At 43.9% G+C, this 109,120-nt stretch overlaps 1 protein-coding gene and 1 pseudogene across 1 annotated transcript; both read right to left on the reverse strand.

Moving 5' to 3' along the window:
- Positions 1-14,200: 14,200 nt before the first annotated feature.
- On the reverse strand, positions 14,201-56,220 carry LOC138797021 (NLR family CARD domain-containing protein 3-like). The gene is made up of 7 exons (XM_069976800.1): positions 55,878-56,220; positions 45,257-45,525; positions 42,550-44,245; positions 39,880-39,966; positions 26,604-26,687; positions 16,605-16,688; positions 14,201-16,057 (listed from the first exon to the last, which is right to left on the reverse strand). Exons 1-7 carry the CDS (start codon positions 55,967-55,969, stop codon positions 15,700-15,702), a joined length of 2,670 nt encoding a protein of 889 aa, XP_069832901.1. The 5' UTR covers positions 55,970-56,220; the 3' UTR covers positions 14,201-15,699.
- Positions 56,221-65,633: 9,413 nt separating this feature from the next.
- LOC138796598 (uncharacterized) lies at positions 65,634-93,945 on the reverse strand (annotated as a pseudogene).
- Between the last annotated feature and the right edge of the window lie 15,175 nt (positions 93,946-109,120).

Genomic DNA, 109,120 nt, shown 5'->3' on the forward strand with positions numbered 1-109,120 from the left:
CCTTTATGCTCTCCCATAAGATTTATTGTGTCCATTTATGTGTAAATATATTTGACCTCGATGAGCTCTATGTAATGATTGTTCTTTTCCATTAATTGCATTTGAATTTCTTCTGGGATCTCTTACACCTTGCATTTTATTGTATTATGACATTCAGTCATTTGCCTTTTAGTTGGGGTTGTTCACACCTAATAAAGTAATGACAAACTGCTGGAAAATTACTGTGGGGGTCGGACATTATCCTTCCCAGCGATCCGTGAATAAAAGAGCCGCAGAGCTGATTTACTGTTTTTAGGTTATTCTGTGCGGTGGTGCAGGGAAAACAATAGAACAGACGCAGTGATAAAGCAGAGAAGACGTCCCTTATCTCTCATTATTTTAGAAGATGGGAATATCCCTTTAAGCCATATCAATTAATTAAAGAGATCCTATTTGTTTGAAATATTTTTGATGAAATTTCCTATCTATGAAATTTCATCAGAATTTTTTCAAACTTTAAAGGGGGGGGGGGATTTATGAAGACCGCTGTATAAGTATGCCGATCTTATATTAGGCCCCACCCCCTTTTCCCGGCAGGATTCACTAAGAGGCGCACACCTCTTAGTGAATCCGGCTTGCCAGGCGCCACGCCTCCTCTCCACCTCGTCACACCCCCCAAGCTCCCCCAGCCAGCCCATCGGGCGAGCAGGGCATGCGGGAAGCATAGGCCAGGGAAAAGGGCCGAATCTGCACCTTCTCCCTGGCGCACACCTCGGGGGACGCTTCATAAATGTTCCCCTGAGTATATATTTCTCTCTCTCTCTAAGATATATATATATATATATATATATATATGTAAATCCAAGAATTTTGCGGCACATCCGTATAGTGAAAAAAGTTGTGGTAATTATTGGTACATCAAAAAGCAAGTGCAACGTTTCAATCTCATCTCGAGACCTTTCTCAAGCCAGATGAGACTGAAACGTTGCACTTGCTTTTTGATGTACCAATAAATACCACAACTTTTTTCACTATACGGATGTGCCGCAAAATTCTTGGATTTATTTAGTTGGAGATTTAATCCAATCTCCGTTGCTAGGCACTCCAGCACTGGAACTGGGAGTGCGCTCTATTGTGGACATTATTTATATATATATATATATATATATATATATATATATATAGTATATAAATTAGAATGAAAACTATTCTAGTGTCTCTTGCAGACACTTGCAGATACTGTGCAGCTGCTATAGTAAAAGAACAATGAAGCAACCATACTTACTTGTCCAGCCATACTTACCTTCGGCACCATAAATGGCTGAAATCTCCTGAACATCTGCTCTGAAGCCATTAAGAGTGCTGGCGCCTAGGACGTGTGCAAGTGAGGATTTACACTCTGGGCTGCTGTATATAGTGATATGCTGGGTTGCTCACTGTGCTGGCTGGTTGCTCACTGTGCTTGCTGACAAGTGGTTGAAAATAAGTGGAGTTTAAAAAAGGAGTTGTTGGTGATTCTGTGGGTTTGGAGTGACTGATATATTGTTGTTTTTGTGCAATTGTGTGGTGTGTATTGCTGCAGCGCATAGATAGATAGTACCATAGCTGCTTAGTTAAACAGGTCCAAACAGTTTTTTTTTTCTCTGGTCTGCTCTGCACCTGGGGGTGGGGTTAATTGATCTCAGGTGCTTAAATCAAGGCTCAGCACTCACTGTGTGTGCTTGCTGACAAGTGGTTGAAAATAAGTGGAGTTTAAAAAAGGAGTTGAAAGAAGGAGTTACAAGTTCTGGTAAGTGCTAAATCTCTTTCTTTTTCACTGTTTTTGTTGCACTGAGGATGATGGCTAGCAGGATGGAAGGATTCATTCAGTGCGCAGTCTGCCGCATGTACGCACAACTAGAGCAGGTGTTCCAGGGTGAGTACCGCTGTGACAGATGTGAGCATGTTGCCCATCTAGAAGCTCGAGTTAGAGATCTGGAGAAGTATATTGCAACACTGAGGGAACTTGGCCACCTTGAGAGGGAACTTGGGCTCACTGAGCAGTAAGTTAGTGGGTTAGAGATGGAGGGTGGTGATATAGATCAGGAGGCCCAAGTAAGTAGCTGGGTTAATGTAGTTAGAGGGACCAGTAAGGGATCCAAGAAAAGGAAGGCCACTTCTCCTACTATATGCCCAAGCAAAATTGCCAAGTTAGGTGATGATGCAAGGGCATCTGTGTCAGAAATGGCAGCTCTAGTGGAACCTGTTCTCCCTAACAGCCGGGGGACCAGTCCAACTAGTAGTGGGCGGGATGGTATTGTAGGTAGGCCTAGACAGCTAGTGGTTGTAGGGGATTCTATAATCAGGAAGACGGATAGAATAATTTGTCGCCAAGACCGCCTCAACCGAATGGTTTGCTGTCTCCCTGGTGCCAGGGTTCGGCATGTGGTGGAAAGGGTGGATAAATTACTTGGGGGGGGCTGGGGATGACCCAGCTGTCGTGGTCCATGTGGGAACCAATGACAGGATACAAGGTAGGTGGAGGTCTATTAAAAATAATTTTAGAGAACTAGGTGCTAAGTTGAAGGGGAGGACCTCCAAGGTGGTATTCTCTGGAATACTGCCTGTGCCATGCGCATCGCAGGAAAGACAGCGGGAGCTTAGGGAGTTAAATGCATGGCTCAAGTCATGGTGTAGAGGAGAAGGGTTTGGGTTTTTAGAGCACTGGGCTGACTTTTCATTGGGGTACAATCTGTTTTCCGCAGATAATTTGCACCTTAACCTCTTAAGGACATAGGACGTACCGGTACGTCCTATGTCCTCATTAGCACTTCAAAGCGGGGCCGCGCGGCGGCCCCGCTTTGAAGTGCCGCGATCCCGGGTGCCGCGTGTAGCCCGGGACCGCCGCTATTAGCGGGCACGGTCCGATCGCCGTGCCCGCTAATTAGATAATCGGAGGCAGCTGTCAAAGTTGACAGCTGCCTCCGATTACCGGAGGCAACGTTTCCCTGGTGTCTAGTGGGGGAGATCGCTCCTCCGGGACCTTGTCCCGGAGGAGCGATCTCCGTTACTGATGCCGGCCGGGGACGCGTCCAAGATGGCGCCGTCCTCGGCTCGGCACTCGTTTGTTTCCGGCTGCAGCAGCCGAAAGCAAACGAGTGCCGATCTCATGGATCTCTGCAGCATATCTATGCTGCAGAGATCTCTATGAGAGATCAAAGTATATATACTAGAAGTCCCCTAGGGGGGCTTCTAGTATATGTGTAAAAAAAAAAAAAAACGTGTTGTTAATAGTAAAAATCCCCCTCCCCTAATAAAAGTCTGAATCACCCCCCTTTTCCCAGGTTTTAAATAAAAGTAAACAAATAAATAAATAAATAAACATGTTTGGTATCGCCGCGTGCGTAATCGCCCGAACTATTAATTAATCACATTCCTGATCTCGTACGGTAAACGGCGTCAGCGCAAAAAAATCCCAAAGTGCAAAATTGCGCATTTTTGGTCGCATCAAATCCAGAAAAAATGTAATAAAAAGCGATCAAAAAGTCGTATATGCGCAATCAAGGTACCGATAGAAAGATCACATCATGGCGCAAAAAATGACACCTCGCACAGCCCCATAGACCAAAGGATAAAAGCGCTATAAGCCTGGGAATGGAGCGATTTTAAGGAATGTATATTGGTTAACAACGGTTTGAATTTTTTACAGGCCATCAGATACAATATAAGTTATACATGTTATATATCGTTTTAATCGTAACGACTTGAGGAACATGCATAACAAGTCAGTTTTACCATAGGGCAACCGGCGTAAAAACACATTTCCCCCAAATAAAAGAAATGCGTATTTTTTTTCAATTTCACCACACTTTGAATTTTTTTCTGGTTTCGCAGTGTACTTTATGCAAAAATTCAGCCTGTAATTGCAAAGTACAATTAGTGACGCAAGAAATAAGGGGTCATGTGGGTTTCTAGGTGGAAAAATGCAAGTGCTATGACCTTTTAAACACAAGGAGGAAAAACCGAAAACGTAAAAACGAAAATGGGCCATGTCCTTAAAGGGTTAATGGAAGGGGGTCCACTGTGCTGGGGGAGAGAATCCTAGAAGGGGTGGAGGGGTTTTTAAACTAGGGATGTGGAGGGAGGACAATGTGTGTAATATAGTGGCGGATAGGTTAGAGAGGGGACAGAACAATGAGGAGGGAGGAGAAGGGTCCTGTGGGGGGAGGATAAAAACAGTGCATAGGGAGATCCATATGTTGCGGATGAACAGTGAGGATGATTGTAGCCACAGCACAGTAATAAATCCCATTTCTTATAATGAAGCCGTTAAACTCGATGGTAATATAAAGTGTATGGTTACTAATGCCAGAAGTCTAGCCAGCAAGATGGGGGAGCTAGAGGCCTTGGTTCTGGTGGAGTCCATTGATGTGGTTGGTGTGACTGAGACATGGCTGGACTCCTCACATGACTGGGCTGTCAATATTCAGGGATTTACGTTGTTCAGAAGGGACCGGGTGGGCAGAAGGGGAGGAGGAGTATGTCTGTATGTCAGAAATGATATTAAAGTGAGTGTAAAAGATGCAATAGTGGGAGATGACTGTGATGATGTGGAAGCATTGTGGGTAGAACTACAGAAGGAGGAAAAGAGGGAAAAAATTATTCTTGGTGTAATCTATAGACCCCCCAACATTACTGAGGAGGTAGATGGCCAGTTGAATAGACAAATAGAGCGGGCTGCCCGGGAGGGGACAGTAGTGATAATGGGGGACCTCAACTACCCAGATATAGATTGGGGTCACGGTTCAGCTAAAACCACAAAGGGGAGGGAATTTCTTAACCTCCTGCAGGATCATTTTCTGGGCCAGTTTGTGGAGGAGCCAACTAGAAGTGATGCCTTGTTGGATCTGGTTATTTCTAACAACGCTGAGCTGGTTGGGGATGTCACTGTCCATGAACACCTGGGGAATAGTGACCACAATATAGTGACTTTTAGCTTAAAGTGTAGAAAAGAAAAACATGTTGGGAGGGCAAAAACTCTTCATTTTAAAAGGGCCAATTTTCCTGGGTTAAGGGCAGAACTTCAGGGCATAGACTGGGGGCGGCTGCTGTCACATACGGATACAGCTAATAAATGGGAAATCTTCAAATCCACATTAAATAACTGTACTGCCAAATATATTCCAATGGGTAACAAATATAAACGGTTAAAATCCAATCCCACATGGCTTACAACCGAGGTTAGAAGGGCTATAAATGAGAAAAAAGGGGCATTCAAAAAATATAAATCAGAGGGGTCAGCTGTAGCATTTAAACATTACAAAGAAGTCAACAAAACCTGTAAAAATGTAATAAAAGCAGCAAAAATCCACAATGAAAGGCAGGTAGCTATAGAAAGCAAAAGAAACCCCAAAAAATTCTTCAAATATATTAATGCAAAAAAACCAAGGACAGAGCATGTAGGACCCCTAAATAATGGCGACGGGGAATTAATAACTGGGGATCAGGAGAAAGCTGAGTTACTTAATGGGTTCTTCAGTTCTGTATATACAAAAGAGAATGGAGCTGTGGTGGGTGGGGCCAGTACTGAGGTGGGTGGGGCCAGTGCTGCTAACACATGTAATGTACTGAACTGGTTTACTATAGATATGGTCCAAGATAAATTAAACAAACTCAATGTAACCAAAGCTCCAGGGCCTGATGGATTGCACCCCAGAGTTCTTAGGGAACTCGGTTCTGTAATTTCACTACCCTTGTATGAAATATTCCGTGATTCTTTGCTTACTGGTATTGTGCCGAGGGACTGGCGTAAGGCAAATGTAATGCCGATCTTCAAAAAGGGCTCTCGAACTTCCCCAGGTAACTATAGACCCGTAAGCTTAACGTCCATTGTGGGGAAACTATTTGAGGGGCTTATAAGGGACTACATCCAGGAATATGTAGTGGCTAATAGTATTATAAGTGATAACCAGCATGGTTTTACTAAGGACAGAAGCTGTCAAACCAACCTAATATGTTTCTATGAAGAGGTAAGTAGAAGCCTGGATGGCGGCGCGGCTGTGGATATAGTGTACCTGGATTTTGCAAAAGCGTTTGACACAGTTCCTCATGGACGTCTGATGGGTAAGTTAAAGTCTATCGGTTTGGAAAATTTAATGTGTAACTGGATTGAAAACTGGCTTAATAATCGTACCCAGAGAGTGGTGGTCAATGATTCCTACTCCGAATGGTCCCCGGTAATAAGTGGTGTACCCCAAGGGTCAGTACTGGGCCCTCTTCTGTTTAACTTGTTTATTAATGATATTGAGAATGGAATTAACAGCAATGTTTCTATCTTTGCAGATGACACCAAGCTTTGTAGTACAGTACAGTGTACAGTCTATGGAGGATGTGCAGATGTTACAGGATGACTTAGACACACTGAGTGTTTGGGCGTCCACTTGGCAAATGAGGTTCAATGTGGATAAATGTAAAGTTATGCACCTGGGTACTAATAACCCACATGCATCATATGTCCTGGGGGGAGTTACTCTGGGAGAGTCGCTGATAGAGAAGGATCTGGGTGTACTTGTAGATAATAGACTACAGAACAGCACACAATGTCAGTCAGCTGCTTCTAAGGCCAGCAGGATATTGTCATGCATTAAAACAGGCATGGACTCACGGGACAGGGATATAATATTACCGCTTTATAAAGCTTTGGTGCGGCCCCATCTGGAGTATGCCGTCCAGTTTTGGAACCCGATTCATAAAAAGGATGTTCTAGAGCTGGAGAGGGTACAAAGACGGGCAACTAAACTAATAAGGGGAATGGAGCATCTTAGTTATGAGGAGAGATTAAAAGAATTACATTTGTTTAGTCTGGAGAAGAGACGTTTAAGGGGAGATATGATTAACTTATTTAAATATATAAATGGCCCCTACAAGAGATATGGGGAAAAGATGTTCCAGGTAAAACCCCCTCAAAGGACAAGAGGGCACTGCCTCCGCCTGGAGAAAAAAAGGTTCAATCTCCGGAGGCGACAAGTCTTCTTTACCATGAGAACTGTGAATCTGTGGAACAGTCTACCCCAGGATCTGGTCACAGCAAAAACAGTAGAGGGCTTCAAAACAGGGCTAGACAAGTTCTTAGACCAAAATAATATAAATACATATGTATAGAACCTATCACCCCTCCCCCTTCCCTGTATCCATCCCCTCCTTGGTTGAACTTGATGGACATGTGTCTTTTTTCAACCGTATTAACTATGTAACTATGTAACTATATTACATAGGAGATAACTTCTGAAGTCTGAGGGGCACAGGGGCCCTCAGGAGGTTAGAGGTCAAGTATGGCCGATCCACAATGTAACTCTAATATCTCTGGATTATTCCACTGGCCACAGTATTATGTGCAGGAGGATTACATGTAGTGACACAACCTGACATCCCCACTGCACCCTGTAATGTCTCAGTACCAGGAGACACCAGCTTAGGCAACCTGAAAAGTAATGTGCCCCTTCTCCCACAATGAGAAGTGAAATCTGATTGGTTGCTAGGGACAACTGAGCCAGTTTCACTTTACACCATGTTTGATAAATCTCCCCCATTTAGTTTTTTTCCCTGCACTTACTATTGCATCAAGGCTTCTCTTCCTGGATAACATGATGATGTCACTTTCTGGATAACATGGTGATGTCATTTCCTGGATAACATGGTGATGTCACAACCCGTCTCCCAGAGCTGTGCGAGCTGTGGCTGCTGGAGAGGATGATGGCTGAGGGAGGATGAGGGATGCTCAGTGTCCCCCCAGTGCCTCAGTGTCCCCCTGCCATCATCCTCTCCAGCAGCCACAGCCCGCACAGCTCTGGGAGTTCAGTCGAGACATCACCATGTTATCCAGGAAGTGACATCACCATGTTATCCAGGAAGTGACATCACCATGTTATCCAGGAAGTGAAGTCTTGATGCAGTAAAAAGTGTAGGGAAAAAAGCACTTTATGTGTATTTCCCATAATAAGTGTATAATGGTGACTTGTATAACTTTTTGGGGGCAATACAATACAAAAATATTTGCCGGACTTCTTTAATTTATTAACATATATTTCTTCCTGCTCTGTGGATGTTTACTTAATGTGCTCAATAAAAGACATGACCAGTATAACGGTTTGTGTGTTGTTTATAGGAATATACAGCACACAGGAGGAGTGGGACCCTGCTCTTTAGCTTTGGCAGACCATGGGATTGGGAACTGCTGGGGACACAAACGTTAGTGTCAGCAGAGGGGGCAGTTTCACCCCTCACTGCTGCCACATAACAGAAGTATATATGTAAATAAAAAACTATATCTTTTAAAAAAAAAAAAAAATTACATTGTAAAGTGATATAATTTTATTGATGCAATGTATTAGAAACATATTTTTAGTCTTTGGAGTACCCCTTTAACTAAATTGTTATACAAATTAAAAACCCTCATATCTCCGTAACACAAAAAAGGTGTATCATCGGGGCACACTAAGCTATTTCATGATAGTTACATCTCAGTTTTGGGAAACAGAAATGTCCCAGTGTTACATTTGTGATAAACTCACCTTAAAGTGTTTGTCACAAAAAAAAAAAAACACACACACACACCTTGATTTTAATACAGACATGTCCTTGTCACAATTTACTACCGAAAATCCCAGAGATAGTTGTTCTGTGTGCGCTTTAACTGTTCAACAGAGTAGTATTTACCAGGGAAGCAGTCAGGTGTGCTTCTGCCATTAGGCCAGTTGAACTGCACATAGGGAACTTAACTACTATATGAGGCAAAGACGGTGCCTAACTACTATATGGGGACACACGGGGGCTAAATACTACATGTGAACACAGAGGGGGCCTAATCACTATATGAGAGCACGGAGGGAGTCTTATACTGGGGGGGGGGAACATGGGGGTTTAACTACTATTTGGTGATCTTAATACTATATGGGGGCACAAAGTGGACCTACCTACTATATGCGCTAGAGCAAGGAACCTAAAATGTCTCTGTGGCAGATGGCGATAAGAAGGTTTGTGGCTTGGGCCGGATAGAAGAGAACAGTAAACGATTCCGATCAGAGACAACGTCAACTGTAAAACACCGGTTATTATTCCACTGTAACCATTTACACGTTTTTCAGAGAATATGTAGCACTGGTATCTATCGATATATGGTCAGTCACTATATAGGGGGATTGCGTTTGTGACACGCCTGTGGAGTTCTGGGTCATCATGAATTTTTTGTTTCTCCAGGCAAAGTCTGCAAATGACATTCACACTGAGAAGTCACAAACACTAGGGAAGTGTCCTACAACACCCCACCCCTTAGTGGGCGCCCCACAACCTCAACAGACTCGGTAACAAACTTATTCCTCTGACACCTTAAGTTCTACCTGAAATTAAAAATAGTTTTAAAAATAGTACTAATCTCTGTTGTTACATAACAAGATATCATAACAGGAACATTCAAACACCGGCTGGTGTTCATCCAGTATAACAACAGCCATTGTTATACTGTGTGTGAACATTGCCTTAAAAAGTATCCAGACTCCTAGATTACATTGCTCTCTCATTTATTGATTTATGTTTAAAGGACACCAGTTTCGGCACTACATTGTCCACGTTATAATAAAAACCTAACATTCTAGTGAGAGAAACCTTAGCAGAATATTTTGTCTCAAGAAAATTTTCACTTTGAAACGAGAAATATAATAAATGTTCAAATGTAAACCTGCAGTGTTGATCCAGAGGAAGGCAAAAACCAGGAAAGAATGTCAAGGCATATTGAGAACAGTTAATGAGTAGTGTAGAGTGGAGTTGGCAAACTGTTCAGGTTCGGAAATGTTCTTGTTTATTTCTGAACTCCTGATGAACTTGAATTGGGGGAGAAACACGTCGAGACCTGGTGTCAGATGTGTGGATGCTACCCATATGGCTTTTAAGCAACTCAGTTCCTGTCATATGTATGGGTCAACCTTGTTGCCTTTTTTTTGCAAGTGCACGAGTATGTGACTCTAGTACATTGTAGTAAGCGATATCACACATTTATCTTTATCTCCTGGACTATTTTTTTTATCTCCTGGACTATTTTTTTTTTTTTTTGAAGTGCTGTGGAATCTGTGTGTGATATACAAATAAAATAAATGAATAAACAAAATAAAAGTCTTCCTATACTTATCAACAGTTATATGTCCTGCAGGAAGTGTTTTCTTTTTAGACTGACTAGAGGAGTTCAAAGGGAATTTGCTACTGCTCTGGACAGTTCCTGTCTTGTCCTGAGATGTCAGCAGAGAGCAGTGTTTCAGACTGAAAAGAGTACACCACTTCCTGCAGGACATACAGCAGCTGATAAGCATGAGAAGACTTGAGATTTTTTTTAAATAAAAGTAAATTACAAAGCTATATAACTTTTTGAAACCAGTTGGTATGAAAAAAAAGTGTTTTCTGGATAACCCCATTAATATCTTTTAGTGCATCCAACTTCTCCAGATGCCGTGAGTCAAATACAGATCATTTCGGTTTGGAGAATATTGCTGAACACAAATAGCTTGGCAAGTCTACTCAACACTAGTAATGGGTCACTGCTGGGGATCTCCAGTATTCACTGTTTTATGACAATCCGGTGCTGCGGCTGCTTTTCCAGTTAAAAAAAAAAAAAAAAATCTTACAGAAAAAATTAGAAGCAATGCTGCTCCTATACTTGTCACATTTAAAATCTATTAACACCTTTATATGATTTAGCCTAATTAGTTTTCTTAAATATTGTGAAGTTTTTCATGTCAGTAGCCTTTATGAAGTGTATCATTAAAATTACATTAGGTTTCAGTAAAAGGCTTATCACTGGAAGGTATGCAATCTCTCCTAACAATAATTGTAATTAATGTCAGTGCAATGATTAGTGCGCTTCTTTCCCTTGGGATTCAAGACTGGAGAAGTAAAGCAACATCCCAACAGCTGCAGTTCGAGCACTTCCAGATCTGCCTGAAAAATAACAACTTTTTCCCATTTCCAGTCTATAGTTAGATAATGTATGTATAGCAAAATGTTGATACTTGAGACTAGAGATGAGCAAATTTACAGTAATGATGTAGTGAATTGCTTTGTTATCTCTGCAATCCACTCATCAGCAGGCTACTTTTTAACTCATTGCCTCCCTGGGTGCTGGGAAAAGCTGGATCCAGTACTGGGAAAGTGGGAGGAATTCACCAGGACTGGATCCAGCTTTTCCCAGCAACCGGGGAGCAGCGGCACTGAGTTAAAAGGCAGGCGGCTGATGATCAGATTGCAGAGATAACAAAGGGGTTCTGCATGTATGTAAAACATCAGTGTTGAGTGGACCTGAGTGGAACTGTTCAGGTTTAGCAATATTCTCCAAACCAGAACGCTCGGCATCTGATTCCCCATGGCTGCAGAATTTGGAAAACATGGATTTAGCCATAGGCCATAGGTTGTATGCATGTTTTCCTGGCAGCCCTAGGGCGGCATCCAACTTATGAAGCCGTGGGAAATCAAATGGCAAGCATTCGAGAACGTTGCCGATCCCGAACAGTTTGAAAAGTCATCTCAACACTATAAGGCTATGTTCACACTACGTAAAAGTACGGCCGTTGTTGCCATCGGCAACAACGGCCGTACTTTTTGCGGAGTGCAACATAACCTTATCTGATATGGGATCCTGGACGGAACGTATACACATCGTATATGCTCCGGCCGGGATTCCATACGGGGCCGCAAATAACTGACATGTCAGTTTTCTGCGGCCGGAATTCAGTGAATTCCGGCCGCAGAAAGCACTGTATGGGAAGCTCTGATGCGGACGCGCGCTGATGCGCCTGCATCAGAGCTCTGCGGCCGGTCGGATCATCTGCGTACCTGCCGTGATGATCCGGGCACAGACCGTCCGGGTCACGGAACGGCCTGTCTGATACGTTGTGTGAACATAGCCTAAAACATACAAGACTAGTTTCCACGGGTAAAACCAGCGTAGTTTCTGTCATATATACTGCACAGATTTCTACATCAAAACTTTGTGGTTTCACTATGACAAAAAAAAATGGAAGATAAAGCGTGTGGTTTTCAGAGACCATGTGGCATTTTTTTCTGTGCAGAGAAAGAAGTCACTTCTTTTGTATAGCTCTACTTTGTGTTTCCATTGGGGAAAAAAAAGACTCTGGAAGGTTATGTTTACACACTGTACAAACTACGGCCGTTCCTATTTCAAAGTTGGTGGGGATCTCCTTTAACAGCAGAGGGTAAAAACAACTTCTTTCACATATAGGTAGTGTGTGACTGCCTCCCCCCCAGTCTTTGCCTGTAATTGAAAAAAATACAAAAGCATCGAAGACTGAAGTAGCAGTTTTTTAAACGTACTGTGAGTGACGCCTGTGTTACGGTCCTTCTACACGAAGCGATTATCAGCCATACTTGACCGAGTACCAGCCGTTCCATCCGACAATCATGTCGTGTAATAGTTGAAAGGAAACGATCAGCCAACATGCACCATGTCAGCTGATCATTGTCTTTCAGCATGTTCTAAAATCACGATGACAATAGCGACGGTCTGCTCCCTGTCTTTCCGGGTAATAGGAGCTGTGTCAGCAGACTGATGCTCTTTTCTATGGGACACCCGGATGATCTAAGGATCAGTGTGGCAGCCCGCCCCTTTACGCTCTATGAGGGGGATTCATCAAACATGGTGTAAAGTGAAACTGGCTCAGTTGCCCCTAGCAACCAATCAGATTCCACCTTTCATTCCTCACAGACTCTTTGGAAAATGAAAGGTGGAATCTGATTGGTTGCTAGGGGCAACTGAGCCAGTTTCACTTTACACCATGTTTGATAAATCTCCCCCTGCATCTGTGCATGTAATAGAACAGACAGCAAGCAGGGAACAAGGAGGAAGCAAGCACTGACATGACAGCGCTTGCTTCCTCCTCAATATCCGGCCGTGTAATAGGGCCCTTAGGGTCAAGAGTCTTCATGTCACAATCTACCATTGTATGTTAATACTGTATATAGAAGATCTATTGTTTCCCTGATCCCATAGAATGCGACAACTCCAAACACTTCAATGTATCCCAGCGTATAGTAACGCACCTTTCTGAAATAAAGGCAGTTTTATCATTCCAGCGCTTTCAAACAAACTAGCCCCAAAGGTTTTTTAAGTCTTTGAAATGACATTATGTAAGGGTTCATTTGCAGTAAAGTATAGCGCTTTGATAAATGAGTCTCATTATAGGCTCTCAATGTAGCGGTGCAATGTTTCTGAAACACAAACGCAATAATACATTCCCCCAAAAAACTGCAGTGTACATTCTGCGAAACCTTTAAAGAACAAATCATGGAATCATAAATATTTTATCGTGCCATCTGTTGTGTTCGCTCGGTCCCAGTATACAGTGTGTAGAATTTAGTGACAAAGCATGAGAAAAATAAAAATTCAGAAAATCGATGTATTCTCAGTGTAACATACACAGATGAATATTCTGCGGAAGATAAATATCTTTAATAACCTGTTAAAATTTTATCCCATAACCAAATGAAACTGAACACTTAAAGGGCAACTCCAGCTATTTTTTTTTCTTTCAAATCAACTCATGTCAAAAAGTGCCAGAGATTTGTAATTTACTTCTATTATAAAATCTCAAATTTTCCCTTACTTATCAGCTGCTGTATGTCATAGACATAGACTTAAATATGCTGGACATACAGCTACTGATGAGTACTGGAAGATTTGAGATTTTTAAATAGAAGTAAATGACAAATATCTGGCACTTTCTGACACTGGTTGATTTGAAAGAAAATTATTTTTGCTGGAGTTGCCCTTTAACCCTGGTTGTAAACAGAACCTCTGGCATGGCTGTGTAGGGGCAGGTAGTTACAACAGGAGCACGGTATTATGAATAGACAAATCCAACCTGCTGATATGTTAGTCGTGTGCTCCATGGTCTAGTGAGACCATTAGGAGAACTGGGGCACTAGTTAGGAGCACTTCCTGCCCCCACAGCACCAACCTGCCCCTGGTCAGACCGCCCCTTTCTATTGATAATGAATGGAGCAGGCCAGCTGGGGGCCAGCCAGATCGGCGCTATGTAGACAGGCAGTGTTCCTAAAGGGTGCGCCAGTGCTCCTAATGGTCTCACCAAACCATGAAGCACAACAACTAACAGCACCAGAATGGCGCCGAGGAGGAAGGTAAGAGACATGCCTTAATAATAATAATATTTATTTGTATAGCGTCAAAAGATTCCACATCGCTTTTTTAAATATATATGTACAATACAGGTTATATTTATATTACACTTTACAATAAATAAAATAAAAATGATACAGAGTTAGAGATCAGCTAGCGAGAGCGTACAGACTAGGATGAATAGGGGTGACACGAGAGCAACTAGTGCTTTATTTGCCGATGTTCCAGTCATTGCACATAGTCGCAAAGTGCCTATAGGTGATTGGGCGAGCCAGTCACAAGCCATTGTCATGGTTCAGGTAGAGAGTACATGGCACCGAAGAGGTTATGGAGTGGATGGAGAAAGGATAGCAGAGAGGAAGACGAGGTTAGGGAATATCATAAGCGCTCCTGAAGAGATGGGTCTTCAGGACACGCTTGAAACTGTGGGAGTTGGAGATAAGTCTAAGGTCTTTTGGTAAGGCATTGCAGAGAACTGGTGCAGCACAAGAGAAGTCTTGGAAGCGAGAATGTGAGCTTCTGATTATGGAAGATGTTAGTGTAAGGTCATTCGTCAAACGCAGAGCATGGGAAGGGTGGTAGGTGGAGATGAAGGAGGAGATGTATGGAGGAGCAGAGTTGTGGAGAGCTTTATGGGTGAGGGTGAGGAGTTTGAACTGTGTTCTGTATTTAATAGGTAAACAGTGCAGTGACTGGCACAGGGGGAAACATCAGTATAACAGCTGGAGAGGAAGATGAGTCTGGCTGCTGCGTCAGGATAGACTGGAGAGGGGAGAGCTTAGAGAAAGGAAGACAGATTAGTAGGGAGTTACAGTAGTCAAGACGAGAATGGATCAGGGCGACAGTCAGAGTCTGAGCTGTGTCAGTGGTGAGAAATGGGCGGATTCTGGAGATGTTTTTGAGATGTAGGTGACAGGAGCGTGCAAGAGCTTGAATACAGTGAGTGACGGATAGATCAGAGTCTAGCATAACCCCCAGACATCGAGCTTGATGCACAGGAGTTATGCTGGTACCACCGACTGAGAGTGAGATGTTGGGCTTAGGTTTGTTAGAGGGAGGGAATACAAGAAGTTCAGTTTTAGAGAGATTAAGTTTGAGAAAGAGAGAGGTCATAGTCTTAGAGAGAGCGGATAGACAGTCACTGGTATTTTGTAGGAATGCAGGGGTGATGTCACATGAGGAGGTATATAACTGGGTGTCATCGGCGTGAAGATGGTATTGAAGGCCAAACCTGCTGATAGTCTGTACGATAGGGGCCGTATAGAGGGAGAAGAGGAGGGGACCCAGGACTGATCCCTGGGGAACCCCAACAGAGAGAGACAAGGGAGAAGAAGTAGAGCCAGAGAAGGATACACTGAAGGAGCAGTCAGAGAGGTAGGAAGAAAACCTGGAGAGAACAGAGTCCTTAAGGCCAAGGGAGTGGAGCATGGAGAGGAGGAGCTGGTGGTCCACAGTGTCAAACGCATTATTTCAAAGTATGACGGTAGGTAGGAAAGGACTTCTTCAAGATTGAAGTCAGGTATAGCAATTATGTGAATATGTTTATTTCAGTGATTTTCTGATTGCTGGTGAAACATATGCCTGAGATCCTCCATCTTTTTGGCTAAGTTCCTGTTAGAGCACTGCTGTATCCGTTTCTGCAGAAAACTATTCAACTCCAAATACCAGTCTCTCATCCATTCAGTATCCTTTCCGTCACAAAGACCCAGTCCTCTGTACACCTTTGTTAGAAAAGACACAATCTTCTCATCATTACAAATTTTGCATCGTTGAAATATCCAGTCCCACCAGCCTTGCCAAAAATCTTTGCCATATTTTTCATCAATATGTGCAACAATAATGCTCTGCTGGGATTTTTCTTTAAGAGCCGTAATGTTTTCTGGGTGGAGGTTATTTCCAAGCAATCTGCAATAAAAAAGAAATAAATAAATAAAATTATATATATTATAATATATATTGAGAATTCGACAAGCTAGATTTAGCTATAGACAATGGGGGAAACTTATCATGGGCATTGCGCCTATTTTTTGGTGAATAATTGGATTTTTCATCCATTTATGAACCAGTATTCGACTGGCAAATATTTCTTTAAATGCAACATTTTTTAATCTGCTTTTTTTGAGTATTTACCCAAAAGTTTACATAATCTGGGATTAGCGCTCAATTTATTATTTGCGACTGTACAGGTGCAGAGGCTTACTGTACATCTGGTCAATACAAGGTAAATACAATTGCGCAATTTTTGCGACTTTTTACTTAGATACATTCACTATGGCAGGGCTATATTTTTATAAATCAGACACAAGATATTGGAACAAAATATACACCAATCCCCATCAGAAGAGTTGCACACATTAGACTCCATAGTAAATGTCCCCCCATGTGTGTAAAGTATATCATAAACTTCCATTTCAAGCTGGTATATTGTGATGTCTGACAATGTTATACTTACACCACATGACATAAGGTTGAATTAAATGAAGATATGTCAGAGAACTGTTCAATGGCTGTGTAATTGATGTTGTTTCCTTCAAGCCTGCAAAAATATATTTTTTTGCATGTGGTTAATGCATAAAAACAATTCTTTCAAATAAACTATTATTATCAGATAATGCAAAGTAAGCAATTTGCTAATATAGAACATTTCATTAGCAAAATTGTTTTCTTTTGCACTTTGGCCCTATCCTCTTCCCCTGTAGTGGACAGCTCATTTTGTTGGATACTGAACAAGGGTTTCCACTCTATGAGCAGTGGCCAGGCTGCTGCCGTTCTCCGTTGCCGGGATCTTTAGGAGCTGGTAAGTATACTTTTACCCCTTCTATGTCTCCCACTTAAATAAAAAATGACTCTAGGGCTTGTGGATTGTCCCTGGGGTTGTCTGTGATCTCAGTGGGAGACACAGAAATGCAGAGCTGATTCAGCTTGGCATCAACTAAGAAGTGAGAGTGGGAAGCAGTGGTGCCAAGCTGAATCACACCAGGTAATAAAACCTATTTAACCTATTAAAGGGTACCTATTGTTTTCCTGGTGCGGCAAGATATGTTTAAAAAAAACTCCTGCAGGTACGATGCCCTCTTCCGAAGTGGGCAGTTGATTCACGGGTTCTTCATTGGTGGGCCCCCAGGATAATTTCCTCTGGTGGTCCCCAGATACCCAAGTCCGTCTTTGGTCTTATGTGGATGAATAGAATCAGGGGGAACTTGCTTTCATAATTTCATAAGACCAATGTCCAATATGAGGCAATACTTTAAAAATCTCATGTTAAAGGGGTTATCCAGCGCTACAAAAACATGGCCACTTTTCCCTCTACTGTTGTTTCCAGTTCAGGTGCGGTTTGCAATTAAGCTCCATTTAGTTCAATGGAACTGAGTTTCAAAACCCCACCCAAACTGGAGACAACAGTAGGGGGAAAGTGGCCATTTTTTTGTAGCGCTGGATAACCCCTTTAAAGCTGCATTAATTGTCTCTGGAAGGCCACACAATGTGAAAGGGAACCTACATTTTAAGCTAAATTAAAAAGTTCCCAGTAACAACTTGTTCTCAATTAGGGATTTTTCAGAAACTTGGCACAAGCTCTGCCATGGGCACAACCCAATTAAACTTTCAAAGCTGTCTTCCGAAAGAACATTCATTTAAGTGTGTGGTAACACTTGTACGGTATAATATTTTACTCTACTGTCAGAGACGCGGTAATTGTCCTATTGTGTCTTACGACTTTCTTCCTTCCCAGCACATCACTTTTACTTCTTGAATAAAGATGTAAGAAGCAAAATATCAATTCATCTAGTTTAGTACTTCTAGTATATAAAGCAGTGCTAAATGTTTATGGTGGTGCCCAGGGCCGCTTTAACCAGAGGGCACATGGTGCACGTGCACCGGGCCCGCTGGTTAAAGGGGCCCCCCCGAGCAGGCCGGCCGTTGCTATGTGCGACCATTGCGGTCGCACAGGGCTGCGGCCACCAGCCTGTCAGGGGGGAGCGCCATGGATGGGTAATCTACTTACCCCTCCATGGCGTCCCCTGCAGGGCCCCCCCGCCCGCCTGCTGCTGCTGCGGCAGCGCTTCAGCGCTTCAGCGGCAGCGTTACTGACAGAGAGAAAGCCATTGGCTCCCTCCCTGTCAGTCCCTCTTGTGGCCGCACTTCCTGCGGTCACAAGAGGCCGCACTCTCCCTCTAGCGCCCGACGTCACTGGAGCGTCGGCGCGAGGGTAAGGGGAGTGCAGCTTCTTGTGACCACAGGTAGTGCGGCCACAAGAGGGAAGAGAAGAGGAACGCGTGGACCTAGGTGAGTAAGTGTTTGTTTTTTTCAATGTTATATGGGAGGGGAGCACATATACTATGGGGGAGCACAGGGGAGCTATATACTATGGGGGAGCACAGGGGGCTATATACTATGGGGGAGCACAGGGGGCTATATACTATGGGGGAGCACAGGGGGCTATATACTATGGGGGAGCACAGGGGGCTATATACTATGGGGGAGCACAGGGGACTATATACTATGGGGAAGCACAGGGGGCTATATACTATGGGGGAGCACAGGGGGCTATATACTATGGGGGAGCACAGGGGAGCTATATACTATGGGGGAGCACAGGGGGCTATATACTATGGGGGAGCACAGGGGGCTATATACTATGGGGGAGCACAGGGGAGCTATATACTATGGGGGAGCACAGGGGGCTATATACTATGGGGAGCACAGGGGAGCTATATACTATGGGGGAGCACAGGGGGCTATATACTATGGGGGAGCACAGGGGAGCTATATACTATGGGGGAGCACAGGGGAGCCTTATACTACTGGGGAGCACAGGGGAGCTATATACTATGGGGGAGCACAGGGGGCTATATTCTACTGGGGAGCACAGGGGGCTATATACTATGGGGGAGCTATATACTATGGGGGAGCACAGGGGGCTATATACTATGGGGGAGCACAGGGGGATATATACTATGGGGGAGCACAGGGGCTATATACTATGGGGGAGCACAGGGGGCTATATACTATTGGGGGGAGAGCACAGGGGGGCTATATAATATTGGGGGGAGAGCACAGGGGGGGCTATATACTATTGGGGGAGAGCACAGGGGGGCTATATACTATTGTGGGAGAGCACGGGGGGCTATATACTAATGGGAGAGCGCACAGGGGGGCTATATACTATTGGGGAGCACAGGGGTCTATATACTATGGGGGAGAGCACAGGGGGGCTATATATTGGGGAGAGCACAGGGGGGCTATATACTATTGGGGAGAGCACAGGGGGGCTATATACTATTGGGGGAGAGCACAGGGGGGCTATATACTATTGTGGGAGAGCACAGGGGGGCTATATACTATTGGGCGAGAGCACAGGGGGGCTATATACTATTGTGGGAGAGCACAGGGGGGCTATATACTACTGGGGAGAGTGCACAGGGGGGCTATATACTAATGGGGGAGCGCACAGGAGGGCTGTATATAACTGGAGGAGCACATGAGGGTCTATATACTACAGGGACACCTTAAAACTATGGAGGCACAGAGGGGTGTAACTATGTAGGGGTACAGAGGGGTGTAACTACTGTATAATGGTACAAGGGACCTAACTACTGTATGTGTTGGAGCCTTAAATATTTGTCTGGCAGATTCTGGAGAGAAGATTCACAGCCAGGAGAAGACTTCAAGGTGGCCCAGGCTGGATGGAGAGAAAAAGAAAAGGTGACAGACTCTGATCGGAGAAGACGCCCCCGGTAAGTCACTGGATGTAACTGCACTCTGTTATAGGGTTGTAGTGTTAGGGCGGTATTATGTAATGGTATCATTGATGATAGCTTTCTGTTTTGTTTAGTGCAGTTTTTATGTAATATGTAATCACTGTATGGTGGAAATAGTGTTATAAGGTAACTACTGTATGTATTGGGGCTCTTGATACAGTGTGGGGGCAAATTCAGTACATTATACAATGTGCCAAAAGGGAAGGGGGGGGCCCACTCTTGAGGGCTGTGCACTGGGCCCACCAATGTATTAAAACGGACCTGGTGGTGCCACACCAGTGATTCCCCGCAGTTTCACACTGGTAATCATGAATTGAGAAGTCCAGCCAAGTACAGTACTTTTTTTTTTAAAAGGCAGGGGCGGGGACATAAAAAACTCTCTCAACTCACTTCTCCCTATGCTTCTTTAGCGCCGGATTGCCACTTCAGGACCCTTGCCATGCTCTGGAATCTCAACCAGAGCCAACGTCATGACCCAGTTGATTGACTAGCTGCAGTCACCAATTGGCTGAGCACTTTGTTCATCAGCCGGGATGGGAATTTTCCCCCCAAGTCGTGATATCATCACAACTCGGGGGAAAATGCCTTCTTATGGGGGTCCCGGTCATGCAGAGGATTGCAGGCACAGTATTTTCCTGCATATAAGACTACTTCTTAACCTAGGAAAATCTTCTCAAAAGTCAGGGGTCGTCTTATATGCCGGGTGTCATCTTATGGGGTGGGTGCTAAACAACTTTGGAACCGGACTGGAGGATCCGCCGTCGCCGCATATGGGGGAGGGGGGGGAGCTAAAAAAACCAGCCACATCCCTGCCCTATGCTGCAACCATATGAAGAGCAAAGCAAGCTGCATGTGTTTGGGGTATGGAAAAAAGAGATATGGTAGAGTGGTGCTGTGCCCAGAAAAACACCCCTCTTTCATTCGTCTGGCCTTTTATCCTACTGGTATAACTGTAGCTCCTTCTCTGTCTTTCAGATCTCACTACTGTCTGATGTTTTTTATTATTTTAATATGTGTTGGATGAGGGGTAGTCTTATACGGCAAGTATATACCAAACTTTCTATTTTAACTGGAAAAGTTGGGGTCGCCTTATACGACTGGTTATTGTGTTCCCCCCTTCCCCTGCCTTTAAAAGAAAGAAGTACTTTGCCAGACTTCTCCTTTAACGATAAGTAAAGTTCAAGACTGGGCCTCTCGTCTGAGCTGCAATGTTCGAAAGCCCCATAGAGAATGAGTGAAGTGCTAGCCATGCATTAATTTACCTTAATTCGTTGGATCATAAAAGGGCTTTCAACGAACTGACCCCCACTGACCCACTAGTTAACCCCTATCCTGTGAACAGGTTTTAAATTGCTAAAAAGAGAATATCCATTTAATATTCCTAGACCAGTGTTTTTATTGTGATCTTGCTCCCTACTTGTAAATGTAGATGTTGATTAGCTACAGTCTGTCTAATCCTGTTTAACAAGTAACAAAATATTAGTACTAAAAAAATTAGGAGTTGGAGTACCTGTTTTAAGGGGTATTAACATCAAATATATTTAGACTAAAACCACACAATACGGGGGTCACCTAACTTCTATCCAACCTGAGGATAGACCTCCATTCTAGACTTCACTAGACTTCTAAACTTCACAGAAGGGAGCCATTTAAGTGTGATAGCAGAATTAATACCAGAATTGAACCAGAAGTGAACAGAAGGTAAGGCTCCTCCATAATCTTATCTCTGCTCCCTCTCTTTGCTCACAATGTTCATTTAAAGTGACTATACCACCAGGCCCAGGCCCAGGCCGAAGCACCAAGAAACCCCAGCCCCTCCATGACGTGACTCCATCAGAATCAATGGAATCCTATCATAGAGGGGCTAGGGTTTCCTCCTACTAAGGGTGGTTCGGCCCGCCTCCAGTGCTTCAGCCTGCCCTGGTGGTACAGTCACTTTAAGCTTTCTCTTTTGCTTCCCTAACCCTCACACTAACCATCCACCTCCCACACCAAGCAACAAACTCCCCACCAGATCTTATCTGCCCTACATCTGCCCTCCTTTCGTCCACCTTTCTCTACATCACGTTGCCCCTCTAACACCATGCACATCCTTCCTGACCCCCGACCCCTGTCCCTTTTTTTGCTGCACTCTGGAACACACGCTCTGTCTGCAATAAACTTACATTCATACACTATCTCTTTCTTTACCACAACCTATTCTTCTTGGTCCTAACTGAAACATGGCTGTCCCCTTCTGACTTACTGTTTCCCCTTTCACTGCCTTCTCCTTCTGCCTTACACAGTGGTCCTCTATGGCCACTCACAAAAAAGGTCACACACACTGGACCTTATATTTTCCTGCCCCTGCCCCATATCTGACCTCACCAGCACACCTCATAAAATCTCTGACCACAACCTTCTAACAATTTCTTCTTTTTTTCTCATCTGTCCCCCAGTCCAGAAACCTTGGCCACCCTCGCAGGAAACTTAGACACCTTAACGTTCAAACACTCTCCGATTCCCTCTTCACCATATACTCCCTGAAATTTGCTCAGCTCTTTGTCTGCCTCTATTTGGTCGTGCACTCCACCCATCCCACCCAGGTGGTGTAATTGCTTTTGCCAGTATAAGATGGATCTTGCATGCCCAGAACAAAGGCTTATTATATGCCATGGAGAGGCCAGAGTACAATGTAGGGTCCACCCCGGCATGGGGCCACCTTATCGTTGGTGGGGTGGTTTACGCTGTTTGCAAATGATTACCAAGAGCCTTATTATTTTTGTGGGAATTTTTTTTAGCAGTTGGGGGGGGGGGGCTGCTTTCAACTATTTTCATGTCTGTAGTGGATCTGTATCTTGCCATTGCAGTGAGCTGTTGCATTTTTGTGTTTTTGTGTGTAAGCATATAATATACATACTAGCGACATCTAGTGGCAAAACTTAGGTACTTCCTTATCACCACCACTACTTTGAAGTACAGGCTTTTGTGAGGGGTGTAAAGACAAGTAACACCCATGGTGGGACACCACAAATTCTTTGGGTGGACGGTGGATTGAACTTGAGAATATCATTCAGTCAATGGGTCAGAGGTTAAGGAGTCTCAGAGCATATCTTGTGAATATCCCATAAATTACTCTGATAGGAATACCCCATTTCAAAGGGGCTCTGTGGAAACTAAAATCCTAACTGAAAGATTGGGGCTAAAGCATTTACTAGTATATATTTCTTCCAGCAGGGGCGTAGCTAAGATTAAAGGGCCCCCATAGCAAGAAACTGTATGCACAGGCCCCGTAGCAGTTGTGTGGTCTGCCCCCATGGTAGCCATGCCGCTGACTTCTAGCTAACAGAACTGTATAAGGTTACTGAAAGATAAGAAAGATGGCTGAGAGAAATACCGCTCTGTCCTAAGACAAAAACAGTCTGCAGTATGGGAATACCAAATGGACCAATTGATCTTTATCCTCATCAATATTCTAGGTTTCCACTTAGATGTAATAATTTATGAGGTGATAAAAAATTCACAGCTGGCCAACCATTTGTGAAGGACATTAACAATCATTACTCTAAACTCCAAAGTAGCTATTGGTAGACTGACCAGCATGTGAAAAATAAAATCTAATACAAGAAATGATCACATTCACGAACATTCTGGCCTGTGCAATATGGGAGCACTAACAAAAGGTTTACATTCTCCTATTAGGCTGTACAGGAAAGTATACTCACAGAAAAAAAAATATGTCTGCAAATTGCAAAAACACTTAGTTCTTGTGTGCATATAAGTGATCATGAAGCAGGAAAATAATGTCCTGGTTTCCATAAAGCTTATTTTTCGGTGCTGTATATGGATTGTGGTTGCGCACATCAGTTTTTGTCCCCAGTGAGCCAAGCCAATGAGCCTATCAGTGTGTAAGAGTAAGGGTATGATCCCACTATGAAACATGCAAGGGAATTTCAAGAGGAGGCCATGCGGTGGACTCCACTTTAAGTTCCACCTGTCCCACTGACTCAGTGATAGTCTCAAGCTCAATCCGCCGTCTGCCCAAAGAATTAACATGTCAATTCTTTGGGCGGATAGAGAATTGAGCTTGAGAATATTAGGAACAATACTATAAGAAGCCAATGAGCATATCAGAGTGTCGGAGTAACATAAAAACTCCATGCAGATGTTTGCACTCCATACTCTTCAAACAATGAAGTTGATTGCAGACACATCTTAGTACTAATAAATTGATAAACCACAATTGCAAATCAAGTGACTAACATTGATTATCTTGTGACAATCGCGCATATCGAGGAGTGGGATATAGCCAGACTAGGACTGGCCAGTTGGGTAACTGGGGAAGAATGGGCACCCAGTCAAGTGCCATTGCCCCCTGCTCGTGGAGGGCTTAGTTGCCCACCGGGTACTTCACCTGGCCCTTTAAAAAAGTGTTATGCAGCATTGGTTGAGTAATAACATAAATACAGATTGTTTGCAGGTGCACTATGCATGTCTGTTTCTTCTATTTGAAAAAGTACAATTAATGTAGCTCTTCTCCAAACAACGCGTAGAATCTATTGATTTGCTTACTGCAGGGTCTCCATACAGAGCGTCCAGGCTAATAAATCTTATTATTCAGGAAGCGCTCCGCAGAGAGGATTTCTTTAAAGGAAGACGTTGCAAGTGTCTTTCCTCAATAATGTATGTATATGTTCCACAGCAATATCTCTATTGTATTGCATGAATGATCTGCATAATGTCCGCTGGAGGTGTGAAAGGAAAGGGAGAATATCCTGAAATTGTCTGTTTGCCATGCAGAACCACATTATAAACACAGGCTTACACTATAGTTAAGGATCCAAAATATTTTATTCATATCTTCATTGGTGGCCAGGATCTGAGTTAAAAACACTGCAGACAATAGCCAATAGTTGACAACAGGGCCGGCTTCAGTACCCCAAAAAGCCGCAGGGGCCGCTGGTTACTACGTCTAGCCCTTTAACTATAAGCACTGGTAATGAGCGCTCACGGTTAAATGATGCAGCACTCTGACTACTCAGGGACTACCTATGGGGGGTACCTACATGGGGGGTTACCTACACTAGGGATACTCTTTACTGGGGGGGGGGATAACTGTGAGTTACTGATTATAAATCACTGTCATCATTTTGTCTGCAAAGCTTGTGTACTGTTGGTATCTACTAGGGATGAGCGAACCTGCCGAAAGTTCAGGTTTGCGAACCTGAACAAATGACATTTGAATCCTGCCGCCGAAAAGGAGGATGCAGCCGGAGGACTCACTGGAAAACTTTGATTGAGCCATAGGTTATATATTAAAAAAAAAAAAGAAAGAATCCCCTTTTATAAAAAATAAAAATTTATAACGTCCGTTATTACCAAATTTTAACTGAAGTTAATGGAATGCATTGAAGTCAATGGAATGACGGTCGCCCAATACACATGAGGGGGGGATTTATGAAGACTAATGTACCTGTACGCTGGTCTTAACTTAGGCCCCGCACCCTTTTCCCCAGCCGAATTCTCTAAGAGGTGCACACCGGGCCAGTTTACTAAATCTAGCAGGTGTAGATTTGGATCATGATTTAGGCGTAAAAATGAGGCGCGAGAGGAGGCCTTCTACCCACCTTGACGCATCCACCCCCACCCCCCGAGCTTCCCCTGATGGCCCATCGGGCAAACAAGGCATACGGCAGGTGTTTGCCAGGGAGAAGGGGCAAATCCGCACCTTTCCCCTGGCTTATGCCCTGGCCAGTACCCCATAGTGTATTGAATAACAGACATTTTTTGCATCAACGTCATGAAAATTATTCTGGACATTATTTTTAGTTGTTCACACACATTTTTTCCCACGGTCCTTTCACCGTCTTTACTACTAAATTCAATGCACCTTCAAACAGAACCACACCCAAAAGGTACCAACGGCCATCATAGTAATGACAAAAGTCATTTAGTCTCAAAACGGTGGGCATCTTTTTGCGAAGACAGAAAAAAACGTCACGTGAACATAGCCATAGGCTGTATAGTACAGGATTGTATTCAGTAACAGTACAATGCTAATACTAGTGGTTATGGTGTGATTGTTTTATTTGTCTCTCGTAAACTGGTGTTATTGCTAATACTGGTCTTGGTGTGCAGTGGCCACATAATGGAAGACATTATAACAGTCTCATCCACATGCTGCGAGTAAAACCCAAAGTGCATGGTGATCTATTTTGCAGAAGACATGGGGCGATTACAGCAGGTGCCCAGTGATTATATTAGTGTCCATAGTTTCTGCTCTTTTACTGCTCCTATGTAATTTGCTCTGAAAACGCCGGCCAATTATCAGCAAGGGATCCTTTGTCCTATAATCACCCCCCGTAAAAGTGTCAGTAAATAGCTGAGGAGCGGGAATAGCCTGCTCATCGACTGATCACATCTATTGTGCAGCCCTATAAGTCATTGTTTATTGGCTGCACGTCTCCCTATGTACATAGGAAATTTGCAGCCGATAGCAATGTATTTAAATGGCCACATGAACGATACAGGGCCGCTCAATTAATTGTACCATGCAAACGGCTATAGACCCTGCTGAACCACACTCACTTACGGCAGCGGACGGATCGTGCCATCTAAAAGGACCCTGAGGCTCTGTTGCCCAAGGCCCTTTGAAATCTGGCGATGGCTCCAGTGGAGACTTTCAATGTCAATTAAAGACCATGTTCTCTTACCATAAACCCGTCAAGGAACGATTGTGTTGGAGACATCTGTAAAGTTCTAGAAATTCTTCATCTTCCAACTGTGTCCAGCCAAGACTATTAAATACAAAAAGTACATGGTTAGCAGATGTGATCTACTTACAGTGGGTCTGGTGAAAGAATATATTTGAACTCTTACAGTTGGACTGTCAGGGGCCTCCTTCTAGGGGTGTGCCGGCAGAGTCCTTAGTGCTGTTGCCTTGGCCAGAACCTCACCGCCCCTGGGCAAGTGGTCCAGGTATTATATATTGTAGTTATGCTGACTTGCGAGCGTCTCCACCAGTCAGTCCTGTGATGTACTTGGGGGCTGAGGTTTTTTGCCCCAATCTCGTTTCGGGGCTGCAACTTCAGCCTTCATAAGACTACTGCCCCATAATGCCCTTTGCCTGCGATAGAGCCTCTTTTGAGTGTGACTAAACTAGCATTGTATTCCTAACTGTGTTATACCTCTTTTCCTGATCTTTGGCTTGGCTTTCTGACTACTCCCCTGACTTTGTACTTCGACTAGTGTTTGGTTCTGACTCGGCTAGCGGACTTCCCAATTATTGTGTTTGCATTGTCTTGTCTCGGTCTTTGTGTATCACTTATTTCAGCATAGTGATTAGTCTTCAGGTTGGGGCCGGAGCAGAGATGATCAAACAGCGCTGATGTTCAGGTTCGTACGAACTTGAACCATCTGTATTTGCCCGTTCCATGGGGAAGGTGGAGACAGCCCGAGTCCCGCCAGGAAAACAGGAATACGTATGGCCTAGGCTATATTCCTGTTTTCCAGGCGGGACTCCTGGGTGTCTCCACCTCCCCACAGAACGGGAAGACTGCGGGAGTCAAATACCGATGGTTCGAGTTCGTACTAACTCAAAAAGGCAGGGACAGCGTGGCGGGTTCCAGCGTCAGGGCCTCACTTGTCCTGCGTCTCTGGGTCCCAGCCTAACATGGACACTACTAAATAAATAGCCACAGCCCAATCTCCAACCCGATGCCCACATAGCTGGAATTGGTTATGAAAAACGATGTTTAAAATTTTTTTACCTTCATGCAGTCATTTGACATATGTATGGGCAGTATATTTTAGGCCACATATATTGTGTCTGTTGTCTGATGTTATATAACCAGACTTTATCAACAGATATTACTTTGAGCTCACTTGTCTGTTTGTTTCAATGTTGTGTATATGTATACACACACATATATATATATATATATATATATATATTTATATATATACATATACACACATTATATACACATATATATATATATATATATATATATATATATATATATATATATGTGTGTATATATATATAGTGTTATATTACTATTGTGACATTAACCCTAGGGCATACGCAAGGGACACTTTAGATTGGGCTTTAATAATGTCATTGTTTTCGGGACATCTCATCAATTTTCATATGTTCTATATAAACTAATAGCGTGTGAAACAGTAGAGGGCCGTGGTGATAGGTTCTGGAGTTGTTGCTCTGCTTGCACATTACCAGCAGGTATCCCAGTTAATGATACTCGATTCATATAATATCTTACTGGGAAATGAAGGTACTGAGAGCAGATAGAGGCTCAAGTGAAGTATCTGTCATGGAAAGATAATTTATTTATGACATGAGGAACCTTTGCCATTGTTCAGCGTAGCTTCAAGTCCATTCAGAATTATTTCTTGTCTGGTGATCATTATTAAAAGGCAACATGTTTCTTTTTTTTAAGAAATTGTAAAGCAACACCTCAGACAAAACTATAACCATAAAACGCGGAAGATTTATTCAGCAAATCCACAGAAAGACGCAAAAATAATACGAGCCAGTACCAAATCTACACCATATCTTACAGATACAGATGTAGACTTCTATGTGGATTGAAGAACAGCTTATCATGTAAAATGTAACAGGGTATACTTACCTTGCCTTAACCCCTTAAGGACAGAGCCAATTTCGATTTTTGCGTTTTCGTTTTTTCTCCTTGTGCTTAAAAGGCCATAGCACTTACATTTTTCCACCTAGAAACCCACATGAGCCCTTATTTTTTGCGGCACTAATTGTACTTTGCAATGACAAATCATAAATCATAAAGTACACTGGAAAACCAGAAAAAAATAAATGTGTGGTGAAATTGAAAAAAAAAAACGCATTTTGTTTATTTGGGGGGTATTTGTTTTTACGCCATTCGCCCTGGGGTAAAACTGACTGAAATACTGATGCCAATAAGTTACATTCCGTAGAAAATAGCAGATCCACAAAAAAATCTAGGTCCACACTAGGACATGTCCTTTTTGTTTCAGGATTGCTTTGCGTCCTTGTAATCTACTGATCGTGTGAATAGGCCAATAGACATCAATGCGCAGTAACTCGACTACCGAAATATGGATCCATAGATTACGGGCCGTGTGAATAAGGCTTTAGGCTGAATTCTCACAGCGTTATTTCAGTCCGTTTAACTGATCCTTTCAATGAAAAACAAATGCAAAAATGAATGCAATTGTGTGCAATCCCTTTTGATCCATTTTTCCATTGACTTTGACTATTATAAAGAAAAAATAGATCATAACGGATCCTTTTTTTTAAGGTTACACAAAAACACGGTTGACCACGTTTTTGTGTACTTAAAAAATAACCATTTAAAAACGGATCTGTTAAATGGACTGCAAAAATGCAATGTGAACCAAGCCTCAAGCAATGTTCACATTGGCAATGAACATGTCAGACAACTGCCGATGCCTTACCGATGTTCACATACTTTAAGCGACTCTGTACCCCCCTAAACCACTTGTACCTTCGGATAGCTGCTTTTAATCCAAGATCTGTCCTGGGGTCCGGTCGGCAGGTGATGCAGTTATTGTCCTAAAAAGCAACTTTTAAACTTGCAGCCCCGTGCCCAACAGGAGTATCTGTGCCCTAACTTTGCACAACCTCTCTGTGCCTCCTCCCCTCCTCCTCTTCATCATTAGGAATGCCCCAGGCAGATTGCCTCCTATTCCCCACCTGGGGCAGCCTGGCACATGGGCTGGATCATTAAGGACCTGTGCAATGTTCAGTGACATTCCTAATAATGAAGAGGGTGGGGAGGAGGGACGGAGGGGTGGTGCAAAGTTATTGCACAGATACTCCCGAACGGACCGCAGGACAGATCTTGGATTAAAAGCAGCTATCCGAAGGTACAAGTGGTTTGGGGGGGTCAGATTGTGGGTACAGAGTCGCTTTCAGTATTGGGCGGTTGAACATCATTTGACTTTAACTGGAATGCGGGCACATTCAGGTGTGCCCGCACTCATATTTACCATAGACCACGGTGTAAAGTACGGCTGGGTGCACCGCCTATTTTGTACGGCCGCTGTTCAATCAACTTGTCAACAACTATTGTACTGTATACAGGGTGTATACACTTCGGGTATTGTTCCATATACTTTATTGTAATCGGTCACTAACAATAAACAACGGCCGTTATTTATTGCTAAAATACAGTGTGTGAGCGTTGCCTTAGGCTGGGTTCACACTGCAGTTTTGCAATCCGTTTAATGTATCCATTTTTAATTGGTTACTTTTAACAGAAAAACACTACTTTTTTGTTTAAAAAATGCATCCATTTCGATCCATTTTTTTAAAAAATGGAAACGGATCCAAACGGATGACACACAATTGCATCAGTTTTTGCATCCGTTTTTTCCATAAAATGTATAGGGTAAACGGATTGCAAAAACACAGTGTGAACCCAGCCTTAGACAGCATAAGAATTTTGGTCCAAAAGGCAAGAATTGGGGAACTTTACCACCAGGCATGTAGCATTATTCCCTCCACTCAGCATTTATGTGACACAGGGAATAAATGAATGCAACATAGAGGAGTAGTGGTACCACCTTTTCCATAATTTATTCCCCTGTGCACAGCAGGCCATAGGCATCTGTTTGTTCCATAGCATTTTTTCCAGTCCCAACCTCTTTAAAAAATTACAATCTCAGAGTGCTGCATTTTGAATTAAAGTGTCACTGTCGTTTCAATTTGTTTGCATAAATCAACAGTACAGGTGATTTTAATGAACTTTGTAATTGGGTTTATTAGGCAAATATGCCATTATCTGCTTTCAAAAAGACTTTTCTCAGGTCCCCCTTTTCCCTCTCCTCCCTGTGTAACCTGGGGTGAGGGGAGGGGGAGATTAGTCGGCAGCCGAGAGCAGAGAACAAAGAATTACACAGCAGGAATTGTGTGAAAGCCGGCATTCAGAGGTCAAAGAGGTCAGTGCTGACCGCAGAGGAAATAGCCTGGTGATGTAGCTGTAATTTAACTCTTTGTTGTCCTGTTTTGGTGCCTCATCTCCCTCCCCTCTCCATAGAGAACAATGAAGACAGGGAGGAAGAGCTTCAAACTGCTTTTTCATGATAAAAATGCATTTTTCGGCTAATAAACCCAATTACAAAATTTCTTAAAATCGCCTGCGACACTTTGAGAAATGCCATACGCCAATATATCATCTGTAGTGCAAATAACATCTGGTTTCAATGTTTTTAGCAGCCAACAAAAACCCACACAAAAATTACATGAAAGCACCAATTAAAAAAAAATAAAAATCAAAGCACAACACTTTTCTCATAAACACCTTGGGATTTGCTCCTTTTTCACTCCATTTTCTAGTTTCCCTTATGCCACATCTGCCAGAAAACAGAAGTCACAAAAAGGGGCAAATACGCCACCCCAAAATAGTGTAACTATTCTAGAGACGACATCTGCAGTATGGCGTATGGAGAAAAAAAACGCCAAAATTCAGTGTATAGTGCAAGACAAACAATAAAATCCTGTGTGTGTGTATACGCGCATGTGAAACCAGCCTTATATTATACCGTAAATCTAACTCTGCTACTTCTGTAGCTCAGACGGAAAAAAAAATCCATCCATGTCCCTTTAGATTACAATAGAACAGAAATGCACTGATCATCTCTAGTCACACAACACAAGTATTTCGGTAGTCTGTGTGATAAGAGCCTGAGGGTTTGCACTTGGTACCATGGCAATGCACCTGAGGTGAAGACCATCACAGGCTCGCTGCTAACAATGGACTGCCGCATAAACCAAGAACATTGGACTCCAGCCATCACATATATTTATAACTGAGGGGGACATGACAGTAAATTTGTGTCTGTCTAATAAATAATAATACTATATCCTATGTGATGATTTCCGATATTTATTTTTAGAGGTGCGAAAAAAAAATATGTGAGATTAAAACATGAGGGAAATTGTTTGCGGAGACATTTGTACAGAGGCTATGTCACCATAGAAACACAGTGGTTAAAGAGTAGGATAAAAATACACAGGAAATATATTTATTGTACGCCTCATACAGATGTAATCATACGGCATTTAGCACGTTGTATCCGTATCCTGTAACTGTACAGAAGAATGGAAAAATTAATAAGCATAATTAGCATCTCCGCACTGTTAGCAGGTAGACTGAGTTTCATAAAAACATGAAGCTTTTAGCAAAGTCTCTTTAGAGGGTGACTCTGTGACTCAAGCTACGTTTACACGAAACGATAATCGGCCCGATCGTACGATTAACGATGTCGGAGTAACGATTTTTTTCTTCATAACGATCAGCGTTTAGACGGTACATTATATCGTACGGAAAATCGTTTTGCGATCGCTTAAGCCTATCTCACACATTGGTTAAATCGTCGAACGACTGTTTACACGGAACAATCTGCAAATTTTTTGCGAACGACGATTTGAGAACATGTTGTAAGATCAAAAAGAACGATTTCTGGTTCGTCGTTTGATCGTTCGCTGCGTTTACACATACGATTATCGTTCGAATTCGATCGTTATTGCGCAATAACGATCACACGGAGCGATAATTGGCCGAATCGCTCCGTGGAATAGAGACAACGATCAGACGATGAAACAATCATCGGCTGATCGTTTCTTTTGGTCAGGACCTAAAATCACGCATCACTATGTTTAATAGCGATGCGCTGCCAACTGCTGATGGCTGTCAGTGGTGCTTGTTTACTGGGCCTATTACATGGACCGATAAGTGTTCAGCGAGGGCCGCGCGATGTCCGTGCAGCCGTTGCCCAAATAGTTAATACATTACCTGTCCACGTTCCTAGTCTTCTCCTGCACTCTGTATGTGTGCCGACACGGCGGCTGCAGGTTTAGAGCTGACAGGCCACTCAGTCAGTCACTGGCCGCAGCGGTCCCTGCCAGAGCTGAATGGCCTGTCAGCTCAGACAAGCCTTTCTAAAGCTGCGGCCATGGAACCAGGAAGCATGTAGAGAGTAGGAGAAGACCGGGAACGTGGACAGGTAATGTATTAACTGTTCGGGCAAGGGCTGCACGGACATCGCTAACGGTGTCTGTGCAGCCCTAGCTAAACAATTATTGGGTCATGTACTAGGCCCAGTAATTGAGCGCCGATCTAGTAGATCGGCACTTGTTTACAACATTGATCAGGCCTTCATTGGCCAGTGTAATATTACCCTCAGACTTGAGTGACTAAGTGGACTACCATAACCTATCCAGTGCAGTACTCTGCTGTAGGGGCTTTAACCACTTTGAAGTCAGAGGCGATATATGCGAAAGAACAACCTGTACTCAGCTATAAAGATCCGTATTATGCTGGACGAGTGGCACACCCAGTACTGGGAAAGCCAGCCATCGGGATTAGCCTTGCGAGTTGCAGTGGGGTACATCGGTGAATATGCTCTTTTGCTGACTGGGAAATGCAGGGCTCGAATAATTAGGCTAGACCCCTCATTGTGGGTAGTTCTTTATCCCATGTTGGTGGTAGCTGCACCCAAATTGTACTAGCCTGACATGGGTAGTGAACAGGAACACAGGAAAATTAGTAGGATCAGCATACAGGGCAGGGTCTGGCCCAGGGCCAGGCCCCTGGACGGAAACACACTAGCTTTGTGTTGGCTAGCAGAGTGACTAGCAAAAATCAGACCTTCCCTAATCACACCTAAAGCTGGACATTCAGCCAACAGTTATCTCTCCTGATCCCCCACATCAGGGCAAAAGTCCATAGAAATATTTGTGAGTGTTCCTTTGAAATTTAGGTAGATCACAATATACAGTAAGAAAGGAAAGCAGAAAAGAGAATAATTCCATCATGGTACAGATAGAGTTATAATAACATTCTAAAATTATCGATCTAAGGCGCAGAAAAAAAATATTTTTGGTAACAAATGCTTTTTGCAATACCAATATAGATATACTAAAAGCCATCATATCCAGTTTCTGTTTTGTCATAATATTCTAAGCTGCACTAAAAATGACAAAATCTTACCAGTTGCTATGGTAAACAGCTTCTTTTTTTTCCCTCTAGTGGATTGACAAATTATTTATTCACATTCTGCACAAGTACAAAGGATGTCACATCACCAGAGGATCCATACTATAGGCTAAGCATAAGTGATACTAAGCCAAGGATTCTATATACTGTTCAAATATGTCATGGTTATAATCTTACAAAGCAAATTCATGCTGATTTGTTGCACTCACAAAGATCCCAATTTCTGTGCAGATTAGGCCTTCCTTCCCACGGGCTGATTTTATGGGAGCTTTTCCACTCAAAATATTTACTGCAGCAGCCATTAGTATTTTTAAATGGGAGCATTCTCCATGTCTGACAGGTTTGTGCTGAATTTTTACTATTCATTTTAAGGATTTTTGCTATGTAATGTTACATGGTGGTGCAAGGGATGAATACACAGACTCCAGACTGGAAAATGTTCTATTTTACTTTGCAGTCTCTTAAAGGCACAGTACAATACTTTTCAATACTTTTGTTTTGTTTCACCTACATTTTCTTTAACTGATTAGAGTCAAATACTACAACTTTTATTCTAATCTGTTTCTATTTTCTGATTTTATTTCACTTTTTGTACATTTTTATGGGGGCTGCCATATTGCCTGGGCTGTTCTTAACAGCATTTATTGACATGCTTTACAGCAAGCCTCATGGACATAGACGACAATAGACATTCTCTATTCCCTTAAGACAGATATGAAACATTACTGAGCGCGCTCTGTGACCTTTGAAAAGATCCTTCTACAGGAAGCTCTTATTGTCTTGTACTGATGCTGTCTATCTACTTCTGTCATATGTTGCTGCAATGCTGTACTGATCACTTTACAGCAGCCTCCTCTTATCACAACAGACAGGAAGTTTTAGCTTAGTTTTAGCCCCAGTGGTTAGAATGAAAACTGCAAGATTTCAGGATCATTTTATAATATGGAAAGTAACATGGAAAATTAGAAAAAAGTCACCAAAAATTCTTTAAAAACATGATTAACATAAAACATTCTTTAAACAATAAGTCTTTTTCTGGTGACACGTTCCCTTTAAGAGGTTTTGGAGAATCCTTTTTTAGCAGTTGGACTTAAAATAGACAATGGTTGAGGTCTTGCAAAGTCTCTGAAAGTTACAGGTATAAGACTTGTAGTTGAGGTCACGGGGACTTCCTACAGGGGACCTGTCTAATACACACAGCTCTTTACTGGGGGATTCACACAACCTTGGCTATAGTTGCGATATCTTTAGATAAGGAGGAATAACCCATACTCATGGCTATGAATGATCCGTCAGTGCTGGCCAGGTACACAGAGTGGCAAGTCGAGTAGCATGGGCCCTGGGTATGATCATCTGGTCAGAGCTACTGTAGCTCCTCAACTTATGCCAAAGAAATGAAGCTGAAAACAGCGAGGCACACCAGCAAATAACAATTACTCCAAACACTTTTAGAAGTCCTTGTTCAGATTGGTAGGACTTTGAGATAAACTTGAAAGTTATAATCCCCCCTCAGAGTGGACATATCTGGTTTTCTGGACAATGGTTGTTAATTCCTTAAGAGTTTAAGCAGGCCATAGCCTGACTATCAAGAACTTGAGGAAATCCTAAAGAATCCTGCTTAGTCTATAGTCACCTCGGACACTGGCCTCAGGGCCAAGCCCTGGAAAGAACACCCTCAGGATACACTGTTGTACTCTGTGCTGTTCTGAACTAGTTTAACCTGGAACTGACTACATGGCTCTCTCCATCAGACTTATAAGTTAAGGCCGGGACAAATTTACTATTGGTGTAGCAGGTTCTGAGATACCTTGGTACCTGATAGGTCAGAACTGGAGAGAACCTTTCCAGGGCTGGGATACGCCCAGAGGTAGAAAAGTGGTTGGCAAACTTCCTCTCAAGCATGTACAGACTGTCATATGTACACTGAACCCCTGCAGCATCCTTCATCATGTGCTATAGTGGAAAACAGAGACATCTAGTGACCAAAATTCAGTATAGCAACTCCATCCACACATTACCTTATAATATGCATAATAACAGTGCAGACCTACATGCATGTATACCCAGCATTAGCACATGGGTTCTGGGACACTGCGGCAGAACAACAGGTATTGTTCTACGTATTCCCAAATTCTATTCTATTGTTCCCAAAGCTCATTGATGCACATGGGGAGAATGGATCCTGATGGGAAATCTTGGGTCCTGGCATTTATATGCTATACATTTGTAAAATGACATATATATGGTTACAAACTCCTTTTAAATATTCTATTGCTATTCTATTGTTATTTTGCTATTGTTATTTGTGACATACAGTAGTACTGTACATGAATTTAACCTGATGCAAAGATATCAGTAGGGATTATTGTAGCAAATTGTATAATACAGCATATACACAGCCATTTCTGACTTCCACAGTTTTATAGTCTCATGATTCTGCATATATAGGCATGACTATAACTGAGATGTGGAATAGTTAGAATTTTATAGTCAGTGCTGGATGTAGGAACATTGCCTACAATGAATGAATAACATTTTAGTGACAGTGCTGCCAAAGTAATGCATCGCAGGGTTGCAGCCACAGGGAAATGCCAAGGTAAGTGCTGGTTACTGGCAGGGAATTAAAGCTGGATTCACCACCAATCAGGAAATGATGACATTTTATAGCAATATGCCACCACTTCTTAGTGGGGAAACTCTTCTAAAATAAATTATAATCATATAATACAATTAGTGACCTTAGAATATTCTAAATAGAATACAAAAAGTATTATATAGTTCAATAACGTAGTCATGTACAAAGCCGGAACTACTGTGCAGAGTCCGGAAATTGAAGTGACAGTGAACTTCAGTACAGACATGCATATTAGACTTGTTGTTAGGACAATGGGAAAACATTCTGTGAACTTAGATATACTGTCATGTTGATTCTATACATTAGGGGAGTTGGGATTTACATGGATCTGTTACAAATCAAATTAATTACTTTACATAATGATTATTTTCCAAACTACAGACTGGCCAGTAATAGGAACATCATGTACAGAGATTAGGCGCCACCAAGTGGTGTATCAAGAGAATGCAATTACTATAATGTATCTGATATGCAGTAAACACTGAAATGTTTTAGGATATTTAAGAAGTAATATTACATCACAACAAGTTTATTATCTAATATATTATTATCTAACTTCAATATATATATATATATATATATATATATATATATATATATATAAATTTATTTCTGTGTACAGCAGTGTCCCAGCCTCTGAGTGTAAGGGCTAATGTTCTTGAGCATGTTATGGTGCTGTACACAAGCAGGGGCAGGGGGAAACATAAAAAACGACACCAACTCACTTCTTCCCATTCACTCTAGCGCTGGATCACCGATTCAGGACCCCCACCGGGCTACAGAATCTCCACCAGAGCCAACGTCACAACCTGGCTGATAGACTGGCTGCTCAGCCAGTCAATGACGGGTGGGACAACGCAGCAGTCACTGATTGGCTGAGCGGGCTGTCAATCAGCTGGGATGGACATTCTTCCCCAAGTCGTACCAACATCACAACTCGAAGGAAAATTGCCTCTGGCGGGGTAAGGCAAGGTTGATTGTTATTTTCTCATTTTCTCCCCTACCCCTGCCCCCTGGCAGATTTTAGACAGTGCCGGACTTCTCCTTTAATATAAATTTTCTACATGAAATCAAGATGTTAAACAGATAATTATTATTATTTTTTTTAGCTACTGGGGTTAAAACTTATGACTAAAAATTATCTGAGCTAAAACTTTACATAGTTTACAAATCTCATACAAAGTTTTTCTAGTCTTAAAACATGTTCACTATTGCTTTAGATGTATTTAGAAACTTAAAAGTATTATCCAGGAATTTTTTCATAAATTAGCTCAAGCAGATGGTAAGTAAAAAAAAAAAAAAACTTGCTTCGCTGTCTTCCTTGCATCATCGCTGATATACAGAACTTTCAGGATCGGAAGAAAAAAAATCATAAGGGAAAAAAAAGATAAATGAACATTTTACAATGCAAAAGACCTCCCTTGTCTTTTTACTTCACTTTACTTTTGTACTTTTCAGTGACTAATTTATGGCGGTAATGTAACATTAATTATCATGAAATCATTGAAAGGGTTAACCCTCTGACTGCAATAAACTAAAGTCACTGATAAGTAGATGAGAACAGTCAGTGAAGGAAAAGAGGAGGGGTCACCCGACCACCAGACCCCTGACGGGCGCATTGTGGCAACACTTTACAACTCCCTCTCCCCGATATAGAGAAAATCAAGTTGTTGGGTATTTACACAGCCCTGCTGCTCCAATCCTCAGCGGGGCGGCTGTGTTAGTGGTGCAGCAGTATTGCTGGTCTCTCTCCTTCCCTTTCCAGCCCTGTATGCTCACCACCCCAACCCCCCTCCACCACCAGGAAGGTGCCAGTTTCACTGGCGTGTCTGGCAGCAGGCAGGGAGAGGATTGTGCAAAACAGAAATACACTGTAAAGTTTGTTCCTGTCTCCTGGTGCTGCGCCCTGGGAGGGGCCGCCCTAGGCTTTGGTCCCCCAGCGGCTGCTGGTGTGGGCCACTGTCTCTTCTGGTGCTGTTTTAGGGTGCATTCACACGTACAGGATCCGCAGCAGATTTGATGCTGTGTTCAGTTATTTAGATCAAATCTGTTGCGGATCCGCAGCATAAAATCTGCGGCTATGCGGTGTGTGTGAAGCTACCCCTAATATTTGAAGAGAAAAGTTCTGTCATGCCAAATCACCTGTGACTCTATACCAGGGGTAGTGAACCGTGGCAAAACTACAACTCCCATCATGCCTGGACAGCCAAAGCTTTAGCTGTGGCAGAAGACCATTGCTGACTTCAATGGGCTGCCTGAACCATCTAAAGAGCTGACAGGTTGTCGCTCACTTTCCTGGATTACCGTGCTGTGTAATATGGCCTTTAATTACACACTATGGAAGAGATTTATCAAACATGGTGTAAAGTGAACGTGGCTCAGTTGCCCCTAGCAACCAATCAGATTCCACCTCATTCTCATTCCTCACAGACTCTTTGGGAAATGAAAGGTGGAATCTGATTGGTTGCTAGGGGCAACTGAGCCAGTTTCACTTTACACCATGTTTGATAAATCTCCCCCTACTGCCTTGCCTTACTGCTTAGTACATGAGCAGGGACCCCTCTTTTTAACAAGAGTTCCTGTTTCCATACTGATTCACCCAAAGAGAATCAGATTTTTTTGTACTATTCAGAATAAATTAAATTTTTTCTATTTTGTTTGCTCATCTCTGCTCTTAATGGTAATTAAAGAGATTGTGCTGTGCTACAAAAACATGGCTGCTTTCTTCTAGAGACAGCATCACTCTTGTTTCCAGTTCAGGTGCGGTTTGCAATTAAGCTCCATTCACTTCAATGGAACTGAGTTACAAAACCTGCACTGAAACTGGAGACAAGACAGCACGTCTCTGGGAGGAAGTGGTCATGTTTTTGTAGCACTGGATAACCCCTTTAATACCATAAACTACTCCATTATTTATTTATTTGTTACTATAAAATACCATATCCAAGATTACAAATTTGAAGCAGTCTTATCATTGGGTAAATTGTAGGTTTACACGCATTTTAGTATAAAAAGACAAAGAATTCTGATGCCATTTGCTCCTTTTGCTTTGGTTAGAGGCCACAATGTCTGGAAAATGATGCAAAATCTTTTTCATTCAATTTCTCCTAATTCATTACTAAGAATTTCTAAGTAGTTTCACAATACAGCGTAAAATGAAGAAATAGGAAGCCCCAATGTTAAAAAAGCGTTCCATTATATTTAAACTTTGTTTTTGCTTTTTTTTTGGGGGGGGGGGGGGGAATTGACAAGACAGAAAATGTCACATTTTTAGTTGTAAAAAGTTCTAAAACATAATGTTAAAGATTAAAAACCTACCCTAAAAGTTCTATCTCGCAGTCTGGAGACATTAAAATGTCAGAGAGGATTGTAATTGCTTCAAAATCCAGATTATTCTCACCAAGCCTAAGGAGTCAAGTTACAAAACACAGATGTTAAATAGACAGTCATGCAACGTTCACATACATACATATACAAACATTATTGTTCTTCCTTTGGGACTGACATTTCGATACAGATGCTTCTGAACCAGAGGTGTAGCTAGAGAAGAATGAGGGGCATATGCCTGAGGCTCTGAGTGCAGATGGAAATCATAGTGTGCCAGAAGCAACATTCACTTGAAAAGAAAAGAAAAAGAAGATTGGAGAATATGCATCATTACTTGCAACCCCAGTAAAAAAAAAAGAAGAAGAAAGAAAAAAAAATTATAATTATATATATATATATATATATATATATATATATATATATGAAATGTTGTATATATAACGTTATATATATAACATTTTATATATATATATATATATATATATATATATATATATATACACACACACTGTCCCTAAAATCAGATACAAGACACAGGAAGTTGGGATGGGGTGTACCATGGGGGAGACAGCTGTCCCTTGTGTAAATACAAGTATACCTACTATATATACCTACTATATGTGTAACTAGATGTGTAACTGTAGATCAGCACAACCTTATATGCAAGCAATTACTAAAGGCTGTAAGGATACCAATGTGAGACAGCATGGCAGGGGGGTGCACTGGAAGAAAAGTAGCAGTACAAAAGTACAATGAAACAAAGAATCCAGCACTCACCCAGAGTTGTACAATCTTCAGTTTAATCTAGACGTCGAGTGCAGGGCAGGGAAGGGGGAAGATGGTATGCGGGCACGTTTCTGGAGGCATACCATCTTCCCCCTTCCCTGCCCATCACCCGATGTCTACATCAAACTGAAGATTGCTACAACTCTGGGTGATTGCCAGATTCTTTGTTTCATTGGACTGTGCAGACAATGTAAAGTACTGCTCCCGGCTGTACTTTACATTATCTGCAATGGCTAATTGGATCGTGGGCACAACGGAATGTGCCTGAATTCCAATTAAAAAGAAGTAATGTTAACCTGGCCGGTTGAACATCTACAGTACTGCAGTACCGGCCAAGTTAAACGTTTAAGAAAGTGGCCATTCTGTGACACGGCCATGTCACAGAACGGCTGCTGTTTTACCATGTCTGAACGTGGCCTTAAAGCGACTCTGTACCCACAATCTGACCCCTCCAAACCACTTGTACCTTCGGATAGCTGCTTTTAATCCAAGATGTGTCCTGGGGTCCGTTCAGCAGGGGATGCAGTTATTGTCATAAAAATAACTTTTAATCCAGCAGCGCTGTGTCTAACGGCCGGGGCTTACATTTGTATATGCATTAGGCTGGCACACCCTCTCTGTCCTTCCTCCCTCCTCAGCATTAGGAATGATCCAGGCAGATTGCTCCCTATTCCCCACCTATGTGTATAATGAACATGGGCTGGATCGTTAATACAAAAAGAGCAAAAGTATCAGCTCACCCTGTGGTTCACTTTTTGTATTGGAGGCTCTCCGTAACTGAAGCAGGTGAGATCCTTATTGCGGGCCGTTCCCCGTTAGTCCATAAGTCAAGGAAGAAAGTTGATGATCTCCAGCTTCATAAAACGTACTCTTTATTTACTTCGGCAACATCATAAAATTACACACATTTAAAAACACGCCGACGCGTTGCGAGGTAGACCCTCTTAATCATGGCACATAATACAAGTATACAGGGAAATAAATACCCTTAACATGATGTGACGTCTCCTATGGGAGCCAACCACGCCTATGGACAACACCTGACTCCTGGAGGCCACATGACCTACTCACATCAGGCTATGGGAAAAATGCGTACCGGATCAGACTAATGCATTATCAGTATACAAAAAATAAATCACTCTTATAGTTTAGTCCCTTTGGGTACCTTGTCCCAAACTTCAGAATCCAGTAGGCTTTGGGAATGTGTGTAATTTTATGATGTTGCCGAAGTAAATAAAGAGTACGTTTTATGAAGCTGGAGATCATCAACTTTCTTCCTTGACTTATGGATCGTTAATACACCTGTGCAAAGCTCAAACAGCAGTAAATGTTGAGGAGGGTGGGAAGGAAGGACAGAAAGGGTGTGCCAGCCTAATGCATATACAAATGTAAGCCCCGGCCGTTAGACACAGCGCTGCTGGATTAAAAGTTATTTTTAGGACAATAACTGCATCAACTGTGGAACGGACCACAGGACAGATCTTGGATTAAAAGCAGCTATCCGAAGGTACAAGTGGTTTGGGAGGGACAGATTGTGGGTATAGAGTCGCTTTAATCAGCATTTGCTGGATATAGTCATGGTCATGTGAACTTTCTCAGCAGGATCTGTGCCAGAAAGTAGAATTGTACTGAAGGAAACTGAGTCAAATCTCAGTTCACACTATGGAAATCTCAAAGTTCCGCCTGTCCCATTGATTCAATAGGATGTCACATGCACACTACTCTATCTGCAATGACAATTCATTGATATCCTATTGATGTCTGCCTCTAAAATTCTGCGCAAATTCCGTAGTGTCAATGGACCCTTATACAACCAAGTAGGACTTAGTAAATATTCTGAAAACGTTTAAAGTAAAATAGAAGTTGATTACTTACCATAATCTCTTACACCGATGAAGATATGGCTGCAACTTTTTCAAATAGCCTGAATCCACATGTGTCGCTGTTAAATCAAGTTCATCAATTTCCATGGGAATAAGGTCCAAGAAATATGCTAAGACGTCATAGTCAATTGGTGAGAAAATGTTATCACTCACATTGACACGTAACATGGACGGGGTTATCCTATCGGCCAAACTGCTCATTTGCTGTTCAAACAAACAGTGCAGTAGATTCAGGATATAGCAGCCAGTTTCACAGTGTTCAACAATTGACTTGACCAACCATGATGTGTACATTTCTGACTTCTTGCTTTCGCCAAGGTTCAAATGTTTTGAAAGAATTTCCTGATTTCTCGCCGAAAGCAATCCTGAAAGAAACCTAAGAAGTAAGTCCAAATACCCACATCCAATGCCGAAACTTTTCTGTAAATCTACGTCCATAATGTCTTCGGTAACGTTTTCAGCATGAGCATAATAGAAAGCCGCAAAAAATTCCTGTATTGTAAAATGAGTGAAGGAAAGGACGTTTTCTGTATATCCGAGCTCCTGTACACAGGTCGTATCAAGAAAACTATTTACAATGTCTCTCGGAAGTTTATGAAACCTTTCAAGGTCTTTTTCGTAAAATAAAGTTTCGTGCTTCAGAAGGGAGTGGTAGGCAATTTGACCCAAACCAAGAATACCGTGTAATACGGCATCATCTTTGGTACCATAGACTTGATGTACATGATATTTTAACAAAACCAATAGATAATGACAGTAAATGTCGGTCATTGTTTTTGGACGTTCAATATGAAGGGTCGAGATTCCTTTCAGAACACTGCAGACGATCCAACAAAATGCCGGAATGTAACATAATGTAAACAGAAAATGATTCTCCTTCACCACCGCAAACTGTACACTTCCCAATTCCTTGTCTCCGAAGAATTTTTGAAAATAATCTTCTATTTCCGTAACAGAGAATCCAGTGATTATCACAAAACGTTCAATACACTCAACAGGTATGTGATTTATGACCGCTGGCCTACTTGTTAGTAATACAGTGGCATCCGGTAGCAGTTCTCCTTTGATTAAGCTACCAATAAGCTGAGGCATTTCCGCTTTTTCATCGGGATCATATACATACTGCTCCAAGTCTAGTTGATTGTATGACTTAAATTCATCAAACCCATCCAAGATCACTAAAAGTTTTTGACTATTTTTGAAAACATCATCTAACGTTTGTGACAAATGTCCATGCTTTTTACATATAACTTCCCGTAAAGTTATCGGCCTATTAATTAAGTTGAGGTCTCTGAAAGTGAAATTTAGCACAAAGTCAAAGTGTTGGTACTCTGCTGCATTCGAAAAATCCACCAAAAGTTTTTGAACGAAAACCGTTTTCCCAATTCCCGCTACGCCACTCACAAGGATTTTATTAGGTGCCCTCCTCTCGTTCAGTTTATCGAAAATCTTGTTAAGCTTCAGCTTACACTTGTCTTCTTTTTTGTTTTGCAGGTGTATTCTTTGTTGACCAAATGTCAGTAGCTCGTTTTTCTTCATTTCTAAGCTGTAGTGTCCATTTACAAGCAGAAGGTTTACAAAATAGTCTGAAAAGTAAAATTTATCACCGTGTCTACAGTTATAGAAGTTAATGAAATCACTTCTGCGTTCGAGGATTTTTTTGTGTTTCTGTATACATTTTGAATATTCTGAAAAATAAAAAGGAATGTTGTTACCATGTTACCTATAGGTCAAAGCTAATGACATTATTGTAAAGATCTAACCATGAAGTATTCTCATTATCACAAAATATCCACTATTCACAGGTTCCTATTGGACGGCCCGATCATAAACAATAAACTAGCGCCGATCTGCTCGTTTACTGAGCAATTACATGGGCCGACTATTAGGCAGAAAGGGCTGCACAGACATCGTTAGCAATGTCCATGCAGCCCTTGCCTTTAGTGTAAAATAATGAAGCATTAACTTACCGTACCATGCTCCCTGGTGTCCTTGGGCCTTCCTCAGTGTCCCCAGAGGCCTTCCCCGATGCCTGCAGCTCCCCCTTCTCTTCTGGTCCCTACACTGACAGGCCGTTGGCCACTCACCCAATTACTGGCTGCAGCCGGTCCCAGCCACTGATTGGCTGACTGGTCGCAGCCTGTCATTGTAGAGACAGAAACAAAAGAGAGCAGAAGGCAGAGCTAAAAAGATGGGGGGAAAACCTCCGAGGACACCGGTGAAGGCCCGATGACACCAGGGAATGTGGTAAGGTAATACTTTATTTTTTTATACTACAATCATCAGCCGTCGGCCGAGCATCGCTATTACAAGTAGAGATAGACGTCCGATGCCCAATGACTTTAGGTCTGGACCTAAAGAAATGATCAGCCGATGATTGTTTCATCGGCTGATTGTTCTCTTTATTACACGACCGATTATCATTCTGTGTAATGGGGCCCTAAGAGACAACTTGCAGATGACCACTGGGACCCCCCACGACAATATTTACAAAAAGTTGGCTTGCGGATGAAATTAGTAGAAAACTTCATGCTACATGCTATAAATCTGGACTTATATCATAAATGCAGAATCAATGGAAAATAGGGGGAAGGGGATAACAGACACTTGGAAAAGAGATACGCACTTTACCCCAGTCTGAGTGCTTTATTATTACTACAGTATTTTTCATTTACATTATAATCTACATTTTTACTTACCACTTTCACTGGTTGGTTGTTTTCTAGTCGTTTTAACTTGCTGAAAGAGTTTACAAAATATCGATGCCTTCTCTTCTCCAAGACAATATATTATATCTAATAATTTTCTCACTTGCTTTCTGGGGCCTCCTTCATAGGCCACTTCTTCATAATCATCCCTGGATAGTAACCGTTGTTGCATGGCATGATCAAGAATAGAGACAATAAAATATTCCAGTTCATTCACCAGTTCAACGCGATATTTTTGGACAAACAGAAGTGAAGGTGACCTAGAAACCCATGGAAATAAATATACCATAAGATATGCATATACCATAAAGTCAGTAAAACCATTAAATCCTATATATTTTTTTTTTTATTTATATGGGTGCACTATTCTCACTCCCCTCACTTTTCTGCATAGGAAAACGCTTTAAAGAGTACCTGTCGTAAGGTTTTCTCACCTGATTAATGTACAGTCGCTCCTGACGCCGGAAGTTTAGGTAACTACGATTAGTTCCGTGCACAAGCCCTACTAAATTTAGAATAGGATTTGTGAAGGGAAACAACCCAGCATGGTCATATCCATAGTAACCTGAACTTCCGGCGGCAGGATCGACTGCCTGCCGATCAGGTGAGTAAACTCAGTAACCAGTATGACCTACTTATGGTGTGCCACTACAGTATTTTAGCTATGGCAGCCAAATGGGCAAATTTAAATAGTAACTTATTATATTACCTATTTTGTTGTAATTTTTGGTGCACCTACTACAGCTCTGTATTATTCATTATATGAGAAATAATTATTACAAGAATATTCCCCTATGAAAACTCTTGGGAAATCTAAAAATTGGACGTGGGCAAGGGGTGGGGGAAACATAATAAAAAGGTCATACTTACCTGTCCCCTTGCCCCCACAGTAAAGCCTCGCCAGCTTGGTGACCGATATCCTCCTCCAGCAATGTCACATCCTAGCGAAGAAATGTCCGCTAAGCCAGTTAGTAACTGAGGTGGGACCCTCTGCCATAACTGGCTGAGCTGGGATTTGGTGATGCTGTGAGAAACTGGAGCCCGACGGTTGTCAAGGAGCTGGTGATGCTGCTTTGTGGAGGCACGGGAATGGGTAAGTATAGATTCCCTATTATGTCCCCCACCCCATGCTGACTGGAAAAAAAATACAATTTCTGTACTCAAAGGTGGATGTTTATCAAGGTCTGGGCCAACTGCAGGGGCCGATTAACTTTACCATAGGCCCCAGGCTGTTCACCAAGCCTGGCCCCCCCCCACCCCACTTTAACTATACCTTTAGTATTCCTCCTCCATAGTGCAGACTGTACAGATCCTGAGGTGACATGAAGTCACATGTTAAGGTCCTTCAGTATGTTCTTTAATGTTACTAAATTGTCTTCTGGCAACACTTTTGCCCTGATTTGTGCAAAATTGCAGTAAAAATGCTGTGATTTTTTGCTGTACCCAGGAGACAATACTCCACAGAAAGTATATGTCTGTTTGGGTGGCCATTGGCCCCCCAGGAGCTCTGGGCCCTGGGCTACCGCCCAAAATGGATCTATTTTAATCCGCTACTGGCCTACTGTCACACATTTTTGCGCAAAGCATGTGATTACACAAAATTTAGTGACTCTTCAGTGGTCTGTGCCCCTCTCACCAAGTGCACGGGAAGGTGGTGTAGCATTGTATGACTACCGTAGAGGCAGTCTAAGATATTCTGGATTTGTTAAGAGGCTTGTGCCTCTTTAACTCCATGCATGCCATACAAACATTGGTAATACTTTTACACTTTGTCTTTCACATTTTCACATTTAATTTTTTTTTTTTTTTTTGGTGCGGCAGAGCACAAAGCATCTGGATATATGTATGTTTGTGGATATGGACTGCACTTTACTGCAATGGCTATTAAAGCAAAACTGTCATTTAAATGAGTACAATCAAGCGAGTACAAGCAATTTTAAGACACTCTGTAATAGGTTGTAATAGGTGTAATAGGTTTAATAAGGTAAAAGAGTTTCCTTCTAAATTCAAAAAGCTGTTTTCCTACCTCCCCCATCACTTCAGGAGAAGCAGAATTTCTGTGTCCATTATGCTCTATGGAGAGGTTGTCAAGGGGGGTGAGTGAGCACGAAGAGGCGAAAAGCAGGTCTGTACAAAATAACATCCTGCAATCTTCTCGCACAAAGTTCCCAGATAAGGACTGATCTTTATGACCTCTAAATCCAGTGTTTTATGTGCCAAGACAGTCTGCAAACTGTACAGCTGCTTGTCTCCTCTTCCTACTCACTTATCCCCCGCAGTCCCTCCTTCCTCCATATGTTATAATGGACTCAGCAAATCCTTTGCTCCTCTGTAATGAAGATGGCTTTGCCTGATAACGGCTTTGCCTGATAATAAGTTTCTTAAAATCACTTGTACTAGTGATTTCTACAATAAAAATTTAAATGACAGTTACACTTTAAGTAACCAGAAACACTTCATTCTGTGGATTGATTCTTCATCCCATTTTTCTACATTCTGGAAGCACAGTGGGAAATATGAAAGGTACCATGTTTCTCCTTGACCTACCAGCTATCTAACAATTTTAGAAGTTTGGAACCTGAATTGCAGCTGACAGATTCATTTTAAAGTTAGTTCACAGAATTCTTGTACATGTTGATATTTTGTTAACTACAAGTTATATTTAATGTAGGGACAAGCTGTTCCATATAAACAACACCAAGAAGCAATTTAAGATGTTCTAAAAAAAATGGTCAAGTTGTAACTTTAAGTAAAAATTTCCTTTCTGCTTTTTAGATTATTTATATTGTCGAGAGACTCTGACATGTCCCCAGACCTTATAATTCATTTTTTTATTGCATAGATTCTTGTTTACTTTCAGTTCAACTTAAGGTGGTCACTCTTCTTAGGGCCCTATTCCACCGGACGATTATCATTCAGATTATCGTTAAAATGTTCGAATTTAAACGATAATCGTTCGGTTGAAATGCAGTTAACAATTAACGACCGAACGAGAAATCGTTGATCGCTTTATAAGACCTGGACCTATTTTTATCGTTGCTCGTTCGCAAAACGTTCGCATTGAATAAGACATTGTTCGGTTGTTCGCAATAGATACGAACGCAATAGCGAATAAATTGCGAAGAAAAAACGATCGCAATTATGATCATAAGTAACGATTATCGTTCCATGGAAATGAGTGAACGTTTTTCGGTCTTTTGCAATAGCGGTCGTTTGAGATCATTAATCGTTAACGATTATGCAAACGATAATCGTCCGGTGGAATAGGGCCCTTACTGTAGATACTGTCCATATCAAGCTTAGGGAACAAGCTAGAATATAGAAGCCTAGATAAGGCACTGTGCCTATGTGACTTGCATAAGTACCACAGATCTTTCATTAGGGGGTCCAGAAGGGCCACCACCTGATAAAACACTCAATGCCTATTCTAGGGATAGGCTATCAATGCTACAGAAGTCCTGTAAATGGTCACTCCATCTAACACAGACCATGGGGGGAAGCAGTTCTCACCATGCATTTCACTCCACTCGTATAGAGATTAGAGATGATCGAACAGCGGAAAATCCGGGTACCGCCTGGAATTCCGGGATTCAGCCTAGGTAATAGGCTGTATCCCGGAATTCCAGACGGTACCCGGGCTGTCTCCTCCTTCCCCACGGACCAGGAAGGCATCGGGAATCAAATGCGGAAGGTTCGACAAGGTTCGAGTTCTATAGAACCTAAGATTTTACGCTGTTCAATCATCTCTTATAGTGATCAGTAAGGGTTTAAACACCCAGGCCTCCACTGATCAAAACTGCCTAGGCCCTAGGCCATATCAAGAGAAGAAGTTACAAGCCATCTACTTGAGATTGGCGGCCCTCTGGCATGTACCCAAAATGCAGCTCATTGGACTTACAGTACTTGGAAGTGGAATTTCTGGTGCTGTTGGACCTCTTTGCTTGTTGTTATGCCCTAGAACCGTGATGGCACTCGCAAGCAGAGCATTTCCTCCTGAAGAACGGACCGAACCAGACCGTTCTGCAAGTCGGTGAGTATGTGGGGGTGGGGGAGAGGTTTTCGCATGAAGGTATGGGGGTCAGGGTGACTGGGGTGTGTGTGCTGGTAAAGGGATGGGGACAGGGTCTGGGGGGGGGGTGTATTCTGGTAATGTGATGGGGACAAGGAGTGTATGCTGGTGAAGGGATGGGGGCAGGGGAACTGGGGGTGCATGCTGGTGAAGGGATGGGGCAGGGGGGGCTGGGGGTGTGCTGGTGAAGGGATGGAGCAGGGGGACTGAGGGTGTCTGCTGGTGAAGGGATGGGGGCAGGGGGTCTAAGGGTGTATGATGGGGAAGGGATGGGGCAGGGGGGCTGGGGGTGTGCTGGTGAAGGGATGGAGCAGGGGGACTGAGGGTGTCTGCTGGTGAAGGGATGGGGGCAGGGGGTCTAAGGGTGTATGCTGGTAAAGGGATGGGGCAGGGGGGCTGGGGGTGTGCTGGTGAAGGAATGGAGCAGGGGGACTAAGGGTGTCTGCTGGTGAAAGGATGGGGGCAGGGGGTCTAAGGGTGTATGATGGTGAAGGGATGGGGGCAGGGGGACTGGGGGTGTATGCTGGCGAAGGGATTGGGCCTGGGAGGCTGCTGGTGAAAGGATGAGGGGACAGGGGAACCGGGGGCAGTAGCGGATTATAATAGGTCCGTTTCGGGCAGTAGCCCGGGGCCCTGAGCTCCTGGGGGGCCCATTGCCACCCAAACAGACTTATACTCTCAGTAAAGTATCGTCCCCTGGCTACAGTTCTGCCATGATTTGCAAATATTGCCGCTTTTTCAGGGCATTATGACATTATGTATCCTGTACTACGATAGTACTACCATAGTTACAATGGGGTTAGGCGCCCAGGCTTGGCGAACAGCCCGGGGCCCATGGTAAAGTTAATCTGCCCCTGACTGGGGATGTACTCTTATGAAGGGAAGGGGGGGCAGGTGGACTGGGGGTGTATGCTGGGGAAGGGATGGGGACTGAGGGTATATTTTATTGTTATTTAAACTATGAATATCGTAAAATTATGTTTTTTTGTTTTTTTTTTGTTGAAGTGACACACCACCCGCGTTATGCTTGTTTTTTTTGCAGAATTTTGACACATAAAGCTGAAAAGACATGTCAAATGTTTTTCACAGGTACGCTTTAATTTACCTCCTTCAAGTGAATACAATGTCTGTTGTTTGACACTATATACAATATTTGCTTGTTATTTCTGATACAATTTCCCTACATTGTTAGCCATCATATTTAGTAGCTATTTTAGTACATTTCTTAAGAGAAGTGAAAGAAATAAGCCAGACTGTAGTTTGCCCACAGTGTATCATCATGTAAACAGGAACTTAGCAGGAAGCAGAAGTGCTCATTTCATCTGGCACTAAATGTAATCTCCGTATATATTCATATATTCAGTCTGGTCACAGATTAACAGGTTTTCCCAAGAGCTTGTGTTACAGCTGCTTATAGTTAATAAAAAAAAAAAAAAGCTACAAAATAGAAAGTGCCAAATATTTAGTATATCACTGCAAGTATTTCCTAACACCTTTAAAATCATTAAACTTTATTATAATTCCTTAAAATTGACCAGGACAGAACAGCATACCATAAGTATACCATACTGCATGGTAAACCAAGCTGGCTCTGCTAGACTTATACTACTAGATAAATACGTAATCCTTCTGGATGGGATTCAACTCACCGGTGGGGCAAAAAGATTTTGTGATGCGAAGGTAACTGCCTCAAATAACCATGAAGAAAAAAAATGTAGCACTCACAGAATGATATGAGATTTATTGCAGGTAACAGATGCACAGGCCAATGTCCATTTCACAATTCACAGGTTTCTCAAGGCCATATATCATAGTAATACCTACCCAGTACCAATATGGCACATTGAACCGCCAATGACTCACAATACAGAGTAAAAGAAGAGTATTCGGTCAGATGGTTAGGCTAATTCCAAGTTTACTGCTAAGGCTCCGTTCACACAGAGCAAATCAGGCGTAATACCGCTGCGGAATTCAGCACTGATTGGCTGATGGGGACTGACAGGAGTCGGGAGCCTTACATGCAGCCGCGGCACCGAGCAAGTAATGTATGCTTCGGACGTGGGCTGCGGGCAGTTAAAGGGGCTGGGTTACATACTCATAGCAGAATGAAAATGAAAATGCAAACTCGCAGCCTGAAATCCGCTGTGAATCCGGTACATGTAAAGGCACCCTTAGGAGGTAACAAAAGTAGTTACTTGCAGATGATGTCTTCATAACGACACTTCTTTTCAATCCTAGTAAGAAATTTCCACTTGTTTCACTTTCCGCCGAAAAAACTGATTTCGCCGCTTGATACATGTCCCCCAATGTGTATACGCTCTGGCCGGGATCCCATAGAAAAACAGACTGTGTTCCACACCGTACAAAGTACGGCCGTTGTGGCAACAATGGCCGTACTTTTATGTAGTGTGAACATAGCCTAAGGGACTGGATAATTGGAAGTGTCTCTCCCTATTAAATCCTTTCCAGAGTAGATTATTTATGTATTGGCACTTACTGTGCCATTTTACAATGCAAAAGGTCCATTGGATAATAAGGAATCAAGAATAAGGTGTAGGACCATAAAAGAATAAAATCAAACCATTCACGAAAGTATTTTATCACCAGATTTCTACAAAAAAATCCAACTTTTGGAGCTTCATCAGGGAGAAGCAAAATAGCATTAGGCCGGGTTCACACTATGTAAAATGTTTGCACAACTACGGTCGTTGTTATGAAATACGGCCGTTGTTTTTACATTACGGTTTGAATCTGGCCTTAGATGTGATCCTGTGGTTAAGATCAGACTACAATACTGATGGTTTGACTCCTAGATGAGCATTTAATAAGGAGAGACATTGCCCGATACATATATATTTTTTTGTATATATGTTGTATCAACACATAGGAATTTTATACCAGGAATGAAGAGAAATGTGGTCATGAAGATATCTACTATAAGTAACTACTTTTGATAATCTCTATTCTCCTCAAGTAATAAACATACAATTGGCGCACTGACCAAAACTGGTGGTCCATAGCAGTTTTTACTTGAACATAGGCCAATGGTATATTGATACATGAGTTTATATACAGTAACAAATTATTATAAAGTTTTAAAGATAACTCCAGTGGGAGGGGGGGGGATTTAAAAAGGCCCCCCAAACCTAATTTTTCTTACTTAGCCTCTCTGTAGAGACTGTCTTTTCTCGAAAATTCGCCCTTCCCAGGATCCCCACTACGTGCTGATCAGTGTCTTCTGCTCTTCACCACTTCCTGGTTTGGCCGTTCAAAACTCCTGCCTCTCCGTTCAGCAGCTCAGGTGGCTTACAGCTTGGTCAGCCAATCAGAGCTGAGGAGCTGTCAGTTATCTGGTGAAGCTAGGTAGGTCAGCCTCCCTTTACACAAGATGTCGGCGGCCGAAGATGGTCCATGGTCAACAGTGGTCACGTAAGTATAAATTTTTGATGCTTCCGGTGGGGAAAAGGTCGAGGAGGGGGGACATGGGGAAGGGGGCCAAAACGGTAATTAAAGCACATTACAAGGTTTTATAACTTTGTAATGTGTTTTAATTGCTGTGGAAAAAAATGGCCGGAGTTGTTCTTTAATGGTTTTAAAGGTGTTACGAAATTGCTATGGTATAGTGACCATTCACCATTCATTGTGCTTAAATTAGTGTTTAATAGTCTAAACAGTCTTAGGGTAGCTTCACACGTACCGTATCGCTGCTGTTTTTACGCAAGAAAATCTGCCCCTGTGATTTTAGACACAGAAAAATCGCATAAATTGACCTGCGTATTATGTGCCTAATTTACACTGCGTTTTTTATATATACATAATATGCAGGTCAATTCATGCGATTTTTCTGCATCTAAATAGCAGGGGTGGATCTGCGATTTTCTTGCGTTTTTCTTGCGTAAAATCAGCAGCGATACGGTACGTGTGAAGCTACCCTAAATCTGACATTGATAGTGAATCACCCGTGGAGTGTATTTTCCTAGAAAGTTTGATAGACTATTCTTCTATGAATTCCCAACTTGCAACATTCAAGTTAAACAGATATACTTCTGTTCCTTCTTTTTACTGACCCACCCAAAGAATTATTACTTCTTTTTAAGGGTACAAACACACACACCATAAACGCAGCAGATACGCAGCAGATTTGATGGTGCAGATTTGATGCTGTGCTCAGTTAGATCTAATCTGCTGCGTATCTGCTGCATATCTGCTGCGTATCGCAGCAGAAAATACGCTGCATATACGGTGTGTGTGTTTGTACCCTAAGGGTACAAACACACACACCGTATACACAGCAGATACGCAGCAGATACGCAGCAGATTTGATGGTGCAGATTTGATGCTGTGCTCAGTTAGTTAGATCTAATCTGCTGCGTATCTGCTGCATATCTGCTGCGTATCGCAGCAGAAAATACGCTGCATATACGGTGTGTGTGTTTGTACCCTAAGGGTACAAACACACACACCGTATACACAGCAGATACGCAGCAGATCTGCTGCAGATTTGATGGTGCAGATTTGATGCTGTGTTCAGTTATTTAGATCTAATCTGCTGCGTATCACAGCAGTAAATACACTGCGTATACGGGGTGTGTGTTTGAACCCTGGGCCAAGGAGAATATCCACTTTATAAAGCGATGACATCACTTTATAATTCATTAAAGTCTGATCTCGGAGACTCTAAACCAGTGCTTCTTATGCTGCGTTTACACGGAACGATAATTCGCCCGATCGTACGATTAACGATTTCAAAGTAACAAATTATTTTTCTTTATAACGATCAGCGTTTAGATGGAACGATATATCGTACGGAAAAATTCGTTTTGCGATCGCTTAAGCCTATCTCGCACATAGGTAAAATCGGTGAACGACTGTTTACACTGAACGATCTGCTAATTTTTTTACGAACGACGATTTAAGAACATGTTCAAAGATCAAAATGAACGATTTCTCGCTCGTCGTTCGATCATTTGCTGCGTTTACACGTACGATTATAGGTCAAATTCGATCTTTATCGTGCAAATTCACACAATAATCGTTCCGCGTAAACGCAGCATTAATTCCAGTCCTCAGGCCTCACCAGCAGGTCATGTTTTGAGGATTTCCTTAGTATATCACAGGTGATATAATTATACTCAGTGCATCAGGTATTATCACAGGTGTTCTTTGTATGGGATATCCGCAAAACATGACCTGTTGGTGGAACATGAGGACTGGAATTGAAAAGCACTGCTATAAATGATCATGAGAATGAAAGGGATAAGTTGCAGGTCTCCACACAGTGGGAAAAAGAACAAATGTTCAGTATAAAACTTAGGGTCCTTCTTCACATTGCCTTTACACAGCACAACCAATCGAGTGGCCGGGCCGCACAAACAATCCCATTATCTTTTGCGCTGCCATTTAAATTAATTGTTATTGGCCGCTCATGTCTTGCGTTTTCCCACTCCTCAGCTGATCACTGACACTTTTATGCTTTGTAGCAAAGCTCATTGTCGATAATCAGCCTGTAATAAAGGAGCGCTACAACCCCTCCTTTCTCAGGCTCGGTGGGGATTCTCACTAGTCACGGTATATCTTAGTGATATACAATCTATGGGGGAGATTTATCAAACATGGTGTAAAGTGAAACTGGCTCAGTTGCCCCTAGCAACCAATCAGATTCCACCTTTCATTTTCCAAAGAGTCTGTGAGGAATGAAAGGTGGAATCTGATTGGTTGCTAGGGGCAACTGAGCCAGGTTCACTGTACACCATGTTTGATAAATCTCCCCCAATGTCTTTCCCACCAGAGGACTGGAGAATCCTCTGGTGGGCCCCCAACTTTACACCCTACACTAATGGTGTGTTTACACAGACAGATTTTTGAAACCAAAGCCAGGAAGAGACTATAAACAGGAAACGGGTCATAAAGGAAAAACTGAGATGTCTCCTCTTTTCAAATGCATTCCTGGTTTTGGCTTCCAAAATCTGTCAGATAAATCTGCCTGTGTAAACGCACCATAAGGCTAAGTTCACACAACGTAAAACTACGGCTGTAGTTTTGCGGTGTGTATCATAGCCTTATTTGTAATGGGATCCCGACCGGAGCGTGCACACATCGTATGCGCTACGGCCGGGATCCTATGCGGCGCCGGAAAAAACTGACACGTCAGTTTTCTGCTGCCGGAATTCAGTGAATTCCGGCCGCAGAAAGACCTGTCAGTTCACACAGTGAAGCGAGCGGCTCAGGCCGCTTGCTTTACTGGGTGCTATGGGAAGCTCTGATGCGGGCGCACGCTGATGCGCCCGCATCAGAGCTCTGCGGCCGGAAAGATCACCCGGCCGGGGTCACAGAACGGCCGGTCTCATACGTTGTGTGAACATAGCCTAACACTGACTGATATGTCATTTTTCACTGGTTCTTCATTGGTCGGCCCCCAGGATCATTTCCTCTGGTGGGCCCCATATACCCCAGTCCGACACTGTATACAATCACAATACATGATAGATATAACATTTTTTCTTCTCAATACTGGAAAAAAAATCATGCCATTTGTCACATTACCTTTTTTTCAGCCAGATGTTGAAAACAGTGTCCCCCTCTTCAGCGGTCATCAGCTCCTCACCCATGTATAGTCCTCTATAAGGGCAAATCATCGGTCATCTTCCGGTGGTGCTGCCATGCTCTTACAAGTTCATGACGTATTGATCTGAATTAGAAATCCATTGCTCCTATACTGGAGATCACAGAATAACTGAGATAGCAATGACCGTAATTCCTCTCAATTCTGTGTCACTACCTCCTTTCAAGTGTATAATATTCCCATTCATAGTTTCCATTGCCTGACACACCCAGTACTGGCAGATGTCAGTCCTTGTGACAGAGCTCATACACGGACGCACTCGGCCGTCCCATAAGAAAGTAACACTAGACATGTGACTGCCACGGCCCGGGTGGAATATGACTATTCTCGGACTGTATTGCGAAATTAGGTAGAAAAACTTAGAAGTGTGTGAGTCATGGACTGAAGAATGTCGAGTGATTACAGCTGGCGAGCGTGGATAACTGAAGTCTGTGTTACTGTAGACTGCGCCCCCTGCTGGACTAAAAGAGTCATAGTAGAGAAGACTGAGAAATAATAGCAAAGGACCTGGCAGAAAAAATAGTAATGAGCAAAGCAAATCAGGTGACTACAGGCAACAAAGACTATCATAATGAAAGTCATTGATACTATACGTGACCTTATTCCCATCTGATTGAGGGTAATTAATTTTTGCAAGAATAAGTAAGTGAATGCCCGGATGTCTGCATAGATAAGGCTGGGTTCACACTATGCTTTTGCAATCTGTTTTTTTCATCAGTTTTTTGCAAAAAACAGATGAAAAGCGGATGAAAAAAACAGATGCATTTGTGTGCATCCGTTTTAATCCGTTTTTTCCATTGACCTCCATTGTAAAAAAACAAAACAAAACGGATCTGTTGTTTTTTAACGGACACAAAAGTAGGGTCAGCTACGTTTTTGTGTACGTTAAAAAAGGGATCCGATTTGATCTGTTTTTTTTTTTTTTATAATGGAAGTCAATGTAAAAACTGATCAAAACGGATGCACACAAAAACGTAGTGTGAACCCAGCCTTACTAATAAAATGTGGTCTGATTTGAGAAATGATAGTTTAGCTATGATTGGTTGCTATAGGTAAGTCACACCGACAAGGAAAGTGGACAAACACTTCCTCAAAGGGGTTATCCAGCAAAAAGATTTTTTTTTTTTTCAAATCAGCTGGTTTCAGAAAGTTATATGGATTTGTAACTTACTTCTATTTAAAAATCTCAAGCTTTCCCATACGTATCAGCTGCTGTATGCCCTGCAGGAAGTGATGTTTTCTTTCTAGTCTGGCACAGTGCTCTCTGCCGATATCTTTGTTTGAGACCGGAACTGTCCAGAGCAGCAGGAAATCCCCATAGAATCAGTTCCTGTCAGGGACAGAGGTGGCAGCAGAGAGCACTGTGTCAGACTGAAAAGAAAATAACATTTTCTGCAGGACATACAGCAGCTGAAAAGTAAGTTAAGATTTTAGATTTTTAAATAGAATTAAATTACAAATCTACATAACCTTCTGAACCAGTTGATATGAAAGAAAAATATTTTCATTGTATAACCCCTTTAACTCCTTCCCACTCTGCACCAGAACGTGCACTTTAAACAATAGGTCATTTTCTGATTACAACTTCCCTCTAAGTCAACTGTGAATGATTTATCAGCTCTTTATGTTAGCCTATATCACAGTATTTGCTGAACTCCAGTAAAGCAATATCCACTGCTCCACCTTTAAACAACACTCTAGTCACATAGTCAATGAAATCCATATGATTAGTTTGGCATGCAAATATAATAAAGCCAGTGAATAAATAACCACAACCCCAAATATTGTACTGACATGTTAACTGCATTCCCACTCCCACTAAAATGTAAAAAGAGATGCAAAATGTATAGTCTTTACTAGGGATGGTCGGTCCCAACCTGGTTCGGGTCGGTTTCGTATGAACCCGGACTCTCGGCAATGATTCCCGCTGTTTGCCCGCTCCGTGGAGAGGGTGGATACAGCGGGAGGACCACCTGGAAAACTGGGATACAGCCATAGCCATAGGCTGTATCCCAGTTTTCCAGGCGTTCCTCCCGCTGTATCCACCCGCTGCACGGAGCGGCCAGACAGCGGGAATCTGATGCCGAGCGTTCGGGTTCATACGAACCCGAACCAAACCAGGTTGGGACCATCCCTAGTCCTCACATACTTACCCTATAGGTAGCTCAGGCATCTAACTTGGACTAAACTCTCTTGCATGGTTCCTAATTAGAAGAAGACAACTGTAAACCAATGTAACTGAAACAGATACTAGGAATTGTCAGGAGATATAAGTATTTTTAAAATAAACTAGATAAAAAAAAAATCTTCTTCCTCTCTTTTTTCCTCTCTTTTTTTAGACTTTTTCAGGGACTCTACTTCACCTTATTTCCCATTATCTACTAGAAATTCACTGCAAGGCGCTTGACCTATAGTTTAAAACCTACTATTTATTTCTACTTAAATATTTACTCACAAAACAAGGATAAACTAGATTTTCTTTAAGGGAAGCACCATGTATCAAATAACTGTAATCGGTGTGTGGCAAGTGGCAAGTACATGCACACACCTGTTCCATACAAACACACTAGGAGACACAAGTGATACTGTATGTAACTTTATCGCTTTATTCAGTGGCGTAGCTATAGGGATCGCAGCGGTCGCCGTGGCAACCGGGCCCCTATGCTAGGAGGGCCTGCTGTCCCCCCTCACTACTTCCTGTCACTCTGCAGTTCTCCTGAACTGGCGGACAAAATGGCAGCCAGTTCAGGAGAAATGCACTAAGCCTTCCCTGCCTGGACTGACAATCTGGTAGACAACTGCGCTAACCAGATTGCCAGTTCCTGTGAGGCCGCCTGATGTAATGCTGCATAAAAAAAAGTAACAGGCAGCGCAGGGGACAGCCCTTACTTCCTGCCCAAGGCCCCATCCTCCTTCCAGAGCTACCTGAGCATCTGCTGAGAGCCGGAACCCCTTACATGGCTCTAGGAAGAGGAGGAACATGAAGTCTGCTGCACTGGTCCCAGGACGCTGATCAGTAAGAGAGGAGGAAGCTCCGCCCATAGACTGCCCGGCAGGAGAGGAGAGCCACATGTATGTGTAGCAGGAAGGGTGCAGAGCAGTGTGTGTATTACAGGGATGGAGCAGAGCTGTGTGTGTATTACAGGGATGGAGCAGAGCAGTGTGTGTAACAGGCAGGGTGCAGGGCTGTGTATTACAGGGATGGAGCAGAGCTGTGTGTGTATTACAGGGATGGAGCAGAGCTGTGTGTGTAACAGGCAGGGTGCAGGGCTGTGTATTACAGGGATGGAGCAGAGCTGTGTGTGTATTACAGGGATGGAGCAGAGCTGTGTGTGTATTACAGGGATGGAGCAGAGCTGTGTGTGTAACAGGCAGGGTGCAGAGCTGTGTGTATTACAGGGATGGAGCAGAGCAGTGTGTGTATTACAGGGATGGAGCAGAGCTGGGTGTGTATTACAGGGCTGGAGCAGAGCTGTGTGTGTATTACAGGGATGGAGCAGAGCTGTGTGTGTATTACAGGGATGGAGCAGAGCTGTGTGTGTAACAGGCAGGGTTGTGTATTACAGGGATGAAGCAGAGCTGTGTGTGTATTGCAGGGATGAAGCAGAGCTGTGTGTGTATTACAGGGATAGAGCACAGCTGTGTGTGTAACAGGCAGAGTGCAGGGCTGTGTGTGTGTATTACAGGGATGGAGCAGAGCTGTGTGTGTATTACAGGGATGGAGCAGAGCTGTGTGTGTAACAGGCAGAGTGCAGGGCTGTGTATTACAGGGATGGAGCAGAGCTGTGTGTGTTACAGGGATAGAGCAGAGCTGTGTGTGTGTAACAGGCAGGGTGCAGGTCTGTGTATTACAGGGATGGAGCAGAGCTGTGTGTGTATTACAGGGATGGAGCAGAGCTGTGTGTATTACAGGGATGGAGCAGAGCTGTGTGTTTAATATGCAGGGTGCAGGGCTGTGTGTGTAATAGACAGGAAAAGTGGAAAGTGAGGACAATGGGTAAGTGCTGCTCACATCCTGTACAGTGTTTCCTAACCTGCAGCTCTCCAGCTCTGTAGCATTGGTTGTGACGTGGATTCGGTACAAATATGGATGTGTATTTGGGTCAGTAATAATGAATAGGTTCAATACAGTTCTAAATTATGGATCTGTAATTGCAGACAGTATTGGGCCGTATGCACACGTCTGTAGCACTCAGGGCCGATTCAAGGGTTTCTGCCGCCTGAGGCAAACCTCAGGCGGCCGCCCCGAGTGATAGCCGGCATCCCCCCGGACCCCCACCCCCACCCCCACCCCCCCGCCGCAGCAGCAGCCATCTACTCACCTGTCCCACACCGCAGCCGGCCCGCGATCTCTGCTGTCTCCACATCCCATCAGGTCCCGCGATGTCACCCTGCAGCTGTCACGGACCTCCAGGCTGTGGTGAGTGAGTGGGGTGATCGGGTCGCGCGGGGCGGTCCTGCGCGACCCGATCACCCCAGCGCGTCCCCCACCGACCCCGGGCACTCACCACAGCCTGGAGGTCCGTGACAGCTGCAGGGTGACATCGCGGGACCTGACGGGATGTGGAGAGCGCGGGCGATGGGACAGGTGAGCGGCCGCTGTCATTTTTGTTAAGTGATACTTAACAAAAATGACAGCAGGGGGGACATAATGCCGCCCCCTGCCGGACCGCAAAATCTGCCGCCTGAGGCGGAAGGCTCATTCCGCCTCATGGCAGAAGCGGGCCTGGTAGCACTGTCCGCAAAAAAAGTGCATATCACTATCTGAATGTGGTGCGTTGTAAGCACCCCTGATGCACATACGGCGGAACATGAAGTCTGCTGCACTGGTCCCAGGACGCTGATTAGTGAGAGAGGACAACATGTCCCCTGCAGGAGGAAGCTACACCCACAGACTGCCCAGCAGGAGAGGAGAGGAGGACTATGTTAGTGCTTCTGTGTACTGTGTGTTTCTGTATGAGATATGTGCCTGACTGTGTATGTACATGATATGTGCCTCTGTGTACGGCATGTGTGTGTTTGCGTGTGTCTCTGTATGGGTATATATATCTGTCTATATGTGTATATGTCATTGTATGTGTATGTGTCATATGTATGTTCATGTCCATTTGTGTATATGGGAATGTATGTATGTTTGTACCTTTGTGTACAGCATGTCTGTTTATGGGTATATATGTGCTTGTCTGCCTGTGTGTATGTGACTGTATGTGCCTCTATGTATGTGCTTGTGTGCACAGCATGTCTGTGTCTCTGTATATGTGCCTGACTCTGTGTGTATATAAAAGAAACAGATAACTGATGTCAGGGAGACCAGCCAAACGATAACCCTGCCGACTGCTAACAGTAGCCGGCAGTGTTATCGTTTGGCTGGTCTCCCTGAGATCAGCGATCTGTTTCTTTTATGGCTCTACTAGGCATTGCATATGTGTGTGTGTGTGTCTATGCGAATATGTGTCTGTATACATGAGACTGTGTATGGTTGGCTACATAAAACTTGTCAGATGGGAAAATGCCTAAAAAGCCAAGCATAACACCTATGTATATGTTTATATGTGAGCAAGTGACCCAAAACAACAAAATTCACCGCAGTGCACATTGCACCACCAATTTTGTTTTATTTATAGAGTGCGGGGAATTATATTTTGTGGGGGCTGAAGGGAGGCTTTGTATGCCAGGGCTGCTTTGTAGTCCCAACGTGGCCCTGTCTCCCTCCCTATTCAGTTGTATCAGCAGTTGCTAATACAGCTGACTATACTGCTGGTAGGAGCTCCAGGTTGCAGAACTACAACACCCATCATGTCCAGCTGCCAGCTCATGATGAGTGTTATAGTTTTGCAATCTGTGTATCTCCTGGTTGTAGCACTACAATCTCCATCATGTCCTGCTGTCAGTTCATGATGGGAGTTGAAGTTTTTCAGCTAGCGAGTCAAAGATTGGGAAACTGTTATTAGAGAATGACATAGTACAGTCCATTAAATATAGGAGACAGTTGCACAGTACAAGAGGTGGAGGCAGTAGTACGGTACATGAGGGAACAGGGAGACACATTGGCACATAAGGGGGCGTCACCTTAGAGTAATTGGATGTAATGTTTTTGGCCTCTGACTGCGCCTGATCGGTTAGGATGGGGGGGGGGGGGGGGGGTAGGGTGCCCAAGCTATAATTTTGCATCAGGGCCCATCAGCCTTTAGCTACGCCCCTAGCTCAGAACTCAGCAGCGCAAAAGATCATCCATCGGTACTGCAGTACTGACTGGGATGATCTTTTCTGAGACCGTCCGGGTCACAGAACGGCCGGTCTCATTCCAAATGTGAACATAGCCTTAAACTTTGTATTTCTTTTCACTGACAGCATGTACTGAATTGTATGATGGGGTTAACTGTGCTTCTGCTGATTAACTGTTCGGCCTGCTTGCAGAGACAGTGGGCGAGATTTATCAAATATGGTGTAAAGGGACACTGGCTCAGTCGCCCATAGCAACCAATTAGATTCTACCTTTCATTTTCCAAAGAGTCTGTGAGGAATGAAAGGTGGAATCTGATTGGTTGCTAGGGGCAACTGAGCCAGTTTCACTTTACACCAGTTTGATAAATCTCCCCCATACTCTTTGGGGGAGATTTATCAAACTGGTGTAAAGTAGAATTGTCTTAGTTGCCCCTAGCAACCAATCAGATTCCACCTTTCATTCCTCACAGACACTTGGGAAAATGAAAGGTGGAATCTAATTGGTTGCTAGGGGCAACTAAGCCAGTTTCACTTTACACCATGTTAGATAAATCTCCCCCATTATGTCTGATCAATTCTAGCTTCCAAGTCCATCAAAGCCTTTTAAGGGTCCTATTACACTGGGAAACTACAGCCTAATCATTTTAGTAAACGACCGTCGATCTGCTAGATTGGTGTTCATTTACTAGATCTATTACACAGCCCAAGGGCAGCAAGGGCTAATTTGGCCTCTTTGTACCCCTATATAGTAGTATGGTCCCCTCTGTGCCCCAGTAGAGTAGTTAGTCTCTTGTGCCCCTATATAGTAGTAAGGGTACCCTCTGTGCTTCCATATAGTAAATATACAGGAAAGTTCTGTGTGACAAACCTATCTTAACATTTTGATCCTCAATACACTATGCATCATATAACTCTTGTCACCAACAATAGTATACTGGAAACCCACTAAACAATTTATACAGAAACAAAAACATGGACACATAATTCCACGTAATAATACCTTTTATTACTAAAGATTAAAAACGTAACAATAATAAGATTTAAATCTGTGCTCAAGAACAACCCAATACAAAAATTGCACCAACACAGCCAGATGTATGGGATAATATACATGTAATATTTGCACAATGCCCTTTATATATGTAAACATCCATAATATCAACTCAGACACACAGGGATTGCAGTTATAAGCCCCTCTCTATCTGGCCTTGCACAACCAAGTAGTTACAACTTCTTACCCATGCTAAACTAGTGGGAGGCCATATACCCCGACAGGCGTTTCGTGTTATGATGCTTCCTATGGGGGCATGCCGCTACCACTGTCTTGGTCCCTTTTGTGCTGCTCATCAAATGAGGAAGTTGTGCCCTGCTGGATCCCTATCATGCACGCAGCCGTTAGCACAAGTGTGACCCGAAATCTGCCACGGCAGCATAACCCTCCAGATCATGCATCAGATCCCCGGTCATGCGCAGATGGGTTCACTGAGGTCAGCCCAATGGCGCACTCGCTCACTCTGCCAACAGCGTGCCCTCATCCAGTCACTAAACAATGAATCCCATATCCCTTAGTCTTAGTAATAAGGTCCCCTCTTTGCCCCACAAAAAAAAAGTAGGCCCACCTCTGCAACTGTATAGTAGTTAAGGATCTCAGACCAATTGGGAGAAACGTGACCCCCAGGGAAAATTCCAGTCTCCCTCCAGATCAAGTCCCCAATAAATCATTCCCCTACTTTAAGTAATGCTCAGTTCACTAATGAAAACAAATTTGTATAACACAGTAGGAGTGGAGTGCGAGCACTCATTAAGTGAAGCACACACTCAGTTCAGTAATGAAACCCAACTTGTATGACACAGTAGGAGTGGAGTGCGAGCACTCATTAAGTAAAGTGCATACTCAGTTCAGTAATGAAACCCAACTTGTATAACACAGTAGGAGTGGAGTGCGACCACTAATTATATGGCACATGCTGAATTCTGCTGTTGGGTCTTGTACCCAGGTATATAGATGTCAGTATATTCTCCGCTGTATGAACATGGATGGATGATGCTGTTGGGTCTTGTAGCTTAGTTGGTCAGTATATTGTAGAGGTGTCCGCTGGCCCCATAGACTTCTCCCATTTTATATGACAGAAGACAAGTAGTGCAGCAGCTATTATTACACATCCAGATAATGTCAGACGGATTATATTCGGTAGGGTATACCCCATATTGTCTGTGGGGCCTGAAAAAAAAGTAAACTTAGTATATTATTAATAAGAAAATGTCTATTACGGCATTTAAGGAACTCAAGAGATACAGAAGCGGAGGATTTTATACACAGATGATTGTCTGAGCCCTTGGAAATCTTCATCATACAATGACAATGTAAAATGTTATCATGTCCAGGGGTGACTTATTTGGAATCCACCAGTGACTTTATCTCCTCTGGTAGTTTTGCACACTTCTACCACATTAACTATTCTTTTAGAAAAAATTCTAATAGTTATCCAGTAGAAAAACATGGCTGCTTTCTTGCAGAAACAGCACCACTTTTGTCCTCAGTTGGGTGGGGGTTTTGCTGCCTGGTTCCATTGAACTGAATGGAGCAGAGTTGTAATACCACACATAACCAGATAACAAAGGTGGTGCTGTTTCTGCAAGAAAACAGCCATGTTTTTCTAATCCTGGATAACCCTTTAATGCTCCATGATGTATATGTATGTGACAGCCATGGTCAATACTTGGCATTAGAGCTACCTTACGGTGGCATCTATACTTTTATCAGCCACGCTATTGTAATCCGATCTATAACCGCCCCCCCCCTTCAGCGGCACAATTGCAGGGAGCAGTCAGTGATTGTGGCCCCCATGGCTACAATGTCAGATCTATTGTTATAGCCTATATGCTATAGGCTATACTAGTAAATCAATGATCTACAGGATGCTTCTGTAGAGGTAATTTAACACCAATTGGGAAGATCTTACAGCAATATAGGCTTCATGGAGTTCATCTCTTATCCATACTAAACCATAATTACTTCTTGTTCAATGACAAGTGGTATAAACAGATAGCAGGTACAGCAATGGGAACGTACTTCACCCCATATTTTGCTAATCTATTTGAGGGACAGTTTGAGGAAGAGGATGTATACAATATCTGTAATTCATATGTACGACAGCTGCAATTGTTTATGGTACATAGATGACATATTTATTTTCAGGTTCCGGGGCAGAATTTTCAGAATTTGTGTACCTCAATAATAATGTGCAGAACAGGAGTGTTACCAGCAAACCTGATGATAGAATTCCAAGATATGAATCTCACAATGGTAAAAACTTGAAATGTAGAGGACTACTGAAAACAATCATTCAAGTGTTTATAAAGATCAGTGTCATGTATATGAATTACATTGATTTATTAGGTCTTGCCCTGATGGTGGAGTTTGCCATGGGCAGATGGTACCAGCAGATTAGTCATGGCACACACCAAGGCCTAGAAGGGGACACAGGCTTCTCAGCCATGGCAGCCAGTTGGTACCCTGGGTTTACATTATGCGGGTGTTGCTCTGGCCCACTGACCACTAGTGAAGCAGGTAAAAACTGTTTACATGCCATGATTCCTATAGATTGTGGCATTTAAACAGTTAAAAATTAAAAAATAGAGAAAGACTGCTCCAGTCATTCTCTATGGGTGTCGGACTCATCTCTGATTAGCGCGCGCGCGGATTCCAACGGCGATATCGCGGCGGCAGGAGCGGGTCCAGTACCGGGGGAAGGGGTAGGTATATGGTGCTCCACCGGGCGGTCGGGCAGGCGTCACCCCAGCATGGGGGGTGACAGGTTCCCTTTAACTGTACATCATGGGTCTTACATATATCATACATACCCAGTGCCCATACTCACCCTCTATCTCGATTACTTGCTCTGCACTTCTCTTCCTTACTCTGCCATCTGTAGTTTCTACTTCACATGAATATTTCCCAGAATCTTCCAGCTGAACATTGTAGACTCCATAGATATCACTGACACCAGATCCCTGAACAATCCGTCCTTCTCTATAGAAAGTAACCTGCAGTTGTGTATTGCGTCTGGGATGAGGGAGACTTGTCTTACATGTTAGGGTCATGTTACCCCCCTCAATAGCTGGGCGTGGGGTCACCTTTATTGTTGGAGTCGTGAACAACTCTAGAAAAGGAATAAAGTGATAATACTGAGGATATAGGCAGTAACATCCTGACATTATGGTTACCAGCAACACATCAATATATGAAAATGGACGAAAGACTTTATGAGAGAAATATGTCTATATAAAGAAATTTTTTAACCCCTAGACGACCCTGAGTGTACCCGTACGTCCTGGGCCACGTAGGGGTGTTCAGAGCGGAGCCACGTGCCAGCCATGCTCTAAACCACCGCGGTCCCGGGTGCTGCTTGTAGCCCGGGACCGCGGCTATTAGCGGGCACAGTCTGATTGCCGTACCCGCTAATTAAGTAATCAGATTCAGCTGTCAAAGTTGACAGCTGCATCTGATTACTACTTGCAGCCATATCCCTGGTGTCTAGTGGGGGGATCACCACCCCCGCGACACGATCGCGGAGGGGCGATCCCCGTGTCCTTACCCGCCCGGGTCTGCGCCGTAATGACGCTGATCCCAATTAAGCACTTTGAAAGCAATCGAGTGAAGATCTCATTGATCTATGCAGTATAACTATACAGCATAGATCTCAATCAGAGATCAGTGCACTTATACTAGAAGTCCCCCAGGGGGAATAACCCTAACCCCAGGGGGGCTTCTAGTATAAGTGTATAAAAAAAAAAAGTGTTATTAATAAAAAGCCCCCTCCCCTAATAAAAGTTTTAATCACCCCCCTTTTCCTATGTTTTAAATAAAAATAAATAAAAAAATAAACATATTTGTTATTGCAGCATGTATCGCACAGTAAATGGCGTAAGCGCAAAAAAAATCCCAAAGTGCAAAATTGCACATTTTTGGTTGCATCAAATCCAGAAACATTGTAATAAAAAACAATCAAAAACTCGCATATGCGCAATCAAGGTACCAATAGAAAGAACAGATCATGGTGCAAAAAAATGACACCTCACACTGCCCCATAGACCAAACAATAAAAGCGCTATAAGCCTGGGAATGGAGCGATTTTAAGGAACATATATTTGTTAACAATGATTAGAATTTTTTACAGGCCATCAGATAAAATAAAAGTTATACATGTTACATATCAAGACAGTTTTACCCCAGGGTAAACAGTGTAAAAAAAAAAAAAAAACACACATAAAAAAAAATGTGGGTTTTTTTTCCCAATTCACCACACATTTAATTTTATCCTGCTTTTGCAGTGTACTTTATGAACAAATTCAGCCTGTCATTGCAAAGTACAATTAGTGGCAAAAAAAAAAATAAGGGCTCATGCTGGTTTCTAGGTGAAAAAATGCAAGTGCTATGGCCTTTTAAGCACAAGGAGCAAAAATTGAAATCGTCCCGGTCCTCTAAGGGTTAAACTACCCTAAATCTCTCTAAATTTTGCATTATATAGCAACACTTATCATGACCTCCATCACTTCTCCAATATTATACTGTCCTACATCAAAATCTAGAGATTGGTGCTGATTAGGGATGCACGATGCACCGAAAAATCGATACTACTATCGATTTTCGGGGCAAAAAAACGGTTCGGTACCAGGATTTCCTGGTATCGATACTTTGTTAAACTACAAAATAGCGTAGTTTAACAGAGTATAGTGCAGAGAACATGACAGGCAGCTACCTGAGCGCCTGTCATGTTCTCTCTGTGCCACCCCTGCAAATACAGACCTGGGACCCCGATCTTCCGCGCACCATGCTGCTGCCGCCGGCCGTTCCTGCCTCTCACATCACCGCGGGGGACACGTGTGTGCCACAGCGGGGTTGGCAGCTGCGATAGTGCTGAGGTCTTATGGAATAAGATGAGCGGCATGAGCTTCCCCCCTCCACAGGCATCGGGCATGAGACAGAGCTGGGCCCGGTGAGTATCTGACAAGAGCCGAGGGGGACGCGGGGTCCCGGGTCAGTATAGCATTACAGAGCAGAGTCGGCGGCAGGAGAGGGAAGAGAGAGGCTGAGAGCTGCACCGTCCGGGGGAGAAGGCTGGAGGTGGGGCAGGCGAGGAGGAGATCTGACAGGAGGTGGGTGGCTGTGAGGTGGGAGCCGTCAGGACATCCCCGGGGCCAGCATCAGCAATGTGGGGGGTTAGCAAAAGGTCGGCCTGGCTGCAACTGGGAAGGGGGAGGGGGGCTGTAGCCTGCACATTACTCTGCCGCCCGAATCCAGCTGGAATAGTGCAATTACAACCCTCATCATCCCTGATAGCTGAAGTGTGTTACATGACTACAGTTCCCATCATCCCCCTGATAGCTGAAGTGTATTACATGACTACAGTTCCCATCATCCTTGATAGCTGAAGTGTGTTACATGACTACAGCCCCCATCATCTCTGATAGCTGAAGTGTGTTACATGACTACAACCCCCATCATCCCTGATAGCTGAAGTGTGTGTTACATGTATACAACCCCCATCATCCCTGATAGCTTAAGTGTGTTACATGCCTACAACCCCCATCATCCCTGATAGCTGAAGTGTGTTACATGCCTACAACCCCCATCATCCCTGATAGCTGAAGTGTGTTACATGACTACAACCCCCATCATCCCTGATAGCTGAAGTGTGTTACATGACTACAACCCCCATCATCCCTGATAGCTGAAGTGTGTTACATGACTACAACCCCCATCATCCCTGATAGCTGAAGTGTGTTACATGCCTACAACCCCCATCATCCCTGATAGCTGAAATGTGTTACATGCCTACAACCCCCATCATCCCTGATAGCTAAAGTGTGTGTTACATGCCTACAACCCCCATCATCCCTGATAGCTAAAGTGTGTGTTACATGCCTACAACCCCCATCATCCCTGATAGCTAAAGTGTGTGTTACATGTATACAACCCCCATCATCCCTGATAGCTTAAGTGTGTGTTACATGACTACAGTTGCCATCATCCCTGATAGCTGAAGTGTGTGTTACATGACTACAGTTCCCATCATCCCCCTGATAGCTGAAGTGTTATTGTGCATATTATAAGATTATCACCTTCCTGATGACGCACGGTAAATGGTGCAAGCGGAGAAACCACCAAACTCAGTACCACATAAAAACGTGCTACTAAATAAAACTACAGATCACCCCACAGCCATGCAGGCTAAAAGATAAAAACGTGTTAGGAGTGAGAATAGGGCAATTTTTTAAAGAACATTTATTTTAAATAAGGCAAACTTTAGTTTTAAAATAATATGGTCCGTACGGGAGCATCTCTATTCTTGTGGGGGTTTTTTTTAAATAAAATTTATTAAGTATCGAATTGGTATCGAGCATTGAAAAAAAAAAGTTGGTATTGGTATCGAACTCAAAATTCTGGTATCGTGACAACACTAGTGCTGATACATGTGACATAGGAAAAATTGGGCAGGGTGTAGGCTGATCCCCTGCTACATCTAATTTACCATCTTTTCATACTAAGCCCTGTACACAGCCTAATATTAGGCTCAGTCCATGTCTAGTAACAAAAACATCAAGACCGGATGTTAAAGGACTAAATAAGGTCCAAGAGGGAAGTGTTTTTAGGGGAAAAAAACTGAACTCAAGAACAAGAGAACACAGTGAGAGGTTATCTGGGGGAAAGCAACATGAGAAAATTGGCTAATTCATAAGAAAAAGATGAGGGCACTCACCGCTTATGTGATCTTCTTTTATTTCAATTCATCTCTTTGCGTGCATAAGTGTTACAGGGCATACTGGGCTTTAGCGTGGACGGCAGACACCCACCAGATCGGGTAACAGCTGTTTCACGTGCATGCGCGCTTCTACAGCCATAGAAGCGCGCAAGCGCGTGAAACAGCTGTTACCCGATCCAGTGGGTGTCTGCCGTCCACGCTAAAGCCCAGTATGCCCTGTAACACTTATGCACGCAAAGAGATGAATTGAAATAAAAGAAGATCACATAAGCGGTGAGTGCCCTCATCTTTTTCTTATGAATTAGCCAAGTTTCCATGTACTCTAACTCGTAGTGAGCACCAACCAGTGATCACCGATTTATCACTGTTCGTCTGTGGGATCCGAAAGTGTGGTAGCCTAGGTTCAGCTGTGCCGGTGGCTATTTGTCTGCTAAGCGCTGTTCAACATGAAAAAATATTACTTTACTGAAAGAGTAGTAGATGCTTGGGACAAACTTCCAGCAGATGTGGTTGGTAAATCTACAATTACAGAATGTAAACCTGCCTGGGATATACATATATCTATCCTAAGATAATAAGAAGGGACATATTAAAAGGGCACACTAGATGGACCTAGTTGTCTTTTTCGGCCAACAATCTTCTCTATCTTTCTATAACATGGGAAGTGAGGGCAAAGCCATCATCACAGGCTGACTGTAGTGTACACTTTCTCTGCTGCCAGCCATCTACTACTCTGCTCTAATCCACAGGATTACTGCATCTGCTATCATATGCTATCAACTATAGGATTACCTTCCTGCTGCCTCTGCCCCCAGCCATAGCAGTTCTTACTCTGCTACCAGCCATAAGATAGCTACTCTGCCTAAAACGTACCTGCCTTTATGAATTTTTACCAAATCGGCATGCAGCTAATCAAGGACCCCATTGAAGGTGGTTATTTCTTGATATAATTTGATATAGTTTAACTTCAAACACAAAAGGAGGACAAGAGTGGCACTCTTTGTGGAGAACTATGCTTTTTCATCTTTGATAACCCCTTTAAAGGAGAAGTCCAGCGCAAAATTTTATTAAAGTATTGTATTGCCCCCCCCCCCCCCCCCCCCCCCAAAGTTATACAAATTACCAATATACATTTATTATGGGAAATGCTTATAAAGTGCTTTTTTCCCTGCAAACCTCTGCCATCATCCTCTCCAGCAGCCACAGCCCACACAGCTCTGGGAGTCGGGTCGTGCATCACCATGTTATCCAGGAAGTGAAGCCTTGATGCAGTAGTAAGTGCAGGGAAAAAAGCACTTTATAAGCATTTCCCGTAATAAGTGTATATAGGTGAATTGTATAACTTTTGGCAATACAATACTTTAATAAAAAATAAATTTTGCCGGACTTCTCCTTTAACCCTATATAATGTTGTACAGTCCTACAAGCTATATAGATCAGCTATGTTACAACAAAAATCATGTAAGAATTGTGTTAACATCCAAAAATAAGAACATATTATACATAATATATTAATCATAAAATCAAATATACCACATTCCACACAGGTAAATCCGTACAGGGGGAATGCTAATATAAATACTGGGAACCTGTAGCCCTACTGGTGTAGTCCCCTGAGGGAGCCGCATGTAGCAGTGATAGACATGAGAAAACTGTCTGATTCTCGCTCACATTGTGCTGCATCTTCTGGTATATTCTCTGTTTGGCCCAGATTTATTACATCTGATCCCAAGCTCAGCAAGAACTGCAGATGACTTTACAGGAGACATTGTACAGAATAACACAGACCAAATGATCAATCTATAAATGATCCTGAATTTACCTTCAACAGATACAGAAACTTCACCTCCATGTATGTTATACTGATCATTATCATAGACTCCCTTCATACAGTTGTATGTCCCGGCAGTATTCCTGTCTACATTTCCTATATGGTATTTTGCATTATATGTCCAGTCTCTGATGACTCTGTTATCTTTATAGAATATTGTCCATCCCCCAGTGAATCCAGGATAGTGGTGACAGGATAGATATATCTCATCTCCTTCATAGACATATAGAGGGGTCTGCAGGATGACCAAATCTGTAATATAACATAATATAAGATGATGTGACATATGTAATCTCTCCTCAGTTTGTGTGTGATACAACTTGTTACCTTGTCTGTATATCTGTGACCTGGTAGAGTTACTCACCATCACTAACATCCAGTATAACAGGGTCACTACTTCCTCCATTACTGGTCTCACATCGGTAACTTCCACTCTGTGATGTTTTAGCATTTTGTATTATATAGGATTTTCCATTGTGTACAGGATGAGAGTCTTTGTACCATATATACCTCAGCTCCTCTCCTATAGTAGACGCCACATCACAGCTCATTGTTATATTCTCTGATGGAAATATCTTCCTGTAGTCTGGAGTGAAGGTGACCACAGGTCTGATGGCCACTCCTATAAGACATGATGTGTTATGCTGCGTTTACACGGAACGATTATTGTGCGAATTCGCAAGATAACGATCGAATTCAAACGATAATCGTACGTGTAAACGCAGCGATCGACGAGCGAGAAATCGTTCATTTTGATCTTTGAACATGTTCCTAAATCGTCATTCTTCGTTCGCAAAAAATTCGCAGATCGTTCCGTGTAAACAGTCGTTTAACCAATTTATTTAACCAATGTGTGAGATAGGCTTAAGCGATCGCAAAAAGAATTTCCGTACAATATATCGTACCGTCTAAATGCTGATCGTTATGAAAAATAAATCGTTACTCCGACATCGTTAATCGTACGATCGGGCCAATTATCATTTCGTGTAAACGTACTGTAGCATTATACAGAGGAATTGGACACACAATTGTAGTGTCCCAGTACAGGTGTGCCACTAAGTCTTATGCACCTGGGCAAAGTAGCTCACTCAGGTTCTTACCAAAAGGGGATAAAGGAAATTGTATTGTGTGTGTCTCCCCACTAGATGTCACTGTAGTATTTATTGGATATACTGTACTATGCACAGCTGAAGGTCTTATGGGTTAACTGTCATTGTCACATGTTGTGTTTTTGACCTATTACAGGTGCAGGCCTTTTCCCTCTTCTTTCACCCTATCACCTCTCTTCTTTCTTCTACACACACAGCCCCGCCAATCACACATTAGCTAAGGTGTCCCTATAAAAATAAGCTAGTTCCTGGTGGGAGGGTCTTCTTTTGTCAGTAGAGGTGGAAAGAGACAGACTGCAGTGAAGCCAGGGCCTGGCTCAGGCCAGGACCCTTGTCAGGGACCAAGAAACTTATCTTTTCTTCTTTGCAAGTACCTACCACTAGCATAGACCCTTAGGAAGGAGTGAAATCTTCTGAAGAAAGCCTTGTCCATGCCAGGGAAACCTTCAGCAACACACAGGGCAGTATACCTGGAGTTAGGTACTGAACCCAGTTGGACAAAGCAACATGCAAGCCTACGTATCCTACTGTAATACACAGGTCTTCTGGGAAGTCTTGGAAAGTCTGCTCAACCGAACGCAGGGACCTGGGACCTCGTGCTACCCTTCACCTATCTAACTGCTTACTTTTGGCTCCTGTCTCAGTTATCAGGAAGCTCGAAGAATTAGAAGAAAGATAGTTCTTCAGTGTAAATACATTTTCTCCCCCGTCTCTACTAACCTAACCAGAGACGTTGCTAACCCAGCATGGCTAGTACTGGGACTTTTATGGGAATATAACTACCTCACTCACTGCAACCTCTTTATACTACTCTCCAATCACTCACTAAACACTGATTACTGATCTAAGTTAATGGCCTGCTTTTAGACTATATAAGGCCTCAGGGAGCTGACAGCTCATTAAGGACACCAAGGACTGTCTGTCTAACCTCTTATAGGTTAGGAGACTAGCGAAGGGACCACTGTCAGGTACCCAGGTCAGGAACTGGCCTCAGTCAGTTTCACAAAACAGAGAAAAGTACATGACATAAGTCCCATCCACAGTTAACCCTTGTTATGCTCCCCTTCAGCTGTGCCATGTAGTGCATAGAATACAAAGTGACATCTAGTGGTGGGAGTGCAGAATGCGGCCTTTAGCCCAGAGCAAACACACAAAATAATAAAATAATACAGACCCGCTCTGGGACACTGCTCTCGACCTGGACCGATCAAAACTTTTGACAAGTCTTTCTGACACTTCAAAGGTTTTTTGAAACAACAGTGACACTTTAAGATTTCAAATGAAAGGACACAGCTGGTAACTTACCTTCCTGTATGAGAACCAACCCTATAAAACAGAAAAGAAAGACCATTTGGAACACTTGGGCACCATTAGCGCACTGCCCCCACCCCCAGCCCCCCTGCTCGATGGGTTTTCATTATATTTCTGCGCAATAGGGACATATAAGCAGGTTATCTTCTTGTAACCTGCTGATAGTTCCCTCTTTTGTGCAGTCCTAGGAATTATACTGATTTCCTCAATACATTCACTTCTAAGTAACTAAACCAGATCAGCACATTAGACAGTGACTTGTATATTAATGGAGGTATATGGTGACACTATACCCTGTGCACAGCCATATAGAGGGACATATGATGGGAGACCTGGGGTGTAGCCCAGTAACTTGTAGTATTAGTCGGTATTTATATAACATTATTGATCCCTCTTATGACTCCCTCATCAGAGACTGAAAGATATGAAGATTATGGTACTTACAGAGTAGTAACACTGACGTCTCTGGGGACATGATGGATTGAGATGATGGTGCTGAGTATAAGGAGAGAAGTTATTTGTCAGTATCTTCCTGTACATTATAAGGGGGAGAATTGTGAAATAGTCATTAACGAAATTATATATGTTTAGTTGGAGCTGAGTATGTATTAAAATTTTTTTTTTTTTTTTTAAAGTAAAGACAATAGGACGACTCTCAAGGTTTCCAAATGGATAAATAGATAAAATGATGATTAAAGGAGTAGTTCACCCAAATATTTTTTCTTTCAAATCAACTGGTACCAGTAAGTGCCAGAGATTTGTAATTTGTTTCTATTAAAGAAAAAATCTTGTCTTCCAGTACTTATTAGCTGCTGTATGTCCGGCAGGAAGTGGTGTATTCTTTCGAGTCTGACTCAGTGCTCTGTGCTGCCACCTCTGTCCATGTCAGGAATTGGCCAAAGCAGCAGCAAAGCCCAATAGAAAACCTTTCCTGCTCTCCAGACTGGAAATATACCACTTCCTGCAGGACATACAGCAGCTGATAAGTACTGTAAGACTGGAGATTTTTTTAATAGAGTTAAATTACAAATCTCTGGCACTTTCTGGCACCAGTTGATTCGATAGAAAAAAAAATTGGTGCGCTATCCCTTTAACAACTACACAAACACCGTCCTGTGGATGGATACAGCATTATCGCTCCACTATAAAACCAGCAGCTTAATTTCTTTTGTGAATAAGAAAGCTGCAGAGACTATTTTACAAACAGCATTATTTTACCTTGTGCTTTTAATTATAAATGTAGCTATAAGGGCCCTGCAGTGTAGTTTTATATTATACTATTTCTTTTTATTAGTTTGAATTAAAACATACTATTAAAGGGGTAGTTCACCATTTTTTTTCTTTCAAATTAACAGGTGCCAGAAAGTAGACATGGACATGGACAGAGGTAGCAGAAGAGAGCACTGTGTCAGACTGGAAAGAATACACCAATTCCTGTAGAACATACAGCAGCTGATAAGTACTGGAAGACTTGAGATTTTTTTAATAGAAGTAAATCACAAATCTCAGGCACTTTCTGGCACCAGTTGATTTGAAAGAAAAAAATTATTGGTGAACAACCCCTTTAAAGGAAATATGTCACTAGGTTTATTCCACCTTAAATGAGGGCAGCATAAACTAGTGACAGAAATGCTGAACAGATCGGTGTATTACTTACATTATTCTGTTTAGTCGTTCTCCTAATATGCAGGAGATAGAATTCTTGCCTTTATTATGTGCATCCTTGAAGTGAGCAGAAAGTGAATGATTATCAAAGCCTGACCTGATATTACCAATGTGTTCTGCCACCAACACAGTGACCAAATCAGCCACCAACACAGTGACCAAATAGCAGTGTCATAAATAATTTAGTAATAGCACTATACAATGTCTAAGTAAACCAGTATACAAATCCTTTCATACATGCGGTCACAAGGTGTTAGGCTATCTGTGGTAATAAGGGACGGCTAAGAGTCATAGGTCAGGAGTGGGTTGCAGGGTCAGGCTGGGACTAAGATACAGCCCTGGCACATAGAAGCCCCCAGACCCACCTGCTGCTTGGTGAATGTAAAATGGGTTTGTGCGTTTGTGAATTATGGCGGATCAGGCCATTAGCTTTACAGAATACAAACTACTGTGAGAGTCTTTGCACAGGGTTATAACCACCTACCAGGTGAAGTAAACTGTGGGCAGTTTTAGAGAATATTTAATAGGTGATCCATATTTTTTTTTAAAAATCAGGCCACAGGTAGGTGATTATGCCCTATAGGAGTCAGATACTGCACTGTAGACAAATTATTATCAACCTGATCAGACACAGTCATCGGCAGAATACATTATTAGTAATAGTCGCCTCCTGGTGCCCCCCCTAATAGTAATGTCCCATGCAATAATCATGCCCCCCCCTCCCCTAAAGGAAATGTTGCCTTTCTTAGAGCTCCCCAATCAGTAATGGAGAATTAGTGGCCCAATGCACAATGTCGGGGATCCTTGTGTTTTAACTAGTTAAAAAAATTTAGAACGATAACGGCGGTCTGCTGGGCTCAACGGAGGATCTAAACAGTCCCTCCTTAACCCCCTCCGCGCACTGTTGGCGTGTGTAATAGCGCCAGCAGCAAGACGGGAACGAGGAGTAAGCAAGCGCTGATCTCACAGGTCGGCACTGGTTTGCTCCTCCAGATCGGCCCATGTAATAAGAGATACTGGGGGAGATTTATCAAACATGGTGTAGAGTGAAACTGGCTCAGTTGCCCCTAGCAACCAATCAGATTCCACCTTTCATTCCTCACAGACGATTTTGAAAATGAAAGATGGAATCTGATTGGTTGCTAGGGGCAACTGAGCCAGTTTCACTTTACTCCATGTTTGATAAATCTCCCCCAAAGTTCCTCATTAAAGACAATCTAGCAGTACCATAGCCCATACTAACCTCTATGAATGGGCAGATCGGTGCGGTGGCGATGAGCTCAACAATGTCCTCGGTTATTGAGAGTTGTGTTGTTTCCGAGATATGATGATCACACTGATGGGAGGGAGAGTACGAGAGGAAATACACAATGCACACAGCTGACCACATGTGGCAAGGGATGGAACCTTTTGCCCTAGATATAGTTATATAAGTGCTGCACACTGATATCTACAGATATCCCATTTATGTGGTGACCTAGGGGCTGCAGATGTTGTATGCAGGAGCTAGGTTGTGGCAGCAACTTAACATGGGGCTCTGAATGGTACCTAGCTCTCCCCGGGACCCGACAAAGGCCCATTGCAATGTTCCTATTACCTCTGGAAAAGGCACAGTACAGTTCAATATAAAGACTTGACTCACAAGGTGCAGTTAGCTTGAGAATCAGTCTGTCAGCTTCTCCCTTTGAATACTTTGAAATACAACTGAACAGTACTGAGAGCAATCAGGAACACAAGAACTAACTAAGACGAACCCCATGGCCCTCACTATCCCCCTATCTCATACTACAGGGCTGTTCACCCATTCAGGGCCACTTGTACCATGAGGAATGGTTATTCCGCCTCAGGCGGCAGAATCTGTGGTCCTGGAGGGGGCGGCATAATCTTCCCCCCTCACTGTTATTATAGTTAAGTTTAGCTTAACTAAAATGACAACAGACCCTCGCCATGTACCGCCGGGCCGGATCTCAGGCAGTGTCCCCTTTAAGCAGCATGGCAAGCAGCTGACAGGGAAGCCCCGCTCACTGCCGCCGGCCGCCCGCTCAGCGGCTCAAAACTTTGTAAAGTAAGTGGCAATTCATACTTTGTACAGACTGCCACTCACTACAGTACAGGAGGAGGGAAATATATTTATACTGATGCATTCAAGGGTGAGACTTTTACTGGTGGCAACCAAGGGGGAGGGGGGAGTTATAATGGGGGCATCCTGTAGGGGACAGAGGCTATATACATTACTAGGGGCATCCTAGATGAGGGAGGGGTTATATACATTATCAGGGGCATCCTGGCAGTGGAGGAGTTAACAATAATACTAGGGGCATTCTGGAGGGGTTAACTGCAATACTAGGGGCATCCTGGAGGGGGCAGGGGTTAGCTACAATACTATGGGCATCCTAGAGGGGGACCTAAAACTATACAGGGGCACAGAGGGGCCTAAATACTATATGTACTGGAGCAAGGAACCTGAAATGTTTCAGATTCTGGAGAGAGGATTTGTGGCCAGGAGAAGTCTTCAAGACGACCCGGCCTGGTTGGAAAGGAAAAGTGAGCGACTGCTTAGAGAAGATGACCCACATGAGTCTTTGGATGTAACTGTACTGATCTGATGCTGTGTAAACCAATATATCTAAATTTCTAACTATTGCATCAAATCTGTGACTGATATCCATGTGAATGTATGCTAACTGTTCCACTAGAGTTAAGGGGTGCCGTTTCAGGTTTCGCCTCAGGCAGCAGAAAACCTAGAATCGTCCCTGCACCCATTGGTGAAGGAGGCTTGAAATATCTTGAGACAGAAAAATGAGAAGTAACACAGCCTGGGCTCTGATAGGCCAGGCAATCAAGAAAGTTACTTTTGTTTAGTGACCTTCACAGTGGTTGGGCGACCTAGGGGTGACCTGATAGACCTCATCTCAAGCAGGTGGCAGAAGAAAGATATGTACAGAAAGTCACATACACAACTAACCCATTACATATCTCAGCTTGTGCTTGCTAGAACTGAATAGTCATACAGTGACATCTACATTTAGTAATGCAGTATAACATCTTTCATCCTAAGATTATTCTTTAGACCTCTAATTAAGATATAGCAATTGCCTCCCTACACAAAAACATTCAGCAGCAGTGGACAATCGGGTTCTGGGACACTGAATACTCCCCCACTAAAAATAGTCTATCCTCAACAGGATTAGAGAAAGGCACATTTGAAGGCACAACATTTTTAAGTGCAACAATATGATACAAAGGCACTTGAGCACAAAAACAGTCCATAAATCCATAACAGTGCCATCAGTAATATACATTCCATAGAAAAGTGTTCTAATATTGTACACACCAGAGATGAAACAGTCTTTCTGATCCTCCACTTTTTCATACCACAGGCTGACACATATTTGTGATCCACAAGGCAAACTCCAGATACTTCCAGTATGTACCACACTGAAATAACACAGCTGTGTGCACAAATGTTGCATGGAAATTTTCACTTTGGGAGACAGAAATATACATAGTCTGTCAGGAATGTGCCTTTGCGCTCTTCAGTTAGGGGTTTGCAGCACCGAAGACATTGAAAATGGTGTGAACAGTGCTCTTTTTATCTGTTCAGCCCCACCCGCTTTGCCTCTCAGCCCCTGGCAATGATAGGGTTACTGTTCGGTGCTAGCTGAATCCTGTAGCAGAGCAGTCTTGTGTTTCCCTTGACGGGCAGGTACCTCTGCCAGTGAGGGCCTTTGTTTATCTGAGCGCCAATGGGGATCGGCCAGACTCCTGGTTCCTCATAAATAGTCTCTGTGACCAGCAGTAGTTGCTGGCTATTAACGTTTCTGCTAGGCTAAGTGTATTCTTGCTGTTACTTGTAGTCCTCCTGATCCTTTTGCTTGTTCTCTGGCTTGACCTTGACTACCCGACTGCCTCCGTTTTTGTACCTTAGCTGCCCGCTGTCATTGACCAGAACTGTTTACCTCGCCTTATTGTGTTTGTTTGTCTCTATTTTGTGTTACACCTTACCAGCGTAAGGACCATTTTGCGTCGATGTCTAACTCAGTTGCTGTATCCCAGTTTTCCAGGCGTTCCTTACAATGTATCCACCCGCTGCACGGAGCGAGCACACAGCGGGAATCAGACGCCGAGATTTCTGGTTCATACAAACCAGAAATCCAGCAAGTTCGTTCATCTCTAGCGAGTATTGCGATGTGACAAGGGATTACCAAAGCCAGGCATCCATCCAAAGACAGCTGTTTTGGAGTATTACCCCTTGTCAGTGTGGAGTAGGATTCTGGTTGATGCAAAAGAGGCCACCCTTGTATTTCCCTATTTGTGTCCCAATACTCGCAACCGAGTGGGACTTAAGGAACTACGTATCAGGGTGGTTTGGTGACCTCCCAACTGGGAGGCACCCCCTTGGCAGCAGGTTACCTTCCCTGGAGGGAAATCTAGCTATTCCCGTGTTTTGAGACTCACAAACAAGGCTCCACGGACCCCTTTCTTGCATATGCTAATCAGGCTGCTCTACGCACTAGAGACGGGCCCGGTGCTCCCAGTGTACCGATATCCTTGGCCCTTTTTGACGGGCCTCCTTAAGAATCCATAACGGTGGCTGTGTCAAAGAGGCATCGGACCTGACTCCAGACCAGGAAAACTGAGTCGCAGTTTTAAAGATGGACTGCGCCACTGGGATTTCAAAAATCAAAATGGTACATTCGCTTTAACATAACCAATACTAAACTTCTTGAATGAGCCAATCAGCATGATGAGGCTGAGCTCAACAATGTTGTGTCATTTCTGAGATATGATCACACTGATGGGAGGGGGTGTACAGGAGGTTGGAGGACATAACTCTACACAATGCACAAGGCTGACCACATGTAGTAGGTGATGGAACTTTGTGGCCAGGGCAGGATGTCAGAGATAGTTATATGAGTGCTGCACACAGATATCTAGAGATACATCTCCCCTCATCCTTCCCCAGCTAACACATCAGATGTAATATAACCCTGTAGGGCAATGCGGTCCCGGTGGGTTGGTTAAAGGAGGTACATGGGGGTGCAGAATTGTGGAGATCTTTGATTGTAGTTCTCAAGAATCAGATAACCAGTTTAATAAGTGTATTTAGGATATGATTCACCGCTTTTCGGTCACACAGAAAGTAGACATCTAACACTTTTCTTTCATCTTAGGGACAATGGGGGAGAGATTTATCAAACATGGTGTAAAGTGAAACTGGCTCAGTTGCCCCTAGCAACCAATCAGATTCCACCTTTCATTTTCCAAAAAGTCTGTGAGGAATGAAAAATGGAATCTGATTGGTTGCTAGGGGCAACTGAGCCAGTTTCACTTCACACCATGTTTGATAAATCCCCCCATTGTCTCTGTCAACCGAACCTGGTGAATTCTTATGATGATTCAGTGTTGTTATAAAAATAGAATTGGTCATTGGTTTATATTACTGGACAACATGGTGGCTGATGATAGAGGGCGCTCACATGGAGAACATGGTGGCTGATATTCCAGACTACAGGACTGATATTACAGACTTTTGGAATGATATTACAGATTACAGGACTGATATTTCCAACTATTGGTAAGATATTACAGACTCCAGGACTCCAGACTATGGTACTGATATTCTAGACTATCGGATTGACATTTCAGACTTCAGGACTAATATTCCAGACTATCGGACTGTGAACGTATGTGAGCTGATAGGAATAGAGCTGTAATCACAGAAAAAATGACTAATCTCACTAATCTCACTTCCAATCTCAGTAATCTCACCACCTATCTGTCTAATCGAAATGGCAGCATGCCTGGAAACAATGAGACACTGAGAGAGCACTCTATCTAGCACAGTGAGTGAGCTAAAAATGGCGTCCAGAACGCATCACAGTGAGTTTTATATGGGATGGTCATGTGATTTTAGCAGCCAATCAGACCCCTACACCTCAGCAATGACGTTTCTGACACTTCCATGTGCTCTGCACTGATTGGCTGGCATAAAGGCGCTCAAATGCTAACTCGAAACGGTAACTCGAATGAACAGTAAAATGTTCGGTTCGAGTTCAAGAATATCGAGATGTTCGACCTAACTTTTCTTAAACAGTTTGATCAACACTAATGTCTACCTGGCCTGGTACTGGGTGAGCAGCACAGTACCAACCCAATACCTATTTTTTCTATAGTAACAGTTCCCATAGATGCTGCCCCTTCCTCCATTTCTCCCCCTTCCTCTCTCTCTTCCTTCATTGCTCCTTTTACTATCCAGGGCCAGCCTTAGGCTTCAATCCCTTTTGGTGTCCGTATCTCTGATTTTGTCTGTGTACTGTATGTACCCCCACAATTGTAAAGTGCTACAGAATCTGTTTGCACTATATGAATAAAAATCATATACATTTATTCCTGTAAATGTATTTTCTCAATCTGTACTTGAGTTCTTACATGTATCCAGGGGTAGTTCACAAAAAAAAGCCTTTCCTTTTTTTTTTTTTTTTTTTCAAATTAACTGGTGCCAAAAATTTGTAATTTACTTCTATTAAAAAAAATCCTAAGTCTTTCAGTACTTATCAGCTGCTGTATGCCTGCCCTACATGAAGTGGTGTATTCTTTCTTGTATGGAGAACAGGATAGGTTTTCTATAGGGATTTGCTACTGCTTTGGACAGTTCCTGGCATGGACAGAGGTGGCAGCAGAGAGCACTGTGTCCCTTTGTAATCTGTGGTGAGTTGCAGTGTGGTTTTACCCAAGATTGCATTACTGGGTACCAAGTGGTTTAGAACTGCAGCAAAATTTCCTTGAAAATAACATTTCTTCTCCATGTGGCTTCTATGTGAACATATAGGCCGGATTTATCAATCTGTACGAGACAAAAATGTGCCTCCCTTTTATCCCGGACTGATAGTAAACGATCACAGAACATTCTGACAAACAAAATATTAACAGATTGATAACCCTGGATCTGTAATTTCATCATTATCTAATATATTATCCCAATTGTTTCCTATAGGAATGAGCGGAGTTTACTCCAGGCTTCCTGGGAATACGGAGATGATAATTCTTCGGTTATAAACCTGTGAGGTCTCTTAGGTGGCTCCATTTGATCTATATATCATGGTTTGGATGAATTTTTAAAAACCTACCTTGTATGTGAATATAGACCCTGTAACTTCTCTTCATTGTGGTGCTGAGTGAGGTTTTTACTTCACAGGTATAATTCCCAGAATCCTCCAGATAAGCGGACTGAACTTCATATTTATTAGAAGATGTGAATTCCTGAACCGTCCGTCCATCTATGAAGAAAGCAAACTGCACTTCCGTAGGTTTTATGTATGGAGTAAGAGTCGTGTTACACGTCAGAGTCAAGGGATCTCCTTTGTTCAAGTCAGTGGTGAAAGTAATATCTGGACGAAAGAAGAGCTCTAACATGGAAGAGAGAAAGGAAGTGATTTTAGTGAATTCAGACTAAGGCTGGGTTCACACTATGTATATTTCAGGCAGTATTTGGTCCTCATGTCAGGTCCTCATAGCAACCAAAACCAGGAGTGGATTGAAAACACAGAAAGGATCTGTTCACAAAATGTTGAAATTGAGTGGATGGCCGCCATATAACAGTAAATAACGGCCATTATTTCAATACCACAGCCGTTGTTTTAAAATAACAGCAAATATTTGCCATTAAATGATGGCCATCCACTCAATTACAACATTATGTGAACAGAGCCTTTCTGTGTTTTCAATCCACTCCTGGTTTTGGTTGCTATACAGCCTCACAAATACAGCCTCAAATATACATAGTGTGAACCCAGCCTAAAAGTGAGGTAAGAAGTCCTCCCATATATCATACATACCCAGTGTCCATACTCACCCTCTATCTGGATTACTTGCTCTGCACTTCTCTTCCTTACTCTGCCATCTGTAGTTTCTACTTCACATCAATATTTCCCAGAATGCTCCAGCTGAACATTGTAGACTCCATAGATATCACTGACACCAGATCCCTGAACAATCCGTCCTTCTCTATAGAAAGTAACCTGCAGTTGTGTATTGTGTCTATGAGGATGGAGACTTGTCTCACATGTAAGTCATGTTACCCCCCCTCAATAACTGGGCGTGGGGTCACATTTATTATTGGAGTCGTGAACAGCTCTAGAAAAGTAACAAAGTGATAATATATTACTGAGGAGATGTAATATATTACTGAGGAGATGTAATAGAAGGCAGTAACATCCTGACATTATTGGGGTCTCCGGTAACACATAAATGTATGACAATGTAGTGACAACTGCTCTATTGCCTCTGCTGTCAGCTGTAGGATTACTTTTTTCCTGTCTCCTCCACCAATCATAGCATTGCTTTTTTGCTGTTTCTGCCACCAGCCATAGGATTGCCAACTCTGCCACCAGCCATACTATTGCTAACTTCGCCACCAGCCATAGAATTGCTAACTCGGCCACCAGCCATAGGATTGCCAACTCTGCCACCAGCCATAGGATTGCCAACTCTGCCACCAGCCATAGGATTGCCAACTCTGCCACCAGCCATACTATTGCTAACTCCACCACCAGCCATAGGATTGCTAACTCTGACACCAGCCATACTATTGCTAACTTCACCACCAGCCATAGGATTGCTAACACCACCAGCCATAGGATTGCTAACACCACCAGCCATAGGATTGCTAACTCTGCCACCAGCCATAGGATTGCTAACTCTGCCACCAGCCATAGGATTGCTAGCTCTGCCACCAGCCATAGGATTGCTAGCTCTGCCACCAGCCATAGGATTGCTAACTCTGCCACCAGCCAAAGGATTGCTAACTCTGCCACCAGCCATACTATTGCCAACTCCACCACCAGCCATTGGATTGCTAACTCTGACACCAGCCATACTATTGCTAACTTCACCACCAGCCATAGGATTGCTAACTCTGCCACCAGCCATAGGATTGCTAACACCACCAGCCATAGGATTGCTAACTCTGCCACCAGCCATAGGATTGCTAACTCTGCCACCAGCCATAGGATTGCTAACTCTGCCACCAGCAATAGGATTGCTAACTCTGCCACCAGCAATAGGATTGCTAACTCTGCCACCAGCCAAAGGATTGCTAACTCTTCCACCAGCCATAGGATTGCTAACTCTGCCACCAGCCATAGGATTGCTAATAGGAATACGTTGGTTGGGATAGAGTAAGTAGGTCTCCCAATTAGGTAGATAGGTTGGTCAAAATGGTATTTTTCTTTATTATTTGTGACCTCCTGTATATAGATGCCCCCAGTATGTCGTTCCCTTAGCAAGATTGCCCCCCAGTTGCTTTCCCCCATTATGCTGGTATCCTCAGTAGATCTTTTCCCCAATATGTAGTTTCCTTGAGTAGGTAGGACTCCCTGTATTTTGCACCTCCTATAGGCATTTCGCCCTCTATGTAAATAGTATGCTCCTGTAGTTAGGGCTCCTCTCATAGTTGTTTGTCCCCTGTAGATAGGAAGCTCCTGGAGGCAGTTTGCTCCCTTACATTGTGATGAATCTCCTGGCATATTCTCTTTTAGCCCCAGATTTATTATATCTTATCCCGACCTCAGCAATAACTGCAGATGACTTTACAGGAGACATTGTACAGAATAACACAGACCAAATATTCCAACTATAAATGATCCTGGATTTACCTTCAACAAATACAGAAACTTTATCTCCACGTTGGGTATACTGAGTATGATAATAGATTTCCTTTATACATATGTATGTTCCGGCAGTATTCCTGTCCACATTTCCTACCTTATATTCTGCATTATATGTCCAGTCTCTGATGACTTCGTTATCTTTATAGAATATTGCCAATCTTCCAGTGAATCCAGGATAGTGGTGACAGGATAGATATATCTCATCTCCTTCATAGACATATAGAGGGGTCTGCAGGATGACCCAGACTGTAATATAACATAATATAAGATGATGTAACATATGTAATCTCTCCTCAGTCTGTGTGTGATGCAACTTGTTACCTTGTCTGTATATCTGTGACCTGGTAGAGTTACTCACCATCACTAACATCCAGTATAACAGGGTCACTACTTCCTCCATTACTGGTCTCACATCGGTAACTTCCACTCTGTGATGTTTCGGCATTTTGTATTATATAGGATTTTCCATTGTGTACAGGATGAGAGTCTTTGTACCATATATACCTCAGCTCCTCTCCTATAGTAGACGCCACATCACAGCTCATTGTTATATTCTCTGATGGAAATATCTTCCTGTAGTCTGGAGTGAAGGTGACCACAGGTCTAATGGCCGCTCCTATAAGACATGATGTGTTATACAGAGGATATACCTCTCCATAGTACAGGATAAGATCACACAATGTATAAAATGTACCGTCCACATGCAAACAACCATCGTCGGCCAAGCCTCAACCAGGTCTACAGGTAAATCCCTGAGCCCATGACCCATCTGCTGTTATAGAGAATCAGTCACTATGGTGGTCTTTCTATTAGATCCTCAGTATGATACACAGATCTGTACCCTCTACTGACTTGTGTCATAACCTGGGGTTACTAGCAGGGGCGGTCTTGGCATTTCTGGGGCCCCAAGCAAAGTCATGTCTGGGGCCCCCCCATGCCCCCCCTCCTCGACATGCGCTGCCCCCCCCCCCAGTAGTCCTCTTATAACCCTCCTACCACCATACAGAGATTACATATCACCTCAAAACTGCTCTGAACAAAACAGGAAGATATTACCAATGATGCCATAACATAATACTGCCACACCATGACCCCTATCACTACAGACCCTATAACAGAGTGCAGTTACATCCAGTGACTTACAGGAGGCGTCTTCTCTGATCAGCGTCTTTTACTTCTTTTTCTTTCTCTCTCCATCCAGCCTGGGCCACCTTGAAGTCTTCTCCCGGCTGGTAATCTTCCCTCCAGAATCTGTCAGAGAAATATTTTAGGCTCCAACACATCCAGTAGTTAGGTCCCCTCTACGTCTATATAGTAGTTACGCCCCTCTGTGCCCCCACAGATTAAAGGTGTCCCTGTGCCCCCACTTAATAATTAGGTATGTTCTGTGCCCCAGTATAGTAGTAAGGCATATAGGCACTTGTGTGCAGTCCCAATGTAATTAAGACCGCTGTGTGCTGCCCCCAGTTATATAGACCCTTTGTGCGCTGCCGACAGTAGTAAATACCACTTGTGTGCTGCCCCCAGTAGTATATACCTCTTGTGTGCTGTCCCCAGTGGTATATAGACCCCCCCTGTGTGCTCCCGCAATTATATATAGACCTGTGTGATCACCCAGTTATACATAGCCCCCCTGTGTGCTCCCCCAGTATACTATATAGACCCCCTGTGTGCTGCTCCCAGTCGTATATACCCCGTGTGCTCCCCCCAGTTGTATATACCCCCCCCTGTGCTGCCCCCAGTTGTATATACCCCGTGTGCTGCCCCCAGTTTTATATATCCCCTGTGTGCTCCCCCACTTGTATATAGCCTCCCTGTGAGCTCCCCCACTTGTATATAGCCCCCCTGTGTGCTCCCCCCTTATATAGCCCCCCTGTGAGCTCCCCCACTTGTATATAGCCCCCTGTGAGCTCCCCCACTTGTATATAGCCCCCTGTGAGCTCCCCCACTTGTATATAGCCCCCTGTGTGCTCCCGTTTATATAGCCCCCCTGTGCGCTCCCCCCGTTTATATAGCCCCTGTGCACTACCCCACTTATATAGAGCCCCCCTGTGTGCTCCCCTGTTTATATAGCCCCCCTGTGCGCTCCCCCGTTTATATAGACCCCCACTGTGTGCTCCCCCGTTTATGAAGCCCCCCTGTGCGCTCCCCCGTTTATATAGCCCCCTGTGCGCTCCCCCCATTTATATAGCCCCCTGTGCGCTCCCCCCGTTTATATAGCCCCCCTGTGCGCTCCCCCCGTTTATATAGCCCCTCTGTGCGCTCCCCCCGTTTATATAGCCCCCTGTGCGCTCCCCCCGTTTATATAGCCCCCTGTGCGCTCCCCCCGTTTATATAGCCCCCCTGTGCGCTCCCCCTGTTTATATAGCCCCCTGTGCGCTCCCCCCGTTTATATAGCCCCCCTGTGCGCTCCCCCCGTTTATATAGCCCCCTGTGCGCTCCCCCCGTTTATATAGCCCCCTGTGCGCTCCCCCCGTTTATATAGCCCCCTGTGCGCTCCCCCCGTTTATATAGCCCCCTGTGCGCTCCCCCTGTTTATATAGCCCCCTGTGCGCTCCCCCCGTTTATATAGCCCCCCTGTGCGCTCCCCCCGTTTATATAGCCCCCTGTGCGCTCCCCCCGTTTATATAGCCCCCTGTGCGCTCCCCCTGTTTATATAGCCCCCTGTGCGCTCCCCCCGTTTATATAGCCCCCCTGTGCGCTCCCCCCGTTTATATAGCCCCCTGTGCGCTCCCCCGTTTATATAGCCCCCCTGTGCGCTCCTCCCGTTTTATATAGGCCCCCACTGTGTGGTCTACCTCCTATATAGTATATAACACAAAAAAAAAATACATTTTTACTCACCTGGGACCGGCATCTCCTCTTCTCTTCTCGTCTCGTCTCTTCTCTTCCCTCTTGTGGCCGCGGGAAGTGTTTCCCCTGCGGTCACATAAGGCCGCTCTCCAGTGACGCCTCGAGCGCCGGCACCAGAGACACAGAGTGGCCTCTTGTGACCGCAGGCCGCACGTCTGGCTGCACAGCAGCATCCTTTTTTCACTGATTTCTGCCGTGTAGCCCGACGTGCGGCTAAAAACGAGATATGAACATACCCTTAATGTATTAAAATAAAAAAATACAGAAATTAAAAACAATATATATGAAAGTACAGAATGAATTAGCAAGAGAGCAAAGATCACCCTTTAGCAGCATTGGAGTACAACTCCTATCATGGAAGTTGCTGTCAGCAATGATGGGGAAATAGTCCAGAATTAACAGTCCGATGTGCTTTTTGTTTGTTATAAACTTCACCAAACAAACAGCACATCGGACTGTTTTAATTCTGTGATACTACTGTGATACTACTGTGCATAGTCCATCCTGATCCATTAGCTGATTCTGGACTACTTCCCCATCATTTGCTGACAGCAACTTCCATGATAGGAGTTGTACTCCAATGCTGTACTCCTGCCTGCAATTACCTGACCCCCCTCCACACACACACTTCCCCACCTGACCCTCATCCCCCCACAAACACACAACCTCACCAGACCCCTCCATACAAGCATACAACACCACCTGACCCCCCCCCCCCCCAAACACACACACACACACATACATACATTACCTCACTTAAGCATGATTCCCCTGAGGTGAAGAAGCGCGGCGGGGCAGGACCTTGCAGGGAGACTTCCAGGAGCAAGGCTGGGCAGGGCAGGAGCTTGGCGCCGCGGCGGACGGCCACGGCACACGGTTGACGTCACTGGCGCTGCGCCCTCAGGTACCGCTCACTAAAGGCGGCCAATGTATGTTGTGGGCTAGGCCAGGGGTCAGAGGTTGCGGCTGCTGCCAATCCGGCGCTGGCGGGGGCGGGGAGCGCGGACTCCAGGGACAGCGCGCCACAGCAGCACCTCACTCAGGGACCCACTGGGCCCCGAAAGTGATGTGCTGCTGTGTAACCTCATGCACAGTAATAATGTGGGCGGCATGGGCCCCCTCAGAGCCTCGGGCCCCGGGCGGCCGCCCATACCGCCCACATTATAATCCGCCACTGAGTGCCGCTGCTGCCTGTAACTATGTGCGCTCGTTACGAGCGCACATAGTTAGCCGCAGCGGTCTTGGGCACCAGAGCGGGGCCCCCCTGGATGTCGGGGGCCCCACGCAATTGCGTGGGATGCGTGGTGCCCAAGACCGCTACTGGTTACTAGGTGTTATTAGCAGTGGGCTGGGGGTTGGGTGTACCCGATAGGCACTTGTCATGGTGGCCAGGAGTGATATGCCCACCCCCGAGTTACTAGCACTAGGCATTGTGAGTCTAGCACTTACAGAACTCTGTCGGGGTAACTTGGACTGAATAAGTGTGACTTGATAGAAGGAGTTCATACTCATGGTTTTGACCATACTGCCATTTGCCAGAAGAGTTCACCGAGTGCCAGGTCTGGTAGTATGAGTCTCAGACTTGCACAATCGTGTGTAGCTAGCCTCTCGAGGTTCCCCATGTAGCCCGAGCAGATATCAATGGAGTGTGTCGGCTTTTACTTGCACTTTTCTCCGCTGCAGACAATCTCTATGATTGTTGGCACTCACCGATGTGAATAAACAATCCGGCTTTATTCAGACAACATGAAGCAACATGGGGGAAAGAAGTCGGGTGACCTCGGTTTCGTGGCTACCGCCACTTTGTCAGACCCGTCCTACACTTTTTTATGGATTATTTATTATATTGTCGTTTCTGGGACTCAGCACCATAGAGTGGCTGGTGAGCACGGCCATCTGGGACCTGTGAGTGGGGAACCAGGCTGTGCGATCTTCTTTTATCTTCTTTATCTATGACTGTTGGACCGTCCTGACTTGGTTAGGAAATGTCCCCCCTGACATAGTCAAGGTATCCCAGATGGGCAGCTACCCCACCTTTGGGCTTAGCATTGTATGGTAGGTTTTAAGGAAATCTTTCAACGGAAAGGCTGCAGCATCTAATTCCTTTCAGGGGACCTGGCCCCGAGGTCAGGCCCAGGCATATCTTTCAGGGCTTACCAAGGCAAGTGCTGGGGCCCTGAGAGGGAGAGGGGCCCAGTGCTCTGATGTTCAGTCTGCTCACTATAGTGCAAAGGGAAGGGCTGAACATTGGAACACACAGAAGAAAGCAGCAGGACCTGCAGATAAGAGAAAAGGGTGAAGGACCTAATCACATGACCCAAATGTCCTCCTGACAGTGTGGAGATCAGCCCGACAGAGGAAGAGGGAGAAGACTGAGCTGTAAGTGCTATGTGTCAGTGTCTGAGTGTGGCAGTGTCTGTGGCAGTCAGTCACTCAGTGTCTGTCAGTCAGTGTAAGCCAGTGTCAGTCGGGGCTTGTGTTCCTGGATCTGCCCCTCTGTGATCTCTTCCAGCAAGAGGCAATATTCTAGATATTCTAGATAATATTCAAGATTTAAGTCCTAAGGTCACCCTGACAGAGTTCTGCACTGCCTAGACAGGTCCCCCTGGTAGCCCAATTTCTTCTGTGCAAATAACAAGTCCAAAGCTAATAAAGAGACTGTTCCTACTCAAGTCACCTTAAGTAAAACTATCACCACTATTACAGTATAATTGGAAATCATACTTGCACCACTTACTCTAAACATCCTGGACTCCGTGATCACTCACGTGCATCTATACATCACACCTACAACCTTATAATGGTGTTGTGTCTGGGATCCAGGGAGGGTATACACCACTCAGGCCCAATGACAAGTGCCGCGGCGGTACCGCAACTAGTCCTAGCAAATCACACCTGCCGCCCCTGAATTACCACATTTACATGATTATATTTCACATTCAAGTTTTATTCAGTTTTCAAATGGAAATACTAAAACACAAAAAGTAAATCATTAAGAAAAAGTGGCAAATCACAGTCCTCAAGTAAGGCACACAAAGTGGACAAAAGAAAAAAAGGGGGGGGTATCTAAAGAAAACACAAAGAGAAAACTGAAATAACCCTTATACAATTCGCGAATGTCAGGGGTTCATAATACAAATAGTCATGTATCATGTTAAAAGATAACATAGTTACAAGATATCAGTTAAAATCATAACTAAAACCTCTAAGCACTTCAGCAAAATGGAGGTATATCTAGAAGGTGGCGCCCACTGTCCCGACCCCACTGATCGAGGAAAACTTGCCCCCTAAGAACCTACAAAAGGGGTCAGGTTCTGTTGCTACGGTGGACTAAAGCGAACCCAGGAACGGTCACTAATATTGACCCTCAAAAATAGAGAGGCCCGAAGCACAAAGACGCTTATATTTATCTGATGCTACAAAATCCACCCACTGGGACCAAGTTTTAGTATGTTTCTTAAACTTGTGAATCAGCTGTTCGGTGGCCCACTACAAAGTTAATGGAGTTCCAATTTACGATATACTTACACAAATAGTAATCTTTTTGAATGTTATATATGAATAGTAAAATACCACAAAGACCAGAACATGGAATAAACCCCCAAGTGTAAAGTTACATAGTGAGTTGTGTGACACTGCTAACTTACCTTTCTGTATAACAACCAACCCTATAAAACAGAATAGAATAGAAAGAATTAATGATTTTATCTACTGCATCTATTTCCAAGTAATATAAGTTTAGTTTATCAGCCTTTTCTGGACATTATATTTAGGCCCCAACAACATAAAGCTGTTATGGTGAGCGCCTAGCTTGTGTCAGCTTAGCCACAGATGTTAGTGATGCCAGTGCTTGTCCAGCACACAGGTGTGATGTTGGTACCTGCTTGTATGGCTGGCTGTGTTCCCTAAATGGTTGGTAACCTGCTGGGTTGTTGCAGGTCCCTTGGGCTCTTGTCACAGCAGTCCTGAGTAGCAACTGAACCACCCGGACTGTCGGTACCGCCACTCACAGAAAGGGGAAAAATAACCGGTGCAGTGTGCGGTTGTGTGTATAGGTGCCAGTGCGTATAGAAGATGACAGAGTCCCGGTAGTATAAAAATATAACAATTTTACTGTTAGGCTTTTCAATATAACAGTACACGTTTTCATAAGTAGATAAATCTTTACACACAGTGCTTGACCTTTGTGCTGGAGGAGGTGCTTGACAGTAGCAAGAGAGAGAGGTAGTTGTAGCGGTGCTTGTAGAGTAGAGAGGAGTGTGCCTGGAACCTGGAAATATCTTCAGTAGTGAAGTGTTATTTGTACTTGTGTATAGACTTAGTCTGACAACCTTCTGCCCCCCAGTAGGGTAGTACAAGTCCCAGCTGTGGTTATCTGGGTGTAGCTAGGTGTCCGAGGTGTCTTTACCTGCACTGCACAATAGGATACGTAGACTTTCTTTACAGTAGCTTTGTCCTATCAAGGCTCGTTCCTCTGTTGTCAGGATACTGCCCTGCTCTTTTCTGACATGTTCCTGGCATGGGTCAGGGTGTTCCCTGGTTACCTCTCCCTTTGGTGTGCTTATCACTGCATAATACAGATACAGACCCAGTACAAATATAGAAATCGCTAAAAGCAGCCCCCCCCCAACTGCTTAAAAAAATCTCCATAAAAACAATGAGGCTCTTGGTTACCATGGTTACCATTTGTAAATTGTGTAAACCCTCCAACCACAATAAGGTGGCCTCAAGCTGGGACAGACCTACACTGAATCAAAGTGTTGCCAGTTAGTTAGCAATTAATTGGTGCTATTATTGCCTCAATATCGACATAAACCCAGCAAAAATAGCACTATTTCACCACAATTTCACTGCAAATTACAGCTAATAAAATGCTATGCCTGAACATACTGTAGTCAAAGGTAGTGAGTGCTGTATCCAGTAAATCTGTGAATAATGGTGCGTTAACAGAGATTTATCTGACAGAATTTTTAAGCCAAAGCCAGAATGGATTTAAAAAGAAGATAGATCTCAGTCTTTCCTTTATGACCTGTTCTCTGTATATAGTCTGTTCCTGGCTTTGGCTTCAAAGATCTGTCAGATAAGTCCCTCTGTTTAAACGCACCATTAGGCACTAACAGCCTTGGCCAATAAATCCAAGTTGCCGGAGTTAAGGTATTATTACAGGATGCCAGGAAAAGCTGGCTCCAATCCTGAGAAACTTCTCCCAGTTTCCCAGGATTGGATCAGCAAAGTGCAGTCATGAGAATTATACTGATCTCCTCAGAACCTTCACTTCTAAGTAACTAAATCAGATCAGCACAATAGACAGTGACTTGTATAGTAATACAGTTATATGGTGACATTATACTCTGTGCACAGCTGTATAGAGGGACATATGATGGGAGTAACTTGTAGTATTGCCTGGTATGTATATGACATAATTGATCCCCCCATCAGAGACTGAAAGACATGCAGATCATGGTACTTACAGAATAATAACACCGACATCTCTGTGGACATGATGGATGGAGATTATACTGCCGAGTATATAGACAGGAGAATTGGCTTCTTTTAGTATCTTTCTGTGAATACAAGAAGGAGAAATTGTGAAATTCTATATGTAAAGATACCTTTATGTATCGCTGCTCTACTTAACCTGTAATAGAGTGTCTATCTAAATGTATACCCGTCACACATATAAATAGATAAATAAGGGTAAAGACCATAGAATGACTCTCCACTAGTGAAGAGCAACCAGTTTGGAAGTTCGGGTTTGGCCATGTGTTTGCAAACCCAGGGGCTCAGCATTTGACTACCAGCATCAGAAAAAATAACATGCCGCCATAGGAAGTGTTGGAAAACATGGATCCAGCCATAGGCCATTGGCTTTATCCATGTTTTCACCCATTTGGTAACCTTCAAAATTTTCCTACTGTCTTTACGTTTTCATATCAATTGAAAAAATTCTGTTATATAAATAGATGTGTGACCAACCACAAAATACATTTATGCCGTATGGGATATCGTGACCCGTATCTAGCAATGGAGTGCGAATACAAGACACTATAAATGCCAGAGGAGGAGTTCTCTAAGGCATAAGAGATGCCGATTATAGACAATCTTGCATTACCATAGCCCATACTTACCTCTATGAATGGGCAGATCGGCACTGTGACGTGGAGCTCAGCAATGTTGTGTCATTTCGGAGATATGCTCACACCCATGGGACGGTGAGTACCGGAGGTCGGGGGTACACATGTAGGAGGGGATGGAACTTTGTGGCCGGGACAGGATGTCCTAGATATAGGTATATAGGCGCTGCACACTAATATCTACAGATACATCTCCCCTCATCCTCCCTCAGACAAAACATCAGACGTAATATGGCCCTGTAGGGCGTTCCGGTCCAGATTGGCTGGTAGAGGGAGGTATATGGGGTGTAGAATTGTAGAGATTTTTTTTTTTACTCATTATATTAAAAACTGTTGCATATAAACATAATACAACAATATAACCTCGATGAGCGAAATGACGTATATTATACATAGTACATAACATATTCAGCAATAAGGAACTTACAACAAGAGGTCACAAATACAACAGAGATAAAACAAATCGAACTATAAAACTGTTGGTACATGTGTCTAAAGACAGGATTCCACTGACCAAGGGAGCAAATAGAAGTAAATAGGCTCTTGTGAACACTAACCTAATAAGGCTCTAACTACCACCTTACCAGCCATAGCGACTGCAATGGGGCCCGCTGCATCAAGGGGCCCAGTGCCTTACACTCCTACAATACATTGGCCCCCTGAGCTATCATCATTTGCAGCACCTAGTGGCTGAGCGGGTCAACATTTACACATGCTAGGTAATATAACATGCTTATTTTTTATTTATTTTTTTTTAACATGTTTTATTTATATAATGGAAAAGTTAGAGTGATTTGAACATTTATGGGGGGGGGGCTGTGTCATGTTTTTAAAAACTTTTTTACATTTTTCCCCCCACTTTTTAAGTCCCCCTAGGGGACTTTTACATGCAATCAATAGATTGCATACACTGTTTGTTAGGACTCGGGCTATGCGTTTGGCTCGGCGTCCTTAGCAGCCAGACTGCATGTCAGGTTTTGCTCTGCTCTGCTATTCATGGTTGTAGTAGTGGCCAGTATTCACTCCCTGACAGATCAGCATAGGTGTAGTGAGTTCACTAATCATGGACTGAAAGCTGACTCACTAGTCAGCTGTCAGTATCTGGGCAGGACCTGGAGCTTCAGCCCCAATCACGCCTTGGGGGCTGGGACTACAGGTCCTATAAGTATAATCCCCTGTCTCAGTATCTTGCCTGCGATAGAGCCTAGTACTCCTAGTGTTTCTTGACCTTGCATTTTCCCTGACTTAGATATTCCTGTTTACCGGACCTTTTGGCTTGTATTTTGACTATCCCTTGGACACGTTTTTGTACCTCGTAGCTAGACTGTTGCTGACCCGGAATTCTGACCTTGCTCTTATTGTGTGTGTCTGTCTTGTTTTTTCGTGTTGCACCCTAGCAGTACAGGGACTGCCGTCCAGTTGTCCGTTTGCCACCTAGGGCATCTGGGGCAAGCAGGTAGGGCCAGTGGGGCGGGTGCCAGTCTCAGGGCTCACCTGTCCTTGTGTCTCCCTGTCCCTATCCTGACATTATCGCAGGCCCATATCAAAGCCGCTCTCGACAGTTCGGCATGAGTACCGAGACATCGGTCGCCGACCGCCTGGACGAGATGGCTACCCAGCTCCAGGGGATAGCCGGTTTGGTATCTCAGCTATCCAACCGGGTTGACTCCCTAACTCTGACTGCCCCCCAGTCATCAGTACCACCTGTCTCGGTATCTCCACAAGTCCAGCTAGTCTCCCACAAACCTAAAATGTTGTTGCCTGACCGTTTTAGCGGTAATCCTGACAGGTTTCGGTCATTTAGGGAATCCTGCAACCTGTATTTTAGGTTTACTCCTTTCTCTGGTGATGCATAGAGGGTAGCGGTTGTTGTCTCTCTCCTACAGGGGTCACCTCAGGATTGGGCTTTGTCCCTACCCTCCGAGGCTACTGAATGGAACTCTGTGGAGACGTTTTTTGAATCCCTAGGACAGGTGTATGATGACCCTAACCGGGTCGCCCTAGCGGAGTCACATTTACTATCTATACAGCAGGGTCATCACACGGCCGAGAAGTATTGCTCTGAGTTCAGACAGTGGAGTGCTGTGATTGGTTGGGCAGATGCTCCCTTAAAGACGCTTTTCCGGCAAGGTTTGTCAGAGGCAGTGAAGGATGCTCTGGTCAGCCATCCTGTACCTGACCCCCTTAGTGATTTTATGGCCCTGTCTGTTTCAATTGACAGACGTCTTAGGGAGAGGAAACGGGAAAAGCAGGGGGCGACATCAGTTATGTCACGCCAGAGTCAGTTGGTTAGGTCTATGATGACTGCTCCTAAACCTACTGTAGTTTCCTCACCGCCTTTACCAGCTGAGGAACCCATGATGTTGGGCTCTACCACGGCAGCCACCCGCAGAGAACACCGACATTCAAACTCCTTGTGCCTCTACTGTGGGAAACCGGGACACTTCATCAGAGATTGCCCGACAAGACCAAGCCAGAAACCGGGAAACGCCAGTGCCTGAGTGATTGTCAGGAGGGTCACTCAGGCACACAGGTACCTCCAAATATTATTGATAAGTTCCTGTTACCTGTATCACTATTTTCCAATTCTTTGTCTTTTCCTTGTCAGGCTATGATTGACTCAGGTGCCGCCCTGAGCTTTATGCGTACTTCTGTAGCCCTGTCCATGGGACTTGAGTTAGTCCCTCTATGTGTTCCTTTTTTGGTTGCTGGTGCCGATTCTGCTCCCTTAAGTGGTGGAAAAGTGAAATTCTGAACCTCAGAAGTTACTATGAGAGTTGGGTGTCTTCACCATGAAGACATATCATTTTTTGTTATGGATAAGCTGTCCGCAGATATTATCGTTGGTTTGCCTTGGTTACGTTTGCATGACCCGGTTTTCAATTGGAGAACCATGGAGCTGATCAAGTGGGGCAGTTCCTGTGCTTCTCACCTAACCCAAGTCAGTCCATTGGTATGTTCAGTTAGTGATTCTGTTTCTCTCCCAGAGTATATCTCAGATTTTAGAGATGTGTTTGATGAAATTGTCGCTGACGCCTTACCTCCCCATCGTCCTTATGACTGTGCCATCGATCTTGTGTCTGGGGCCCAGTTTCCTAAAGGGCGGATTTTCAACTTGTCTCCCCCAGAACGAGAGTCAATGCGCCAGTATATACAGGACAGTTTGAGGAAGGGTCACATCCGCCCATCTGTGTCGCCTATGGGTGCTGGCTTCTTCTTTGTTGAAAAGAAGGACGGAGGGTTGCGCCCCTGTATGGATTACAGGGAATTAAATAAAATCACCGTAAAAGACCAGCACCCGCTTTCCTTGATCCCGGATCTTCTGAACCAAGTGGTAGGTGCTCGTTGGTTTTCTAAGATCGACCTTCGGGGTGCCTATAATTTGATCCGGATTAGGGAGGGTGACGAATGGAAAATGGCCTTCAACACCCCCGAGGGCCATTTTGAATACTTGGTGATGCCATTTGGGCTAAGTAATGCTCCTGCCATTTTCCAGCGATTTGTTAATGATATTTTTCGTGATTTGTTTGGACGTTATGTTGTTATTTACCTTGATGATATTCTGATCTTCTCTCCTGATTTCAGGTCACATCAGACACATGTGCGGGAAGTATTATCTAGGTTACGCAAAAATTCTCTGTGCGCAAAGTTTTCTAAGTGTTTATTTGGTGTCCAAGAGGTGGGATTTTTAGGTTACATCTTGACCCCTGATTCTATACAAATGGACCCAAAAAAGGTCTTAGCTGTTGTGCAGTGGGCAAGACCCACTTACCCTGAAGGAAATACAGAGATTTCTGGGTTTTGCCAACTTTTATAGAAAGTTCATCCGAAATTTCTCCCTGATAGTTAAACCCCTTACAGAACTGACTAAAAAAGGGGCTGATCCCTCCTCTTGGACGCCAGAGACCGAACAAGCCTTTGAGATTTTAAAGAAAAGTTTCTCCTCAGCCCCAGTGCTGGTACACCCTGATCTTGAAATGCCATTTGTGGTAGAGGTGGATGCCTCTGAGTCTGGTGTAGGAGCGGTTCTGTCCCAAGGTAGGGAACCCTACACTAATTTACGAGCCGTGGCATTTTTCTCCAGGAAGTTCTCCACATCCGAGGTCAACTATGACATAGGGAATCAGGAGTTGTTGGCCATTAAGTGGGCATTCGAGGAGTGGAGACACTTCCTGGAGGGAGCTCGACATCAAATAACTGTTCTCACAGACCATAAAAATCTTCTGTACCTAGATAAGGCAAAGAGACTGAATCCACGCCAGGCACGCTGGGCTTTGTTCTTTGCAAGGTTCAATTTTAAAGTTACCTTTCGCCCAGGAAATAAAAATGTTAAGGCTGATGCTCTGTCCAGGAGCTTTGGCATTAAAGAAGTTCCTGAGGGTGAACCCGAGAGTATCCGAAGTCCAGGGGTAGTGGTTGCCAGTCTCTCTGCTGAATTGAAATCATCTATTTTAGAGTCTCAGAATCTTGCGCCTGCAAGTACACCTACTGATAAGTTGTTTATACCCATACATTTAAGGTTGGAAGTATTGAAAGAGATCCATACTTCCAAATTGTCCGGACACCCTGGTATTGCAGGTACCGGGTATTTGTTGACTCGCTTCTTTTGGTGGCCTTCGTGGCCAAACTGAAAGGCTTAACCAGTCTCTGGAGCAATACCTGAGGTGTTATGTTTTGATTATCAAGAAAAGTGGTCCGAATTTTTACCTATGGCAGAATTCGCTTTGAACAATCACCGCAGCTCCTCGACACAATTGTCCCCCTTCTATTGCAATTACGGATTCCATCCCAAATTCTCTGCCGTACCTAATCAGGAGACTCAGTTTTCATCAGTAAAAGAGGTCGCTAAAAAACTGTGCACAGTTTGGGCCGAGAGTCTCAAGACTCTCGAACACGCCCAGCAAACTCAAATAAAATACGCCAATCGTAAAAGACGTCCCGGTCCAGATTACATGGTTGGAGATAGAGTTTGGTTATCCACAAAAAATCTACGTCTTCGTGTATCTTCAGCAAAATTCGCTCCTCGATACATTGGTCCGTTTTCCATTGTTAAAATTGTTAATCCTGTTTCTTTCAAACTGCAGTTGCCCCGATCACTTCGAATTCATCCGGTGTTCCACAAGTCATTGCTCAAAAAATACATTCCACCTGCTATACCTAGTCCTCCCCCTTCTCCTGTGGTTTTACAAGGAGAATTAGAATATGAGATTGAGAAAATTCTAGATTCTCGTAGGGTCCGTAACACCATACAGTACCTAGTGCATTGGAAGGGTTATGGACCAGAAGAGCGTACATGGGTCACTGCCAAGGATCTCCATGCTCCCGACTTGGTAGAAAAATTTTATTTGTCATGCCCTACCACGCCTGGAGGTCTTTGTGAGGGTCCAGAGGCCCCTCCTTAGGGGAGGGGTTCTGTTAGGACTCGGGCTATGCGTTTGGCTCGGCGTCCTTAGCAGCCAGACTGCATGTCAGGTTTTGCTCTGCTCTGCTATTCATGGTTGTAGTAGTGGCCAGTATTCACTCCCTGACAGATCAGCATAGGTGTAGTGAGTTCACTAATCATGGACTGAAAGCTGACTCACTAGTCAGCTGTCAGTATCTGGGCAGGACCTGGAGCTTCAGCCCCAATCACGCCTTGGGGGCTGGGACTACAGGTCCTATAAGTATAATCCCCTGTCTCAGTATCTTGCCTGCGATAGAGCCTAGTACTCCTAGTGTTTCTTGACCTTGCATTTTCCCTGACTTAGATATTCCTGTTTACCGGACCTTTTGGCTTGTATTTTGACTATCCCTTGGACACGTTTTTGTACCTCGTAGCTAGACTGTTGCTGACCCGGAATTCTGACCTTGCTCTTATTGTGTGTGTCTGTCTTGTTTTGTTTCGTGTTGCACCCTAGCAGTACAGGGACTGCCGTCCAGTTGTCCGTTTGCCACCTAGGGCATCTGGGGCAAGCAGGTAGGGCCAGTGGGGCGGGTGCCAGTCTCAGGGCTCAACTGTCCTTGTGTCTCCCTGTCCCTATCCTGACACTGTTCAATGCTATGCCATAGTGTAATCTGTGATCTTCTCATACAGCCTGACAGAGTCAGGCCATGTTGACACATGGCACAAACAGCGTTCTTCCTCTTCATACAGTCCCCATCTGTATTTCTCCACACTGTAATAGTTCTCACTTTGTGCTCCTGTTTAGTATAAAGACCCAATTTGGGTCCTAAAAAAGTACTTAGGCCCCTCTATGCCCTCATTTAGTAGTAAAGCCACCATCTGTGCCCTCATATAGTAGTCAGGCCTCTCCATATAGAAGGTAAGTTCCCAGTGTGCCCCAAATAGTATTCTGGCTTCACTGTGTCCTATATAGTAGTTCGGCCACTCTGTCTCCATATAGTAGTTAGGCCCCTTTTTGGACCCATATAGAAATTAGGCCCCCATTTGTGCAATCATATTGTATCTAGACCCCTGTGTACCCCTATACAGTAGTTAGGCCTCTCTGTCCTCACATATAGTAGTTAGACCCTTATGTGCCTCCATATATTATAGATGCTCTCCAATATAAAAGTTAGGTTCTCCTGTGCCTCCATATAGTAGTGAGGTCCTATTTGTGCCCCCATATAGTAGTTAGACCACCTTGTCCCAGTATAGTAGTTACTTCCTTCTGTGCACCAATATAGTCAGGACCCCTCTGTGTATCCCTCTGTGTATCAATATAGAGGTTAGCCAACCTGTAGGTAGTTTCCCTGGTAGGTAGGCATCCTCCTATAGGTAACTCTCCAGTAATAAGCCCCCCCCCCAGTATGAAGATTTCTCCATGTAGAGATCCCCTGTAGGTAAAACAAGAGTCCTTGGAGCCTCGGTAGCGTGTCTCAAAACACGGGATAGCCAGATATCTCTAGCCTGTTGCCAAAGGGGGCCTCCATGATGGGGAGAGCACCACACCACCCTGATAGGTAGCCCCTTAAGTCGGTTGCGAGTATTGGAACATAAATAGGGAAACAACAGGGTGGCCCCTTTAGGTAATCCCATCTGACAATGAGCCTCATGGGACTGTATGTTATAGGAGGGGAGTGGGGTCATCCAGAGTCATATTGATCACTAGTTGCATACTGTACTAGTTACATTTTTTTTTCACTGTATAGTTGTTTTTTTTAGGAATCTTCACTCCACTGTGTCAGTGCTAAAGCAGTATAGAAAAAATCTGATGACTCTACAGGAGAAAAGAGCAGAGTTAGGGGGATTATGGTCTATACTGGGGGCAGGATGGGGGAGTAGGGTCTATACCAGAGGCAGGACCCTAGGGGTGGAATATGGGGTCACCTAGAGTATTTACTTTGACGGAATTTCCTGTGTATGAAAGAAAAGGAGGGGTGTATATGAATTAATGGCCATGTCTGTTACAATCTAACCTAAGGTGATTGGTGGATGACTGGAAATGGTCTCCCTGTCACCCCACCATGCTCACTCAATGACATCTATCAGGGCTTGATTCCATATGGGACATATAGTAGTGCCACTTTCCAGGCAGAGAGATTTCCAACTGTTACTCAAGTAATAGTGGCAATGGTTATCCAAAAAAATCTTCTGGTGATCCATAAGGGAAACTGAAGACATATTGTACATTTTGGCATGATGGTCATGAGGTACTTACAATGGCCTCACTGAACTCACTATCTGTATATAATCGGCTCCTCATGTCTGTATATAATATCTGTAAATTATCGGCTCCTCATGTCTGTATATAATCAGCATGTCATCTCTGTACTCACCTCCTTCATCCTTCCTCCTTTTCCATCTACTCCTCCTTCTCCACCTCTTCTGCCTCCTTCTTCTCCACCATCTCTTCTGCCTCCTCCTTCTCCACCTCCTCCTCCTTCTACACCATTTTCTTTGCCTCCTCCTTCTCCCCATCACCTCCTCCTCCACCATCTACTCCTCCACCTCCTTCTTCTCCACCATCTCCTCCTCTGCCTCCTCCATCATCTCCTCCACCACCTCCTCAGCCTACTCCTTCTGCTCCATCTCCTTCTCCACCATCTCCTCCTCCACCCCCTCCACCATCTCCTCCTCCACTTCCTCCAGCACCACCTCTTCCTCCACCATCACCTCCTGCACCACCACCTCCTCCACCCTCACTACCACTCCTCCCACCACAAACTCCTCCACCACTATCACATTCTCCACCATCACCAGCATCTTCTCCTCCACCAACACAACCTCCTCCACCTCCACTGTAACCTCTTCTCCTTGCTTTTCTCTCACCTACAAGTAAAGAAGAACAGTCAGGACTTACTCAATAAGCTTTACAAATGCAAAAATAAACATCAGACAGTGGATATGGAAGTAATCAGCAATTCTCATATATCAGACTTGTCCTTTAAGGGGTTATCCAGCGCTAGAAAAGCATAGCCACTTTCTTCCAGAGACAGTACTACTCTTGTCTCAGTTTGGGTACAGGTTTTGCAACTCAGTTCCATTGAAGTGAATGGAGCTTAATTGCAAACCACACCTGAACTGAAGACAACAGTGGTGCTGTCTCTGAAAGAAAGTGTCCATGTTTTTCTAATGCTGGATAACATGGCCGCTTTCTTCCAGAAACAGCACCACTCTTGTCCTCAGTTTGTGTGTGGTATTGCAACTCAGTTCTATTAAAGTAATCCTGGATAACCCCTTCAACTCAAAATCCCTTACCATAACTCCTTCATCTATACCAGTGACGAGGAACCTGTGGCCCTCCAGTTGTTGTAAAATGACAATTCCCATCATGGCGGGGGACCCAAAGGCAAAGATGTCAGAGATCAGCCTCCCCCTCACTATACAATGATCTCTGCACAGGCCACAGAACATGCCTGGTAAACTATCCTACTGATGTGAATTGAGCTGCTCCAGTCTATTGTGTTTATGGGGTTTACAATAAAGCATATCACTAAATACTGGTAAAAACAGCTCAGAAAGATGGATGCCCCCAGAAATGTACCAGAAATGAGATCATCAGAATGACATTAACTTTTATAGGGCCGCTGCATTGTATAACGCCCTGAATTGTATATTTATTGTCTATCCTGGAATGTCCACCAGGGGGAGCTCACAGCATATGGTCTTATTAGACACATTGTACATTTAGGCCATGTTCACATTCTGCAAAACACCAGCCATTGTGTGAACTAACAGGTTCTCTGATGAATAGCGTCCGCAGAAAACTGACATGTCGTTTTTTTGTGGTGTCGCTAGCAATCCCGACCGGAGTGTATACTATGGCGAGGATTCCCTCAGCCTGCAGCACAATGTAAGTTCTGTATTAATCACGACCGTTGTTGCCTTTGTACAACTGTGATTAATACTAAACTTACGTTGTGTGGATTCCCACCTCATCCAATATAGTTATACCTGTAGGGATCAGGATAAAGGGGTATTCCTATCATATAGTACATACCTGTAGGGATCAGGATGAAGGAGGATTCCCATCATATATAGTATAGTATACATTTGTAGGGATTCGGATATTCTAGCAATAGTTTCATCCTATTATTATAGAAGAGAAGAAAGGACACATAAGACTTACCTCCACCAACCACTCCAGCCCTCAAGGGTAAATTCTAGCTGCTTATATACTGTGTGTGATGTCATCATGAGCGGAACACAAGCCATGTGTGATGTCATCATGTGCAGGGGAGGGGCCAACAACCTCAACATGACAACGTGCAGCCAATCCAATCCAATGGAGAGACAAGTATAAGTGCAATGTGGAGACAGTGTGAGCACTAATAGTGAATATGACAGACAATAATCTCCTGTGCATGATAACACTGTATACTGCCCCTCTATACAGGGGCGTAGCTAGGATTCATGGGGCCCCATAAATCCTGTACGCCCCTCGCCAAACACAGACATTGACGCACATATACACACACAGAGGCACCATTAACATATATACAGATACGCCACTGACATACACACATATATAATGTGATTACATTAGTGCTGATGTATACACCATGAATAGACTGTACACAGGGAAATCATCTCAGTGTAATAAGAAATACTCAACCAGAAATAAAAGAAAATGCAGCAGATATTAATGGTGGGTTCTTTTATTAGAGCCCAACATTAATAGAAGCTGCTGCAGAACATCTTTGGGAGCAAACACACACATATACACCAGTGCTACAGACATTGCTGACATACACACACACACACACACACACACACATATATATATATATAGCCACAGATACATACACATACTGACATATAAATATATACACAGATACATATATACACACACACTGACATATACATATACCCACAGATACATATATACACTCACTGACACACATACACAGCACTTACAGCTCCCAGGCTTCCCCCTCCTCCTCCTGTAGTCCGGGCTGATCTTCACATAGGTATTAAGGACCTTTGGGTCATGTGACCCAAAGGTCCTTCATCCCTGTCCTGTGCCGTCTGGCAGGTCCTGCTCCTCTGTTCAGCCCGCTCACCCAGCACTACAGTGAGGGGGCTGAACAGTGCAGTGGGGGTCCCTCTTCCTCTCTGGACCTCTGGGGGAGCGGGGTACCTACCATGAAGGCAGGGCAGGCTTCCTCGGGCCCTCTTCATGCAGGGGCCCCATAGCAGTCGCCTTCCCTGCCTTCACTGTAGCTACGCCACTGCCTCTATATAATCCACACATACATCACTCTGCTCTCTATATACTACAATGGCCCGAAAATAAAGCCCCGCCCCTGTGACGTGACGCCCTGCTTCCTGTCCCCGCCCCTATGCATAGAAGCACAGGCTTATAGTTGAAAGCAATGTGCTGTGGCAGTTTTGGCTGGAGGCTGTACAGTATATTCTCCATGCAGCCACTAGAGGTCGCTCTCTCCTCCCAGCTCCAGGGCCTGGCAGGGAGGTCACTCCTGCCGCTAGCAGAGCCTGAAGGGAACCAGGTACCTATGTGTAATGGGAGATGCTGCCCTGGAATGGTGTGTTCCTGCAGCCCCTGGATATACCATGTGTGGGGACCAGTGATCTGTATAGAGGACATTATGGGGGAGATGTATCAAACATGGTGTAAAGTGAAACTGGCTCAGATGCCCCTAGCAACCAATCAGATTCCACCTTTCATTCCTCACAGACTCCTTTAAAAATAAAAGGTGGAATCTGGTTGCTAGGGGCATCTGAGCCAGTTTCACTTTACACCATGTTTGATAAATCTCCCCCTATGTTCTTATATACAAGTTCTCAGTGCTGTATACAGTATATACCATGTGTGGTGTCCAGTGATCTGTATAGAGGTGACACTATGTTCTTATATACAGGTGCCCGATGCTTTATACAGTATATACATTGTGTTGTGACCAGTGATCTATTACATCAGGGCCGTTTTAATACATTGGTGGGCCCAGTGCACAGCCCTCAAGAGTGGGCCCCCCCTTCCCTTTCGGCACATTGTATAATGTACTGAATTTGCCCCCACACTGTATCAAGAGCCCCAATACATACAGTAGTTACCTTATAGCACTATTTCCACCATTCAGTGATTACATATTACATAAAAACTGCACTGAACAAAACAGAAAGATATCACCAATGATACCATTACATAATACCGCCACATCATGATCCCTAACACTACAACTCTATAACAGAGTGCAGTTACATCCAGTGACTCACCGGGGGCGTCTTCTCCGATCAGAGTCTGTCACCTTTTCTTTTTCTCTCCATCCAGCCTGGGCCACCTTGAAGTCTTCTCCTGGCTGTGAATCTTCTCTCCAGAATCTGCCAGACAAATATTTTAGGCTCCAACACATACAGTAGTTAGGTCCCTTGTACCCCTATACAGTAGTTACACCCCTCTGTACCCCTACATAGTTACACCCCTCTGTGCCTCCATAGTTTTAAGGTGTCCCTGTAGTATATAGCCCCTCATGTGCTCCTCCAGTTATATACAGCCCTCCTGTGCGCTCCCCCATTAGTATATAGCCCCCCTGTGCACTCTCCCCAGTAGTATATAGCCCCCCCTGTGCTCTCCCACAATAGTATATAGCCCCCCTGTGCTCTCCCACAATAGTATATAGCCCCCCCTGTGCTCTCCCCCAATAGTATATAGCCCCCCTGTGCTCTCCAATAGTATATAGACCCCTATGCTCTCCCACAATAGTATATAGCCCCCCTGTGCTCTCCCCCAATAGTATATAGCCCCCCTGTGCTCTCCCCCATAGTATATAGACCCCTGTGCTCCTCAATAGTATATAGCTCCCTGTGCTCCCCAATAGTATATAGCTCCCCTGTGCTCCCCAGTAGTATATAGCCCCCTGTGCTCCCCAGTAGTATATAGCTCCCTTGTGCTCCCCAGTAGTATATAGCCCCCCTGTGCTCTCCCCCATAGTATATAGACCCCTGTGCTCCTCAATAGTATATAGCTCCCTGTGCTCCCCAATAGTATATAGCCCCCTGTGCTCCCTAATAGTATATAGCTCCCCTGTGCTCCCCCATAGTATATAGCCCCTGTGCTCCCCAGTAGTATATAGCTCCCCTGTGCTCCCCCATAGTATATAGCCCCCTGTGCTCCCCATTAGTATATAGCCCCCTGTGCTCCCCAGTAGTATATAGCTCCCCTGTGCTCCCCAGTAGTATATAGCTCCCCTGTGCTCCCCAGTAGTATATAGCTCCCCTGTGCTCCCCCATAGTATATAGCTCCCCTGTGCTCCCCCATAGTATATAGCTTCCCTGTGCTCCCCATAGTATATAACCCCCTGTGCTCCCCAGTAGTATATAGTCCCCTGTGCTCCCCCATAGTATATAGCTCCTCTGTGCTCCCCCATAGTATATAGACCCCTGTGCTCCCCAATAGTATATAGCCCCCTGTGCTTCCCCATAGTATATAGCCCCCCTGTGCTCCCCCATAGTATATAGCTCCCCTGTGCTCCCCCATAGTATATAGCTCCCCCATAGTATATAGCCCCCTGTGCTCCCCCATAGTATATAGCCCCCTGTGCTCCCCCATAGTATATAGCCCCCTGTGCTCCCCCATAGTATATAGCTCCCCTGTGCTCCCCCATAGTATATAGCCCCCTGTGCCCCCCCCCCTCCATAGTATATAGCTCCCCCTCCCATATAACATTGAAAAAAACAAACACTTACTCACCTAGGTCCTCGCGTTCCTCTTCTCTTCTCTCTTGTGGCCGCACTTCCTGCGGTCACAAGAGGCTGCACTCCCCTTACCCTCGCGCCGACGCTCCAGTGACGTCGGGCGCTAGAGGGAGAGTGCGGCCTCTTGTGACCGCAGGAAGTGCTGACAGGGAGGGAGCCAATGGCTCTCTCTCTGTCAGTGTCGCTGCTGCTGCAGCGCTGAAGCGCCGCAGCAGCAGCGGACGGGGGCAGCGGCGATTGCCGGGGGGGCCCTGCAGGGGGCGCCATGGAGGGGTAAGTAGATTACCCATCCATGGCGCTCCCCCCTGACAGGCTGGTGGCCGCAGCGCTGTGCGACCGCATTGGTCGCACATAGCAACGGCCGGCCTGCTCGGGGGGGCCCCTTTAACCAGTGGGCCCGGTGCACGTGCACCATGTGCCCTCTGGTTAAAGCGGCCCTGTATTACATATATGAAACGTCACTAGTGATCTTTTACATATATAACACAGGTCACCAGTGATCCCTTACATATAAACACACATCACCAATTGTCTATTACATATATAAAACAGGTCACCAGTGATCTTTTACATGTATGGATTTTGGCTAGGTGGGAACAATGCCTAGTAAAGCCATATGGGAAACAGATCACTGATCTCAGGGAGACCAGCCAAAGATAACACTGTCAGCTCCCTAAGATCAGTGATCTGTTTCCGTAAGTACCGGAAGCCTCTGTCATTCTTCCGAAGCTCAGCCGAGTGTCTGCCTGCGCCAGGAGCGGGACCGGAGACGCGCAGAGGCCAGGAACGGGCCCCAGGTGAGTTAACTGTTTGTTTTTTTTATTTAGCTGCAGTTAACCCCCGCCTGACCGCAGCAGGACTGCAGTCAGGCAGGGGTTATCATTTTCCGGCGTATAAGGCGAACCCCTGACAATCTTCATAAAAGTCAGGGGTCGTCTTATACGCAAAATACGCGAAAATACGGTATATAAATTGGGTATCGTTATGTTCATATTGACTTGAGGAACAATGATAACCTATCAGTAACTGGCTTTACTGGCTTCGTTGGCTCCGTTATTAAGGGGTTAATGTACCAACAGTAATTACTTTAATGATGAGTTGGCAATGAATATTTTACAGAATATGTGACCACAGAGACACCACAGATAACCCACAATCTATAAACTGCAATGTATGTCTATGTGCAATATTTCTTTGACCAAAGGTTGCTGCAATTTATCAACTCAAGCACTCATTATGTTATCATTATGTTATCAGCTTAATACAACACATTAGAGACCTGCACTTAATAGTTTTAGATTTATTATTCATTCTCTCAGTCATACCTTCTTGTAATAAGAATAAATCTGAAGCTACTTGTAATATCACATTGGAGTATTTATGGTGTATAGGGGCCACAAGGCACAACATTCCCATCCATTGCCCCTTTGGGGACCTAGACATTAATAATACCACTTGTAT

The sequence above is a fragment of the Dendropsophus ebraccatus genome, chromosome 7 (assembly GCF_027789765.1).
Source record: "Dendropsophus ebraccatus isolate aDenEbr1 chromosome 7, aDenEbr1.pat, whole genome shotgun sequence".
NCBI lineage: Eukaryota > Metazoa > Chordata > Amphibia > Anura > Hylidae > Dendropsophus > Dendropsophus ebraccatus.

What these genes read in the sequence shown, in the direction of transcription:
- LOC138797021 (XM_069976800.1), bottom strand. Translation starts at nt 55,969, where the DNA reads ATGATTTGCCCTTATAGAGGACTATACATGGGTGAGGAGCTGATGACC. An exon ending in AACATCTGGCTGAAAAAAAG is followed by an intron (nt 45,526 to 55,877) that starts GTAATGTGACAA and finishes ATGGGTTTCTAG; the next exon opens with GTCACCTTCACTTCTGTTTG. An exon ending in CATCGGTGTAAGAGATTATG is followed by an intron (nt 39,967 to 42,549) that starts GTAAGTAATCAA and finishes TTGACTCCTTAG; the next exon opens with GCTTGGTGAGAATAATCTGG.